The sequence below is a fragment of the Macaca mulatta genome, chromosome 2 (genome assembly GCF_049350105.2).
Source record: "Macaca mulatta isolate MMU2019108-1 chromosome 2, T2T-MMU8v2.0, whole genome shotgun sequence".
Taxonomy (NCBI): Eukaryota; Metazoa; Chordata; class Mammalia; order Primates; family Cercopithecidae; genus Macaca; species Macaca mulatta.
The window spans coordinates 152,766,392-152,891,519 of record NC_133407.1 but is presented as its reverse complement, the minus strand read 5'-3'; the positions used below and the strand labels follow the sequence as shown (position 1 = coordinate 152,891,519).

The window sequence follows — 125,128 nt, the reverse complement described above, 5'->3', positions numbered from 1 at the left end:
GATCCAAACTGGGTTTGGAGTTGCAACAGAAACTGAACTGGGTTCAGGAACAGATTTGACCCGGGAATTAACTGGTGTGGATCCAGTTACCTCTGACTGGGTCAAAAAGGAACTGGTAGTAACCAGATATATTGTAGGGGTTATAAAATTTGGCTTTTGAAAATTCACTGGGATTTTTGTGTTCTACCCCTTTGTTTCATTTTTCTGGTGTGTTTAGGTAGGAAAAAAAAAATCATTGGCTAAATTAATCAAGAGAACCTGAGAGTAAAGCCAATATTTTTGGTAAAAATGGCATCCTGAATTTCTGGAAAACTGTTCCTTCTGGCTTATACATTAGTCCTGGGAAGCAGTGAAGTTTTACAGAAGCGGCAAAATCTTACTAAAGATAACTTACAGTGGAACGTTCAGAATGAACAACAATACATTGAAGTACATTTAAAAATGAGGGCTCTCGGTAAAGTCCGTTTTGGCTAAGAATGGATTTGGCACTACGGGATGCCAATTGCTCTTCTCTTTGGAATAACCTGCCTTGCACTCTTTGCTGATGACTATGGGTGACAAAATTAGGCACAGAGTGGTGGGACATGGGGAGCTTTTTCCTCCTTCAAAAGGGGAAACTTGAGAGCGGATGGGACTGCTGGAAAAGATCCCTTTGCTACCAAGCAGCAGCCGCCTGAACTTTTCAGTGTTGCTGCAATGGGTGGGTCTTTCTCTGGTCTCCCTGATCATTTTGTCTTCTCCACCCTGCCACAGGCAATGCTGTTCTCTCTCTCCTTTGCCTTTCTTATCTTTTCTATTATTCAGGGCGACCATCTTGCCCAGAGACCACATGTTGAAACTTCTGGTCAGAGGTTGGATTAACCATGATGGGGCCCAACCAGGGGCAAGTTTGAGACTTGCCAATTTGATATTGGGCGCTAAGCAGAGTGGCTAATGTCTATGTTTTGTCACACATATTTTGCTCTGGCCAGATGAAAAAAGGTAATTTTCCTTTATGATGCTGCTTGGCCTCCAGCACGATGGTGCAAGCTGGGTCACTGGGGCTGCTCAGGGACAGGGAATCCAGAAGCCTGGCATGCTGGCAAAAGGGTAAGAATTTATTACCAGCCAGATTTCTGGCTTCTCTCTCTCTCTCTGGCAAACGGTTGTGAAGTCTTACAGAAATGGCAAAATCTTACAGAAACAGTAAAAATCGCTGTATTTCTCTTCTGTATAGTTTTGATTAATGCGAAAAATAATTCTGAGGCTAGTCTTAAACGGATGCATTTGTGCTATGAATTTGTTTTTCTGTGTCAAAGGGTACCTTAGGATAAACTATGGGCTTAGGACTCCATCAGCTCGCTGCTCAAGACAGCCCTGCAAGCCGGTCAATAAAAAACTTTCCTACAGGTCCCTGAAACAAACAGAAAAACTGGATGGGGTCTCCATCTTGCTTTCTGTCAGTGGGAGCTTGACCTTATAACCAGGTTGAGGCACTTTCTCTTGGTCTCCGCTTTCCAAGGAATGGGAATTTTTGGGTTTATGTCATAGTTATCTCTAAAAACTATCTTGAGTAGTTAAAAGCCTTTGCAAGCTCAAAATTAACTACTCTAGACTCCTTCTAAAAAGTACAGTGAAGCCGCCCTGTGCTGTAGCTCAGTAACTTAGGCTTTGCCCTTTCATGCTGGCAGTCCAGGTGCAATTTCCTACTTAGAAGCAAGTCCTTTCTGGTTTAATATCCGCATGACCTTGTCTAGCCTCTTCTCCATGGACTATCTTACATTTTTCTTTCTCTGAGTACCACCTGGTAGGTTACCTTTGGTAAAGTTCAAAAGCCAGAAATATCAGACATTTGGCCTGGCTGAATTGGATAATAAGAAATTTTAAAAGGACTTTATTAAAGAGTGCTATGGTTAAAAGTCAGCTTAATTAAAAGTAGATATTCAAGCTCTAACAGCCTGGACTCCTTGGGAAAAACAGGAGGCACCAGAGACCCATTTCCTGGCCCTGTTCTTCCAAGGACTCCACCACAAAGCCAATAACCAATTAAGAAACTTAAAAACTGGCAAATGAAAAACCTTACAACTTCTGTAGTACTCTTCTTCTGTCTGTGTAATTAAATATGTGTTGTGTGTAATGTTTATCTAAAAGAGCTCTAATTAATTGGCTTAAAACAAAAATAAGTCCTTAAATCAAATATTTTGAAAGCAAAATAAAAACTATAATGCCTTTTAGTTCATGTAACTTTAGTAGTCTTTGGGAAATAAAAACAGTTTTAAAGATCATTGATAAAATAAAGACATTTTATCTAAATGATGCAGGGCAGATATTAGGTTTACTAAATGCTTTAAGGTCAATAAACTGCTTTGACTCTTAAAAATTGTTCAATTTATTTTTGAGACATTAAATTTTAAATAAGGCCTGGGGATATATGGAATTAGCCATGCCCCCTAGCTCTGCAAAGAAGGTTATAAAGAAAAGAGATTTTATATAAGAAAGGATGCTGTATGGTAAATTCTTTTCCTAAAGTAAAATGACTGGTTATTTAAAAAGAGGGATGTTTAGGGCAAGTCAGAAAATCAAAACATGACATACATGATCTGTGTAAGTCGTGAAAGAATTTATGCAAAGGAATTTATGCCAGAAATGTTACACAATTTAAAGGTGATTAAGCCTCCTAAATGATTCATAAAACGCCACTATGACTCAAATGTACAGCCTGCCTGCTTTATAGCTAGGCAAGGCCTGGGGCAAGAAGGCTGAGGCAGGAGAATGGTGTGAACCCGGGAGGCGGAGCTTGCAGTGAGCTGAGATCTGGAAAGGGTCAGACCTTATCTGCATTTCTGTCTGGGTCCTAGGCTCCACACCTAGTACATAATTAAAATCCCTTACTTACCAAGGTTTTCACCAAAAGTAAAAGTCATAAGAGTTAACATTGTAATATGTAATTGAGACTACTGAAAAAATAGGTTTACGTGCAAGACGTGTAAGGAGAATGAAATGTTTTTTTGTAAGAGATTATAAGAAAGTATGGTAATGTAAATTTTTGCCTAAGTTAGAGGGTTAAAGGAGTGTTTTTTTTTTTTTTTTTTTTTTGAGACGGAGTCTCTCTCTTTTGCCCAGGCTGGAGTGCAGTGGCCAGATCTCAGCTCACTGCAAGCTCCGCCTCCCGGGTTCACACCATTCTCCTGCCTCAGCCTTCCGAGTAGCTGGGACTACAGGCGCCCACCACCTCTCCCGGCTAATTTTTTTTTTGTCTTTTTTTAGTAGAGATGGGGTTTCACTGTGTTAGCCAGGATGGTCTCGATCTCCTGATCTCGTGATCCGCCCGCCTCGGCCTCCCAAAGTGCTGGGATTTCAGGCGTGAGCCACCGCGCCCGGCCTAAAGGAGTATTTTAAATTAAATAAGTTTCAATAAGTTGTGGAAGGTTTATAAAATTGTAAGATACAATTATATTAATTGTAAGAGGCTGAGCACGGTGGCTCACACCTGTAATCCCAGCACTTTGGGAGGCCAAGGCAGGAGGATCAGGAGGTCAGGAGATTGAGACCATCCTGGCCAACATGGTAAAATCCCGTCTCTACTAAAAATACAAAAAACATTAGCTGGATGTGGTGGCGTGTACCTGTCGTCCCAGCTACTTGGGAGGGTGAGGCAGGAGAATTGCTTGAACCCGGGAGGTGGAGGTTGCAGTGAGCCGAGATCATGCCACTGCACTCCAGCCTGGCGACAGAGCGAGACTCCATCTCAAAAAAGAAAAAGAAAAAATTAATTGTAAGAGATTCTATGTGTAAACATATTGGCTAAAGGTAAAATGGCATTGCTCAGTTTTTTCCATAAATTGGACATTGGAATAAAATCACAACAGAGTTTTCTTAGAACATTGTTCTGCTCTGAGAAAAAATTTGTAAAGGGTTACAAAATGTTTATAAAAATCTTACCTTATGGTCAAACTAATTAAAACAATAGATTTATAAAATATTATTAAAAGCTAGCTTTAACATTAAAAATACACAAATGGAAACATAAAATTTGGTTTTCTCTTTTAAAAAGGATTTTTATGTAATATTAAAAGATAAAGGTTTTTGTTTACCTTTTAAATAAAGTGCAAAAGAAATAGCGGAGGGAAGGAAAGAAAGGAGACAGAGTCAGTTGGCCTCATGCTATCTTCACTGGGTCTTGTTTGAAAAGCTGAGTCTCCTATCAGACTAACATTTTTTCCTTTAAAAAATTTTTGAGTTATTTTGGCTAAATGAATGACTTATGATAACTTAAGATTCTATTTTGTAATATCTAATGTTTTAAACCTTTGGTATTTAACAAGCCTTTCAAAATCAAGTTCTAGATTATCATGCTAAATCAGCCAATTCTAAGGTTGTTTAAATATAAAATTTGAATGAACTCCATGGTCTAAGTCAAATTACCTATGATAATCCGTTATCAATGCTATGCACCTAAATTGGAGAAACATAAGTCCAATATTAAGCATGGATTCATAAAGAAGCAGGACTTAAGAACCTTAAGATTTTGTTGTTGGGGGTTCTTCATTCCATAACTCGTCATGGAAAAGATAAAATGGTCCAAGTTGAATATATTGATGTGGTGACTTATAAATGGTGGAAACAGTTTAAAACCAATGTTTGGTTCCATTTTCCTGGAAAGACAATCAAAGCTTCGGTTACATTTGGTTACCTGATGAGCCATTTAAACATTTATAAAGGTATTTCATTCAATTGTCATTTTTCAATGCTTGTTATCTGGTGGTGTAGGGGCTTTCCCATGCAAGAGGGCATGTGTAACAGTGAATTGTTATGCTACAGTGTGTTTTCACCTGGTGGAGAAAGCTTCTTATGGTTCACTGAGGACAATCCCTTCACAATCTAGAACCCAAGGGTTGGATCTTCTGGCAACCTCAGAGAGGGACTGTCCTTGCCATCCACCACAGCGAAACTTTGGAGCCTTGAATCTTGGGTTTATAATCTCACAACTGAGAAGGGTCCCTCCACACTCCTGGAACTCTACAGCCATTGGAACCCTTAGGGTAGAGCTAACCAGGAAAGTTTCTCCCCAGAAGAAGATGGCATCCTTGATGTGAACAGCTTTTCCCAAGATTGCAGATCAAAATTTCTTCTATCATGAGACTCTTTATCTTTGAATATTTTTTCCTTGTTTATGCCTCTATTAACAACAGGAATGAAAATGGGGTCTATTTTGTGCGCTTCTAGGGTATACTTTTATTTGTGAAGGATTTTGCAGCCAGCCTTATACATGAATAAACTTATACTTCAATAGATAAAAGATGAAGGCCCAGTGTAGGTGAGAAACTTCAGTGGTATATCTGTTGCCTCATAATCAGTTTTCCCCTTAACCCACATCATGGATTAAAGAGAACATTGCCAGGAGGCCTTCACTCTGTAAGAAGGACATCATTTGTTAGGTCCTTTTTCCAGGGTTTAGAATAAAAGAGGCAATAATTAGAAATGTCGCCCTCACAATAGGCTCTACAGCAAATTCTACTTTAAAGGCTGTCGTTACACAACAGACTTTAAATTCTCTTGTGAAAGTTATGCTAAGTAATAGAATTAGCTAAACAGAAAAGTACCTGTGCAGCTGCTGACACTTGTGGCCTACAGAGAAATACATCAAATGTAAATTATAAAAATTCAGTTGTAGGGGATTAGTGAAGAGACCCTCTAGTCAAGCAAGTAGACTATCTAGCACATTCTTTAATCTATTTAATTTTAGGTATTTTGGTTTATGGGGACCCTGGGTAAGGAGCATACTCCAAACTCTTGGTATTATCATCCTAATAGTCATAATAGTCTCCCCGGTGTGCTGTATTCTCTCAGAGGTTGTAAATGCTTGCCAGACATCTCTAGGACATCAAATGGTCTCTCTTCAACTGGAATGACAAAAGCTGAGAGAAATGGGTGACTATGGGGACACTGCAACTTATGAATGACGTGCTGAGACCCAAAACCCAAAATGATGGCAACTGAGTGACCCTAAGTTTTGTTCACACTCTCACCTAAGTGAGAACCTGGCCAAAAAGGGGGAATTTTTGAAAACAAAATTATGGGAAGCCATTATTTTGGACTGAGCTCATGTGCTAGGCCCCAACAAACCAAACCAAACTAAAATGGAGTGACTCATGCTAAATATGACATAATCAAGCCAAGGCTTTAAGAAAACACTGATCCTAGAACAGACCAGGTTTTGTTTTTCTCTTGTAAACAGGATGTTCCAGCATAAGGTACTCTCTACTCAGTCCTTATTCTCTCCTTGCAAAACACACGATTCTGTTTCCAGTAGGTTTCAAAATCATATAAGTACATTTACAACAGTAATAGTAACATCAATGACTGAGGTTTTGGTCAACCTGTCAAAATTGAGAAAATGACCAAAAGGGGGGAATTGTTAAAGCAAATTAAATATGGCCCGAGAAGGACTCTGTACTTCTATATTTGAGTCCTTGTGGATGAACTGTAGCCTAGCTTAATAGACAAAATTGAAAATCTAACTTAATAGTATGCACCCATAACAATAGCAGAGTGTTGGCCAATCCCAGGGGCATACTTTAACCACTCAGACTACTTAATGTTCAGATTGTGTTCAAATAAGGCAAATGCTGAGCTGTAACCAAATCCCGCCGTTTCTGACTTCCAATTCCTATCGTTTTTTGTCCATAAATTTGTTCTGACCACGAGGCATCCCTGGAATCTCTCTGAATCTGCTGATTCTGGGGGCTGCTCAATTGGTGAATTGTTCATTGCTCAATTAAACCCCTTTAAATTTAATTCGGCTGAAGATTTTCTTCAAGAAACAAAGGAACTGAGACACCAACAGTTTCTGGAACTTAACCAAGGTCATGCAGCCAGAAGTGGAGCAGCTGGAATTTGAACTTGAGCAGGCTAGTTCCAGGGTCCATGCTCTTATCACTATGCTGCCTCTGAAATCAGACTAGCAGTAAGAGACTGGAATATGTAAGTAAGGTCTCATTTCTGCTAGATTTGAATTCTGCTTTGGCTCATCAAAAGGCTTAGTGGGCCGGGCTCGATGGCTCACGCCTGTAAACCCAGCACTTTGGGAGGCTGAGGTGAGCGGATCACGAAGTCAGGATATCGAGACCATCCTGGCTAACACGGTGAAACCCCGTCTCTACTAAAAATGCAAAAAGTTAGCCGGGCGTGGCAGCGGGCGCCTGTAGTCCCAGCTACTTGGGAGGCTGAGGCAGGAGAATGGCATGAACCCGGGAGGCAGAGCTTGCAGTGAGTCGAGATGGCGCCACTGCACTCCAGCCTGCGCGGCTGAGCGAGACTCCGTCTCAAAAAAAAAGAAAAAAAAAAAGGCTTAGTGATCCCACTTAACACGCATGTACAATGTGCTGTGCAAGGTTGCAAAGGAGGAACTATAAAGGTTTTTCAGGTGTTCCTGGCCAAAGTAAAGTTGTGGACAGAGAAGCAGATCAAGGAGCCAGGTGACTGGGGAAACATGAGCATTTATTAATAGTAATTACTATGCATTTAATGTTGAGACTACGTACACCATTGCATTTAACCTACAGGGAACACATTTATTGAATACAGAAATTGCTGAAACTAGTTCAGCTTTGTCTTAAGAAATGACTAACATTACTATTACTATAGACCATCATCCTTTCTCCCATTTTTTTTTCCACACCCAGCCACTCCACCTCAGAAGACCAAGCCTCCATGGAGGCTGTCAGTGGTGTCTTCTGTTGCTAGGATTCATTATCTTCAATCTTTCCTCTCACTGGTTCTATGGCCACTGAACTGCGAGCTCTTTGAGAACAGTGACATTGCCTATCCCGCTCGTATGTCCCTCCACTACTGCATGTATCCCCCTGAGCTGTGATTTATCCCCTTGGTCATTCTTGAAGTCAGGTACCAGTATGCCCACCAGTGGCAGGGTGAGCAAATGGTGGTGCATTCACCAGTGGTGTTCTTATCTGTCTGTGTAATCTAGGCATTTATGACAGTGTCTGGCACGATGTGTAGTTGGTCAAAATATTTATTGAATAATCAAATACTTAATCATGTTTGTTCACATTTTAGGGAAGCAAACTAAAAGATATCCAAATGTTTCTAAGTTTTCTAGGCTCATCAATGAAAGAAAATAGACAGGAATTTGAAGTTGAAAATACTAAATTGCTCTTAGATTATGTTTCTGGACATTTCCTGTCATGTATTTATTCAGAACACTGAAAGAAGATTGTTGATTATGCCAGATGAAAAGCAAATAGTCCATTTGGGGTGGTGAGGCTGCTGGAGAGCTGGTGATGTTCTGTTTGTTGATGTGGATGCTGTTTACAGAGATGTGCGCTGTGTTTCCAGAGACTGTAAAAACAGTGAGTTATACATGAACGAGGTAGACTTTCCTGCATATATATCTCAATAAATGTTCTTAAAGCAAATATTACAAATCCAAAAAATATTTTTCCTATGAAATTTAATATTACTTTAAACTAATTATCTTTCTCTTCAATCAGAATCAAGTTAGTAAGGATCTCAGAGGTCATAAAGTCTACCTCGGCCCTGACATGCTTACATACATGCACAGAGTAGGCTGAATAGGAGTACCCTTGAAATGCAAGAGAGAAGCTGGAAGGCATAGTTCATTAGTGATAGAAAATCATTACTTTGCAATCAACATAGTAATAAATGATTAGGGCAAGTATTTTTGGAGGGTGTTTGTAGCACTTTAATTATCAAGAGAATATAAAAATGCATTCAAATAAATGAAGAAAAATGGGTAAACAAATGGACACATTATGAAGATTTCTAAGGTTCAATTAACATCTGAGAACTTATCAACCTCTCAGTTATCAGGGAAGCCATAAGCCATTGGATCCACAAACATTAAAAAGTCTCACAATCCTGTGTCAGGAAGAATGCTGACTATCAGAAGTGCTGGGAGAAGCTCTGGAAAGAGCTTTGTAAAAAGCTCTTAAGCAGCATCCACTAATGCCAAACACCTCCATGAGCAGCAACTCCAATCCCAGCTGCGAAATGCTCAGGCTGAACTCAAACGAGAGGCAGGTGCATTCATAGCAGAGCCAGTCGTGATGGTCATACAGTGAAGACAGCAAATGCCCACCAGTGGCAGGGTGAGTAAATGGTGGTGCATTCACCAGTGGTGTAGACCAACCAGCCACTCCAGATCCACTGGGATCCACAGGACTTTGCAGACACAGGCCGCCTATAAATTCATTAATCACCTGGGGCCCGAGTCTTTTTGTCCGTAGAGCCATTCCCATCTTGGTACTGAGATGTGGTGGTGGAGACCAAGGATCCCTCGAACTGGTCCAGGGGTGGGAGGAGCTCTGCGAAGTCAGGGAATGACTGTGTCTGGCAAGAAATTGGAGCCATAAGGGCTCTGAGGTAACAAGGAGACTAGGGCTGAGTCTGGGAGTGATCGTAAGTTTGGGATTGGGCCAGGACTTGGGATTGGGCTAGGACTAAGCCTGGGCCTGGGCCTGGGCCTGGGCCTAAAATTGGAGTTGGAGCTGGAGCTGGGGCTGGGCCTGGGAGTAAGCCTGACTTGGAATCGGGCCAGGGGCTAGGATGGAGCCTGGACCTGGGATTGGGCCTTGGCTTTTGAGTGGGCCTGGAATGGGGCTGGGATTGGGCCAGGGGCTAGACCCAGGGCAGCCAAACGCCCTCCTGGGCTCTGCACCCAAAGATACTTCAGGCCTGGTGGAGGCTGAAGATCATGAGTTCCACCACTGGGAGAATTCCCAAGGGGCCAGGCTGACTGGGGGCAGAGGCCGCGACTTCAGGGAAAGGGGGCACAGTGCGAGCTCTGTGGGCTGTGGCCTGCCTGGGGCTGCCCCTGCTGCCCGGGCCGCTGCTGCTGGGGCTGCTGCTGCTGGAGCTGCTGGGGTTGCTGGGGCTGGACCTGCTGCCGGGGCCGCTGCTGCTGGGGCTGCTGGAGCTGGAGCTGGAGCTCCTGGGGCTGCTGCTCCTGTTGGGGCTGCTGCTGCTGGCGCTGCTGGGGTTGCTGGGGCTGGGCCTGCTGCTGGGGTTGGGCCTGCTGCTGCGGCTGCTGGGGCTGCTGGGGTTGGACCTGCTGCTGGGGCTGCTGGGGCTGCTGGGGCTGCTGGGGCTGCTGGGGCTGCTGGGGCTGCTGGGGCTGCTGGGGCTGGACCTGCTGCTCAGGCTGCTGCTGCTGAGGACGCTGCTGGAACTGCTGGAGCTGCTGCTGGAACAACCGCTCCCGAGAGCGTTTGGCCCGGCGATTCTTGAACCACACCTGCACTTGGTACTCCCCGAGGTTGAGCATCTCCGCCAACTTTTGTCGTGTGTCATAGCCTGGGTACGGCTCCTTCTTAAAGTGATTTTCTAGCACTTCCTGCTGTTTCCAGTTGTAGACTGTGCGGTCTTGCCGCTGTCTCTTTGGAAGGCCTGGGGATGGTGGAAGGCCTCGGGGATGCCTAGGGTCTTGCATCCTGGGTCCTGCTCTGTTCCTGAACATAATTAGAACAAATATTATCAATGAATGCTGAAACTACTGACTAGAAGTTTATTGGTAAACAGGATATTGACATTATCTCAACTTTTCTTCCCACACATTTATTCATTACAAAGGGAAAAGATGCCTTACAGTACACCACAAAGTGATCAGAGCTCACATCACCAATAAAACAGACATTACGTGCTCCCTAATGTGTTACACTAGTATGGGATACGACTTCACCTACATAATATTCCTGCCAGACATACATATCCTGAACCTAATCATATGAAGAGAGAAAAAACAAAATCAAGGGACATTCTACAAACAATTCCACAATTGCTTTCCTCTTAAAAAATGTCAGTATTGTCTGGGTGTGGTGGTTCATGCCGGTAATCTCAACACTTTGGGAGGCCAAGGTGTGCGAATCACTTGAGGCCAGGAGTTCAAGACTAGTCTGGGGAACATAGTGAAACTCTGTCTCATAAAATAAAATAAATAAATAAAATAACATAAAATAACATGACATAAAACAACCTAACATAACATAACATAAAATAAAATAAGCGAGGTGTGGTGCCACATATTTGTAGTCCCAGCTACTTGGGAGGCAGAGGCAGAAGGACTGCTTGAGCCCAGGTGGTCGAAGCTACAGTGAGCTATGATCACACCACTGCACCACTGTACTCCAGCCTGGGCAACAGGGCAAGACTCTGTCTCTAAAATAAATAAATTAATTAAAATTAAAATTAAAATAAATGGCAGTATCAAGAAAAACAAAAACAAAGGCTGAAGAATTGTTTCAGATAAAAAGAGACTAAAGAGATGATTAAATACAATGTGGATTCTGAATTAGATCCTAGATGGAAGGAAAAATTTACAAGGAACATTATTTGGACAACTGCCTAAATTTGTATATAAAATGTATATTATATAATATTAATGTTAATTTCCTGAAATTGATTATTGTGATTATGTAAGAAAATAATCCTTGTTTTGTTCTTAAAAGATCTAAAACTTTTCTTTTTTTCTTTTTCTTGAGTCAGTTTCACTCTATTACCCAGGCTGGAGTGCAGTGGTGTGATCTCAGCTCACTGCACCTCCAACTCCTGGGTTCAAGCTATTCTCATGCCTTAGCCTCCCGAGTAGTTGGGACTACAGGCACATGCCACCATGCCTGGCCTGGCTAATTTTTGTATTTTTAGCAGAGATGAGGTTTTGCCATGTTGGCCAGGCTGGTCTCGAACTCCTGACCTCAAGTGATCCACCTGCTTCGGCCTCCCAAAGTGCTGAGATTACAGGCGTGAGTCACCACACCCAGCTAGATCTGAAGTATTTAGGGGTAAAACATCACTATATCTGCAAATTATTCTCAAATAGCTCAACAAAAAATTAAAAGTAAATAAATAACATCAAATAATATGTAAAAGTCTAAACTAGATGTGGCAAAACGTCAATATTTGACAAATGTAAGTGAAGGACATACAAGTGTGTATTATTCTTGAAACTTTCCCATAGGTTAGAAATTTTTCAAAATAAAAAGACAAATGAGATATAGAAGAAGAAAATATCTTACAAGTAACAGTCTATACTTTCCCCAAATACCTCCAATCTTAAGAAACTTACTGCATCTTTCAAGGCAACCCAAGCCATTATTACAATACACTGGACCCAAAGACAAACGCCCTGCTACTCCATCACCTGGGCCATCAAGTGGCCTGGTTCTGCCGCAAATAAAATCATCCCTCTTCCCAAATAACAGCTCCTTAGGTACTTGAGTATGATTTCATTGTGCCTAGCTATTTCTTTGTTTTTGGGGTCAAACATTTCCTGTCTCTTTGTACATTATCCTGTGACATGGTTTCTGGTATACCTATGGTCTTGGTGAGTTCAATGCACTTCCTGTAGTCTGCCAATAACAGATTTAACACTATCCAGAAATGATATTATATGTGGATAAGGTGATCTCATTAGAGCAGAATCACTCAATTAAGTCTCTATTTCTATTTCCCAGGCTAGGACCACATCAACTGACAAATCATATTACTTCTAAAGTCAACTAGATCTTCATCCTTGTACAGTTTGGATTTTGAAAGTGCCTTAGAGCATGTCTTGATGATTGCCCTTATTAAATGTCAACTTGTCAGGTTAACCTTACATTCCAGTCTGTCAAGAAAACCTCAGTTCTGAGTTCTCATCGTGTTGCAATTAAAATGATGGGACATGATCAAAGACAGTACCTCATCCTCTCTCACAAATCATTAAAAGGCAGGAACCACAGCTAATATGTTCTACATGTCCCCACATTCCATAAAACAGTGTCTAATAGAAGACATTATATGTTGATTTGCTTGTTTACTGATAAGGAGGGTTCATTTTAAATGTAGAAGCAAGTTGAGACACTGATCTAAAGATGCCTGACAAGTAGACGTTGTTTTTGTAACTACAGAATAAGTGAGAATATTTTAGTTCTCAAGGGAATTGGAAAGTAATAAAGAGCAGGATCTTGGTTTTTCTTTAGATAAAAATACTAAAAATTAAAATTAAGAAATCAAAATCCTTTAAATACAAAATTATATTGCCTTTCTCTGAATTTCAAAGGAAAGAAACAAAGGATATGTATGAAATTGCAACTTTAATTCAATATCTTTACTCACAGTATAGAAATAAAAAACCTTTTCTTTTCAACATTAGGAATACTACTGAAAAATAATTATAGCAAAGCCCTGGTCATTCAAAGAAAGATTCTATTGCATGAGAGTTTCTAAATGTAAGCATCCAAACATTTTTCTTTTAAACAACATTAGAGAAATTTGAGTTATTGCAGACTCATGTCTTCCTAAATCCAATTTAGTCTTTCACATCCATAACAATGAAGCTGATCCATCAAGAAATTACTGCTTCCTGCTATACTACAGTGAAGTCCTCAAGAAAACGGAGCCAGCCAGGGCTGTCCTACCCAACACCAAATAACTCCCATAGCTGCCCCTCTTATAGTTTCTCTGTCCTGCCCTTCCATATTCCTTATCATGCTTCATCAGCCTATCAGCCATTTTCCTTCATGTCTCTAATTTTCTACTTTTAATTTTGTTGAGTATTTGGAAAACCTTTTTTTTCTTTTTTTTCTTTTTTTTTTTTTTTTTTTGAGACAGGGTCTTGCTCTGTTGCCTGGGCTGGAGTACAGTAGCGCGATTATGGCTCACTGCAGTCTCAAACTTCTAGGCTCAAATGATCCTCCTGCCTCAGTCTCCTGAGTAGCTGGGACTACAGACACATCACCACACCCAGCTAATTTAAAAAAATTAAAAAAATTTTTTTTGTAGAGATGAGTGTTTTGCCATGTTGTCCAGGCTAGTCTCAAACACCTGGCCTCAAACAATCCTCCCTTCTTGGCCTCCTAAAGTACTGGGGTTACAGATGGGAGCCACCATGCCCAGCCTGAAAAATAATTTTTTATTTTTTTGAGACAGTCTCACTCTATTGCACAGGCTGGAGTGCAGTGGCATGAGCTCAGCTTACTGCAACCTCCACCTCCCAGGTTTAAGCAATTCTCCTGCCTCAGCCTCCTGAGTGACTGGAATTACAGACAGCTGCCACCATGCCCGGCTAATTTTTGTATTTTTGTTAGAGACAGGGTTTCACCATGTTGACCAGGTTGGTCTTGAACTCCTGACCTCAAGTGATCTCCCACCTCAGCCTCCCAAACTGCTGTGATCACAGGCATGAGCCACTGTGCCCAGCCTGAAAAATAGATTTTTAAAACTTGCCATAATCTTGTATAAATTAAGAGCTCAAAAGTTTTAAGTAAAAAAACCGTCATACAGATAGCTATATCACTAATCAGTGACTTCCAAATGACATTATCATTAGTGCATTCGCTGGCTGTCCTCTATTTTGGTATCTCAGATGCCATTTTTAGTCATATTCTGAATGTTGGTTATAGTGAAAGTAAATGCTATTTATGTTAAGATCCATATTTATCTTAAAGCATGATTTCTTCATTGTGAGCAATTTCTTTTGCTGTCTACTCCCATTAACAACAGTAGTATGAGCATTATATTCTAAGAGAAGTATTCCCAACTTCTAAAACACAGATAAATTAATTTTAGCTATTATTAAGACTTAATTGCATTTAAGCCTTTTTGCAAATTATTAATTACTACCATCTCCACAACAGGAAAAAATACCATGTAAGAATCTTTATATCACATCTCTTGACTTGTACCCAGAATATATAAAGCACTTTTACAACTCAACAATAAAAAGACAACCCAATCAGAAACGTGCAAAGATGGCTGGGCACGATGGCTCATGCCTGTAATCCTGGCACTTTGGGAGGCCGAGGAGAGTGGATCACTTGAGGTCGGAGTTCAAGATCAGACTGACCAACATGGTGAAACCCTGTCTCTACTAAGAGTACAAAATTAGCTGGGAATAGTGTTATATGCCTGTAATCCCAGCTACTTGGGAGGCTGAGGCATGAGAATCATTTGAACTCAGGAGGCAGAGGTTGCAGTGAGCTGAGATAGTGCCATTGCACTGCTGCCTGGGTGACAGAGTGAGACTCTGTCTCAAAAAATTAAATTAAATTAAAAAAGTAAAAAACGGGCAAAGACAACAATGAACAATCCCAAAAGGAAACAAAAACAATTATCTTTACAATTGCATCAAAAAGAATGAAATGTTTAGGAATAAACTTAACCACAAAGGCAAAAGACTTGTGCACAAAAGACTTTCTACACAAAACACTGCTGAAAGTAAAGACATAAATAAACGAGAAAACATCCCATGATCGTAAATGGAAAGACTTAATATTGTTAGGAGCAGAACACTACTTAAAGTGATTTACAGATTTGATACAATCCCTATCAAATCCCAATGACCTTTTTAATATATTTTTATTTTTTTCTTTTTTAAAAAAAATAGGTGGATGGATTCATTCATTCATTCATTCATTCATTCATTCATTTATTTTTTGAGATGGTGTCTCACTCTGTTGCCCAGGCTGGAGTACAGTGGCACGATCTCGGCTCACTGCAACCTCCGGCTCCTGGGTTCAAGCGATTCTCCTGCCCCAGCCTCCCAAGTAGCTGGGATTACAGGTGTGCACCACCACGCCCAGCTAATTTTTTGCATCTTTAGTAGAGAGGGGGTTTCACCATGTTGGCCGGGCTGGTCTCAAACTCCTGACCTCGTGATCCAACCACCTCAGCCTCCCAAAGTGCTGGGATGACAGGTGTGAGTCACTGAGCCTGGCCCCAATGACCTTTTTTTTAAAACAGAAACAGAAAATCTGAGCGGATCTTCATGGTAGATGTCAGGCAGGACTAGATTGCAGCTCTGACTTGGACAGAGCAGCGTGCAGAGGCTCACATTGTGAATTTTAGCTCCAGAACAACTGCAAAAACAAACCAGGAATCCCGAGAGGACCCACAGACCCTCTGGAGAAGGTGGATTGCTCCTGCAGGACCCAGGAGACACCCCAAACATTATGAGTGCCTAAACTGAAGAAGTGGGAAAGGGAGATCCTCCGCTCCCGAACACACACCCCCACTGAGGAAACTGAAGGTCTAGTTTGTGGGAGAAGCTTCCCACCTTACCTGGAGCTGAGTCAATTTAGAGAACTGAGTGAAATACAGGGGTAGAGGAAGCAGCAAGAAAGGCTCTGGGAGCTTGCTGGGTCCCCAAGCAGGGCATTCCTGCCTGGCACCACAGAGATCCTTCAGCAGGGCGGCCAGAGGTGTGTGGAAAATGCCACAGGGAGAAGAAAATCTCCAACTGAACTTTGTAACAAGTTGAACTGGGCAAGAAGCCTCCTGGCCAGAACTCAGGGGACAGTGTGAACCCAGCAGGCAGACTCTAAAGGTGGGGAGAAAAACCAAAGCCCTTTTCTTTCCCAGCTGGGAGGTGGGTAGCCTGAGGCAAGTGCTCAAGTCCTGCTCAGCCACTGCCTGGAAACAGACTCGTTGCTGTTAGGAGGGGGCACAGTGGGAGTGAGACTGGCCCTTCAAGATTGTGTGGGAGTTGTGTGAGGCCTGTGACTGCTGGTTTTCCCCCCACTTCCCTGACAACCTGTATGACTCAGCAGAGGCTGCCATAATTCTCCTAGGTACACAACTCCAGTGACCTGAGAACCTCACTCCCATCCCCCACAGCAGCCACAGCAAGATCCACCCAAGGAGAGTCTGAGCTCAGACACGCCTAGCCCTGCCCCCACCTGATGGGCCTTCCCTAACCACCCTGGTAGCTGAAGACAAAGGGTATATTCTCATGAGAGGTCTAGAGCCCCACCCACTGACGGTTTTCTCCATACTACCATAGCTGATGCTCTCTGGAAAGCACTACCTCCTGGCAGGAGGCCAACCGGCACAAAAATAGAACATTAAACCACCAAAGTGAAGAACTCTCACAGAGTCCATTTCACCCCCTGCCACCTCCACCAGAACAGGTGCTGGTATCCATGGCTGAGAGACCCATAGACGGTTCACATCACAGGACTCTGTGCGGACAACCCCCAGTACCAGACTGGAGCCTGGTAGACTTGCTGGATGGCTAGACCCAGAAGAGCTTGGCTCTCAGGAAGCCACATCCCTAGGAAAAGGGGGAAGAGTACTACATCAAGAGAACACCCCATGGGACAGAAGAATCTGAAAAACAGCCTTCAGCCCTAGACCTTCCCTCTGACAGAGCCTACCCAGATGAGAAGGAACAAGAAAATGAACTCTGGCAATATGACAAAACAAAGCTCTTTAACACCCCCCCAAAAAAAATCACACCTGCTCACCAGCAATGGATCCAAACCAAGAAGAAATCCCTGATTTACCTGAAAAAGAATCAGGAGGTTAGTTATTAAGCTAATCAGGGAGGCACCAGAGAAAAGTGAAGCCCAATGCAAGGAAATAAAAAAAAAATATGATACAAGAAGTAGAGGAGGGGGGTACAAATATTCAAGGAAATAGATAGCATAAAGAAAAAGTAATCAAAAGTTCAGGAAACATTGGACCAGGAAACATTGAAACAATTATAGAAATGCAAAATGCTCTGGAAAGTCTCAGCAATAGAATTGAACAAGTAGAAGAAAGAAATTCAGAGCTCAAAGACAAGGTCTTCGAATTAACCCAATCCAACAAAGACAAATAAAAAAGAATAAGAAAATATGAACATAGTCTCCAAGAAGTTTGGGATTATGTTAAATGACCAAACCTAAGAATAATCAGTGTTCCTGAGGAAGAAGAGAAATTTAAAAGTTGGGAAAAATATTTGGGGGAATAACGGAGGAAAACTTCCCCAGCCTTGCTAGAGACCTAGACATCCAAATACAAGAAGCACAAAGAACACCTGGGAAATTCACTGCAAAAAGATCATTGCCTGGGCACACTGTCATCAGGTTATCTAAAGTTAAGATGAAGGAAAGAATCTTAAGAACTGTGAGACAAAAGCACCAGGTAACCTACAAAGGAAAACTTATCATATTAACAACAGATTTATCAGCAGAAACCCTTCTACAAGCTAGAAGGGACTGGGGCCCTATCTTCAGCTTCCTCAAACAAAACAATTATCAGCCAAGAATTTTATATCCTGCAAAACTAAGCATCATATATGAAGGAAAGATACAGTCTTTTTCAGACAAACAAATGCTGAGAGAATTTGCCACTACCAAACCACTACTATAAGAGCTACTAAAAGGAGCTCTAAATCTTGAAACAAATCCTGGAAACATATCAAAACAGAACCTCTTTAAACAATAAATAACATAGCACCTATAAAAGGAAAATACAATTTAAAAAGCAAAAACATCAAACAAAAAAAATTAAGGTACACAGGCAACAAATAGCACAATGAATGAAATGGCACCTCACATCTCAATACTAATATTGAATGTAAATGGGCTAAATGCTCCACTTAAAAGATACAGAACTGCAGAATGGATAAGAACTCACCAATCAATTATCTGCTGCCTTCAGGAGAATCACCTAACACATAAGGATTCACATAAAGTAAAGGGATGGAAAAAGGCATTTCATGCAAACTGACACCAAAAGTGAGCCAGAATAGCTATTCTTATATCAGACAAAACAAACTTTAAAACAACAGCAGTTAAAAGATACAAAGAGGAACATTATATAATAAGAGGCCTTGTCCAACAGGAAAATATCGCAATCCTAAACATATATGCACCTAACACTAGAGCTCCCAAATTCATAAAATAATTACTAATAGACCTAAGAAATGAGATAGACAGCAACACAATAATAGTGAGGACTTCAGTACTCCACTGATAGCACTAGACAGGTCATCAACACGGAAAGTCAACAAAGAAACAATGGATTTAAACCATATCTTAGAACACGTGAACTTAACAGATATATACAGAATATTTTATTGAACCACCGAATATACATTCTATGCATCAGCACATGGAATTTTCTCCAACATGGAAATTTTTCTGACACATAATGATCTTAATAGAAATGCTAGCTATTCTTTTTATTATGTGGTTCCTCATATACCCGGCTTGGGAAGCTAACGCAAGTCTCTGAAAGATTTCTTCAAGGATCCCTGTCTAAATGAGAGAGGAAAAGTTACCATTGAAATAGCAGACTCGCCGGGCGTGGTGGCTCACACCTGTAATCCCAGCACTTTGGGAGGCCGAGACGGGCAGATCACGAGGTCAGGAGATCGAGACCATCGTGGCTAACACGGTGAAACCCCATCTCTAATAAAAATACAAAAAACTAGCCGGGCGTAGTGGCGGGCACCTGTACTCCCAGCTACTTGGGAGGCTAAGGCAGGAGAATGGCAAGAACCCGGGAGGTGGAGCTTGCAGTGAGCCGAGATCGCGCCACCACACTCCAGCCTGGGTGACTGAGCAAGACTCCATCTCAAAAAAAAAAAAAAAAAAGAAATAGCAGACTCTATTTAACAACACTGGTTGTAGGTCTCTGATGAAATTTTAGTTCTCTGAATCCTCTAAAATTCATTTTACATATGTTTTATTATCATGCCACAAAACCCTAGCCTAAGTGAGTAATCAATTATTAGCTGGACCACATTCCAAAATGTTTCTTTCCAATGTTAGGCGTGTAAAATCAAGGTGGAAAATATAAGCACAATTCAAATAGATTTGGGGTCACTCTTTTTTAGTATTTTAATGGGAAAACAGGTATCCGCCCTCACCCTGAGAGATGATTCCCCATAGAAATCCAGGCTTTCATGTCTTCCTTGAGTAAGCAATGATATTTTTCCAAAGTAGGGGTCCTAGTTGTAACAATTACACTAGAGAATTTAGTAGAGACCTATTCATGGAGTATTTCCCTATGGTATGCAGGTATTTACTTTCAATCAGTTTTAATCCAAGGTGTATAGATATGGGGTACATAACACGCAAAATGGGACCAGTAACATATTCCTACAATTTTATCATCCGAAAATCAAGTGTGTAAGGCTAAATTATTTTCACAACTATTTAGAGCAGTGTGGCTTTATAGCTAACTAAGGAAGGGAAGAAATGCTAAGAAGCCATGAAAATTTATGTATTCTGAGCCTAGTTAGGTAATTGGTCTGAAACCTATGAAAAAGTTTCATTATCTAAAATATAAATTCCATAGAGTAGCATTAGCAAAGGTTAATCTTTTCTGAATTATTAATCAATTTAGTAAAAAAGTTCTCTCCATTCACACATTAAGAAAATTTGGATTTGCTCCCTTGATGTGCCCAGGAGAAAAACCAGAAAATATTAATCTAACGTCCCAGTAGTCCCCAAGCTTCATAGGTCCAACCAATTATTAAGCACACAGCACTAAATGGTTTCTTGTCTTCTGTGTGCTTATAAATGGAGTATACCTATTTCTGTAGTTCTATTTCATGTAAGTAATAAGATATATACAGATATCTTGATACTGGAAATGCTTTAAAAAGAAAAATATTAAATATATAACATTTAAAAGATGTTGCAAAAATATAAAACAAAATAATTATGAAATTCCCTTCTATCATATAATTTCTGGGAAACACAAGCTTTACTTCAATCCAGTTTATTTCAGTTTTAAAAATAAAATACATACCATCGTAAAACCAGCTAAGTATTAGTTTTAATCATTTGTAAACTGAGGACACAGAACTCAGTGTGTGTCCTGCCAATATAAATGTGTACAGTCCTGCCAATATAAATGTGTACAGAAAAGGCAGAATTCTTCAGGTGCCTTGAATTGCAGTAACATTTAAGAAATCATGTTTTATGTGGATCATTCCTTTAAAACTGATGGGAAATTATATTTCTATATAAGAGAATTTCCCCAGGTAGAGTTGGAAAACTTTTTCTAGAGTATTGGAAAGTGACACATGGGATACATTCATGATCATCCACTTATGGAGTGGTGCCCATGGAATACCAGGACAACAGAAAACTAAGCTCTAATCATCCAGCTGTCTCCACGTCGTGTGAATCATACACAACTGAATCTGTGAAGTGCACATCCCATCTCTATATGCTTTCTACTTGCATGTATTATAAGAAAAGGTACATAGCTACTTCTGTGCTAACAGATCATTTTTATTAGAAAACATCCTGAAGCAGACCCATCTCACATGCAGAGACATACATAGGCTCAAAATAAAGGGATGGAGGAAGATCTACCAAGCAAATGGAGAACAAAAAAAAAGCAGGGGTTGCAATCTTAGTCTCTGATAAAACAGACTTTAAACCATCAAAGATCAAAAGAGACAAAGAAGGCCATTACATAATGGTAAAGGGATCAATTCAACAGGAAGAGCTAACTATCCTAAATATATATGCACCCAATACAGGAGCACCCAGATTCATAAAGCAAGTCCTTAGAGACTTACAAAGAGACTTAGACTCCCATACAATAATAATGGGAGACTTTAACACCCCACTGTCAACATTAGACAGATCAACGAGACAGAAAGTTAACAAGGATATCCAGGAATTGATTTCAACTCTGCACCAAGCGGACCTCATAGACATCTATAGAACTCTCCACCCCAAATCAACAGAATATACATTCTTCTAAGCACCACATCGCACTTATTCCAAAATTGACCACATAGTTGGAAGTAAAGCACTCCTCAGCAAATGTAAAAGAACAGAAATTATAACAAACTGTCTCTCAGACCACAGTGCAATCAAACTAGAACTCAGGACTAAGAAACTCAATCAAAACCGCTCAACTACATGGAAACTGAACAACCTGCTCCTGAAGGACTACTGGGTACATAATGAAATGAAGGCAGAAATAAAGATGTTCTTTGAAACCAATGAGAATAAAGATACAACATACTAGAATCTCTGGGACACATTTAAAGCAGTGTGTAGAGGGAAATTTATAGCACTAAATGCCCACAAGAGAAAGCAGGAAAGATCTAAAATTGACACCCTAACATCACAATTAAAAGAACTAGAGAAGCAAGAGCAAACGCATTCAAAAGCTAGCAGAAGGCAAGAAATAACTAAGATCAGAGCGGAACTGAAGGAGATAGAGACACAAAAAACCCTCCAAAAAATCAATGAATCCAGGAGCTGGTTTTTTGAAAGAATCAACAAAATTGATAGACCGCTAGCAAGACTAAAAGAAGAAAAGAGAGAAGAATCAAATAGATGCAATAAAAAATGATAAAGGGGATATCACCACCGACCCCACAGAAATACAAACTACCATCAGAGAATACTATAAACACCTCCATGCAAATAAACTAGAAAACCTAGAAGAAATGGATAATTTCCTGGACACTTACACTCTCCCAAGACTAAACCAGGAAGAAGTTGAATCCCTGAATAAACCAATAACAGGCTCTGAAATTGAGGCAATAATTAATAGCCTAACAACCAAAAAAAGTCCAGGACCAGACGGATTCACAGCCGAATTCTACCAGCAGTACAAGGAGGAGCTGGTACCATTCCTTCTGAAACTATTCCAATCAATAGAAAAAGAGGGAATCCTCCCTAACTCATTTCACGAGGCCAACATCATCCTGATACCAAAGCCTGGCAGAGACACAACAAAAAAAGAGAATTTTAGACCAATATCCCTGATGAACATTGATGCAAAAATCCTCAATAAAATACTGGCAAACCGAATCCAGCAGCACATCAAAAAGCTTATCCACCATGATCAAGTGGGCTTCATCCCTGGATGCAAGGCTGCTTCAACATATGCAAATCAATAAATGTAATCCAGCATATAAACAGAACCAAAGAAAAAAACCACATGATTATCTCAATAGATGCAGAAAAGGCCTTTGACAAAATTCAACAGCCCTTCATGCTAAAAACTCTCAATAAATTCGGTATTGATGGAATGTATCTCAAAATAATAAGAGCTATTTATGACAAATCCACAGGCAATATCATACTGAATGGGCAAAAACTGGAAGCATTCCCTTTGAAAACTTGCACAAGACAGGGATGCCCTCTCTCACCACTCCTATTCAACATAGTGTTGGAAGTTCTGGCTAGGTCAATCAGGCAAGAGAAAGAAATAAAGTGTATTCAGTTAGGAAAAGAAGAAGTCAAATTGTCCCTGTTTGCAGATGACACGATTGTATATTTAGAAAACCCCATCATCTCAGCCCAAAATCTCCTTAAGCTAGTAAGCAACTTCAGCAAAGTCTCAGGATACAAAATTAATGTGCAAAAATCACAAGCATTCTTATATACCAGTACAGACAAACAGAGAGCCAAATCATGAATGAACTCCCATTCACAATAGCTTCAAAGAGAATAAAATACCTAGGAATCCAACTTACAAGGGATGTAAAGGACCTCTTCAAGGAGAACTACAAACCAATGCTCAGTGAAATAAAAGAGGACACAAACAAATGGAAGAACATACCATGCTCATGGATAGGAAGAATCAATATTGTGAAAATGGCCATACTGCCCAAGGTAATTTATAGATTCAATGCCATCCCTATCAAGCTACCAATGACTTTCTTCACAGAATTGGAAAAAACTGCTTTAAAGTTCATATGGAACCAAAAAAGACCCCACATTGCCAAGACAATCCTAAGTCAAAAGAACAAAGCTGGAGGCATCACGCTACCTGACTTCAAACTATACTACAAGGCTACAGTAACCAAAACAGCATGGTACTGGTACCAAAACACAGATCTAGACCAATGGAACAGAACAGAGCTCTCAGAAATAATACCACCCATCTACAGCCATCTGATCTTTGACAAACCTGACAAAAACAAGAAATGGGGAAAGGATTCCCTAGTTAATAAATGGTGCTGGGAAAATTGGCTAGCCATAAGTAGAAAGCTGAAACTGGATCCTTTCCTTACTCTTTATATGAAAATTAATTCAAGAGGGATTAGAGACTTAAATGTTAGACCTAAAACCATAAAAACTCTAGAAGAAAACCTAGGTAATACCATTCAGGACATAGCCATAGGCAAGGACTTCATGTCTAAAACACCAAAAGCAATGGCAACAAAAGTCAAAATTGACAAATGGGATCTAATTAAACTAAAGAGCTTTTGCACAGCAAAAGAAACTACCATCAGAGTGAACAGGCAACCTACAGAATGGGAGAAAATTTTTGCAATCTACTCATCTGACAAAGGGCTAATACCCAGAATCTGCAAAGAACTCAAACAAATTCACAAGAAAAATCAAACAACCCCATCAAAAAGTGGGCAAAGTATATGAACAGACATTTCTCAAAAGAAGACATTCATAGAGCCAACAGACACATGAAAAAATGCTCGTCATCACTGGCCACCAGAGAAATGCAAATCAAAATCACAATGAGATACCATCTCACACCAGTTCGAATGGCAATCATTAAAAAGTCAGGAAACAACAGGTGCTGGAGAGGATGTGGAGAAATAGGAACACTATTACACTGTTGGTGGGATTGTAAACTAGTTCAACCATTGTGGAAGACAGTGTGGTGATTCCTCAAGGATCTAGAACTAGAAATACCATGTGACCCAGCCATCCCATTACTGGGGATATACCCAAAGGATTATAAGTCATGCTGCTATAAAGACACATGCACACGTATGTTTATTGCAGCACCATTCACAATAGCAAAGACTTGGAATCAACCCAAATGTCCATCAGTGACAGGCTGGATTAAGAAAATGTGGCACATATACACCATGGAATACTATGCAGCCATAAAAAAGGATGAGTTCGTGTCCTTTGTAGGGACATGGATGCAGCTGGAAACCATCATTCTCAGCAAACTATCGCAAGAACAGAAAACCAAACACTGCATGTTCTCACTCATAGGTGGGAACTGAACAATGAGATCACTTGGACATGGGAAGGGGAACATCACACACCGGAGCCTATTGTGGGGAGCGGGGAGCGGGGGGATGGCACTGGGAGTTATACCTGATGTAAATGATGAGTTGATGGGTGCTGACGAGTTGATGGGTGCAGCACACCAACATGGCACATGTATACATATGTAACAAACCTGCATGTTGTGCACATGTACCCTAGAACTTAAAGTATATTAAAAAAAAAATCCTGAAGCATGTGAATATTGCATAAAAACGAGCTAAAAGAAATCCTCCCAGTATGAATCCTCCCACTGTGCCACACCATGCTCACCACCTGACTTGCACAGCATGGTTTAGGAGATAAGGGGACAGAAAAGAAACCCTTTCCATCAGCAGGATGAGCTAGGAGACTTTCTTCAAATATGGTTCTTAGGAGTGTCAGATGCTGAGACCTGGCTTGCCCAATGAGCCAAGCCCCGAAAATTGCATTTTACACATGGGAAAAGGCAAGCTATTCTCAGAGAGACTTGAGATTTAGAAGATAATGACATAAATCACAGGAAAAATAACATGGAAGAAAATTCTGAGATAGGTCACATTTGGAAAGGCCACATTGCAGAAGACAAGAGAAAAGCTAAGTGCGTAGATTAAGAAAACACAGAGCAAGAAATGTCAAAGAACAATCTGAACATATCTTTGAAAAGTCACCATAAAAATCTCTCAAAGCAGACAGTGAAGCCTGAATTTCCTTCTGGAGAAAGGTAACATAGGTAAGATTCCCTTTACTACCTTGATTAAGGAAGCAATCACTTTAAACATTTTGCAACCTGTAGTTACCAAATCATGGACAGTCTGTGATACATGGAATAATCAAATGGGCCACAAACTAGTGAAGAATGCTAAGGTCGATGCACCTGAGCCAGTGGTCAGGAGAGCAGTGGAAAAGGAAGCAACCTCACAAGTTTGGCACTTATGCCCTTGGGGGTGGGCAGGTTACAGGGCGAAGGAAGGGAGTGAGGGCATGTCTATCGTCACATCTGCAGCACCAGTGTAATCGTGCATATCTCTCAGAGTAGAGATGATGTGCAAATACTGTGATTTACATCCAGCACCTAGTGAGGTACCTGAGCTATGTGAAAGAGCATACTTTGGCTTTGCATTATCATAATTGTCAACTTCATCATCATTGTCATGACTATCATCAATTTTCTCCTCAATAAATTTGAGAGATTACACCTTTGGGAGCCACAAAAGGGGTTATCACTACCATAATCATTTTGTTTTCTTTATTTTTTAAAGCAACTGCAACCTCATAGTCACTGTCTCTAATTTGAAATATTCTAGCCACTAGGGTACATGCTTATGTGCTGACACCATTAATTTAAATTTGAGAAGTCAGGCCCAGCACGGTGGCTCATGCCTGTAATGCCAGCTCTCTGGGATTGCTTGAGCCCAGAAGTTCCAGATCAGCCCAAACAACATGGCAAAACCCCATGTCTACTAACAAAACAAAAAACTAGCCAGGTGTGGTGGAGCATGACTGTGGTACCAGCTACTCAGGAGGCTGAGGTGGGAGGATCGCTTGAGCCCAGGAGGTTGAGGCTGCAGTAAACTGTGATGGTACCACTGCACTCCAGCCTGGGCAACAAATGAGACCCTGTCTGAAATCAATTAATTAATTAATTTGTGAAATTAAAACTGGGGTAAGATGTATCTTCATGAGAAATTATTGTTAGATATTTTGTGAGAATGTAAGGTTATACTCTCTTGATAAGCCAGTGTTTTGAATAAAGAATCTAATTTCCTTCTAAATGATTTAAAATTATTTTATTTCTATGTATATAATTTTTAAAAATTACTCAAACTATAGAAGACTTCTTAGATAATACTTTGAATTGATTGATAAAGATGAGAGAAGTAAAAGCAAGTATATCTAGTAAAATTCTGCAGTTAAAACCTATCCCTTCCTTGACCAATAGGAATATGAAATTAGTAATGTCTGGATCTAAAATAACTAGATAACATAACAATATGGACCTTGAGAACTAATAAAGCAAGTAAATAAAAGTCATTTAGTCTGAGAAGTGAATGCAAACCAAAAAATGAGTATCTCTCAAGGAAAGCATCCACTAATTTTATGAGTCACTAAAGGATTAAACATATCAAACAGAAAAAGATCCCCTTGCACTGCCAAGAAAACAATCCTCTGAGCCGTGGGTGATGGTTAGAGCCGGTTAGCTAATCTGAGGTCACCAAAGCCTTACTATTAGAACTGACAGGTCTCAATCCACAGCCTGCCTAGGGCCCAGCTCACCCACTAATTCTACACCTGCAGAATAAAGAGGCATTTATGCAGAGGGATGAGTAGGGGATTCAGTTCACCTGTGAAGAACCTGCACGGTTTTACGGAAAGATATCCTTTGCTCATTGCTCTGTAGGCCTGCAATTGTAGTGTCTATAGAAAGGTGGCAAAATTCAACTGGGGAGCATGGAATCATAGAGTCACCAGTGGAACATTTTACCTGCCTCTTAATTTTACTCTATTCTCTCCTGGATAATAGTAATCTGGGGAGAGCTGTGCTCAAAATTTTCTCCAACTTCCCTTGTCACATCTGTGTGAAGAATCAGAAGGGTCACAATCATGTAGACAAGACCAAGTTCTTTCCTTCTGATACCAAGATCAAATTAGTCCAAGCCCACTGCATACTTTGTAATGTCTCTACTCTGGGGCGAGAAGTTTCCTAGTGCCTCCCCTGAGCTCACAGTGGCTCTGCGTAGCCTCTCCCTGCAATGTGCGACAGGCACCTGCAACCTTAGGTCTGTTCTCCACTTGGAGCATGTGCTTTCCAGGTAGTATTGGTCATGCATGTTGTGATTTCCATTCTCCCATTTTCACGTTTCCAGCTCTCTCTCAGTTTAAACAAGATATTAAAATATTTCTTATGGCCATGAGTGAAGAGAGCAAATCCAGTTGGAAATGATTTCTTTCCGTTTTCTAAGAATTCCTACAGTGTCCCTAAATGTGATATAAATGTGCAGACCTGCAGGTCAATGGCCTAGACCCTGCAGAAGATGGAGCACACATCTCAAGGAGCTGAAAACCTTTTGGATTCTATGACTGAAGCACTGAGAAATCTAATCCTTGAGCCCTCCAGGGCAACAAAAGAGAAATACACCACCATGGATCACTGCAGTGTAACCAAAGGGTTCCCTGGTAGTACAGGGACACCCAGGCTTCAAATGTGATCATTCCATGAAAGCAAAAATGTTAGACAATTTGATCTTGAACAACTCTCAACCTTCTATATTTTACTAAATTCATTTTTTTTTCTTTTTGAGACAGAGTCCACTCTGTTGCGCAGGCTGGAGTGCAGTGGCATGATCTTGGCTTACTCCAAACTCTGCCTTCCCAGGCTCAAGTGATCCTCTTGCCTCAGCCTCCTGAGTAGCTGAGATCACAGGAACACAACACTATGCCAACCTAATTTTTTGAGTTTCTGTAGAGATGGAGTCTCACTATATTACCCAGACTGGTCTCAAACTCCTGAGCTCAAGCCATCCTCCTGGCTCAGCCTCCCAAAGTGCTGAGATTACAGCATGAGCCACTGCACACAGCCCAATTTTACCAAATTCATTAGGAAGGGAATGAGAAAAGAGATGAAAATTTCTGTCTATTCAAACAAGTTTAAATAGAAGTGAAATGCCCAGAAAAATACATTATTAAGGAGTTAGCTAGGCTAAATACAGACCATGGAGACTCTTGGCTCAATAAAAAGTGCCATCTGCCATCACTTGTCTATTAGTGTGAGCTGACCCAGGCCCAGGCCAAGGCATGTGGGATCCACTGCCCAGGTCTGCTCTCACTGCCCCTGATCAGGAATAAAAGGCACTTGATCTGTGGCTGCCAATCAGACAGGCTGAGCAGCAGGTGGAAGGACTTGTGGGGTCATAACCACACATGCCCAGCAGCAAAGTTTTGTCTTCCCACAGGGGTAGAGAGGCCCCATCTAGCAGACACAGCAGCCAGCGAAGTTCAGCTTTTCATCAACCGGTGATTTGGTACCACGTAATTAAATGCCATCAAAATGGATGTCAGAAAAATGTAGGATTAGGAATTTCCAAGCTATTATTCCCCAGGGAAGCAATGAAAAAATTAAGCAGAAACTATCTGAAACAACTCTGTCTGAGCTCTAGAAAACAGTCTACACCCGATTACAGCAATGAGGTGAATACCCAATAAAAAACAAAACCATTTTGAAAATCGTAAGAAAGTTTTGTGGCATTTTTTCTCACCTTACCCCATCCATTTTCTAGCATGGCAACAGTCTTGGTCTTGAAGTGGCAACAATCCAGATAATTATTCTCCTTGAACCAGAAGAAGCAGAGTAGATCTTATTTGCAAACCACTGTGTATATCTACTGTAAGCTGTCTGTTAGATACTTGAAGCATTTATGCAAGGTGTTCCTATCTGGTTTGCCCAACTTGGAACTTAGGCAGGAAATACAGTGAATGCTCATTAAAAGTGGCTAGTTAACTACAGACTTATAGAAGCCTGAGGCAAAAGGTTACAAATGGAGACACAAAATATACCACACAAAAGCATGGAGCAGCTGTTATGTGATTCACTGGGAAATTAGAATGTTCAAAAGCAGTCAAGTATATAAGGGAATTTAGAAAGCCATAGGCATGCCCAGGCAAGATGCATGCTCAAAAAAGACTTGTGAAGACCGTAAGCTTTCACCCCAGGCTCAGGGCAAGGCTAGCTAAATGCTGAAGGATTGTCCCAGCACAGAGACAATCTGCAAAGACTGGGAGAGTTCCTAGCATTCAATAAAATCTCTGTCAAACCACTAGATGCATATCAACTATAGGAACAGACATTACAGATAATATGTGACAAGGAATCATCTTTGTAAACGTAGTCAGGAAAAGTCTCAAAAGTAAAGGACTACTACAGCATTCAACAATTGTAAAGGGAGGAAAAAAACCCTGGGGAAGTAGAAGAATTAGACTTCACATAGATACCACATCATAATAATCAAAAGCTTAATTTTTAATTTAAAAAGCCACACAAAAAATACAGCATAACACAGCCCCTTCAAAGAAGAAACAAAAAAGCTAAAGAACTCATCCTTGAGAAAGTCCAGAATCAGGCTTACTAGATAAGGACTTTAAAACACCTGTCTTAAAGGTGTACTAATAGCTAAGGGAGAAGATAAACAAAACTAAGAGAAATCAGAAGAAGGATATATGAACAAAATGATGCCAGAAATAAGTTTCTTATCAAACTTCCTTGTTCTTTCTGGTTTTGTAAACAACCCTTCCCACCTAATTGGTAACAGGAACAGCCTCTCCCTTCCCACTTAATTGTCTGTATTCAATTTCAAACAATAGCCAGTCGGCTTAGTTTAGATTGTGCAGTGCGACTCCAGTTACTGGGGAAAGGACACAGAAACAGGAGCTGCATTAGGGATAAAAACCCCTGCCCCACCCTACTCGGTGTGCTCTTGCAATTGCATCAGATGCAAGCAGCACCCTTCTGCAGAAGTAAAATTGCCTTGCTGAAGAATTTTTGGTCTAAGTGCTGGCTCTTATTTGTGGCACCAAATACCTGTTTCCAACAATTTGGGGGCTTGTCCGGGATCCCATTCTCCTCCAGGGAAGGGTCTCCTCCGATCATCTCTCATGAGGAGACACATCCTGCTGCCTTGTTGCAGTTGCCTCAGGAGTAAGGGATTGAAACCCACCTGGCATGATGAATAAACCTGGACTCTCAGCAACATGGGAAAAAAAGAAGTCTACAAATAAATACCGTGGCAACCAGGTAACAGTACACAGACCAAGGTAAGAAAATCTGTGGGGGCAGTGAAGTATTTCCTTGGTGGTCGGGACATCCTGGAGGTGAAAGTGTGTAAATGAGATGCACAATTAAGTGTGAAGTGAGTGTGGAGTCTGGATCCATGGTTCCATGGTCACCTCATACAGCTTAAGACAGCCTTCCTGTCATGGGATTTATACTGACCTGGCATTGCTAAGAGGGACCTAAATTCCATGAGGGAAGTGGCCAGAGAAGGATGAAGTGAAAGCAAAGGAGTGCAATAAACCTCCAGTATGGGGGCTTGAGCCTCTAGAGAAAGGGTGCAAGAAATCTGTATTAGGAGAGGCTGAGCTCTGCTGACTCAGGGAAACTCAGGAAACACCTAAAACTTCCAGGATAGGAAATACCACCAGAAAGATAGAAAATAAAAAGGACAAGACAGACAATAAAGTTTCCTCTAATGCCCCTGAGGTCTCATGTTAAACTACTGGAGGGATAATGAAATGACCAAGCACAAGAAAAAGCGACAAATAATAAAATATTGTTTTATTTGGACCCAAGAACCTATCCTCAAACCCTCAGTTTTTTGGCCAAAGTTGGGTCCAATGAAGATTGGGTTTGTCAACTTTTAATAGAATATGTCAATAACAAAAGTCCTGTCTCCCAGGAGGAAAAAGACTATGCCCTGTGTTGGTGGCAAGGGCTTGTCCTCCCCTATCCCCTAAAAGCTACAGGAGACAAGCCAGAAACTACTTCCCCTCAGGAAATTGAGATCCCTAACCCCAAAAAAGTCCACCAACACATGGACACTTTAGACCACCTTGCCTGCCAAAAACATCTAACTTCCCTCCCCGTCAAGCAAATGCAACTGCCCCAAGCCCTTCTCCTTCTCATGTTGTTTCCTCCCCCACCTTATAATCCTGACTTTTGGGGCAGTCCCCAGCCTGAATGCCCTCCCCCAGGAAGACTTCAACGTGAGATAGAGCAATGTAAAAAAGATATCCAAAACTTCCCCTTCCTCACTACCTCCAGAGAATCTCCTCCAACCCTCTTTTCCTTAAGGGAAGTGTCTCTAGGAGGAGGGGGTATTGACTTTGTAAACACCCCCTTAACCAGAAGTCCAAAACCTAAAAAGAGAGCTCAACCCACTCTTAGATGATCCCTATGGAGTGGCAGATCAAATTGATCAATTCCTAGGACCCCAGTTGTATACTTGGGTTAAGTTAATGTCCATCCTAAGCACCTTTTTTTGGTGGGGAGGAAAGAAGCATGATCTGCAGGGCCAGTATGATGGTTTGGGAACATGAGCACCCCGCCCCTTCCCTGGTCAAAGCATCCCAGCAGCTGAACAAAAGTTCCCTGCCGAAGATCCTCAGTGGGATAGTAACAATATAGCCCATCAAGGAAATATCAGAGATCTCAGAGATATGGTAATTAGAGGGATTTGGGAATCAGTTCCTCAAACTCAAAATATTACCAAAGCCTTTAATATACAACAAGGAAAAGATGAAGGACCTATGGAATTCTTAGAGAGGCTTAAGGAGCAAATGAGGAAATATGCTGGCCTAGAATTAGAAGACTCCTGTGGATAAGGGATGTTAAAGCTCCATTTGGTCACCAATAGTTGGCTGGACATTACAAAAATACTACAAAAATTAGAGAACTGGAAAGATCGACTTATAGAGGAGTTTTTAAGGGAGGCTCAAAAAGCATATGTACAAAGGGATAAAAAAAAAAAAAAAAAAAAGCAGAAACAAAAGGCAAAATTTCTGCTGTCCACCCTACAACAAAGCACCCAAGGGGCCAAAACCTGTAAAGAACTTAAGCCTCCACTCGCCAGGTCATATAAAGGGTACAAAAGAGCAAAGCTAGGGAACTCAAAATTACTGAGAGAAAAGAGGGCAAAATAAATGTTCCAAATGTGGAGGAACAGGACACTTCAAAAGAGAATGCCCTGAATGGGAAAAGGAAAATAAAATCACCCCACTTATGGCTTTCAAGGAAGACTAGAGAGTCAGCGGCTCTGTCGCTTATTTCAAGTCCTACCCAGAGCCCTTGACAAATATAGAGGTGGGACCCAAACCCAAGCTTATTACTTTTTAAATCGACTAACAGGCAGTTGATTCCTCTGTTCCTCTGTTTGTTATCCTCCATCTGGTGTAATTTGTTCACAAGAACTTCTTATCTCAGGAGTAAAAGGAGAAAAATTTAAAGCAAAAATCTTAAAGGAAACAGAGGTCAAATATAAGAACCACTCAGCTAGTATTAAATTTCTGTTCATTCCAGAGGCAGGAACAAATTTATTAGGGAGAGATTTAATGCTAAAATTAGGCTTAGGCCTCTATATTAATCAAGGAAAATTTCTCACATCTGTAAACTTACCACCACAGATGAAGAACATATTCATCCTGACATATGGTCAAAAGAAGGAAATTAAGAAAAGCTACGGGTTCCTCCAGTGCATGTCAAATTAAAAACTCCCAGAGAAGTAGTACAAAGAAAACAATACTTTATTCCTTTAAAAGCCAGGATAGGTTTAAAACCCGTAATTGAAAGCCTTTTCCATGACAAACTCCTTGAACCCTGTATGTCCCCTTATAACACTCCAATACTGCCTGTATAGAAGCCAGATGGGTCATACTGGTTAGTGCAAGACCTCCAGGCTATTAATCAAATAGTTTGAAACACCCACCCTGTTGTTCTTAATTCTTACACTATTATTGGTAGAAGTCCACATAACCACCAATGATTCACAGTAATAGATTTAAAAGATGCCTTTTGGGCTCGTCTGTTAGCAGAGGACAGCTGGGACACGTTTGCCTTTGAATGGGAAGACCCCTACTCCAGTCAAAAACAGCAATACCGATGGACAGTTTTGCCCCCAAGGATTTACAGAATCACCAAACTTATTTGGTCAACTCCTAGAGCAAGTGATAAAAAACTTTTCCCTGCCCTCATCCATTTGCCTACTCCAAAACATGGATGACTCGTTTATTTCAGGAGAGAACAAAGATTAAGTACAACATTTTCAATCAGCTTCCTAAATCATCTAAGAGAACAAGGGTTACAAGTCTTGAAGAGTAAACTCCAGTTTGTAGAACCTGAAGTAAAGTACCTAGGGCACTTAATTAGCAAAGGGAAATGGAAAATAGGGTTTGAACAGTTTGAGGGTATCATATCCCTACCTCTACCAGAAATGAAACAAGAACTTAGAAAATTTGAGGGAGTGGTTGGATACTGTTGCCTATGGATTGAGTCATATGCTTTAGAAACAAAACCTTTATAACACCAAAAACTCACCCAAGAAGAGCCAGACTTCCTTCTATGGACCCTATCAGAAATACAAGAAGTAGAAAAATTAAAACATTTATTAGTAACTGCCCTGGTTCTAGCTTTACCCTCCCTAGAACAGCCATTTCATTTTTTTGTCAATGTAAACAAAGGAGTAGCCTTAGGGGTACTCACTCAAAAACACGAGGGCCACCGGCAGCCCATAGCTTTTCTGTCAAAAATTATTGACCCAGTAATGAATGGCCCAAATGTGTCCAATCCATAGCACCAACTGCCTTGCTAACAGAGGAAAGCAGAAAAAAGTAACCTTTGGGGGAAACCTCATCGTGACTACTCCTCACCAAGTCGGAACTATTCTTAACCAAAAGGCAGAAAGATGGCTTACTGACTCAAGAATTTTACAGTATGAGGCTATCTTATCAGGGAAGGATTATTTAACTTTACTGACAATTCACTTAACCCCACCGCCTTCCTAACAGAGAATCGAAACCCAGAGAACCTGGAACACAAATGTTTAGATCCAATCAGTTACCAAACAAAAATTAGGTTAGACCTAAGTGAAACCCCTTTCCAAACAAGGAGGCATCTTTTCATAGATGGTACTTCTTGAGTAGTTGAAGGAAAGAGGCATAATGGATACTCAGTAGCTGATGGGGAAACTCTCGCAGAAATAGCATCAGGAAGATTGCCAAATGACTGGTCTGCTCAAACATGCGAGCTATTTGTACTAAATCAGGCTTTAAAATGTCTACAAAACCAAGAAGGATCTACGCTGACTCCAAATATACCTTTGGAGTAGTCCATACCTTTGGAAAAATCTGAACTGAACGGGGTGTCATTAACGGTAAGGGCCAAAACCTGGTCCACAAAGAGTTAATAATACAAGTATTAGATAATCTACAGCTGCCAGAAGAAATAGCTGTTGTTCATGTCCCAGGAAGCCGGGGGAATAACCTTGCAGATCAAATAGCTAAGCAAGCTGCTTCTTCCCAGAAGGCACCCATTTTCTATCTAACCCCCTGTCTTCCCCCTCCAGCTGCAATCCCCACCTTTTCCCCTGCAGACCAAGAAAAACTAAAAAAAATTAGGAGCTGAGGAAAGCCCAGAGGGAAAGTGGGTATTACCAGATGGAAGGGAAATGTTGTCTAAACCTCTCATGAGGGAAATGTTGTCACAACTTCATCAAGGAACCCACTGGGGTCCCCATGCTATGTGTGACACAGTCCTTAGGGTTTATGGGTGTATGGGGATCCAGACCCTTGCTAAGCAAATTACAGATAGTTGCATAGTGTGCAGAGAAACTAATAAGCAAACCTTAAAGAAGCAACCTTTTGGAGGAAGAAATCCAGGGCTAAGGCCACTCCAAAGTATCCAAGTGGACTACACTGAAATGTTCCCAATAGGTCACCCCAAATATTCATTAGTAATAGTAGACTCTCTTACCCACTGGGTAGAAGCCATCCCCTTCCCAAGCGCAACAGCCAGTAATGTAGTTAAAGCTCTGTTGAAACATATCATACCCAGGTTTGGAATAATAGAGAATACTGATTCAGACAACGGGACCACTTTACTACACTCATAATTAAAAGGCTAACCCAAGCACTAGAAATAAAGTGGGAATACAATACTCTCTGGCATCCACCTTCATCAGGAAGGGTAGAAATAATGAACCAGAGTCTAAAAAGGAAAAAAAAAAAAAAGGCCGGGCGCGGTGGCTCACGCCTGTAATCCCAGCACTTTGGGAGGCCGAGGCGGGCGGATCACGAGGTCAGGAGATCGAGACCATCCTGGCAAACACGGTGAAACCCCATCTCTACTAAAAATATTAAAAAAAAATTAGCCGGGCGTGGTGGCGGGCGCCTGTAGTCCCAGCTTCTCGAGAGGCTGAGGCAGGAGAATGACGTGAACCTGGGAGGCAGCGGTGCTTGCAGTGAGCGAAGATCGTGCCACTGCACTCCAGCCTGGGAGACAGAGTGAGACTCTGTCTTAAAAAAAAAAAAAAAGAAAAAGAAAAAGAAAAAAAAAAAACGCTTCACCAAATTAATCTTGGAAACCTGGTTACCATGGACAAAATGCCTTCCCATTGCCTTACTAAGAATCTGAACTGCCCCTCGAAAAGACCTTGGCCTGTCCCCTTATGAAATGCTCTATGGGCTGCCTTCCCTAAATTCCACAACTGACCTTCCCACATTTGAAACAAAAGATCAGTTTCTTAAAAGCTATATATTTTGTCTGTCTTCCACCCTACCCTCCCTCAGGACTGAAGGCCTCCTAGCACAAACTCCACCCCTCAAATTCTCAGTTCACCAACACCAACCCAGAGATCACATATTTATCAAAAGCTGGAAAGAGGGAAAGCTCGAACCCACCTGGGAAGGACCTTATTTGGTACTCCTAATGACTGAGACGGCAGTCCAGACCACTGAAAAGTGGTGGACCTATTATACCAGAGTCAAAAAAGTGTCGCTATCTCCAGAATCATTGACTGTCACTCCAGGAACAACAGCTTCAAAATTAACATTCAAGCGGGTTTAATCTATCTTTTTCTTCTCTCCTTAGCTACTCAAGGATATCTTATTATCAATGTAACTCAATCACCCTTTCCCCAGATAGTTACATTTGATGCTTGTCTAGTCTTACCTTGTGGACATCTCCAAAGTCAAAGACAGCTAGCCTCTGCAGAAAAATACTTCTGTCCCTCCAAGGAAGACATTAATACTAATTCTGTCTTGTGTGTGGTGGGAATCTTCAGAGGAAGAGTCGGGTAATTGGGAGTTATGTTCTCAGTGGTCAGATGTTCTATGGACTACTAAAAATCAGGGTTGAACCTCCTGACAGGGTTGCACTGCCCTAAAACCATACCTACACTTCACCAAAGGGACTACCCCCTATAATTGCCAATCTAACCACTGCAACCCAGTACTTATCTCTATTAATACCCTTACCTTCGCCATTCCCATACCTGCTTTAGAGTGATTTTACGGCTTAGGAGCAGATGTCGCTGGAGGGGATCCTATAGGCTTCTTTAAATTACGCTTTATTCCTTCTCCTTCGTCTCCCACCCCCTTCTCAATCCCACAGATTCAAACCATTTCCCACCTCATACCCAACAACAAAACCAAAGTAACCGTAATATAAATCAAAAATTTAAAGCAAACTTTAGCCATTGAAACAGGGTACCAAGATGCAAATACCTCGCTGGAATGGCTTAAATATTCTGTCCGCACACAAAACAAAAGCAATTGTTACACTTGTGCAACAGGCAGACCAGAAACCCAAATTGTCTCCTTTCCTCTGACCAACAGGGCATGGACTATACGGTAGCCCTCTTCCAAAACCCCACAGATTGGGGGCAATAAGGCACGTCTAACCCTCTCGCTGCTATTCCCAGAAGTTAAAAGCCCTGCAGGTCAACCCCTGAGGGCCATTCGGCCTCCAACTACAAATGTCAATTTCACCTCCTGTCTCTCATGGCAGGGGGAAAACTTGGCATTCCTTGGAAGCTTAACAGGGTGCAGCACACCTAAGCCTTTTCAAGAGCTAACCAATCAGTCTGCCCTTGTTCATCCCTGAGCAGACGTATGGTGGTATTGCGGTGGACCACTATTGGGTACTCTGCCAAGTAACTGGAGCAGCACTTGTGCTGTAATCAAATTGGCCATCCCTTTCACCCTGGCATTTCATCAACCAAACAAAAAGGACAATTGCAGAAAAAGAAGTGTTCCTCATGGGTCTTTTGACCCTCATGTTTTTATAGATGCTATCAGAGTTCCCTGACGGGTGCCCAATGAATTTAAAGCCCGAAATCAAATGACCACAGGATTTGAATCTGTATTATTCTGGTGGTCAACTACAAACAAAAATGTAGACTGGATAAATTACATTTACTATAATTAACAGTGGTTTGTCAGTTACACAAGAGATGCCATTAAAGGAATAGCTGAGAAATTAGACCCTACCAGCCAAATGGCTTAGGGAAACAGGGTAGCCCTTGACATGATATTGGTTGAAAAAGGTGGAGTCTGTGTCATGATTGGAGTCCAATGTTGCACTTTTATCCCTATTAACACAGCCTCTAATGGAACAATTACAAAAGCATTACAGGGCCTTATAAATGAATTAGCTGCAAATTCCAGAATAAATGGTCCCTTTTCAAGTCTCATGGAAAAATGCTTTGGAAAATGGAATTGACTCATGACCTCAACATTTACTTCTCTAACAGTTATTACAGGTGTACTCATTCTTGTAGGTTGCTGTATTATACCTTCTATTCGTGGGTTGGTGCAACGGCTTATTATAGAAACAGCTCTTAACTAAAACCTCCCTCAATTCTCCTCCACCCTATTCAGATAAACTCCTGCCTCTAGATCACCAAGAGGAACAACAAAGTCAAATTATGTTAGAAAAATTTGAAGCGGAAAAACTATAAAGACAAGAGGGGGAAAACTGTCAGAAACAATAAGTTCCTCTTCAAACTTCCTTGTTCTTTCTGGTTTGGTAAACAACCCTTCCCACCTAATTGGTAATAGGAACAGTGTCTCCCTTCCTGCCTAATTGGCTCTATTCGATTTCAAACAATAGCCAACTGGGTTACTTTAGATTGTGTGGTATAACTGTAGTTACTGGGGAAAGGACACAGCAACATGAGCTGTGTTAGGGATAAAAACCCCTGACCTACCCACCTTGGTGTGCTCTTGCAATTGCTTCAGATGCAAGTAGCACCCTTCTGCAGAAGTAAAGTTGCCTTGCTGAGGAATTTTTGGTCTAAGTGCTGGTTCTTCTTTGTGGCACCCAACACCTCTTTCCAACAATAAGAATATCAACAAATAGAAAATATAACAAAGAACCAAACAGAAATGAAGATAAAGATACAATAATGAAAATAATAAAGCCATTGGAAGTGTTTGACATATTATTTGATTCCATTCTTCCTAAATATGATTTCAATCTTCTTAAATGTATTAAGTCCTGTTTTGTGGCCTATCCTGGAGATGTGTGATGTGATCTATCCTGGAGAATGTTCTGTGTGCACTTGAGAAGATTACATATTTTTCTTCTGTTAATTGAAAAATTCTGTATATACCTATTAGATCAATTTAGTTCAAGTCCACTATTTTGTTATTGATTTTTTACCTGGATTTTCTGTTTTTTATTGAAAGTAGGGTACTGAATTATTCTACCGTTACACTATTGCTGTCCATTTCTCCTTTCAGATATTTTGATATTTGTTCTATATACTTAGGTAGTCTAATATTAGGTGCATATATATTTACAATTGCTGTATCTTCCTGTTGAATTCACCTTTTTAACATTATGTAATGACTTTGTCTCCAGGGACAGTTTTTTTAAATTCTAATTTGTGCTATATAAGAATAGCCACTACTGCTTTCTTTTGAGTGCTATTTACATGGGATATCTGTTTTCAACCCTTCACTGCCAGCCTATGTGTGTCCTTGAATCTAGTATTTACTATTGCCATTTTGTTAACTGTTTTCTATTTGTCTTGTAGTTCTTTTGACCCTCTTTTTCTCTCTTGCTCTCTTCCCTAGTGTTTTTTCTCCTTTTTATATTTGAGACAGGAAATTAAAGAAAGGAAAATCAAATTAAACTTAAAGAGAAAAACAAGTTTTCCTGTATTGGGCTGTCTCATCCCAAAAAGCAGTAACAGACACAGCCCAGGCCCAGGAAAGGTCCTGATAACACTATCTAAGAAGCCAAGACCCAAAAGTAATGTGCTCTGGAGACTCTCCCAGCATTCCCCAACATAAGGATAAGAAAAACAAAATTCCTCTTTTAGCCTTTTACCCCTTCCCCATAAATATTTTGCAGGTTCTGTAAGTTCCTGTTTCTCCTTTGATGCAGCTGCAATGTCACAAGCTATGCTAGAGATTACGAGACCTGTCACTGTTTAATTAACTCTCTTTGTTCTGCTTCTGTAAGCTTGCTTATAAAAATCAAGCCCCATCTTTGTTCTAGGCTCAGGTTTTCGGATGCGAAAAAACTTGGATCCACTGAGCCAGTGAACACCTTAATAAAAACCCTCCTATAACACCCATTTGGTCTCTCAGGTCCTTTCATTCCTGCAACATATCAATACATTTTTATTCCTTCTCTTTTCTTCCTGTGTAACTTTTGTAAGTATTTTCTTTGTGGTTACCAAAGGTAACAGTAAATCATTCTTCACCAGTAATTACATTAAATGTTAATGGACTAAGCTCCCCAATAAAAAGATACAGAGTGGCTTAATAGATTTTTTAAAAAGCATGATCCAACTATACATTGTCTACAAGAGACTTTATTTATTTATTTATTTATTTATTTATTTATTTACAGATGGTCTCACTTTGTTGCCCAGGCTAAAGTGCAGTTACATGATCATGGCTCACTATAGCCTTGAATTCCTGGGCTCAAGTGATCCTCCTGCCTTGGCCTCCCAAAATTCTGGGATTACAGGTATGAGCCACCATGCCCAGTCAAGAAACTCACTTTAGATTAAAAAACACATAGGCTGACAGTGATGCAAATGGTAACAAAAAGAAAGGAGTGGCTAGTCGTATGTCAGACAAAATAGACTGTACACCAAATTGCCTCTAGAGACGAAATCATTATATTATGACAAAAGGATCAATTCAACAATTTACAGCTGTAAAAGCTGGCATTACGAGGTAATGGTCCAGAGTTTCCCTGGGAAATGTTCCCACAGGCATCCATCAGCCTCTCTGCCACTGCCACTTGGTATGGGGAAGAAACAAAGAGCCTCAGGGCTACACCTGAGCTTACAGCACACCATAGTCACCATAGAGAGAAGAGACCAGTCTCTCCTCCTAGTGAGCCTTTGACCCCATGCTCTCCAACAAGCAGCATCCTAAGCACATGCCAGCAGTGCAGCTGCACCATCCCACTGGCTGAATACTCTCAGTAACAGTGACTCCACATTTCTTGGAGGTGGAGCCACCAGGGACAACCAAAAGCCTTTCTGCCACTACTTCTGCAGTATTACCCCACTACCCTTGGACCAAAGAAGGAACAAAGACCCAAAGTGCCTTATCCACACCTCCAACAAGCTGCAGTTGACCCAAGGAGAGGAGACTGGTCCATTTCCCACAGGTCTCCCCCTACAGCTCATTATCAGACAGGGAAAACCCCCAGCTTAGGCCCACAACATAGACCCCTGATCCTGGGCTGATTTCTAACCTGCATCTCTCTGGGGTGGGGATCCAGGAGTCAAGCAAAAGACCCTTGGCCACAACTACTACTAAGGTCCCTTGCTCTGCTGCCTCAAAGTTGGGGAAGAAACATAAACCCTGAGATCACCCCAGAGCTGTAGGGGGCAGCCTGGGAGTGCAAAGCCACAATCTATAGCCAGCACTCAAGTGGGAGAGGAGCTCACACTTTCAGAGCATTGAGATACAAGAGCATGGCTGTAACTGTGAGGAAATATAGGGGAGGCATATGATTGAGCAGAAGCCTAAACCTACTGGATCACACCCCAAAGCTTCGACACCAAAATACCTCACTGACGTACCACACTATGAAACAAAAGACAAAAAGTCACATACAAATAAAGATCCTGTACAATACCTCAGCTCTGCAAAAACATCCAGAATAGAAGTTTCTTGAGTGTACTCAATCAACACTGCACTCAAAGGAACACCCACATGCAAGGATGGGAAAGAACCAATTCAAGAACCCCGGCAACTCCAACGGCCAGAGTGTATTTTGTTCTCCAAACAACTGCCCAAGTTCTTCAGCAAGAGTTCTTAATTAGGCTAAGCTGGCCGAAATGACAGAAATAGAATTCAGAATATGGATAGGAATGAAGATTGAGATGCGGGAGAATAGCAAACCAAATCCAAAGAAACTAAGAATCACAACAAAAGGATACAGGAGTTGACAGATAAAATAACCAGTAGAAAAAAGAACTTAACTGATCTGATAGAGCTGAAAAACACACTGCAAGAATTCCACAATGCAATCACAAGTGTTAACGGCAGAATAGACCAAGCTGAGGAAAGAATCCCAAAACTCAAAGACTGGCTGTCTGAAATAAGATAGACAAAATTTTTTTAAAAAGGGAATGAACAAAATCTCTGAGAAATATGGAATTATTTAAAGAGACCAGATCTGTAAAAAAGAAAACAAACCTTAGAAAACATATTTCAGAATATTGTCCATGAAAGCTTCCTAACCTTGCTAGAGAGGCCAACAGTCAAATTCAGGAAACACAGAGAACCCCTGTAAGACTTTTACACAAGATGATCACCCCCAAGACACATAATCATCATATTTTCCAAGGTAAAAAAGAAAGAATGTTAAAGGCAGCTAGAGAGACAGGGTAGGTCATCTGGAAAGGGAACTCCATTAGGCTAACAGTGGACCTCTCAGCTGAAACCCTAAAAACCAGAAGAGATTGGGGGCCTATATTCAACATTCTTAAATAAAAAAAACATCTTCAACCAAGAATTTCATATCCAGCCAAACTGAGCTTCCTCAGCAAAGAAGAAATAAGATCCTTTTCAGATAAGCAAATGCTGAGGGAGTTCATTACTACCCAGCCTGCCTTACAAGAGATCTTGAAAGGAGCACTAAATATATAAAGGAAGGACTGTTACCAGCTAATACAAAAACACACTTAAATACACAGACCCATGACACAATAAAGCAACCACACAAACAAGCCAGCATAATAACCAGCTAGCAACACAATGACAGGGTCAAGTCCACACATATCAATAATAACCTTAAATGTAAATGAGCTAAATGCCCCATGTAACAGGCACAGACTGACAAACTGGATAAAGAAGCAAGACCCAATGGTATGCTGTCTTTAAGAGACCCATCTCACACACAATGATGCCCATAGGCTCAAAATAAAAAATTAGGGGAAAGTCTACCAAGCAAATAGAAATAGAAAAGAAAGCAGGGTTTGCAACCCTAATTTCAGACAAAACAGACTTTAAACCAACAAAGATTTAAAAAAAAAAAAAAAAAAAAAGACAAGGTCATTACATAATAATTCAGCAAGACCTAACTGTCCTAAATATATATGTACCTTGGAAAGGAAAATAAATCTTGGGACCCCAAAATCACTAAGCTAAAGGGAAATGTCAAACTGGGAACTGCTTAGGGCAAAACTGCCTCCCATTCAATTCAAAGTCACCCCTCTGTTCACTGAGATAAATGCATCTCTGATTGTTGCATTTGGGGAGCCTATTCAGAAACTTGAAGAATGCAACAATTTGTCTCTTATCTACCTATGACCAGGAAGGCCCCTTCCTGCCTCAGGTTGTCCTGCCTTTGCCTCAAGTTGTCCCACCTTTCAGGACTAAATCAATGTACATCTTACACATCTTGATTGATGTCTCATGTCTAACCAAAATGTATAAAACCAAGCTGTGCCCCTACCACCATGGGCACATGTCATCAGAACCTCCTGAGGCTGTGCCATGGGCATGCACCCCAACCTTGGCAAAATAAACTGTCTAAATTAACTGAGACATGTCTCAGATTTTTGAGGTTCACATTTTGGCAATCACAAAGAAATTCTCAGTGGAGGTACCTCTGCCTTTGACAAATCTCCTATTGGTGCTTGGTACCAGCATGAGCCAACTTTATGGCTCAAACCGATAGGACAATTTGCTTAGGACTGGGAGCACCCCCTCCACAGAATCCCTGATCTCCCAAAATTTGGTCAAGACCTAAAGTTTATTTTGCTGTAAGACTCCCCCCGCCCTTTTTTTTCTTTATTGGAGTTCTACTTGCTTCCAACAGGGAAAGCAAGATTTTCTGTTTTCATGATGAGGGAAGGTAGGTAACTCCTTTATGGAGTTTGAGCTCACTCCAAGCAGGGAAAATGTGTTCTAGGTTTTTATTTTCCTGCTTCTAGGATGGTAGAAAGCCATCTTCAGCCTGAGACCCACCCTTAGGTCAGTAGCTGAATTAGGGTTTTTGTCTTGGCTAAAGTAACAACCAACTGGTCTTAATTTCTCGTTACCATTAGAGCACTCAGGAATCATTGTTGGTGTTTTTTTTGTTGTTGTTGTTTTTGTTTGTTCCAATCTTTCTCCCATCAGATTTGAGCAACTATATATCTATAATTCCAAATTATGGATAACAAAGCCTCTCTAATTTGGTTAAAATTCTTCAAAGCAGCAAAAGAGGGGGAAAAAAGAACAAAAAAATATGCTTTGTTTCTGTGTTTGTTTTCTGTCTTTAAAAAATGTTTGTTTACTTTTCTTCCATCCTATACCTCCTTCCACCTTTACCATCTGCAGTACCCAAAAGTCTAGAGAAGGCTTCTAATGACTTGAATGCCTTTAAATAATCCAGAACAAAGGCACCATTCATCCCTTTTGGGGTGTTCTTTTTTCTTTTTTCTTCATAGAGTTTCAAGAGTCATGGGCAGATTCTTCTTAGGTCTAAAGCTCTGTTTTTCTGTATTGCATAACCTGGCCTCTTTGGCTTTGTCAGTAGCAGAGATTACCTTGTACTGTGAGAGGATTTGACCATGGTGTGTGTAATGGCAGATGAGAGCTACAAAGTAGGGGTGGCTGAACACAGTTTACAGCAAGTGGTCTTGGCTGTTGTTCTTTTTTTCTCTCCTACAAAGTTGTTTAAGGATCCAAATTGTAGTTCAGAGATGCATTCTAAGGGGTCTATTCTCTATTGCTTTTTCTCCCAAAATTAATCTCGATTTGGCTTGTCTGTGCAGATTTGTTTGAGCAACTGAACTGTTATTTTCATAGGTAAATGAGAGACTGAGTTTTCTCAGCTCTGAAGAGAAAGGGCATTTTGCTCCTTCCAGCCAAAAAGCACCCCTAGGTGACTGGGGTCTCATGAGAGTGTCTGAGGGGGTGCTGACCCGCCACAATGTGCAGTGGCCCCACAGGGAAATTCCCAACAAAAATTGATTTTTTAAAAAGGTCTCATCCAAGAAATGCATATAAGGGCTGATCACCCAGTGTTTTGAGCCCTCTCAGAGGTCACAGACCTCTGAAGAGAGAAAGTGAGACACATGAGATGGTGGAAATGACTCATTGGCAACACACTGTGGCGTCCTGCCCACAAGCAGAACACACTGACCCACCACACAAAAACACTAGGCCAAAGCTCAGTACCTCCTTTTAAGAAAAAAAAAATGTGGAAAACAAAGAATCTAAGAATAAGAAGAATGACACCCTTTCAAGGACTCTGTAGGCTTTATGGCACATTCTACTTGCTAGAGTTTACGTAAAATGGAAGTAATATGGTCTTTGCACACATTTATATTAAGGAAAAAGAGCCCTAAGGTCAAACCACAAACTATAAAGTTCTTAAGTTCTCTTTTTCTCTTTCTTTTCTGCCTGCTTTAAATCTGCTGTTATTTTTCTATTAAGATAAAAACCACTGTTTGAATCCAACAGGTTCTTTTTGCAAGCTGGTGAATTTGTATTTATCTCATGGCTAAGGTTCTGAAATAAAAGCTATAGGACCTTGGGGGTGTGTGTGTGTGTGTGTGTGTGTGTGTGTGTGTGTATTTAAAAGGCCTTTATAATTTCTATAATTTTATGTTTAATTGGCAATTAAATACATTTTAATTTCCCTCTAGCATACCAGACTTTTTCTCTCCTACCTTATAATGTAAATTTTGCTATTTGATTTTCACCTGAGTTGTTTCCTTTAATATGCAAATTTAAGGCCATTTAGCTGACAACTGCCTAGGATTGTGAAACAAGTCATCAAAAATTTGAAAGTCTAGGATGGGAAAAAAAAGGGTCTTTATAAGATGTAGTTCTATTGGCATGCCTAATATGTCTATGTACTTATGGGTTGTGTATACCATGTTTCACTATTGAAAATATATAAAAGAGCTCTAATTAGTTGGCTTAAGAAAATAAAAATGCTTGAATCAAATATTTTATCAGGAAAAGAGAAGACTAGTCAAATGCTTTTTCCAGTTTGTGTAACTTAAGTAAAATCTGTAATAAATAAGCCAGATTTAAAGTTATTAGTAAAGTAAAATTAGAAATGTCAAGAATTGCCAGCATACATTTTTGTTTGCATTTATTTATCAAGCAATTTCATACTTATCCCTGTCAAATACTGTAAGGTGCCAATATTTGGCATAGGTGTTATAAAACCATAAACCCAGCCCAAGGCAGAATAATCTTGGCTTACGTAATTTTTAATACATAAGACATTGATATTGGTTTAATAAAAATAGCTACATCTTGAATTTAGTAAGATTATCATAACTTCTAATCTTGTGGCTGTAGGTGTTCTAGTCTACAGGGTGTAAGGTTTGTTTTGGGAAAGGACTATTACCATCTTTGTTTCAAAGCTGAACTATAAACCGAGTTCCTCCCAAAGCTAGTCTGGCCTACACCCTGGAATGAATAAAGACAGACTGCAGGTTAGAAGATGGAGTCAGTTAGGTCAGATTTTCACTGCCTCAGTTATAATTTTACAACAGTAGTTCCATAATTTTAAATGATGACTATTGGAGTTTTCATAAATAATCTAGCTAAACAATTAAAATAATTAGGTAAATGTAATGGGATAAATACATGTAGTCAAACTCATCATAATTTAGAATCTAAATTTATATTAAATTAAATAGATATTTCATTATTTGGGTATTTTTCAATAAAAATATATTTGTAGGAACACATTCTTCCTTAAAAAAAGTGTGTCATTTTTAAAAAGGTGAACAATTTTTATCCAATTCAAGACCTTTTTAAAGATTTTGTATAAAACAAGGTAGAAGGAACCAGAAAATAAGAGATGTAAAGAAAGTTATAAAAATAGAAGTTTTTTTTTTGTAAGAAAGCTTAAAGAGAAGTAATTTTATATGAGAAAGAATCTTGTATGGTAGATTTAGTCCTAGAATAAAATAACTGGTTGTTTAAGAAAGACTGATGTTCAGGACAAACCAGAAAGCCCAAACATGTCATGAACGGTCCATGTAAGTTAAATAAGAGGATTTACACTCCAGCCTGGGAGATGCAGATAGGGCTTTTGATATAGTTCAACATAGCTTCATGTTAAAAACTCTCAATAAACGAGGTATTTAAAGAACATACCTCAAAATAATAAGAGCTATCTATGACAAACCCACAGCCAATATCATACTGAATGGGGAAAAACTGGATTTCCTTCGAAAACTGTCACAAGACAAAGGTTCCCTCTCTCACCACTCCTATTCAACATAGTATTGTTAGTCCTGGCCAGAGCAATTAGGCAAGATAAAAAAATTAAAGGCACACAAATAGGAAGACAGAAAGTCAAATTATCCCTGTTTGCAGACAACATGATTCTGTATCTGTAAAATCCCATAGTCTCAGCCCATAAGCTCCTTCAGCTGATAAACAACTTCAGCAAAGTTTCAGGATACAAAAATCAATGTACAAAAATCATCAGCATTCTTACATACCAACAAGAGCCAAGCCAAGAGTCAAATCAGGAATGCAAGCCCATTCACAACTGCCACACACACACACACACACAAAATATATATATATATATGTAGGAATACAGCTAACCAGGAAGGTGAAAGATCTCTGCAAGGATAATTATAAAACAGTGCTCAAAGAAATCAAAGATGACACATACAAATGGATAGAAAGAAACAATATTGTTAAAATAGCCATACTGCCCAAAGCAATTTACAGATTCAATGCTATTCCTATCCAACTACCACTGACATTCTTCACAGCACCAGAAAAAAACTATTTTAAAATTCATATGAAACCACAAAAGAGCCCAAATAGCCAAGGCAATTCTAAGCAAAAAGAACAGTGCTGGAGGTATCACATTACCTGACTTCAAACTATACTACATGGCTACAGTAACCAAAACAGCATGGTACTGGTACAAAAACAGACACATAGACCAATGGAAGAGAATGGAGAGGCCAGATATAAGGCCACACACCTATAACCATCTGATCTTTAACAAAGCTGACAAAAACAAGCAATGAGGGAAAGAACCCCCAATTCAACAAATAGTGATAAGATAACTGGTTAGCAATATGCAGAAGATTGAAACTGGACCCCCTTTTTACACCATATAGAAAAAACAACTCAAGATGGATTAAAGACTTTAATGTAAAACCCAAAACTATAAAAACTCTGGAAGACAAGCTATGCAATACCATTCTAAACATAGGATGAGCAAAGATTTCATAACAAAGATGCCAAAAACAATTGCAACAAAAGCAAAAATTGACAAATGGAATCTAATTAAACTCAAGAACTTCTGGCACAACAAAAGAAACAATCAAAAGTGTAAATAGATAACCACAGAATGGGAGAAAATATCTGCAGACTGTGCATCTGACAAAGGTCTAATACCGGCATATATAAAGAACTGAAATTTATAAGGAAAAAGCAACCCCATAAAGAAGTTGGCAAAGGACATAAACAGACACTTTTCAAAAGAAGGCATACATGTGGCCAACAAGCATAAAGCTTGTCAGTGATACCGAAAAGCTCAATACCACTGATCAGAGAAATGCAAATTAAAACCACAATCTCATAACAGTCAGAATAGCTATTAATAAAAGTTCAAAAATAGCAGATGCTGGCAAGGTTGCAGAGAAAAGGGTACACTTATACACTGTTAGTGGGAGTGTAAATTAGTCCAACCATTGCTTAAAGCAGTGTGGCAATTCCTCAAAGAGCTAAAAGCAGCACTATCATTTGACCCAGTAATCTCATTACCATGTACACATCCAAAGGAATATAAATCATTCTACCATAAAGACACATGCACATGGATGTTCATTGCAGCACTATGCACAATAGCAAATACATGGAATCAACCTAAATGCTCATCAATGACAGACAAAGAAAATGTGGTACATATACACCATGGAATATTATGCAGTGATAAAAAAGAATGAGATCATATCTTTTGTGGGAGCATGGATGGAGCTGGAGGTCATTATCCTGAGCAAACTCAGAATCAGAAAACCAAACACTGCATGTTCTCACTTGTAAGTGGGAACTAAACAAGGAGAATTCATATACACAAAGAAAGGAACAACAGACATTTGGGCCTATTTGTGGGTAGAGGGTGGCAGGAGGGAGAAAAGCAGAAAAAAAATAACTGTCGGCTACTAGGCTTAGTACCTGGGTGACAAAATAATATGTATAACAAACCCCTGTGATACAAGTTTACTATATAACAGACCTGCACATGTACCATTGAACCTGAAGAAATCTAAATAAAAGATGTTATCAAAGAATTAAAAATAATAGCAAAAAGGATAATGCAAGAATTAACCCAGAAAACCAAAGATTATAGATGTACAGAATACACTAGCCTGCAAACACAGCCACACAACCCAAAAGACAGCAATTCACGACAAACAGATAAACCTAGAAAGTCTGATAGAGAAGTTCTAATACGGACAGAGACTGGTATGAAACAAACACACAGAGGCCAAAATCAGCAAAGTGACCTTGAAAGTTTCCTAGAATTGAATGACACACTCTGTAAAGGATGTTAAACAGTCAAGGTGCTATACAGTTTTTTGTTTGTTTGTTTTTAATGAGGAATTGAAGACCACATTGTAAAAAGCAGAAATAATCCCAGGTAGTTTTGAAGATTAAAGAATCATTACAGATTATTATAATGAGATTTAACAAGATATAATTCACAAAGCAGAAAATTCATTCTTTTAAAGTACAATGTGAAGTGATTTTTAGTATATTCACAGAACCGTACGCTTGAAAGTTGGAAGAAACCTTAAAAATTAGCTGTTTCCCAAAGTATGCTCTATGGAACCCTTCCAGCCCCACAGGCTACTGTATAAACAGAAATTTTCCTGTGGTTAAACACAGCACAACTGTATACTCTATATTCCCCTTGAAGAACCATAGGGAAAAACTAAAGTCTCTAAAAAGTTACAGGATATCCCAATTAACCTGACATAGAACCTCTTTTCATGGAACATGTACTAAAAGCCCATGAAATCAGGGCTCCAGAGAAGGTGCTTCAGAAAACCCTGGTGAATTTCAATCCCCTGGCATTCCAGGTTAATAAAAACAGCACCAGAGAAGTCCCACTGGCTTGATTGATATCTCACAGCTCTTTCAAACTGTCTGATATGAAAGCAACCGTTGGGAAGTATATTTTTACTGTTTATGGCAGGGCCAAAACCAGAAAACCGATTTCCAGATGTTTTTAGTCCAATGTTCTAAAACATGACACAGCAAAAACTGAAGCTCTGACACACGATGTCAACAAATTCCCATGGCTACGTCCTCTACAAGAAACCACAGAGAAATGAGGACTAAAGAAAGATATGCACAGATTTAAGGAGCCAGTGTGCCTGAACATTGTAAAGAAAATCTAATAGGAATCCTATATGATAAAATAACAAAATTTCATAGAAAAGTTTTTGACAAGGAGTAAGTAAAAAGTTAGAAATGCTATTTTCTGAAATTAGCCTTTATATCATCCCTCAAAGGGAGTTCACCATATACCTGTTAGCACTAGAAAAGTGAGAAAGAAAAAATACTTGGAACATGCACTGCATAGATATGTGAAACTAATATTTACCAGACAAACAGGCAAAACAAGTAAAACTAAGATATTTTAACCTGATATTAAGAAAAAGCCTTCGCCAAAATATGTAAGCAGAGACAGATACAAACAAGAATAAACACAATCTTGAAAGGCAATGGAAAAAAATACACATGCATCATGCACTCAATTATGGATGAGTGAAGAAGCTAAACTCCTCTATGAGAAAGAAATTCACTGGTTGGATTGAGAAACAAAATAGAACAACCTTCTTCCCAGGTCACCCTATTCCACCTGTAAGCCCTACGGAGATCAGATCTTTTCAGTATATGTGGCTTTTCTCCGTTCTGAGTTTGTATGCAGCTCATCCCTCATGCCCTGAACATTTAAGAGCTGAATACTGTAAGAAAATTACATCTAACTGAAAACTCCTACTGACTCTTCAAGAAGCAGCCCAAACAGCTCCACTTCTGGGTCATCTTTCCCAGCTGTAGGGGGTCGCACCATGGTTAAGTTTCGTGATTCTCTGTATTCTGGGAGCCCTCTTTTTATGATTCTCAAGGGGCAGTGACCTCTGCATCTGCTACGTGTCTGCTGCCCATGCATCTGGACTGTCCCCAATGCAGAGTGAGCTCTGTTGCTTCACTTTTAGATCCACAGCCCTAAGAGCAGTCACAACAGTGCCATTGCCATTACAGCCAACAACTGGGCACTCACTCTGAGCTTTGCACTGTATGTACCTCCTGGATTACCTCCCTGAATCCTAACAGCCAAACTCTACCAGGGTACCACTGGGGTCCCCATCTCACTGAGGATGGAAGCAAGGTTTAAAGAAGTGCAGAGTCTTGTCCAAGGTCACTCGACCAGAGTGGAGGGGCTGGGACTCATGCCAGCAGTGGCCTCCAGAGGTGAGCCTTGACCCACGGGCTTCTGTCAGGCAGAGGACAAGGCCTCAGACAGAGTAGGCCTCACACACAGTTTATTAAATGACATAAGATTAATCATAATCAGATCATCAAGACACATCATAATGAACGTTAATAAAACCTTTAGGCTCCCAAACTCTCAAATGAAACAAATAAATCCAAGCCAAATTTCAAGGAATACAATCAAACCCCTAATTCTAGAACACTAATATCAAACTATTCGATATCATAACAAAAGTGTTATGACAAAGCATTAAGACAAACTATAAGGAAAACTAAAAATACAATGGAAATTAAAAAACAAGTTGATTTTTAAAAATCAAATCTCTCTTACAAAATAGATAATGCAAAAGTTTAATCATAAAATTAAGAAAACACAATATAATAATACACTTTTACATATCTGAAACTAGTATTCAGCTATATGTTTAGAAAGTACTAAGTAGAAGTAAAAATGGCAGATAGGAGGCAGGACTGAATTGCAGCTTCCACTCGGACAGAGCAGCATGTGGAAACTCGCATCATGACCTTTGCTCCAGCGCTTCTGCAGGAACGTACCAGGAAAGCCGAGATAATCCACAGACCCGCTGAAGGAAGCAGATTGCTTCTGCAGGGCCCAGGAGACAGCCAAATACTGTGAGTGCCCAAATTGTGAAAGTAGGAAAGGGGCATCATCCACCCCAAACACACACCTTAACTGGGGAACCCAAAGATACAGATCACAGGAGAAGGATTTGACCTTACCTGCAACTGATTCAATTTAGAGAGCCAAGCAAAATACAGGAAGCAGTGGGGAAAGCCCTGTGGGTTCTCTGGGTCCCTAGGAAAGCCACTTCTGACTTATCTCATTGGGGTCCTTGAGGAGGGCTGCCAGAGGAACTGGGAAAAGGCCACAGGGAGAAGGAAACCTCCAGCTGAACTCTGTAACAATTCCAACTGAACGCAAAGTCTCCTGGCCAGAACACAGGGGAGGGTGTGAAACCCGTGTGCAGACTAGACAGGCAGGGCGGCATGAAAGCCCTGCTTGCTTTCTCAGCTGGGAGGCTGGTAGCCTGGGGCAAGATCTCAGTCCTGTTCACACATAGCATGGAAACAAACTCATTGCTATTGGAGAGGGCACAGTGGGACTGAGACTAGCCTTTTGGGTTGTGCAGGAACTGGGTGAGGCCTTAACTGCTGGCTTTCCCCAACTTCCCTGACAACCTGCATGACACAGTAGAGGCAACCATATTCCTCCTGGGAACATAACTCCATTGATCTGAGAACCTCCATCCCCTACAGCAACCACAGCAAGCCACACCCAAGGAGAGTTTGAGCTCAGACATGCCTAACTCTGCCACCACCTCATGGTCCTTCCCTACCCAGCCTGGTAGCTGAAGACAAAGGGCATATTATCTTGGGAACTCTAGGGCCCCACCCATCACCTAACCTTCCAGGTACCACTACAGCTGATGCTCTCCTGAAAGTGCCACCTCCTGGCAGGCAGCCAATCAGCACAAAATAGTGCATTAAACAACCAAAACCAAGGACCCTCACAGAGTCCGTTCCACTTCCCTGCCACCTCCACCACAGCAGGTGCTGTATCCACGACTGAGAGACCTGAAGATGGTTCACATCACAGGACACTGTAGACAACCCCCAGTACCAGCCCGGAGCCTGGAAGCCCTGCTGGGTAGCTAAGTCCAGAAAAGAAATAGCAATCACTACAGTTAGGCTCTCAGAAAGCCACACCCCTAGGAAAAGGGGGACAGTGCTACATCAAGGAACTCCCTGTGGGACAAAAGAATCTGAATAGCAGCCTTGAGCCCCAGATCTTCCCTCTGACATAGCCTACCCAAACGAGAAGGAATGAGAAAAAAAATTCTGGTAATATGACAAAACAAGGTTCTTTAACATCCACCCAAAATCACACTAGCTCACCAGGAATGGATCCAAACCAAGAAGAAATCCCTGATTTACCTGAAAAAGAATTCAGAAGATGGATTATTAAGGTAATCAAGGAGGCACCAGAGAAAGGTGGAGTCCAATTTAAGGAAGTAAAAAAAGTGATACAAGATATGAGGGAAGAAATCTTCAGTGAAATGGATAGCATAAATAAAAAACAATCACAACTTCAGGAAATACAGGATGCACGTAGAGAAATGCAAAATGTTCTCGAAAGTGTCAGCAATAGAATCAAGCAAGCAGAAGAAAGAACTTCAGAGCTCAAAGACAAGGTTTTCAAATTAACCCAATCCAACAAAGACAAAGGAAAAAATAATACAAAAAAATGAACAAAGCCTCCAAGAAGTTTGGAATTATGTTAAATGACCAAACCTAAGAAATTTAATTGGCATTCCTAGGAAAAGAAATCTAAATTTTTGGAAAACATACTTGGGGGAATAATCAAGGAAAACTTCCCTGGCCTTGCTAGAGACCTAGACATCCAAATACAAGAAACTCAAAGAACACCTGGGCAATTCATCACAAAAAGATCATCGCCTAAGCATGTTGTCATCAGGTTATCTAAAGTCAAGATGAAGAAAATAATCTTAAGAGCTGTGAGGCAAAAACACCAGGTAATCTATAAAGGAAAACCTATCAGGTTAACAGCAGATTTCTCAGCAGAAACCCTAGAATCCATAGATGGAATTCAGGCTCTATCTTCGGCCTCCTCAAACAAAACAATTCACAGCCAGGACTTTTGTATCCAGTGAAACTAAACTTTATGAGTGAAAGAAAGATACAGGCTTCTTCAGACAAACGAATGCTGAGAGAATTCACCAGTACAAAGCCAGCGCTACAAGAACTGCTAAAAAAAAAAAAAGAAAGAAAAAAAGAAAAAAAAACAAAAACAAAAACCTCTCAATCTTGAAACAAGTCCTGGAAACAAATCAAAACAGAATCTCTTTAAAGCTTAAATCTCACAGGATCTATAAAACAAAAATACAATTTAAAAAACCAAGTTATACAGGCAATGAATAGCATGATGAATGGAACAGTAGCTCACATCTCAATACTAACATTGAATGTAAATGGCCTAAATGCTCCACTTATAAGATACAGAATTGCAGAATGGATAAAAATTCACCAACTATCTGTTGCCTTCAAGAGACTCACCGAACACATAAGGACTCACATAAACTTAAGGTAAAGGGGTAGGAAAAGACATTCCATGCAAATGAACAGCGAGCAGGAGTAGCTATCAGAAAACAAGCTTAAAACAAAAGCAATTAAAGACAAAGAGGGACATTATATAATAAGAGGCCTTGTCCAACAGGAAAATATCACAATTCTAAATATATATGCACCTAACACTGAGCTCCCAAATTTATAAAGCAATTACTAACAGACTTAAGAAATGAGATAGAAAGTAACACAATAATACTAGGGACTTCAATACTCCACTGACAGCACTAGACAGGTCATCAAGACAGAAAGTCAACAAAGAAACAATGGATTTAAACTATACTTTAGAACAAATGGACTTAACAGATATTTACAGAACACTCTACCCCAAAACTGCAGAATATACACTGTATTCATCCGTGCATGGAACTTTCTCCGAGATAGGCCATATGATAGACCACAAAACAAAACAAATCTTAATAGATTTAAGAAAATTGAAATTATATCAAGTACTCTCTCAGACCACAGAATATAATTGGAAATCAATTCCAAAAGGAACCTTCAAAACCATACAAATACATGGAAATTCAATAACCTGCTCTTGAATGATCATTGGGTCAACAATGAAATCAAGATGGAAATTTAAAAATTCTTTGAACTGAATAATAGTGAGCAGCGAGATTTCTTTTTGGGATGATGAAATGTTCTAGAAACACATGGTGAGTGATGGTAGCCTGTGAATATACTAAATACCACTGAAATGTATACTTTAAGAGGTGAATCTTATGGAATGTGAATTATATCTCAAATTTTAAAAAGTTGCTAGGGAGACATGACTGTTATCCTTAGTAAGTCAAATAAAGGAGTCTCGCTACTAAAGGTAGCACAGGAAACAGAGACAATGACTCATGAAATACAATACAACACAGGAGCTGCACTAGGAATTGAGATTTGTCCTAGGGGTATTTTTTGAATATATATGAGGCAGTTGGGGACCCCTTATGCCAAGAGAAGAGGTATTAGGAAGTTTGATATGAAATGTATTTGTTAATTTGATTGCAGTATCAATATGACATGTGAGAAAATAGGTGCAGTAAGCTGAGATCATGTCAATGCACTCCAGCTTGGGTAACAGAGTGAGAATGTGTCTCTCTCTCTATATATATAGTTTCTATGAATGAAATGATTTATGTTCTTGCTATATTTATTCATAAGGTATAAAGCTGATATTTTATTTAAAGTATGTTTTTTTCTTAGTATACTTTGAGATATTTAAATTTAAGACTTCTGACTTCTGGCATGTAAAGAACTTAGAAGTTGTCACTCTGTTCTCACAAGTAAAAAGGTAAATGAACTGAAAATAAACAACTCTTCTTAGACCCATCAGGGAACTGTGGTCAAAGGGCAAACCACTACCTCAAAAACTGAAAAGACAGAAAGGAGAATATAGAGAATCACAACTGAGGGGTGCAAAAACCCATGAGAAGAAACACATGTGAGAACCAGTACTGGAGTAGGAATACCTAAGTGATAATTGATAAATTGCTGGCAGCTCAGTGTAAATAAGTCCAAGAGCTAAAAATTCCAACAGGGCTCAATCTCAGGGGGACCCCTACAATTCTGAGACTTTTACCTCCAGGAGCTCCACCAGGTCTCAGGGTGAATATATAGAAAAATCCCCTTGTGGTTCTGGCAGGGGAGGGAAAAAGCAGCCATTGTAAAACATGACTAGCACATTTTATTATCTTAACAAAGGCTGCCCTCAAGAGAAACTATTTTATCAGAGAAACTATTTTAACATGCCAGAGTTGTGAGAGCATAACCAACCTTGGGAAGGGAAATACTCAACTCCAGTCACCCGCAGCCTTTCTGTCCCACCTAAAGGGGGGACTGAGAAGCACATGTGAAGGTCACAGCCCATGGGCTCAGGCTTACCACCATGTTATCAAAGGCCTATTTACTGAAGCTTGTTATATGCATCATGCCTTGCTTTCAAAAACAAAACAATGCAACAACACAAGGCATAAAACACAGTTTGAAGGGACAGAGCAAGCAAGAATCAGTCTCAGATACAGTAGGAATATTGGAATTATCAGACAGTGAATTTAAAATAATTATAATATTCTAAGGGTTCTAATAGAAAAAGCAAGAATATATGGGCAATATAAGAAGATAAATGGAAATTCTAAGAAGGAAATGCTAGAGATAAGAAACATTGTATCAGAAATTGGAGAATACCATGGAGAACACAGATATAAAAGCAAATATTATCACAGCTAAAGAGAAAGACAGACCCCAACACAAAATAATAGCAGTTGAAGACTTCACCACCCCACTTTCAGCACTGGACAGATCATCCAGACAATAAAGAAACACTGGACTTAATCTACATATAGAACAAATGGACTTAATAGATATTTACAGAACATTTCATCTAATGGCTACAGAATACTGCTTCTTTTCCTCAGTACATGGCTCATTCTGAGAGACAATATGTTAGCTCACAAACAACTCTTAAAACATTGCAAAAAACTGAAATCATATCAAGCGTCTTCTGTGGCCACAATAGAATAAAACTAGAAATCATTAACAAGAGGAATTTTGGAAACTATACAAATACATGGAAATTAAGCAATATCCTTCTGAATGACCAGTGGGTCAATGAAGAAGTTAAGAAGGAAATTGCGAAATTTATTAAAACAAATGATAATGGAAACAAAGCATACCAAAACCGATTGGAAACAGCAAAAGCAGTACTAAGAGAGAAGTTTATAGCTATAAGTGCCTATACCAAAAAACAAGAAAAAGTTCAAATGAAACACCTGATGATGCATCTTAAAGAATTAGAAAGGTGGCTGGGTGTGGTGGTTCATGCCCGTAATCTCAGCTCTTTGGGAGGCTGAGGTGGGCGGATCACCTGAGGTCGAGAGTTCAAGAGCAGCCTGACCAACATGGAGAAAGCACATCTCTACTAGAAATACAAAATTAGCTGAGCATGGTGGTGCATGCCTGTAATCTCAGCTACTTGGGAGGCTGAGGCAGAAGACTCTCCTGAATCCGGGAGGTGGAGGTTGCAGTGAGTCAAGATCACACCATTGCACTCCAACCTGGGCAACAAGGGTGAAACTCTGAAACGCTGTCTCAAGAAAAAAAAAAAAAAAAAAGATAGCTGGCAAGATGACCGAATAGGAACAACTTGAGTCTGCAGCTCCCAGGGAGATCAATGCAGAAGGAGGGTGATTTCTGCATTTCCAGCTGAGGTACCTGGTTCATCCAATTAGGACTGGTTAGACAGTGGGTGCAGGCCATGAAGGACAAGCTAAAGCAGGGTGGTGCGTGGTCCCACCCAGGAAGCACAAGGGGTTGGGGAACTCCCTCCCCTACCCAAGGGAAGCCGGAAGGGACTGTGCCATGAGGAACAGTGTACTTCAGGCCAGGTACTACACTTTTCTCATGGTCTTCGCAACCTGCACACAAGGAGATATCCTCCAGTGCCTACGCCACCAGGGCCCTGGGTTTCAAGCACAAAACTGGGTGGCACTTTGGGTAGACACTGAGCTATATGCAGGAGTTTTTTTGGTTTTTTGTTTTTTTCATACCCCAGTGGCACCTGGAATGCCAGCAAGACAGAACCGTTCACTCCCCTGGAAAGGGGGCTGAAGCCAGGGAGCCAAGTGGTCTAGCTCAGTGGATCCCACCCCCGGGAGCCCAGCAAGCTAAGATCCACTGACTTGAAAGTCTCACTGCCAGCACAGCAGTCTGAAGTCGACCTGGGATGTTTGAGCTTGGTGGAAGGAGGGATATCCACTATTACTGAGACTTGAGTAGGTGGTTTTCCCCTCACAGTGTAAACAAAGTCACCAGGAAGTTTGAACTGGGCAGAGCCCACTGCAGCTCAGCAAAGCCACTATAGCCACACTGCCTCTCTAGATTCCTCCTCTCTGGGCAGAGCATCACTGAAAGAAAGGCAGTAGCTCCAGTCAGGGGCTTATAGAAAAAACTCCCATCTCCCTGGGAGAGAGTACCTGGGGGAAGGGGTGGCTGTGGGCACAGCTTCAGCAGACTTAAACGTCCCTGCCTGATGGCTCTGAAGAGAATGGCAGCTCTCCCAGCACAGTGTTGGAGCTCTGCTAAGGGTCAGACTACCTCCTCAAGTGCCTCCCTGACCCCCGTGCCACCTGAATGGGAGCCACCTCCCAGTTGCAGCTGACAGACACCACATACAAGAGAGCTCCAGCTGGCATCTGGCGGGTGCCCCTCTGGGATGAAGCTTCCAGAGGAAGGAATAGGCAGCAATCTTTGCTGTTCTGCAGCCTCTGCTGATGATACCTAGGCAAACAGGATCTGGAGTGGACCTCCAGAAAACTCCACCAGACCTGGGGCAGAGGGGCCTGATTGTTAGAAGGAAAACTAACAAACAGAAAGAAATAGCATCAACATCAACAAAAAGGACATCCAGACACAGAAACCCCATCCAAAGGCCACCAACATCAAAAACCAAAGTTAGATAAATACACGAAAATGGGGAGAAACCAGCACAAAAAGGCTGAAAATTCCGAAAACCGGAACGCCTCTTTTCCTCCAAAGGATCACAACTCCTCACCATCAAGTGAACAAAACTAGGTGGAGAATGAGTTTGACTAATTGACAAAAGTAGGCTTCAAAAGGTGGGCAATAACAAACTCCTCCAAGCTAAAGGAACATGTTCTAACCCAATGCAAGGAAGCTAAGAACCTTGAAAAAAGATTAGTCAAATTGCTAACTAGAATAATCAGTTTAGAGAAGAACATAAATGACCTGATGGAGCTGAAAAACACAGCACGAGAACTTGGTGAAGCACACACAAGTATCAATAGCTGAATCGATCAAGCAGAAGAAAGGATATCAGAGACTGAAGATCAACTTAATGAAATAAAGTGAGAAGACAAGATTAGAGAACAAAGAATGAAAAGGAATGAACAAACCCTCCAAGAAATATGGGACTATGTGAAAAGATCAAATCTACATTTGATTGCCGTACCTGAAAGTGACGAGGAGAATGGAAGCAAGTTAGAAAACAATCTTCAGGATATTATCCAGGAGAACTTCCCCAACCTAGCAAGACAGGCCAACATTCAAGTTCAGGAAATACAGAGGCCACCACAAAGATACTCCTTGAGAAGAGCAACCCCAAGACACATAATAGTCAGATTCACCAAGATTGAAATGAAGGAAAAAATGTTAAGGGCAGCCAGAGAGAAAGGTTGGGTTACCCACAAAGGGAAACCCATCAGACTAACAGTGGATCTGTCTGCAGAAACCCTACAAGCCAGAAAGAGTGAGGGCCTATCTTCAACATTCTTAAAGAATTTTCAACCCAGAATTTCATATCCAGCCAAACTAAGCTACATAAGCAAAGGAGAAATAAACTCCATTACAGACAACCAAATGCTAGGAGATTTTGTTACAAGATCTGCCTTATAAGAGCTCTTAAAGGAAGCACTAAACATGGAAAGGAAAAACCGATAACAACCACTGCAAAAACATACCAAACTGTAAAGACCATCAACACTATGAAGAAACTGCATCAAGTAACAAGCAAAATAACCAGCAAGCATCATAAGGGCAGGATCAAATTAACACGTAACAATATTAACCTTAAATGTAAATGGGTTAAATGCTCCCAATTAAAAGACACAGACTGGCAAATTGGATAAAGAGTCAAGACCTATCGGTGTGCTGCATTCAGGAGACCCATCTCATGTGCAATGACACACATAGGCTCAAAATAAAGGGATGGAGGAATATTTACTAAGCAAATCGAAAGCAAAAAAAAAAAAAAAAAAAAAAAGCAGGGATTATAATCCTAGTCTCTGATAAAACAGACTTGAAACCAACAAAGGTCAAAAGAGACAAAGAAGGACATTACATAATGGTAAAGGGATCAATGCAACAAGAAGAGCTAACCATCCTAAACATATATGCACCCAATACAGGAACATCCAGATTTATAAAGCAAGTTCTTAGAGACCTACAAAGAGACTTAGATTCCCACACAATAATAGTGGGAGACTTTAACACCCCACTGTCAATATTAGATAGATCAATGAGACAGAAAATTAACAAGGATATTCAGGACTTGAACTCAGTTCTGGACCAAGCAGACCTAATAGACAGCTACAGAATTCTCCCCTACAAATCAACAGAATATACATTCTTCTCAGCACCACATTGCACCTATTTTAAAATTGACCACATAATTGGAAGTAAAACACTCCTCAGCAAATGCAAAAAATGGAAATCATAACGAACAGTCTCTCAGACCAAGTGCAATCAAATTAAAACTCAAGATTAAGAAACTTACTCAAAACTGCACAACTACATAGAAACTGAACAACCTGCTCCTGAATGACTACTGGGTAAATAATGAAACTTAAGGTAGAAATAAATAAGTCTTTTGAAGCCAATGAGAACAAAGATACAACATACCAGAATCTCTGGGACACAGCTAAAGCAGTGTGTAGAGGGAAATTCATAGCACTAAATGTAGAGAAAGCAGGAAAGATCTAAAATCAACACCCTAACATCACAATTAAGAGAACCAGAGAAGCAAGAGCAAACAAATCAAAAGCTAGCAGAAGACATGAAATAACTAAGATCAGAGCAGAACTGAAGGAGATAGAGACATAAAAAACCCTTTAAAAAAAATCAATGAATCCAGGAGCTGGTTTTTCTTAAAAGATCAACAAAATAAATAGACCGTTAGCCAGACTAATAAGAGAGAAGAATCAAATAGATGCAATAAAAAATGATAAAGGGGTATCACCACTGATCCCACAGAAATACAAACTACCATCAGAGAATACTATAAACACCTCTACACAAATAAACTAGAAAATCTAGAAGAAATGGATAAATTCCTGGACACATATACCCTACCAAGTCTAAACCAGGAAGAAGTCAAATCCCTGAATAGACCAATAACAAGTTCTGAAATTGAAGCAGTAATTAATAGCCTACCAACCAACCAAAAAAAGTCCAGGACTAGATGGATTCACAGCCGAATTCTACCAGAGGTACAAAGAGGAGCTGGTACCATTCCTTCTGAAACTATTCCAAGCAATAGAAAAAGAGGGAATCCTCCCTAAGTCATTTTGAGGCCAGCATCATCCTGATACCAAAACCTGGGAGAGACACCAGAAAAAAAGAAAATTTCAGGCCACTATCCCTGATGAACATCAATGCAAAAACCTCAATAAAATACTGGCAAACTGAATCCAGCAGCACATCAAAAAGCTTATCCACCACAATCAAATTGGCTTCATCCCTGGGATGCAAGACTGGTTCAACATACACAAATCAATAAACATAAACCATAAACAGAACCACATAAACAGAACCAACAACAAAAACCACATGATTATCTCAATAGATGCAGAAAAGGCCTTCAACAAAATTAAACACCCCTTCATGTTTAAAACTCTCAGTAAACTAGGTATTGATAGAATGTATCTCAAAATAATAAGAGCTATTTATGACAAACCCACAGCCAATATCATAATGGGCAAAAACTGAAACCATTCCCTTTGAAAATCAGCACATGGCAAGGATGCCCTCTGTCACCACTCCTATTCAACATAGTATTGGAAGCTCTGGCCAGGGCAGTCAGGCAAGAGAAAGCAATAAACCATATTCAAATAGGAAGAGAGGAAGTCAAATTGTCTCTGTTTGCAGATGACATGATTGTATATTTAGAAAACCCCATCGTCTCAGCCCAAAATCTCCTTAAGCTGATAAGCAACTTCAACAAAGTCTCAGGATACAAAATCAATGTGCAAAAATCACAAGCATTCCTATACATGAATAATAGCCAAATCATGAGTGAACTCCCATTCACAACTGCTAAAAAGAGAATCAAATACCTAGGAATACAACTTACAAGGGATGTGAAGGACCTCTTCAAGGAGAACTACAAACCACTGCTCAAGGAAATCAGAGACAACACAAACAAATGGAAAAACATTCCATGCACACAGAAAGAATCAATATTGTTAAAATGGCCATACCGCCCAAAGTAATTTATAGATACATTGCTATCCCCACCAAGCTACCATTGATTTTCTTCACAGAATTAGAAAAAGTCACTTTAAATTTCATATGGAACCAAAAAAAGAGCCCTCATAGCAAAGACAATCCTAAGCAAAAAGAACAAAGCTGGAGGCACCACACTACCTGACTTCAAAGTATACTACAAGGCTACAGTAACCAAAACAGCAATGGTACTGGTACCAAAACAGATATATAGATAGACCAATGGAACAAAACAGAGGCCTCAGAAATAATACCACACATCTACAACCATCTGATCTTTGACAAACCTGACAAAAACAAGCAACCGGTGAAGGATTCCCTATTTAATGAATGGTGTTGGGAAAACTGGCTAGGCATAAGCAGAAAACTGAAACTGGACCCCTTCCTTAACACCTTATACAAAAATTAACTCAAGATGGATTAAAGACTTAAATATAAGACCTAAAACCATAACAATTCTAGAAGAAACCCTAAGCAGTACCATTCACGACATAGGCATGGGCAAAGACTTCATGACTAAAACATCAAAGGCAAGGGCAACAAAAGCCAAAATTGACAAATAGGATCTAATTAAACTAAAGAGCTTCTGCACAGCAAAACAAACTATCATCAGAGTGAATGGGCAACCTACAGAATGGCAGAAAATTTTTGCAGTCTATCTGACAAAGGGCTAATATCCAGAATCTAAAAAAAAACTTAAACAAATTTACAAGGAAAAAAAACAAGCAACCCCATCAAAAAATGGGTGAAGGATATGAACAGACACTTCTCAAAAGATGACTTTATACAGCCAGTAAATATATTTTAAAAAGCCCATCTTCACTGGTCATTAGAGAAATTCAAATCAAAGCCACAATGAGAGACCATCTCACACCAGTTAGAATGGTGATCACTAAAAAATCAGGAAACAACAGATGCTGGAGAGGATGTGGAGAAATAGGAACAGTTTTTACACTGTTGGTGGAAGTGTAAATTAGTTCAACCATTGTGGAAGACAGTGTGGCGATTCCTCAAGGATCTAGAACCAGAAATACCATTTGACCCAGCAATCCCATTACTGAATATATACCCAAAGGATTATAAATCATGCTACCATAAAGACACATGCACACATAGGTTTATTGCAGCACTGTTCACAATAGCAAAGACTTGTAACCAATCCAAATGCCCATCAAAGATAGACTGGATAAAGAAAATGTGGCACATATATACCATGGAATACTATGCAGCATAAAAAAGGGTGAGTTCATGTCCTTTGCAGGCACATTGATGAAGCCGGAAACCGTCATTCTCAGCAAACTAACAGAAGAAGAGAAAACCAAACACTGCATGTTTTCACTCATAAGTGGGAGTTGAACAATAAGAACACATGGACACAGGAAGGGGAATATCACACACCAGGGCCCGTCGGGGGATGGGGGGCGGGGGAAGGGATAACATTAGGAGTAACGCCTAATGTAGATGACGGGTTTAGGGGTGCAGCAAACCACCATGGCACATGTATACCTATGTAATAAACCTGCATGTTCTGCACATGTGCCCAAGAATGTAAAGTATATAAATAAAGAAAAGAACTAGAAAGGCAAGAGCAAAATAAACCCAAAATTAGTAGAATAAAACAAATAAAGATCAGAGCAGAAATAAATGATTTTGAAATGAAGAATATACAAAAGATCAATGAAACAAAAAGCTGTTTTTTTAAAAAAGTTAAACAAAATTGAAAAACCTTTAGTTAAACTAAGAAAAAAAAAAAAAGAGATGGCCCAGATAAATAAAATCAGAGATGAAAAATGAGATATGAGAACCAATATTGCAGAAAGTCCAAGAATCATTAGTGGCCACCACAAGCAACTATATGCCAATAAACTGGAAAATTTAGAAGAAGTGGACAAATTCCTAAACACACATAACCTACCAAGATTCAACTATAAGGAAATCCAAAACCTGAACATATCAATAACAAGTAAAAAGACCAAAGCTGTAATAAAATGTCTCCCAGCAATGAGAAGCTCAGGACCTGATGGCTTCACTGATGAATTCTACCAAACATTTAAAGAACAACACCAATCCTACTCAAACTATTCAGAAAAAACAGAGAAGAAGGAATACTTCCAAACTCATTCTATGAGGCCAGTATTATTCTGAAACCAAAACCAGATAAAGACACATCAAAAAAGAAAACTACAGGCCAATATTTCTGATGAATATCGATGCAAAAATTCTCAACAAAATACTTGTAAACCAAATTCAACAACACATTTAAAATATTCTTCATAGGCTGGGCGTGGTGGCTCATGCCTGTAATCCCAGCACTTTGGGAGGCTAAGGCAGGCAGACTACTTGAGGCCCGGAGTTTGAGACCAGTCTGGCCAACATGTCAAAACCCCGTCTCTCCTAAAAATACAAAAATTAACCGGGCATGGTGGCATGCACCTGTAACCCCAGCTACTTGGGAGACTGAGGCATGAGAATCACTCAAATTCAGGAGGCAGAGGTTGCAGTGAACCAAGATCATACCACTGCATTCCAGCCTGGGCGACAGAGTGACACTCTGCCTCAAAAAAAAAAATAAAATAAAATAAAATAAAAAATAGAATAAAATATTATTCATCATAACCAAGTGGGATTTATCCCTGGGAACAAAGGATGGTTCAAGATATGCAAATCAATCAGTGTGATCTATTATATCAACAGAATGAAGGACAAAAACCATATGATCATTTCAATTGATGTTGAAAAAGCACTTGATAAAATTAAACATCCCTTCCTGATAAAAACCCTAAAAAAACTAGATATAGAGGGAACATACCTCAACATAATAAAAGTCATATATGACAGACTGATGTATCATAGTGAATGGGGAAAAACCAAAAGCCTTTCCTCTAAGGTCTGGAACACAACAAAGATGCCCACTGTCACCACTGTTATTCAACATATAGTACTGGAAATCCTAGCTAGAACAATCAGACAAGAGAAAGAATTAAAAGGCATACAAAAAGGAAGAAGTCAAATTATCTATGTTTGCAGATGATATAATCTTATATTTGGAAAAACCTAAACAACTCCATAAAAAAATCTATTAGAACTCAAATTCAATAAACTTGCAGGATATAAAATCAACATACAGAAGTCAGTAGCGTTTTTATATGCCAACAGTAAACAATCTGAAAAAGAAATTAAAAAGTAACTCCACTTACAATGGCCACAAATACAATTAAATACCTAGGAATTAAACTTAAAGAAAGTAAAAGTTCTCTATAATGAAAACTATAAAATGCTAATGATAGAAATTGAAGAGGACCCACAAAAATATGGAATGATATTCCATATTCACAGATGGAAGAATTAACATGGTTAAAATGTCCATACTACCCAAAGCAATCCACAGGTTCAATGCAATTCCCATTGCAATGTCAATTGTATTATTCACAGTAATAGAATAAACAATCCTAAAATTTATTTGGAACCACAAAAGACCCAGAATAGCCAAAGCTATCCTGAGCAAAAAGAACAAAACTGCAGGAATCACATCATCTGACTTCAAGTTATACTACAGAGCTATGGTAAATAAAACAGCAAGGTACTGACCTAGAAACAGACACATAGACCATTAGAACAGATTAGAGAACTGTTAAACAAATTCATATGCCTACAGTAAATTCATTTTTGATAAAGGTGCCAAGAACAAACATTGGAGAAAAGAGTCCCTTCTATAAATGGTGCTGGAAAAACTGGATATCCATATGCAGATGAATGAAACTACACCACTATCTCTCACAAAAATCTAATCAAAATGGATTAAAGACTTAAATCTAAGACCTCAAACTAGAAAACTACTGCAAAAAAAGAATTGCAGAGACTCTCCAGGACATTGGTCTGGGCAAAAATTTCTTGAGTAGTACCCCACAAGCACAGGCAACCAAAGTAAAAATGGACAAATGAGATCACATCAGGTAAAAAAAGGCTTCAGCACAGCAAAGGAAACAATCAACAAAGAGACAACTCATGGAATGGGATAAAATACTTGTAAACTATCCATTTGACAAGGAATTAATAACCAGAATATGTAAGAAGCTCAAACAACTCTATATAGAAAAAAATCAAATAATCTGATTTAAAAACAGAGAAGAGATTTGAATAGGCATTTCTCAAAAGAAGAAATACAGATGGCAAACTTGCATACAAAAAAATGCTTGACATCAGTGATCAGCAAAGAAATGCAAATCAAAACTACACTGGTATATCATCTTATATGGCTTATATGCAAAAGACCGGCAATAACAAATGCTGGCAAGGATGTGAAGTAAAGGGAACCCTTGTACACTGTTGATGAGAATGTAAATTATTGGAACCACTATGGAGAACAGTTTGGAAGTTCCTCAAAAAACTAAAAATAGAGCTACCAAATGATCCAGCAATCCCACTGCTGAGTATACACTCAAAAGAAAGGAAACCAGTATACTGAAGGGATATCTGCACTTCCATGTTTGTTGCAGCACTGTTTACAGTAGACAAAATTTGGAAGCAACCTAAATGTCCATCAACAGATCAATGGATAAAGTAAACTGTAGTACTTATACACAATTGAGTACTATTCAGCCATAAACAAGGATGATATCCTGTCAGGTCACTATGTTAAGTGAAATAAGCTAGTCACAGAAAGATGAACATCACATGTTCTCACCTATTTATGGGATCTAAAAATCAAAACAATTGAACTCATGGAGACAGAGAGTTCTTAGAAGGATAGTTACCAGAGGCTGAGAAGGATAATGGGTGCATGAGAAGATGTGGATGGTTAATTGGTACAAATAAGTTATTAACAGAAAGAGTGAATAAGGCTCAATATTTGATCGCATAACAGGGTGACTACTGTTAGTAATAATTTAATTGTACATTTAAAAATAAATAAAAGAGGCCAGGCAGGGAGGCTCACACTTGTAATCTCAGCACTTTGGGAGGCCGAGGCAGACAGATCACTTGAGGTCAGGAGTTCAAGATCAGCCTGGCCAACATGGTGAAACCCTGTCTCTACAAAAATACAAAAATTAGCCAGGTGAGGTGGCAGGCACTTGTAATCCCAACTACTCAGGAGGCTGAAGCAGGAGAATTGCTTGAAGCTGGGAGGCGGAGGCTGCAGTAAGCCAAGACCGCACCACTGCACTCTAGCCTGAGCAACAAAGTGAGACTCTATCTCAAAAATAAAGCCAGGCGCAGTGGCTCATGTTGTAATTCCAACACTTTGGGAGGCAGAGGTAGGCGGATCACCTGAGGTTGGGAGTTCAAGACCAGCCTGACCAACATGGAGTAACCCCGTTTCCACTAAAAATACAAAATTAGCCGGTGCGGTGGGCACATGCCTGTAACCCCAGCTATTCAAGAGGCTGAGGCAGGAGAATCATTTGAATTTAAGTGGTGGAGGTTGTAGTGAGCCAAGATAGTGCCACTACACTCCAGCCTGGGCAACAAGAGCAAAACTCCATCTCAATCAATGTAAAACAAAATAAAAATAACTAAAAGAGTATGATTGGATTGCTTATAACACAAAGGATAAATGCTTGAGGGGACAGGTACCCCATTTTCCATGATGTGATTATTATGCATGTGTATCTGCATAAAAACATCTCATGTACCTATAAATATATACTATGTACCCACAATATTTAAAAATACAAAATTTTTAAAAGAGATGAAGAATATCTTTGATACTTAGTAGAATGGACACGACAAAGGAAAGAATTAGTGAGTCTCAGTTTATGTCAGTAGATACTTCTAAAGTAAAAACCAATGATGGGCCAGGAATGGTGGCTCACACTTGTAATTCCTGCACTTTGGGAGGCCAAAGTGGGAGGATCACTTGAGACCAAGAGTTCAATACCAGCCTGGGCAATAGAGTGAGACCCTCATCTCTACCAAAAAAGAATTTGGCTGGGCGTGGTGGCTCATGCCTGTAATCCCAGCACTTTGGGAAGCCAAGGTGGGCGGGTTACTTGAGGTCAGGAGTTTGAGTCCAGCCTGGGCAACATGGCAAAATCTCATCTCTACTAAAAATGCAAAAAATTAGGCAGGCATGGTGGCGCATGCCTGTAATCCCAGCTACTTTGGAGGCTGAGGCAGGAGAATTGCTTGAACCTGGGACAGGGAGGTTGTAGTGAGCCAAGATTACGCCACCGCACTCCAGCCTGGGTGACAGAACATAACTCTATCTCAAAACAAACAAACAAAAAACAATAACAACAACTAAAAAGATTAAAAACCCCCAGAATATCCAAGAATGGTGAGACAACTATAAAAGGTGTAACATACACTTAATGAGAAAACCAGATAGAGAAGAATAACAGAAAGGATCAAAGAAACATTTGAAGCAATAATGACTGAGAATTTCCCAAAATTGATGTCTGAAACCAAACCACAGACCCAAGAATTTTAAAAAACAACATGCAGGGTAAATACCAAAAAATCTATACATAGGCATATATAGATTATAATAAAATATATGTCTTCCCAGGTAAATAAATTTGATTTGGCGAATCATACTGTAAATTACACTATAAACAGAAAGATGTAGTATAAACAAAATCAAAAGACCAATGCTAGAGTTGCAAAAAGTTATCTGTAATGTAGGTAGTGAATAAAATATCTAAAATATACAAAGAGCTCCTACAAAGTGAGATGATAATTTAGTGGGCAGATGATATCACCACTGACAATAAATGTTTTTATCTTAGTGTGTTTGTACTTTATAAAAATAACAACGGGCCGGGCATGGTGGCTCACACTTGTAATCCCAGCACTTTGGGAAGCCAAGTCAGGTGGATCAACTGAGGTCAGGAGTTCAAGACCAGCCTGACCAATATGGTGAAACCCCGTCTCTACTAAAAATACAAAAAAATTAGCTGGGTGTGGTGGCAGGTGGCTGTAATCCCAGCTACTTGGGAGGCTGAGGCAGGAGAATCACTTGAACCAGGGAGGCGGAGGTTGCAGTGAGCTGAGATCGCACCACTTCACTCCAGCCTGGGCCAAAGAGCAAAACTCTGTCCTTCACACACACACACACACACACACACACACACACACACACACACACACCCAAAAAAAAAGGAAAACAATTTTTAAAAATTCTTTAAAACTGACATATAGGTAAGAAACTGAAGCTTCATTTCCAAGCGGCTTTAATTGTCCTGGGCATTATTTTTCTTACTGAGAAGCTAGCTGCCAAAATCAGGTGAACTGTGTAGCTGTGTAGATTCGACTTGGAAGATTTGCCCCAGGTTATGCAGCTGGGCAGTAGCAAGAGTGTGTGCTGTACTTCTGGTTCCCATCCCATGGTTCTTTTATATCTTCCATGAAAAAAATGGCTCCCCCCAACCTCCTACAAAGTATAAGGATATTTTAGTAAAAATATACATGCCCATACACGAGACCCAGAAGAGCTCATGTGTGTCTCATGAAAACTGAAGCAAACCTGGAAAGCATGAAACAACTGGCAGCCAGTTCCAGGGGAAGCTTAATTTTGCCTACCTTTGTTTTATCATCTTTTTCTTTTTTACAGAGGGTCTCTAGAGCAAACAGTGTTGTGAGTTTAACCTAGCAATCCATGGAGCAGAAGCAGGAAGCAGGCTCAGCGTCCAGCCGGTGGATAAGGGGGACCTGTATAATTGTGCAGTTATGAGAATTTGGAAGGCTCAGCTCCCATATAGCATATCATTTCTTCCATCCAAATAACATTTAATGATTTGGCGGATAGTGATCTCCTGACCTTGCTCCACTTCTCAGAATGAGGGGGATTCAAGCACAGCATCTGTTAGTCACACTTCATAAATTAATTTGGTTCTTTGGTGTCTGTCTACAATGCTGTGTAGCAGGGAAAAATAATGGCGAGATGATAAGCAGAGCCACTGCATCCCACAGACAAAACAACTGTGAAGAGACTTTCCATTTTTAAAAAAACAGTTATTGTGGTGTTGTCTAGATAGTCATAATGTCATCTGTATGGTTGAAAATGTAACCAGGCTGGGCGCGGTGGCTTATGCCTGTAATCCCAGCACTTTGGGAGGCTGAGGTGGGCGGATCACCTGAGGTCGGGAGTTTGAGACCAGCCTGACCAACATGGAGAAACCCCATCTCTACTAAAAATACAAAATTAGCCGGGCGTGGTGGCACACGCCTGTAATTCCAGTTACTCGGAAAGGCTGAGGCAGGAGAATTGCTTGAACCTGGGAGGCGGAGGTTGCGGTGAGCCGAGGTCACGCCACTGCACTCTGGCCTGGGCAACAAGAGTGAAACTCCGTCTCAAAAAAAAAAAAAAAAAAAAAAAAAAAGGAAAAAAAGAAAATGTAACCAGGACATAAGGACATATCACTGCCAGTCCCTAGAATAAGAAAAAGTTTTCTCTCAGTATGAAAGGAAAAAAGAAGCATAGAGTTCAGTCTAATAACCCTCAGAAAAACTCCACTGAAAAAGAATCACTGATCTGTGCTTTCAGCCTGAAAATTCTGATTGTTGCTCTCATCTGTTCTTATTTTTGGCTGTAGTAATGCCACCAAATGATTACTTTCTAACAAAACCACAAAAAGTTTTGTACCTAAAAATTAGTGGGACTTTTAGCTGGCAGTCATCTGACAATGTCTAAGCTGAGAACAATTACAAAGCTCTGGTGTCTCTCATCTTCTGCCTCCAATAAATACCTTCAAGATATTTGTTACTTTTGCCTTTAATTGGAATGGTAGTGTACACACACACACACACACACACACACACACACACACACATTTAATGTAAGCATTTGTTGGGGGAATGGCAGCCCTCATTCAATCTTCACAAAGTTGCTTTCAGGCTTACATCTCTCTAGATACGCTACATTTCTGATAGATGTTTCCAAGATAGTAGATGGCAAATTTAGTTCATATACATCTCAAAAACTATATTATAAAGTAAATGGTAGGTAATGGCAGGGATTCTTATCCCTGGTATCCATCGTTTGGTATCTAAGACTATCCAAGATTGATAGTCTTAGACAGTGGGGAATCTGATTAATCTGTAGCTGCTTATCCAACAGATTGGCTGGATGGCAGATCTGCCAAATGGGCAGTGTGAGTTCCTACAAAAGAAAAAGAAAACGTAACCAGAAGAATTCTACCATGGAGGATTTAAAAAATGATATTATTGATTTTAAAATGTAAAATGTTGTTAACTTCTACAGTTCAAATTAATTTAATTAATTAATTAAATTTAGAGGTTCTTTAGAAGACAATTTTTAAAAATATTTTCTTTAATATTTTAGCTACACAGATATATTTCAGAATACAGATACATTTCAGAAGGCCACTGGAAAACTTTAACAACTTTTCTAGAAGGTTGGTCTGGGCACCTCTTACATAACCCCATGCCCAGTGATGCTGCCATTCTGATCTGTAGATATGGCGCCAGCTCCCTGCCTACCAGACCTGGCTTTGATGTGCTGCTTATCCAAGCCACAGACCTTCCACCCCCAGCGGACACTATTCCTCTGGCTATATCCAAACACCTGCAGAGGCCTCGATGTTTTTTCTGTCTAGGCTAATTTGTAAAGGGTTTTCCAGTGTACCCAGAGTTACCAAATTTTGTTCAATTCAGTGCCCTTGAGGAAGTACTAGTGTACCATGCAGGGCCTGGGTTTTACTTTGGCTTTTACAGTTTGTTTCCATTTTCCCATTTCATTTCTTAAAAATCTGTAGCTAGGCTCTGTGATGGCATTTAGTTTACATTACTTAGTAGCTATACAACAATTTAAGTATTAGAACATGGTAGGTGTGCCTTGAATCTAACGACAGGGTCAGAGGTGCCAGGACATGAAAGGAGAGTAGGCCTGTGAGGTGGTCCGACAGCTGGACCCAAAGGACTGAGAGAACTGACTTCAGATCAGAACAGTGCTGAAAAGACAGGGCCAGATGATTTGCTACAAAACTTTTCAGGGGCCAAAGTAGCTGTGAACAGGTGCAATCCCAGACTGGCTCTGTCTAAAGCCCTGTCCATGACGAGGAACATTTTAAAAGTGTCTCAATACCTGTGTGCCTGCAGCTCTCATGTTAATAGACAAACGATAGTTTGTCCTTCCCAATGTCAATGGCATTAAAATGAACTTTTTTTCTTTCAGAACAAGTTTGCCCTCTCCCTTGTTTTCCAGATACTCCGGTATCTGGAGCATCCTCAGAAAATATACTGGAATGGTAAATGAGCAGTTTTATCACATAGCATTAAGCAGATATGTTTAATTCCATATTATTTAGAAAGGAATCTAGGAGTTGCATAAAAGTGATGCACAACATAATCCAGAATGCGGAATAATGCCCAACAACGTTGATGGAAACCTATGAGAATTGTTAACTCGTGAAAAGTCTTTAATTAGGTTTTTTCTGGTAGAATCTGAGCCACTCTTTCTGCCATTTATTATGGTTTTAATGTGTCATTTCAGTGTAAGAAAACAGGAACAGAAAATGTTCTTTTTCTGTTATCACAGCACATTTGTATTGCTCCATATACTTACCCAGAAACTCCCTCAGAAAGAACAGACCCCCACAGTGGATAATATAATTTTACTTACACTTCTATGCATAGAGCAAGTTTCTGTACTTCTAATTTGTAAGTGTGGCATATTAAATATTTGGAATATGTCTCTGCTTAAGTTATCTGTGCAAGTGGATCTGATCTGGGGGAGGTAAGGAAGATGGCAACATTTCCTATTATATAAATCCTTGAATGTCCTTTAAGGTAGCAGTCAACACTACCACCCTGATTCAGTGAGGCTAGGATTCTGAGTAAAGTTATCTGAACTCTTCCTGGTATGACCTTTGACCACCAAGAATGACGAACATTTTAAAACATGTGAGTCCTGTGGTACAAAAGAATCTGCCTGGACACTACCTCTTAACATTTTGTATTTGAGTGTGCAACCTGGGAGCACTCCCAGAACCTGCCCTGTGCTGGGAAGCATAATCACCTTCTACACATTTTATTCTGAGGTTTGAAATCCTGTTAACTGTGGATGTGCCCACTTTGGCATTTTTCTAATGTCTCCTCTGAGTGAGTAATGTAATCTGAAACTTCCTAAGTGTAATTTCCAAGGAACTAATCCAAAAACATTAATTTTAAACAAATATTTTTTGAATCCTGCGTAGAGTAGTTTAGCTAAACTCTGTAGCCTGATCATGTGGAGCACTGGGACAGGAGTGTGTGTGAAAGGTGGATCATTTGCCTGCTGACCTGGCAGGATAACTGAGGTGGCTCCAACCCTTCCCCCGATAAGACCTCAGTGCAACTCACTGACAGCTCCTCCAGCCACCTCTGTCAAGGCTGGGACTTCTGCCCATCATTGGGTATTGCACTTACCCACCTGCTTTAGCCACAGTGGGTTCTTACCCAGGGATACTTCCCCTACTGGCCTGAAGCCTGACCATCAAACCAGTAAATACAATAATGGAGGAAAATAAATGAAAAAGTACATGCCAGAGGGGAATGAGATAAACGTCAAGAGACCTCTACCATTCCAACTCCATAGAAGACAATGAACTTGCTCACACATGGAGCACACTGCTACTACAACTAGCATATGAGAAAGTCATCATGCAAAGAATCTCTATAACCAAGGCACTCTTACAGAGTCTTCACCCCTGAAAGCACCAATAACCAAATTAGGCTATAATTAACTATAGGCATTAAAGTCACATCCTTAAGGGGAAAAATTTAAAAAACAGTCAAATCAAACATAAATTCAAGAATAATTGGAAGAAATAGGCTACCCCAATGAAAAGGAACTAGAAAAGTAACTCTGGTAATATGACAAAACAGGGTTCTATAACACCCCCAAAAGATCACACTAGCTTTCCAGCAATGGATCCAAACCAAGATGAAATCTTTGAAATACCAGATAAAGAATTCCAAGGTTGATTTTTTTTTCTTTTTCTTTTTCTTTCTTTCTTTCTTTTTTGTTTTTTTTTTGAGACAGAGTCTCACTCTGTTGCCCAGGCTGGAGTGCAGTGGTGCAATCTCGGCTCACTGCAAGCTCTGCCTCCTAGGTTCACGCCATTCTCCTGCCTCAGCCTCCTGAGTAGCTGTGACTACAGGCGCCCGCCACCACGCCCAACTAATTTTTTGTATTTTTAGTAGAGACAGGGTTTCACCGTGTTAGCCAGGATGGTCTTGATCTCCTGACCTCGTGATCTGCCTGCCTCGGCCTCCCAAAGTGCTGGGATTACAGGTGTGAACCACCACGCCAGGCCAGAAAGTTGATTATTAAGCTATTCAAGGAGGTACCAGAGAAAAGTGGAAACTGTCAAAGAAATTCTAAAAGCAGTTCAAGATACGAATGAAAAATTTTCTAGAGAAATAGATATTATAAAGGAAAAGCAATCACAACTTCTGGAAATGAAAGACACATTCAGGGAATTACAAAATGTCATGGGAAGTTTTAACAATAGACTGTAAAAAGTGGACGAAAGAATTTCAGTGTGTGAAGATATACTTTTGAATTAACCCAATCAGATAAAAATAAAGAAAAAAGAATCAAACGAAATAAACAAAGTCTTCAAGAAATATGGGATCATGTAAAAAAAAAAAAAAAAAAAAAAAAAAAAAGCCAAACCTAAGAATAATTAGTGTTACTGAGGGAGAGGAGAAAACAAAAAGTCTGGAAAACTTACTTGAGGGAATAATTAAGGAAAACTTCCCTGGCCTGGCTAGAGATTTAGATTTAGATAAAGAACTCCTCAGAAATTCTCTGCAAAAAGATCTTCACCAAGGAATATAGTAATCAAGCTATTTAAAGCTAAAATGAAGGAAAGAATTATAAGAGCAGTAAGATAAAAGCATCAGGTAACCTATAAAGGAAAATCCGTCAGACTAAGAACAGACTTGACAGCAGAAACCTTACAAGCCAGAAGGGATTAGGGTCTGATCTTCAACCTCCTTAAACAGGATAACTGTCAGCTAAGAATTTTGAATCCAGCAAAACTAAGTTTTATAAATGAAAGAGAAAACAAGTCATTTTCAGACAAATGCTGAGGGAATTTGTCACTACCAAACTAGCACTATAAAAAACTCTAAAAAGAGTTCTAAACCTTGAAACAAAAGCTCAAAATGCACCAGAATAGAACTTTCTGAAAGCATAAAACTCACAGGGCCTAAAAACAATAACACAATGAAAAAAAATCTAGATAACAATTAACATAATGAACAGTATCTCACATCTCAATATTAATGTTGAATGTAAATGGCCTAAATGCTCCACTTAAAAGATACAGAATGGATTTTTTAAAATTACAAACCAAATATCTACTGTCTTCCAGAGACTAACCTCACACAGAAGGATTCATGTAAACTCAAGGTAAAGGGAGCAAAAAGATACTCCACACAAATAAAAACCAAAAGCAAGCAGGCATAGCTATTCTTATATCAGACAACAGACTTCAAAGCAACAACAGTAAAAAAAAAAAAAAAAAAAAAAAAAAGACAAAGAAAGTCATTATATGATAAAAAGATCACTCCAAGAAGAAGATATTACAGTCCTAAATTTATATGCACCTAACACTGGAACTCCCAGATTCGTAAGACAATTACTACTAGACCTAAAAAATGAGATAGACAGCAACACAATAATAGTGGAAGACTTCAATGCACCATTGATAGCACTAGACAAATCAGAGACAGAAAGTCAACAAAGAAACAATGGACTTAAATGATGCACTAGAATAAATGGACTTAGATATTTATAGAACATTCTACCAAAGAACTGTAGAATATACATTCTTCTCATCAGCAGGTGGAACATTCTCCAAGATAGTGTTAAATACAGTGAGTTCTGTATGTTCAGTTCTTTGTTCTCCATTTTAAAGTTGAACTTCCTCATTCTCGTCTCCTTGACCCTAGTTTCAGTAAACAACATTTTTCACCAGTTCTAATCAGTAGTTCACATCTGTTCCCCTGGTCACCTGCTCCATGCTGAGTCACTCCTGGTCACCTGCTCTGAGTCACCTTTAGTCACCTGTTCCATAACTGTCCTTCCCACTGAAACTGCTCACCCCACCATTCTGGTTCATACCCCTGCTCTCTTTAAAATAGCCAGTCAGAATTAGCTTAGTCTGTGTGGTCCAACCCTGGCCAATAGGGGAATGACAGACACAGCAGTAGGGGTTACCTGTATCAGACATAAGAACCCTTCCCCCTCCCTTGTTCAGGTGTGCTCTCGCAATTGCTCCATCTAAGAGATGCACCCTTCTATAGAAGTAAAATTGCCTTGCTGAGAAAATTCGTGTTTGAGTGCTATTTCTTTTGCGGCACCAAAAATTTATTTCTAGCAAATTTGGGGGCCCATCTGGGATTCCCATTCTCCTCTGGGGAGGGTCTAGACCTCTCCCATGAGGAGACATGGCCCGCTGCCTCATTGCAGCGGCCTCGGGGGTAAGGAATTGAGACCCACCTGGTGTGATGAATAAACCCGGACTCAGCAATGCAGAAAGAAACCGGCTGGCAACCTGGGGGAAAGGATCCTCACATACCATGGCGACCAGGTAATTCTGTGCACAGACCAAGGTAAGAAACATCACAGGGGCAGCAAAGTATTTCCTTGGTGGTCAGGATATTCTGGGGGATGAAAGTGTGTGTGAATGCAAGGAGCCTCCAGCAGGTGGGGCTAAAGGATAGGCGAGACAGCTCTAATATGAGCGATTGAGTCTAATAGCCATAGCAAGCCCCCAGAGAAGGATAGGTAAGACATCTGTAACACGAGAGATTGAGCCTAACCAGGACCTAATATGGGAAATAGCCCGAGTAAAGTAAGAGATAAAAAGGATAAAGTTAACAACAATAATATTCCCCCTAATAGTCCCCTAGGCCTAATGTTAAAATATTAGAAGAAGAAAAAAACCTTAGAGAAATGATAATTGAAAGAATTCGACAGTCTGTAGCCCACATCCAAAGCATTACAAAAGCTTTCAATATACAACAAGGAAAAGATGAAAGACCTATAAAATTCCTAGGAAGACTCAAGAGCAAATGAGGAAATATGTAGGTCTAGAATTAGAAGACTCCCCTCAAATAAGGGATGTTAAAGCTTTGTTTTGTAACTAATAGTTGGCCAGATATTAACAAGAAATTACAAGAGATAGAGAACTGGAAAGATAGACCTATAGAAGAGCTTCTAAGAGAAGCCCAAAAAGTATATGTAAAAAGAGATGAAGGAAAAACAAAAGCAGAAAGCAAAAATTGTGCTCTCCACCATATAATAAAGTACCCGGGGGCCAGAACCTATAAAGAACCTAAACCCCCACTCTCCAGGCAATATAAAGGGTATGAAATAGTAAAGCCAGAAGACTCAAAGGTAGAAAAAAAAAGGGACAGAACGAATGTTTCAGATGCAGAAAATTAGGTCACTTTAAAAGACAATGTCCTGAAAGAAAAAAAAGAAAAAGTCATCCCACTTAAAGCTTTTGAAGAAGACTATGGAAGTCAGGGGCTCTATCTTTTTTTATCTTAAGTCCCATCAAAAGCCCTTAATAAATTTAGAAGTGGGATCTAAACTTAAGCTTATTACCTTTTTAATCAACTCAGAAGCAGCTCACTCCTCGGTTTGTTATCTTCCATCCAGTGTAACTTGTTCACAATAATTTTTTATCTCAGGAGTAAAAGGAGAAGCAAAAAGGTAGCTTACTGACTCAAGAATCTTAAGGTATGAGGCTATTCTGGTAGAAAAAGATGATTTAACATTAACCACTGATAATTCGTTTAACCCAGCAGGTTTCCTAACAGGGGATCCAAATCTAGAGAAAGATCACACATGTTTAGATTTAATTGATTACCATACAGCAGTCTGACCAGACCTAGGAGAAACTCCCTTCAGGACAGGACGACACTTATTTATAGATGGCTCTTCCTGGGTGATTTAGGGAAAATGACACCATGGGTATTCAGTAATTAATAGAGAAACTCTTGTAGAAATAGAGTCAGGAAAATTGCCTAATAATTGGTCTGCTCAAACGTGTGAGCTGTTTGCACTCAGCCAAGCCTTAAAGTACTTACAGAACCAGGAAGGAACCATCTATACTGATTCTAAGTACACCTGTGGAGTGGCTCATACATTTGGAAAAATTTGGACTGAACAAGGTCTTATTAATAGCAAAGGCCAAGACGTAGTCCACAAGGAATTAGTCACCCAAATATTAAATAACCTTCAGTCGCCAAAAGAAATAGTTATTGTCCATGTCCCTGGACACCAGAAAAGCCTTTTGAAAGTTGAGGAAATAACCTAGCAGACCAGATAGCCAAACAGGTGACCATCTCTTAGCTGTACCACTGGCCTGCTTTGCAGGTAGGTAAAACCTAGGACACACGGAGTTAAATGCAGAATAAACCCGACTTATCTGCACTTCTGTCTAGGTCCTAGGCTCTACACCTAGCACATAATTAAAATCCCAAACTTACAAAGTTTTCAACAAAAGTAAAAGTTAACAGTATAACATGTATTATCCCCACTTCTAATCTTGTGGCCTTAGGCAGTTTAGTCCACAGACATGAAGGAAGTTTGCTTTGGGAAAGAACGATTATCATCTTTGACATTAAAAAAAGGAGAATTGATGTAAAAAGAGTCTTATACGGTAAATTCTTGTCCTAAAGTAAATTAATGGGTTGTTTAAAGAAAGGGATGTTTACAAAAAGTCAGAAAGTTGAGGCATGTCAAAGATTGTCTGTGAAAGTCATGAAAAATGTATTAAAAGGGAATCTATGCAAGAAATGTCGTATAATTTAAAATTAGGCCTCCTGAATGTAAAACTATTGAAGAAACAGTTTACATGCAAGGTGTGTAAGGAAAGTAAAATATACTTTAAATTATTAGGAGGCATAAGAATGTGGATTTTTACCTACATTAAAAGGTTAAAAAAATGTTTTGAAGGTTTATGTAAGTTTTGAAACGTTAATTGTAAAGGAAATTCTTTGTGTGAACATACTGCCTAAAGTGAAAGGGGTATCATCCAGTTTTTCTGTAAATTGAACATTAAAATAAAAGCACAATGTTTTTTTCTTAAAGCACTAACCTGTTCTTTAACAAATTATAAAGGGTTAAAAAGAGTGTATAAAAATCTTACCTTATGGTTAGACATTAAAATTGGATAAATATGTCTACAGGTTTTATTAAAATTGAGTTTAACATTAATAGCACACTGATATAAAGGTGAAATTTAGCTTATTTGGTATAAAAATCATATAGGAAGCATTGTCAAATATAAAATGGTGTTTGGCTTTCTTTGGTCTAAAAACTAATAAAAATAGGTGCTAAAGAGAATTCAGAAGGAAAATAGATATTGCCAGACCAGAGAGAAATGTTATCCAAACCCCTTATGAGGAAAATCTTGTCCCAACCACATCAAGGGACCCATTGGGGGCCCCAGGGCATGTGTGATGCAGTTCTCAGAGTTTATGGGTTTATGGGTGCATAGGAATTTATATCCTGGCCAAACATGTACAGACAGTTGTTTAGTATGACAGAAAAAAAAAAAACCCCACAAAACCTAATAAACTATAAAAGATTACCCCTTGGGGGAAGGAGTCCAGGCTTAAGGCCATTCCAAAGTATCCAAGTTGATTACACAGAAATGCCTCCAATAGGTCGTCTAAAATACTTACTAGTGATAGTAGATCACCTCACTCACTGGGTCAAAGCTATTCCCTTTTCAAATGCAACAGCCAATAATGTAGTCAAAGCCCTAATTGAAAATATAGTGCCCAGGTTTGAACTGATAGAAAATATTGACTCAGGCAATGGAACTCATTTCACCGCACACATAATTAAAAAGCTATCCCAAACATTAGACATTAGGTGGGAATACCATACTCCCTGGCATCTACCTTCATCAGGGAGAGTAGAAATAATAAATCAGACTTTAAAGAACCACTTAACAAAATTGGTTCTGGAGACTCAGTTACCATGGGCCAAGAGCCTTCCTATTGCCCTGCTAAGAATCTGAACTGCCCTGTGGAAAGATATTGGTCTTTCTCCTGATGAGATGCTCTACGGATTGCCTTATTTACACTCCACTGCTGACAATCCTACCTTTGAAACAAAAGATCAATTTCTTAAAAATTATATACTTGGCCTGTCTTCTACTTTCTCTTCTCTTAAAACTAAAGTTCTCTTAGCATAGGCACCACCCCCGGAGCTCCCAGTGCATCAACATCAACCTGAGGATCACGTCCGCATCAAAAGCTGGAAAGAGGAGAAGCTGGAGCTGGCCTGGGAAGGATCTGGCCTAGTGCTCCTAAGTACTGAAACCGTAGACCGGACAGCAGAGAGAGGATGGACCCATCACACCTGAGTCAAGAAAATGCTGCTGCTTCTGGGCCATAGTCCCAGGGGAAAACCCTACCAAACTAAAGCTAAGAAAAATTTAACTCTCTTTCATCTATCCCATTAGTCCTTATTTCCTCGCTCTATTACTGACCACCTAGCTATTAATGTAACCAAGTAAATTTTGCCTCAAACTATTACATTTGATGCTTGCCTTGTTATACCGTGTGGAGACTGGCCAAGTCAAAGATAGCTCTCCACTTCAGAAAAGTACGTCTGTCCTTCCAGGCTCTCCTCAGACTGGACACTAGTGAATTGGGATCATTTAGTCTGGGAAGATTTCGATGAAGACCCCAGTGTCAACTGGGAGTCTTGTCCCCCACCCCCAATCCAGAGCTTTTATGCCATAGTTGGTCCAACGTTCTGTAGACCACTAAAGAGCAAGGATGGGCTGCCCCAACCAGTAGTTGTAATTTCCTAAAACCATACATTCATTTTACTAAAGCAACAGCTTCCCCTAACTGTCAGTTAAACCCCTAACTGTAGTGCAATCCAATACAGGTTATTATCCCAAACCCTAAAAATTCTTCCCCTTCTCCAAGCTGGTTCCCTTCTTTAAGTCAGTTTTATGGGGGCTGAGGTTTCAGGAAGAGACTCTATCGGATCCTTTGAAACATGTTTCATTGATCCCCCACCACCTACACCTTCCCCTAAGTCTTCTTCCAAAATCTTTCACAACGAAATGGTTGTTCCACCTCCATCTAATGACAAGACCAAGGTAGCTATTGTAGAAATTAAAGATCTAAAACAAACTTTGGCAATTGAGACAGGATATCAAGATACGAATGCCTGGTTGGAATGGATCAAATATTCCATCCACACTTTAAACAAAAGCAATTGTTATGCTTGTGCGCATAGCAGGCCAGAGGACCAGGTTGTCCCATTTCCACTAGGATGGTCCTCCAGTCGACCAGGCATGGGCTGTATGGTAGCTCTTTTCCAGGATTCCACAGCCTGGGGTAACAAGTCATGCCAAGCTCTCTCTCTGCTATATCCTGAGGTTCGACACCCTGCGGGTCAGCCCCCGAGGGCCATCCAACCTCCGTCTCCCGACATTAAGTTCACTTCATGTCTCTCATGACAAGGGGGAAACTTAGGGTTCCTTGGAGACCTGAAGGGATGAGGTGAGCTTAAGAATTTTCAAGAGCTTACCGATCAATCGGCCCTTTTTCATCCCCGAGCATATGTAAGGTGGTATTGTGGTGAACCTTTACTGGACACTCTGCCAAGTAACTGGAGTGGCACTTGTGCTGTAGTCCAATTGGCTATTCCTTTCACCTTGGCATTTCATCAACCAGAGAGAAGAAAAATGCAACACTGTAAAACAAGAGAAGCTCCTTATGGGTCTTTCGACTCTCATGTTTACTTAGATGCAATTGGAGTCCCACAAGGAGTACCAGATAAAGTTAAATCTCGAGATCAAATAGGATTTGAGTCAATATTTTGGTAGGTGACAATAAAAACATAGATTGGATAAATTACATTTATTATAACCAACAGTGGTTTATTAACTACACTAGAGGTGCTGTTAAAGGAATAGCTGAGCAATTAGTGGCTACTAGCCAGACAGCTTGGGAAAATAGAACAGCCTTAGACATGATATTAGCAGAAAGAGAAGGAGTTTGTGTCATGATTAAAACTCAGTGTTGCACCTTCGTCCCAAACAATACTGCCCCTGATGGAAGTATAACAAAGGCATTGCAAGGTCTAACTGCTCTGTCCAATGAGTTAGCCAAAAACTCAGGAGTAAATGACCCCTTCACATGGTGGCTAGGAAAATGGTTTGGTAAATGGAAAGGAATCATAGCCTCAACTCTTACTTCTCTCACAGCCATAGTAGGTGTACTCATTCTTGTCAGGTATTGTGTCATACCATGCATCCATGGGCTGGTGCAAAGACTCAGAGAGACAGCACTTACTAAAACCTCCCTTGGCCGGGCATGGTGGCTCACACCTGTAATCCCAGCACTTTGGGAGGCTGAGGCAGGTGGATCACCAGGTCAGGAGATTGAGACCATCCTGGCTAACATGGTGAAACCCTGTCTCTACTAAAAATACAAAAAATTAGCTGGATGTGGTGGCGGCTGCCTGTAGTTCCAGCTACTTGGGAGGCTGAGGCAGGAGTATGGTGTGAACCCAGGAGGCGGAGCTTTCAGTGAGTAGAGATCACGCCACTGCACTCCAGCCTGGGTGACAGAGCAAGACTCTGTCTAAGAAAAAAACAAAACACCCTCCCTTAACTCTCCTCCACCTTATTCCGAGAAGCTTCTTCATTTAGAGAATCAAGCAGAACTAAGCCAACACATGTTAAGGAAGTTTGAAGAGAAAGAACTGTAAAATTCAAGAGGGGGAAAATTGTTAAATACAGTGAGTTCTAACTTTCTCTTCAAATAATAAGTATGTCAGTATGTTCAGTTCTTTGTTCTCCATTTTAAAGTTGAACTTCCTTGTTCTCCTCATCTCCTTGCCCCTAGTTTCAGTAAACAACCTTTTCCACCAGTTCTAATCAGTAGTTCACATCTGTTCCCCTGGTCATCTACTCCATCCTGAGTCACCCCTGGTCACCTGCTCTGACCTGAGTCACTTTTAGTCACCTGTTCCATAACTATCTTTCCCGCTGAAACTGCTCACCCTGCCACTCTGGTTTATACCCCTGCTCTCTTTAAAATAGCTAATTGGAATTAGCTTAGACTATGCGGGAGACGGAGGCTGGATGGCCCTCGGGGGCTGACCCGCAGGGTGTCAAACTTCAGGATATAGCAGAGAGAGAGCTTGGCATGACTTGTTACCCCGGGCTGTGGAATCCTGGAAAAGAGCTACCATACAGCCCATGCCTGGTCGACTGGAGGACCATCCTAGTGGAAATGGGACAACCTGGTCCTCTGGCCTGCTGTGTGCACAAGCATAACAATTGCTTTTGTTTAAAGTGTGGATGGAATATTTGATCCATTCCAACCAGGCATTCGTATCTTGATATCCTGTCTCAATTGCCAAAGTTTGTTTTAGGTCTTTAACTTCTACAATAGCTACCTTGGTCTTGTCATTAGATGGAGGTGGAACAACTGTTTTGTTGTGAAAGATTTTGGAAGAAGACTTAGGGGAAGGTGTAGGTGGTGGGGGATCAATGAAATGTGTTTCAAAGGATCCGATAGAGTCTCTTCCTGACACCTCAGCCCCCGTAAAACTAATAAGCTCAATTAGAAATGAAACTTGAGATACTCAACTGATATACCACAGAAATACGAAAGATCATCTGAGACTGCTATGAACACATTTATGCACACAAACTAGAAAACCTAGAGGAAATTCCTGGAAACATAAGACCCTCCTAGATTAAATCAGGAAGAAACAGAAACTCTGAACAGACCAATAACAAAAAGTGAGACTGAATTAGTAATTTAAAAATTGCCAACAACTAAAGCCCAGGACATGATGGATTCAAAGCTGAATTCTACCAGATACTCAAAGGATTGGTACCAATCCTACTGAAACTATTCTAAAAAAATGAGAAAGAAGGGAAAGAAGGAATCTGCCCTAAACCATTCTAAGAAGCCAGTATCACCCTGACAGCAAAACCAGGAAAGAACATGACAAAAAAAGAAAACTACAGACCAATGTCTCTGATGAACATAGATGCAATAATCCTCAACAAAATACTAGCTAACTGAATCAAACAGCACATTAAAAAGATAATACATCATAATCAAGTGATTTTCATCCCAGGGATGCAGGGATGGTTCAACATATACATGTCAATAAATGTGATATCACATAAACAGAATTAAAAACAAAAACCATATGATCATCTCAAGAGATTCAGAAAAAGCATTCAACAAAATCCAGCATCCCTTTATGATAAAAACCCTCAACAAACTAAGCATAGAAGAGACTTACCTCAAAATAATAAATGCCATCTATGACAGACCCATAGCCAACATCATACTGAATGGGGAAAAGTTGAAAGCATCCCTGAGAACAGGAACAAGACAAGAACTCCCACTTTCACCACTCCTATCCAACATAGTTCTGGAAGTCCTGGCCAGAACAATCAGACAAGAGAAAGAAATAAAGGGCATCCAAATTGGAAAACAGAAAGTCAAAATATCTGTGTTTGCAGATGATATAACTGTATACCTAGAAAATCCTAAAGACTCCTCCAAAAGACTCTTAGATTTGATGAAGGAATTCAGTGAAGTCTCAGGTTACAAAATCAATGTACACAAATTAGTAACACTGCTATACACCAACAACCACCAAACTGAGAATCAAATCAAGAACTCAATTCCTTTTACAACAGCTGCAAAAAAATTATAATATTTAGGAATACACTTAACCAAGGAAGTGAAAGATCTCTACAGATTACAAAACACTGCTGAAAGACATCATAGATGACACAAACAAATGGAAACATATCCCATGTTCATGGATTGGAAGAATCAATATTGTGAAAATGATACCTCCCCAAAGCAATCTACAGATTCAATACAATTCTCATCAAAACATCAACATCATTTTTCACAGAATTAAAAAAAAAATCCTAAAATTTAAGGAACCAAAAAAAAAATCCCAAATACCCAAAGCAATCCTAAGCAAAAAGAACAAATCTGGAGGCATCACATTACTGAACTTCAAATTATACTACAAGACTGTAGTTACCCAAACAGCATGGTACTCATATTAAAGTACGCACATAGGCTGGGTGTGGTGGCGCATGCTTGTAATTCCAGCACTTTGGGAGGCTGAGGTGGGTGGATCACCTGAGGTCAGGTGTTCGAGACCAGCCTGATCAACATGGAGAAACCCCGTCTGTACTAAAAATACAAAATTAGCCAGGTACAGTGGCACATGCCTGTAATCCCAGCTACTCTGGAGGCTGAGGCAGGAAAATCACTTGAACCTGGGAGGCAGAGGTTGTGGTGAGCCGAGATCATGCCATTGCACTCCAGCCTGGACAACAAGAGCGAAATTCCACCTCAAAAAACAAAACAAAACAAAACAAACAAAAAAAGAAAGTAGGCACATAGACCAATGGAACAGAATAGAGAACCCAAAAATAAACCCAAACATGTACAGCCAACTGATCTTTGACAAAGCATATAAAAACATTTTAAATTGGGAAATGACACCCTGTTTAATAAATGGGGGTGGGAAAACTGGATAGTCACATATAGAAGAATGAAAATGGATCCCTATCTCTTACCTTATACAAAAATGAACTCCAGATGGATGAAAGATGTAAATATAAGATCTGAAATCATAAAAATTCTAGAAGACAGCATTGCCAAACTCTTCTAGACATCAACCTAGGCAAAGAAAGAATTCATGACTAAGACCCCAAAAGCAAATGCAACAAAAACAAAAAAGGGACCTAATTAAACTAAAAATCTTCTGCTCAACAAAAGAAATAGAGTAAAAAGACAACCCACAGAATGTGTAAAAATATTTGCAAACTACGCATCTGACAAAGAACTAGTATCCAGAATCTACAAGGAACTCAAATAAGAAAAAAATCTCATCGAAAAGTGGGCAAAGGACATGAATACACATTTCTAAAAAGAAGATATACAATGGCCAACACACATATGAAAAAAATGCTCAACATTACTAATCATCAGGGAAATGCAAATTAAAACCACAATGAGATACCACCTTACTCCTGTTAGAATGGCCATTATTAAAAAGTTTCAAAACAATAGATGTTGGCATGGGTATGGTGAAAAGAGAATGCTTATACGCTGCTGATGGGAATGTAAATTAGTACAACCTCTATGGAAAATAGTATGAATATTCCTTAAAGAAATAAAAGTAAGTCTACCATTCAATCCTGCAATCCCACTACTGGGTATCTAACCTAAAGGAAAAAAAGATCATTATATGAAAAAGACACTTGCCACACATATATGTTTACAGCAGCACAATTCACAATTGCAAAGATGTGAAACCAACCTAAGTGCCCATCAACTAATGAGTGAATAATGAAAATGTGATAAATATACACCATGGGGTACTACTCAGCCATAAAAAGGAATAAAATAATGTCTTTTGCAGCAACCTGGATGGAGGTGGAGGCAATTATTCTAAGTGATGTAACTCAGGAATGGAAAACCAAAAACCATGTGTTCTCACTTATAAGCTATGAGTTCATAAAGGCACACAGAATGATATAATGGACTTCAGAGACTCAGAAGGCAGGGAAGAAGGGAGGGAGGAAGGGTGGGGAGAGAGGCTAGGAATAAAAAATTACACATTAGATACAATGTACACTAGCCGAGTATCCGGTACACTGAAATCTCAGAATTCACCACTATATAATTCACCAATGTAACAACAACAACAAAAAAAACCACTTGTACCTCAAAAGCTATTGATATAAAAATTTTTTTTAAAAGTACAGACCAAGGCAACACGTCCTTCACATATAGCCAAGCAGCCTGTGCACTGCACACCCCAGGTGGCACCATACATAGACCAAAAGGTGAAGGAGTTGCTCTTGTGATTGTACAATGCACAGCCTGCACATCCAGACCTGGTATCCCCTCACATAATTCACTACAAATTCCTGATCCAGAAGTCAAGAAGTCTGGGTTTGGACACTGATTTCTCCAGTAACTTACCAAGAGATCTTATGCAAGCGCCATTTCCTCTCTGTGCCAGTTTCCTCTTCTGTAACAGGACTTGTGTCTGAAGTTTCCTCCAGCTATAAAATTCTGTGATTCTACAGAGGCAGATTTCAATTTTTGAAGGGCTGTCATACAAAAGATGAAATCAGCTCCCTCACCTGGCTTGAGAGAGAAGAACCATGAGTTGGGGAGGGATTTAGAGAGGAACAGTATATGCCTCAGTCAGAAAGAAACTCTTCTTCATGATCAGAGTACCCAGCACCCAATGAGGCAGCACTGGGAGTGATGGGTTCCCTGTGGCTGGAGGATTTCAAGTACACTGGGTAAGCACCTGTTAGAGGTGGGCAGTCTCTTCGAGCACGGAGAGTTTATTGTTGCAAAGCTTGGTTCTGCTTTCCTCAGTGCTAGGAGGCACTCAGCTGGGGCCAGGTCTGGTCCACCCCTGCGGATAGTTATTAATGCAATAACCTTGTCGGCTCTGCCTCTCTACCCTTCTTGCAGCTCACACAAGTCCACATTCTCCAAATTAAACTCGGTCCCTCGGGCCGTGCGGGTGTTTACCTTTGCTCTGACAAACAAATCTTTTCATCCTAGAAAGAACTAATAAATTAATAGCCTTACCCAGACCCGGGGTAGGGAGAAGATGGAGCTAGGATGGGAAACCATGCAAAATACTCAAGAGAATTATCCATACAAACACTTCTAGCAGCTCTACTCCAACAACAGCTAATGCTAATTGCAAATCATCCTTATCTAGGCCAGACTGCGGGTCCCCTAGGAATTCCTAGCAACAACAGCTGTGTAGGACTGGTTTAAGTTTCTGCACATGAGGGAAAAGAATCACAGGGTTTCTTTTAAAATCACAACCATTTGTTTTTTCGTTAATTCAGATCAGGTGACCCCAAACAGTGTAGATGGTTGAGGGTGAATTGCATTGCCTTTAAGTTGCGACCACAATTCCATGAGGAATGGCAAGATTTGGCAATTATCCACTAGGGATGATCAATGAGGTGCATTCAGTCAGTCTTGGGAAGGTGGGGTCAGAACACCCCCACTGTTGTTCAAAACACTTCAGTGTTTTGCTCTCACTTCCAACATGAATCAATTTTTAAAAAACCAGCTTGGATGTAGCTCTTAAAGACTTCCAATCAGAAATTTAGCTCAGGGCACTGTCAGAGGCACTCAAATCAGAGCGATTCCATCTCGAGTGAGGGCTAGGAAAATGAGGCTGATAACTTGCTGTGCTGCATTCCCAAAAAGTTAGACATTCCTAGCCTCTAGATGTTTATAGTTAAGGGAACAAATTAATAATGTTTACTAAACAGACCCAGACTTGGGAGTTTCCAGATATTCTGATGTCTGGAGAACAAAGGCATTCCTAATTTTGCTTTAAAAATTATTTTGCTTTAAAAATAGTATTAATTCTTCACACCTGTAATCCCAGCACTTTGGGAGGCTGAGGCAGGGGGATCACAAGGTCAGGACATCAAGACCATCCTGGCTAACACGGTGGAACCCCATCTCTATTAAAAATACAAAAAATTAGCTGGGCATGGTGGCGGGAGCTTGTAGTCCCAGCTACTTGGGGGGGCTGAGGCAGGAGAATGGCGTGAACCCAGGAGGCGGAGCTTGCAGTGAGCCAAGTTGGCACAACTGCACTCCAGCCTGGGTGACAGTGCAAGACTGTCTCAAAAAAGAAATAATAATATTAATTCTTGCAAAATATAGTAATTAAGAAAATTAATGCTTTATGGCAAACCCTTGCAGCAGAGCACATCTCCTGAAAATCTTTTTTTAATCATATATATATATATATATATATATATATGCATTGTACCTAGGGTGGTCGCGTTTCTCCTCTTATGTTCAGGAACGCCCTTCTCTATCCATGAAGTAGCTGTACTTTCATTACTTTCTTAATAAACTTACTTTTACTTTAAACTGCAGACTTGCCTTGGATTCTTTCTTGCATGAGATCCAAGAACCCTCTCTTGGGATCTGGATCGAGACCCCTTTCCTATAACATATTTCTCGTGACCACAGAAGGGCACAAAAATTGCTGATTGAGATTTGGTATTTAATAGCTATGAGCAATAAGATTAGATAGATGTTTTTTGTTTTGTTTTGTTTTTTTGAGATGAAGTCTTGCTTTGTTGCCCAGGCTGGAGTGCAGTGGCATGGCTCACTGCAACCTCCAACTCCCGGGTTCAAGCAATTCTCCGACCTCAGCCTCCCAAGTAGCTGGGATTACAGGTACCCACTACCACACCTAGCTAAGTTTTGTATTTTAGTAGAGATAGGGTTTTGCCATGTTGGCCAGGCTGGTCTCAAATACCTGGCCTCGAGTGATCCACCCAACTTGGCCTCCCAAAGTGCTGGGATTACACATGTGAGCAACCATGCCTGGCAAATGTGTTTATGTTTTGTTGCTGCTATGCCAACTAAATGTGATTGAGAAGCACTAGGATGGAAATCAGGGGACTTTTCTCCTTGCTGTTTTGTTTCATTTTGCACACTAAAAAAAACAAAACAAAACACTTATTTCCTTTCTTGGATTTGTGCAAACTGGCTTTGCTCATCTGCTATTGCCCAGAATCTGCTTGCTCTGCTTATTTCCATCTAAATCCTCTTCATTTCCTTGCCTTATTCAATATTTTTTTGTGTTGGAGTCCATGTTGTGGTTTATCTAAGAGTCACAGCTCGGTTATACATTTATTTGTTATTTGGATAATGTGCATCATGTTTGATGAGAGGAAAGGAAGAAAAAGAATTAGACATACTAGATGATCCTTTGATGCAAGCCCCCCTGATTCAGTGGGCATTTTTGGGTGGAGCAGAACCTCCTTCTGTCAGCTCTGAAGGTTCAGATGCGTTGGTCATTTCTCCTTCTAGTCCACCTGAAAGCTGTATTGAGAACCCTTCATCCCATCCTTCTTACCCGTCTAGTCCCACTCTGTACCCACCACTCCCTGAGGAACTTAGCCCAGCAAGTACCACTCATAGTGGAGCCTCCTATCAACCTCCAACAGGAAACCTTTGTCCACTTAACGAGGTGGCGAATGGGGAAGAAGGCACTGTGAGAGTACATATCCCCTTTTCTGCCTGATGTGGCTCTATATAAAGAGAAGTTTGGTCTTTTCTCTGAAGATCCAGGAAAATTCATAGATGAGTTTGAGAAATTAACTCCAACCTATAGTTTAACTTGGCAGGATTTTCATGTTTTGTTGTTTCTGTGTTGTACAGTGGAAGAGAAACAACGTGTTTTGGGGACAGCTAGGGTCCAGGCAGATAAGGAATTGGCTCACAACCTGAACCATAATATATATGGCAGGAGGTATAGCAGTTCCAGATCAAGATCCAGAGTGGAAGTATCAAAGGGCCAGTGAGGACTTGGGGAAGAGAGCTCATATGGTCACTTGTTTATTGGAAGGGATGAAGAAATATATGAAAAAGCCTGTTAACTATGCAAAGGTTAAGGAAGTTTCTCAGGGTAAAGATGAGAATCCAGCTTTGTTTCAAAAGCATTTAGTTGAGGCAATCAGGAAATATACTAACACTGATTCTGCTCCAAAGGAAGGACAAACCCTTTTGGGAGAACATTTTATAACCCAGTCTGCCCCTGATATCTGTAGGAAACTACAAAAAGCAGCTATGGGTCCCCAAACTCCTATGGAACAGCTTTTGGATTTGGCATTTTTAGTTTTTAATAACAGGGACAAACCAGAGGAAGCAGAAAGAATAAAATGGACCTCCCCCAAGGTGCAGCTCTTGGCTGCAGCCTTAAGCTGCAGATTAGGGATTCCTGGGCTGGAGCTGATGGGGCTGCCCTCCTGACTCTTGGCCTGAACAAGGGAAGCTGAAAGGTGGGAAGCCCAAAGCTGGACGTCTGAGTCACCGTGCCTTGTGCATAAATCAGTGTGCACCCTGTAAGAAAAGCGGTCATTGGAAGAGGGATTGCCCAGCACTCCAGAGGGAGCCATTGGCACCTGAATCAATAATGGCCAAAATAGCCAGACAAACCCAAGAGTGACAGGGGTCCAAGGCCTTCTGCCACAGTTCCTGTCAGACAACTAGCCAAATCTCTGGAGAAGCCTCGGTAACCTTTGATGTGGCAGGTAAGAATATTAACTTCCTTCTGGACTGCTTACTCTGTTTTGGCCCATTATAATGGGCCTCTGTCACCCAAAAACTGTATGGTCACAGGGTAGATGGACAAGCCCATAGACACCATTTGACCTATCCTTTAAGCTGTTCTTCAGAGACTTTGGTTTTCTCACATGCCTTTCTTATCATGCCTGAGTGCCCCACCCCTTCGTTGGGAGGGGATTTGATGACTCAGCTGCAGACAGTGGTATCTTTCGGAAATCACAAGGCAGACACAAGGAACTACTCCTCCTCCTTTCCTGTGATAAGGGAGGAAAGTCAATAGGGGACGTATCTACTTTACCTATTGGAGTAATCTCCCAAATAGATCCTACAGTATGGGACGCTATTATATGTTTCCCCAGTTTACATCCAACTTAAGCCTAGTGTCCCATACCCCTGGAAGAGACAATACCCCTTAAAGCCAGAGGCACAAAGAGAGGTCCAACCATTAATAGCTAAGTTTTTGCAGTTTGGGTTGCTAAGGCCCTGTAAGTCTCCTTGTAATACGCCAGTCTTACCAGTTAAAAAGTCAAAGCCAAATAGAGACTATAAATTTGTTCAAGATCTTCAAATTGTCAATGAGGCTGTCATTCCCATACATCCTATAGTGCCCAGTCCCTACCTGCCATTAGCCAAGGTCCTTGGGAATGCCAAGATCTTAAGGATGCCTTTTTTCCCCCATTCCAGTACACCTGATTCACAATTCATTAAGTGGACTGATCCTGATAGTCATTTAGTTTTTCAATTAATTTGAACAGTTCTTCCTTAGGGTTTTAGGGACAACCCTCATCCATTTGGAAATGCACTGGCTAGAGAATTAAAGATGTTACAATTAAATAAGGGCAGTATTATTCAATATGTAGATAATCTGCTGATTGTTAGCCCAACCAAAAGAAACTCAAATGAAAATACCACCATGTTGCTAAATTTTCTGGGAGCTAATGGGTATAAGGTTTAGACACATAAAGCCCAGATTTCAACTCAAGAGGTTAAACACTTACGATATGTCCTAACCCCTGGCACCTGGGCAATAGCGTCAGAATGAAGGGAAGCTACCTTGGACATTCCAGAACCCCAAACTAAAAAGCAGCTGTGGGCTTTCCTAGGGATGGCAGAATTCTGCCATTTATGGGTGGCTGGATGTGGGCATATAGCCAAGCCTTTATATGAGGCTCTAAAAGGAGCAGATGTAAATCCTTTTGAACAGGATAATAACTGTAAACAGGCTTTTAATGCTCTCAAGGAGAAACTGGGATCAGCTCCAGCCCAGGAATCCCTAATCTTGTTAAGCCATTTTTCCTTTGTGTGCGTAAAAAACAAGGAAACACCCTAGGTGTCCTTGTACAGAAGTTAGGAGATATTCCCTGACCAGTGGCATATTTTTCTAAGCAATTAAACCATGTCCCTTTGGGATGGCCTGGATGCCTCAGGGAAGTGGTAGCAACTGCTCTTTTAGCAGATGAAGCCAATAAACTGGTTTTAGGACAACATCTGGATGTTTTAACCCCACACTAAGTACAAGGAGTCCTAGAAGCTAAAGGACACCAGAAGATGACGGGGGACGTTTATTAAAATATCAGGCTTCGTTGCTAGGCACTCCTAATATAATACTTAAAGTATGCCAAACTTTGAATCCACCTACCTATTTGAATCCACCTACCTATTTGAATCCACCTACCTATTTGAATCCACCTACCCTAGATCATTCTTGTATACAAGTTATGGAGAGAGTTTACTTTACCATCTGGATTTAAAGGATGAGCCTCTAGATAATCCTGAGGTAGAATGGTTTACAGATACAAGTAGCTTTGTGCACTAGGGAAACAGGAAAGCTGGGTATGCTGTTGTCAGTCAACATGAGGTAATTGAATCCCGGGCCTTACCAGCTTCTACCTCAGCTCAAAATGCAGAATTAATAGCTATTACTAGAGCCCTGCAATCGGGAAAGGACTTAAGAATTAACACACTGATTCTAAGTATACCTTTCTGGTACTTCATGTTCATGCTGCTACCTGGAAGGAACGGGGACTCCTAACTGCTAAGGGTTCCCCTATAAAACATCATTTAAAAATTCTGAATCTGTTGAATGCTATTTTGCTGCCCAAGAAAGTAGCTGTAATCCATTGCAGAGGACATCAAAAAGGAGACTCTAGTGTGGCTAAGGGAAACTCCTTTGCAGATGCAGCTGCTAAGGCAGTAGTGTTAAAGGAGCCAGTTGAACTTGTCGGCATGTTAGTGCCCTCAGCCATGGTAATGACAGAACTCATACACTAAAGAGGAATGACAACGGGCTAAAGGTCAGGGTTTAATTTTCAAGATCCTTTTGTCTGGCTTATCAATAACAACAAACTGTTAATATCAGGTGCTAATCAGTGGAAAACAGTTAAGCATTTGCATGACTTTACTCATTTGGGAAGAGATTCCCTGTGTCAATTCATGTCTCAGCTTTTTATAACAAAAGGCTTACTTAAAATAGTAAAGCAGGTAACTCAGGCCTGTGAATTCTGTGCCCAGAATAACCCAAATAACCAATCTTTATCTCCTCCTCTAGTAAGGCCTGTTCAGCGTAGGGCAACATACCCTGGTAAAGACTGGCAAATAAATTATACTCAAATGCCCCCATGTAAAGGGTTTAAATATTTATTAGTATTTGTTGACACTTTTACCGGTGGGATTGAGGCTTTTCCTACCCAGTCTGAAAGGTCAATTGAGGTTTCTAAACTCCTGCTAAAGGAAATAATTCCTAGACTTGGGCTGCCTAAGAGCTTACAGAGTGATAATGGTCCATCTTTCACAGCAACAATTACCCAAAACATATTTTCAGCCTTAGAAATTCAATACCACCTTCACTTGGAGTGGAGGCCACAGTCTTCAGGGAAAGTAGAAAGAGCTAATCAAACTCTAAAAAGAACTCTTGAGGACTAAATTGCAGCTCTGGACAGAGCAGCATACAGGCTTGCATTGTGAATTTTAGCTCCAGATCTACTGCAAGAACAAACCAGCAATCCTGAGAGCACCCACAGTCCCTCTGAAGGAAGCACTGCTCCTGCAGGACCTGGGAGACACCCCAAATCCTGTGAGTGCCCCAACTGCAGAAGTGGGAAAGGGAGACGCCCCTCTCCCGAACACACACCCCCACTGGAGAAGCTGAAGTTCTGTTTGTGGGAGAAGTTTCCGACTTTACCTGGAGCTGAGTCAAGTTAGAGAGCTGAGCAAAATACAGGGGTAGAGGAAGCAGCAGAAAGGTCCTAGGAGCTCACTGGTCCCCAAACAGCCCATTCCTGCCTGACACCACAGGGATCCATCAGAAGGGTGGCCAGAGGAGCAGGGGCTAAAACTCCGCAGGGAGAAGGAATTCTCTAGCTGAGCTTTGTAACCATTTGAACAGGGCAAGAAGCCTCCTGGCAAGAACTTGGGGGAGGGCGCGAACCTGGCAGACTTCACAGGCAGGGGGAAGAACTAAAGCCCTTTCTCTCTTGGCTGGGAGGCGGAAAGCTTCTGGCCAGTTTTCATGCCCGTTTTGCCCTCTGCCTGGAAACAGACTCGGGGCCGTTGGGGGACACACAGTGGGAGTGAGACTGGCCCTTCTGTTTGCTTGGGAGCTGTGCGAGTCTTGTCATTGCTGGCTTTCCCCCACTTCCCTGACAATCTGCATGACTAAGCAGAGGCAGCCATAATCCTCCTAGGTACACAACTTCAGTGACCTGGGAATCTCACTTCCATCCCCCACAGCAGCCACAGCAAGACCTGCCCAAGGAGAATGTGACCTCAGACACCTCTAGCCCCACCCCCACCTGATGGTCCTTTCCTATCCACCCTGGTAGCAGAAGCCAAAGGCATTTAAGGAAAGCAGCACCTCCTGGCAGGAGGCCAACCAGCATAAAAATAGAGCATTAAAACACCAAAGCTGAGGACCCTCATGGAGTCCATTGTATCCTCTGCAACCTCCACCAGAACATGCACTGGTATCCATGGCTGAGAGCCCCATAGATGGTTCACATCACAGGACTCTTTGTAGACAACCCCCAATACCAGCCCAGAGCTAGGTAGACTTGCTGGGTGGCCAGACCCAGAAGAGAGAGAACAATCACTGCAGTTCAGCTCACAGGAAGCCACATCCACAGAAAAAGAGGGAGACTCCTACATCAAGGGAACACCCCATGGGACAAAAAAAGTCTGAACAACACTCTTCAGCCCTAGACCTTCCCTCTGACAGAGCCTACTCAAATAAGAAGGAACCAGAAAACCAACCCTGGTAATATGACAAAATAAGGCTCTTCAACACCACCCAAAAATCACACTAGTTCACCAGCAATGGACCCAAACCAAGAGGAAATCCCTGATTTACCTGAAAAAGAATTCAGGAGGTTAGTTAGTAATCTAATCAGGGAGACACCAGAGAAAGGTGAAGCCCAATGTGAGGAAATCCTAAAAATGATACAAGAAGTGAAGGGAAAAATATTCAAGGAAATAGATAGCTTGAAGAAAAAAAAATTAAAAAGTAAGGAAATTTTGGACACACTTTTACAAAAGTGAAATGCTCTGGAAAGTCTCAGCCATAGAATTGAACAAGTAGAAGAAATAAATTCAGAGCTTGAAGACAAGGTCTTCAAATTAACCCCATCTAACAAAGACAAAGAAAAAAGAATAAGAAAATATGAACAAAGCCTCCAAGAAGTCTGGGATTATGTTAAATGACCAAACCTAAGAATAATTGGTGTTCCAGAAGAAGAAGACCATTCTAAAAGCTTGGAAAACATATTTGGGGGAATAATCGAGGAAAACTTCCCCAGCCTTGCTAGAGACCTAGACTTGCAAATACCAGAAGCACAAAGAAAACCCAGGAAATTCATAGCAAAAAGATCTTCACCTAGGCACACTGTCATCAGGTTACCCAAAGTTAAGATGAAGGAGAGAACCTTAAGAGATGTGAGATAAAAGCACCCAGGTAGCCCATAAAGGAAAACCTATCAGGTTAACAGAAGATTTCTCATCAGAAAGCCTACAAGCTAGAAGGGATTGGGGCCCTATCTTCAGTCACCTCAAACAAAACAATTGCCAGCTAAGAATTTTGTGTCCAGCAAAACTAAGCATCATATATGAAGGAAAGATACAGTCACTTTCAGACAAACAAATGCTGAGAGAATTTGTCATTACCAAACCTCCACTACAAGAGCTGCTAAAAAGAACTCTAAAACTTGAAACAAATCCTGAAAACACATCAAAAGAGAACCTTTTAAAAGCATAAATCACACAGGACCTATAAAACAAAAATATAAGTTAAAAAAACAGAAACAAAACAACAAAAACAAATTACACAGGTAACAAAGAGCAAGATGAATGCAATGGTACATCACATTTCAATACTAACATTAAATGTAAATGGCCAAAATGCTCCACTCAAAAGATACAGAACCACAGAATGGATAAGAACTCACCAACCATCTACTGCCTTCAGGAGACTCACCTAACACACAAGGACTCACGTAAACTTAAAGTACAGGCGTGGAAAAAGGCATTTAATGCAAATGGATACCCAAAGCGAGCAGGATAGCTATTCTTATATCAAACAAAACAAACTTTAAAGCAACAGCAGTTAAAAGAGACAAAGACCTGGAAAATCGGGTAACTCCCACCCTAATACTGCGCTTTACCAAGGGTCTTAGCAAACGGCACACCAGGAGATTATATCCCACACCTGGCCCAGAGGGTCCCACGCCCAGGGAGCCTCCCTCATTGCTAGCACAGCAGTCTGAGATCTAATTGCAAGGGGTCAGTGAGGCTGGGGGAGGGGCGCCCGCCATTGCTGAGGCTTAAGGAGGTAAACAAAGCCGCCGGGAAGCTCAACCTTGGTGGAGCCCACCACAGCTCAAGGAGGCCAGCCTGCCTCTGTAGACTCCTCCTCTGGGGACAGGGCATAGCTAAACAAAAAGCAGCAGAAACCTCAGCAGAGGTAAATGTCCCTGTCTCACAGCTTTGAAGAGAGCAGTGGATCTCCGAGCACAGAGGCTGAGATCTGAGAATGGACAGACTGCCTGCTCAAGTGGGTCCCTGACCCCTGAGTAGCCTAACTGGGAGACATCCCCCACTAGGTGCAGACTGACACCTCACACCTCACACAGTGGGGTACACCCCTGAGACGAAGCTTCCAGAGCAAGGATCAGACAGCAATGCTCGCTGTTCAGCAATATTCTATCTTCTGCAGCCTCTGCTGCCGATACCCAGGCAAACATGGTCTGGAATGGACCTCAAGCAAACTCCAACAGACCTACAGCTGAGGGTCCTGACTGTTAGAAGGAAAACTAACAAACAGAAAGGACACCCACACCAAAACCCCATCAGTATGTCACCATCATCAAAGACCAAAGGCAGATAAAACCACAAAGATGGGGAAAAAGCAGTGCAGAAAAGCTGGAAATTCAAAAAATCAGAGTGCATCTCCCCCTCCAAAGGAACGCAGCTCATCGCCAGCAACGTAACAAAGCTGGATGGAGAATGACTTTGATGAATTGAGGGAAGAAGGCTTCAGTCGATCAAACCTCTCAGAGCTAAAGGAGGAACTATGTAACCAGCGCAAAGAAACTAAAAATCTTGAAAAAGGAATGGATGAATTGATAACTAGAATAATCAATGCAGAGAAGACCTTAAAAGAACTGATAGAGATGAAAACCATAAGACAAGAACTATGTGACAAATGCACAAGCTTCAATAACCAACTCAATCAACTGGTAGAAAGACTATCAGCGACTGAGGATCAAATGAATGAAATGAAGTGAGAAGAGAAGCATAGAGAAAAAAAGAGTAAAAAGAAATGAACAAAGCCTCCAAGAAATATGGGATTATGTGAAAAGACCAAATCTACCTCTGATTGGTGTGCCTGAAAGTGACGGGGAAAATGGAACCAAGCTAGAAAACACTCTGCGGGATATCATCCAGGAGAACTTCCCCAACCTAGTAAGGCAGGCCAACATTCAAATTCAGGAAATATAGAGAACGCCACAAAGATAATCCTCGAGAAGAGCAACTCCAAGACACATAATTGTCAGATTCACCAAAGTTGAAATGAAGGAAAAAATGTTAAGGGCAGCCAGAGAGAAAGGTCAGGTTACCCACAAAGGCAAGCCCATCAGACTAACAGCAGATCTCTCGGCAGAAACTCTCCAAGCCAGAAGAGAGTGGGGGCCAATATTCAACATTCTTAAAGAAAAGAATTTTCAACCCAGAATTTCATATCCAGCCAAACTAAGTTTCATAAGTGAAGGAGAAATAAAATCCTTTACAGACAAGCAAATCCTTAGAGATTTTGTCACCTCCAGGCCTGCCCTACAAGACATCCTGAAGGAAGCACTAAACATGGAAAGGAACAACTGGTACTAGCCATTGCAAAAACATGCCAAAATGTAAAGACCATCAATGCTAGGAAGAAACTGCATCAACTAACGAGCAAAATAACCAGCTAATATCATGACAGGATCAAGTTCACACATAACAATATTAACCTTAAATGTAAATGGACTAAATGCTCCAATTAAAAGACACAGACTGGCAAATTGGATAGAGTCAAGACCCATCCGTTTGCTGTATTCAGGAGACCCATCTCACTTGCAGAGACACACATAGGCTCAAAATAAAGGGATGAAGGAAGATCTACCAAGCAAATGGAAAACAAAACAAAACAAAAAAAAAGCAGGGGTTGCAATCCTAGTCTCTGATAAAACAGACTTTAAACCATCAAAGATCAAAAGAGACAAAGAAGGCCATTACATAATGGTAAAGGGATCAATTCATCAGGAAGAGCTAACTATCCTAAATATATATGCACCCAATACAGGAGCACCCAGATTCATAATGCAAGTCCTTAGAGACTTATAAAGAGACTTAGACTCCCATACAATAATAATGGGAGACTTTAACACCCACTGTCAACATTAGACAGATCAACGAGACAGAAAGTTAACAAGGATATCCAGGAATTGAACACAACTCTGCACCAAGCGGACCTAATAGACATCTACAGAACTCTCCACCCCAACTCAACAGAATATACATTCTTCTAAGCACCACATCGCACTTATTCCAAAATCGACCACATAATTGGAAGTAAAGCACTCCTCAGCAAATGTAAGAGAACAGAAATTGCAACAAACTGTCTCTCAGACCACAGTGCAATCAAACTAGAACTCAGGACTAAGAAACTCAATCAAAACCGCTCAACTACATGGAAACTGAACAACTTGCTCCTGTATGACTACTGGGTACATAACAAAATGAAGGCAGAAATAAAGATGTTCTTTGAAATCAATGAGAACAAAGATACAACATACCACAATCTCTGGGACACATTTAAAGCAGTGTGTAGAGGAAAATTTATAGCACTAAATGCCCACAAGAGAAAGCTGGAAAGATCTAAAATTGACACCCTAACATCACAATTAAAAGAACTAGAGAAGCAAGAGCAAACACATTCAAAAGCTAGCAGAAGGCAAGAAATAACTAAGATCAGAGCGGAACTGAAGGAGATAGAGACACAAAAAACCCTCCAAAAAATCAATGAATCCAGGAGCTGGTTTTTTGAAAGATCAACAAAATTGATAGACCACTAGCAAGACTAATAAAGCAGAAAAGAGAGAAGAATCAAATAGATGCAATAAAAACTGATAAAAGGGATATCACCACCGACCCCACAGAAATACAAACTACCATCAGAGAATACTACAAACACCTCTATGCAAATAAACTAGAAAACCTAGAAGAAATGGGTAATTTCCTGGACACTTACACTCTCCCAAGACTAAACCAGGAAGAAGTTGAATCCCTGAATAGACCAACAGAAGGCTGTGAAATTGAGGCAATAATTAATAGTCTACCAACCAAAAAAAAGTCCAGGACCAGACAGATTCACAGCCGAATTCTACCAGAGGTACAAGGAGGAGTTGGTACCATTCCTTCTGAAACTATTCCAATCAATAGAAAAAGAGGGAATCCTCCCTAACTCACCCTTTTATGAGGCCAACATCATCTTGATACCAAGGCCTGACAGAGATACAACAAAAAAAGAGAATTTTAGACCAATATCCCTGATTAACATCGATGCAAAAATCCTCAATAAAATACTGGCACACTGAATCCAGCAGCACATCAAAAAGCTTATCCATCATGATCAAGTGAGCTTAATCCCTGGGATGCAAGGCTGGTTCAACATTACAAATCAATAAACGTAATCCAGCATATAAACAGAACCAAAGAAAAAAACCACGATTATCTCAATAGATGCAGAAAAGGCCTTTGACAAAATTCAACAGCCCTTCATGCTAAAAACTCTCAATAAATTCGGTATTGATGGAATGTATCTCAAAATAATAAGAGCTATTTGTGACAAACCCACAGCCAATATCATACTGAATGGGCAAAAACTGGAAGCATTCCCTTTGAAAACTTGCACAAGACAGGGATGCCCTCTCTCACCACTCCTATTCAACATAGTGTTGGAAGTTCTGGCTAGGGCAATCAGGCAAGAGAAAGAAATCAAGGGTATTCAGTTAGGAAAAGAAGAAGTCAAATTGTCCCTGTTTGCAGATGACATGATTGTATATTTAGAAAACCCCATCATCTTAGCCCAAAATCTCCTTAAGCTGATAAGCAACTTCTGTGAAGTCTCAGGATACAAAATTAATGTGCAAAAATCACAAGCATTCTTATACACCAGTAACAGACAGAGAGCCAAATCATGAATGAACTCCCATTCACAATAGCTTCAAAGAGAATAAAATACCTAGGAATCCAACTTACAAGGGATGTAAAGGACCTCTTCAAGGAGAACTACAAACCAATGCTCAGTGAAATAAAAGAGGACACAAACAAATGGAAGAACATACCATGCTCATGGATAGGAAGAATCAATACTGTGAAAATGGCCATACTGTCCAAGGTAATTTATAGATTCAATGCCATCCCCATTAAGCTACCAATGACTTTCTTCACAGAATTGGAAAAAACTGCTTTAAAGTTCATATGGAACCAAAAAAGACCCCACATTGCCAAGACAATCCTAAGCCAAAAGAACAAAGCTGGAGGCATCATGCTACCTGACTTCAAACTATACTACAAGGCTACAGTAACCAAAACAGCATGGTACTGGTACCAAAACAGAGATCTAGACCAACGGAACAGAACAGAGCCCTCAGAAGTAGTACCACACATCTACAGCCATCTGATCTTTGACAAACCTGACAAAAACAAGAAATGGGGAAAGGATTCCCTAGTTAATAAATGGTGCTGGGAAAATTGGCTAGCCATAAGTAGAACGCTGAAACTGGATCCTTTCCTTACTCCTTATATGAAAATTAATTCAAGATGGATTAGAGACTTAAATGTTAGACCTAAAACCATAAAAACTCTAGAAGAAAACCTAGGTAATACCATTCAGGACATAGGCATGGGCAAGGACTTCATGTCTAAAACACCAAAATCAATGGCAACAAAAGCCAGAATTGACAAATGGGATCTAATTAAACTAAAGAGCTTCTGCACAGCAAAAGAAACTACCATCAGAGTGAACAGGCAACCTACAGAATGGGAGAAAATTTTTGCAATCTACTCATCTGATGAATGGCTAATATCCAGAACCTATAAAGAACTCAATCAAATTCGCAAGAAAAAAACAAACAACCCCATCAAAAAGTGGGCAAAGGATATGAACAGACACTTCTCAAATGAAGACATTCATACAGCCAACAGACACATGAAAAAATGCTCATCATCACTCGCCATCAGAGAAATGCAAATCAAAACCACAATGAGATACCATCTCATACCAGTTACTATGGCAATCATTAAAAAATCAGGAAACAACAGGTGCTGGAGAGGATGTGGAGAAATAGGAACACTTTTACCTTGTTGGTGGGACTGTAGACTAGTTCAACCATTGTGAAAAACAGTGTGGCGATCCTCAAGGATCTAGAACTAGAAATACCATTTGACCCAGCCATCCCATTGCTGGGGATATACCCAAAGGATTATAAGTCATGCTGCTATAAAGACACATGCACACGTATGTTTATTGCAGCACCATTCACAACAGCAAAGACTTGGAATCAACCCGAATGTCCATCAGTGACAGACTGGATTAAGAAAATGTGGCACATATACACTATGGAATACTATGCAGCCATAAAAAAGGATGAGTTCGTGTCCTTTGTAGGGACATGGATGCAGCTGGAAACCATCATTCTCAGCAAACTATCGCAAGAACAGAAAACCAAATACTGCCTATTCTCACTCATAGGTGGGAACTGAACAATGACATCACTTGGACACAGTAAGGGGAACATCACACACCAGGTCCTATTGTTGGGGGGGAGGGAGGAATAGCATTAGGAGATATACCTAATGTAAATGACGAGTTAATGGGTGCAGCACACCAACATGGCACATGTATACATATGTAACAAACCTGCACATTGTGCACATGTACCCTAGAACTTAAAGTATAATAAAAAAAAAAGAGAGACAAAGAGGGACATTATATAATGGTAAAAAGCCTTGTCCAACAGGAAAATATCACAATCATAACCATATATGCACCTAACACTGGAGCTCCCAAATTTATAAAACAATTACTAATAGACCTAAGAAATGAGATAGACAGCAACACAATAATAGTGGGGGACTTTAATACTCCACTGACAGCACTAGACAGGTCATCTAACAAAGAAACAATGGATTTAAACTATACCTTAGAACAAATGGACTTAACAAACATACAGAACATTTCATCCAACAACAGCATAATACACATTCTATTCAACAGCACATGAAACTTTCTCCAAGATAGACCACGTTATAGGCCATAAAATGAGCCTAAATAAATTTAAGAAATTTGAAATTATATCAAGCACTCTCTCAGACTACAGTGGAATAAACCTGGAAATCAACTCCAAAAGGAACCTTCAAAACCATGCAAATATATGGATATTAAATAACCTGCTCCTGAATGAGCACTGGGCCAAAAATGAAATCAAGATGGAAATTAAAAAATTCTTCGAACTGAATGACAATAATGACACAACCTATCAAAACCTCTGGGATACAGCTAAGGTGGTACTAAGAGGAGAGTTCATAGCCCTAAATGCCTACATGAAAAAGTCTAAAAGAGCACTGACAATCTAAAGTCACACCTCAAGTAAATAGAGAAACTAGAACAAACCAAACCCAAACCCAACAAAAGAAAGGAAATAACCAAGATCAGAGCAGAACTAAATGAAATTGGAACAAAAAAGTACAAAAAAAAAGCACAAAAGATAAATGAAACAGAAAGCTGGTTCTTTGAAAAGATAAATAAAATTGATAGACCATTAGTAAGATTAAGGAAAGAAGAGAGAAAATCCAAATAACCTCACTAAGAAATGAAACAGGAGATATTAGAGCTGACACCACTGAAATACAACAGATCATTCAAGGCTACTATGAACACCTTAATACACATAAACTAGAAAACCTAGAAGAGATGGATGACTTTCTGGAAAAATACAACACTCCTAGCTTAAATCAGGAAGAATTAGATACCCTGAACAGACCAATAACAAGCAGCGAGATTGAAATGGTAATTTTAAAATTACCAACAAAAAAAAGGTCCAGGACCAGAAGGATTCACAGCAGAATTCTACCAGACATTCAAAGAATTGGTACCAATCTTTTTGACAGTATTCCACAAGATAGAGAAAGAAGGAACCCTCCCTAATTCATTCTATGAAGCCAGCATCACCCTAATACCAAAACCAGGAAAGGACACAACCAAGAAAGGAAACTACAGACCAATATCCTTGATGAACATCGATGCTAAAATCCTTAACAAAATACCAGCTAACTGAATCCAACAACATATCAAAAAAATAATTTACCATGATCAAGTGGGTTTCATATCAGGGATGCAAGGATGGTTTAACATATGCAAGTCAATAAATGTAATACACCACATGAACAGAAGTAAAAACAAAAATCACATGATCATCTCAATCGATGCAGAAAAACCATTCAACAAAATCCAGCATCCCTTTATGATTAAAACTCTCAGCAAAATCAGCATACAAGGGACATACCTTAATGTAATAAAAGCCATCTATGACAAACCCACAGCCAACATAATACTGAAAACAGAAAAGTTGAAAGCATTCCCCCTGAGAATGGGAAAAGAGAAGGATGCCCACTCTCACCACTCTTCTTTACAGTACTGGAAGTCCTAGCCAGACCAATCAGACAAGAGAAAGAAATAAAGGGCATTCAAATAGGCAAAAAGGAAGTCAAACTGTCACTGTTTGTGGATCATATGATTTTTTACCTTAAAAACCCTAAGGATTCCTCCAGAAAGCTCCTAGAGCTGATAAAAGAATCCTGCAAAGTTTCCAGATACAAGATTAATGTACACAAATCAGTAGCTCTTCTATACACCAACAGCGACCAAGTGGAGAATCAAATCAAGAACTCAACCCCTTTTACAGTAGCTGCAAAAATGATAAATAAATAAAATACTTTGGAATATACCTAACAAAGGAGTCGAAAGACCTCTATAAGGAAAACTACAAAACACTGCTGAAAGAAATCATAGACGACACAAACAAATGGAAACATATCCCATGCTCATGGATGGGTAGAATCAATATTGTGAAAATGACCATACTGCCAAAAGCAATCTACAGATTCAACACCATCCCCATCAAAATACCACCATCATTCTTCACAGGGTTACAAAAAAAAATTCTGAAGTTCATATGGAACCAAAAAAGAGCCTGCATAGCCAAAGCAAGACTAAGTAAAAAGAAAAAATCTGGGGGCATCACATTACCTGATTTCAAGCTATATTACAAAGTCATAGTCACCAAAACGGCATGGTACTGGTACAAAAACAGGCACATAGATCAATGGAACAGAATAGAGAACCCAGAAATAAACCCAAAACTTACAGCCAACTGATCTTCAACAAAGCAAACAAAATCATAAAGTGGGGAGAGCACACCCTTTTCCACAAATGGTGCTGGGATAATTGGCTAGCCACATGTAGGAGACCAAAACCGGATCCTCATCTCTCACCTTATACAAAAAATTAACTCAAGATAAATTAAGGACTTAAACCTAAGACTTGAAACTGTAAAAATTCTAGAAGATAACATTGGAAAAACCTTTCTAGACATTGGCTTAGGTAAGGATTTCATGACCAAGAACCCAAAAGCAAATGCAATAAAAACAAAGACAAATAGCTGGGACCTAATTAAACGAAAGAGCTTTTGCATGGCAAAAGGAACAGTCAGCAGAGTAAACAGACAACCCACAGTGTGGGAGAAAATCTTCACAATCTATACATCCAACAAAGAACTAATATCCAGAATCTACAAGGAACTCCAACAAATCAGTAAGAAAAAACACAATCCCATCAAAAAGTGGGCTAAGGATATGAATAGACAGTTCTCAAAAGAAGATATACAAGTGGCCAACAAACATATGAAGAAATGTTCAACATCACTAATGATCAGGGAAATGCAAATCAAAACCACAATGTGATACCACCTTACTCCTGCAAGAATGGCCATAACACCCCCCCCGCAAAAAAAAAATAGATGTTGGTGTGGACGCAGTGAAAAGGGAGCGCTTCTACATTGCTGGTGGGAATGTAAACTAGTACAGTAATTATGGAAAACAGTGTGGAGATTCCTTAAGTAGAACTACCATTTGATCCAACAATCCCACTACTAGGTATCTACCCAGAGGAAAAGAAGTCATTATTAAAAAAAGATACTTGCACACGCATGTTTATAGCAGCACAATTTACCATTGCAAAATTGTGGAACCAACCCAAATGCCCATCAATCAATGAGTGGATAAAGAAACTGTGAGAGAGAGATATATATATATTTGGTGTGTATATGTATGTGTGTGTATATATACACATATATACACCAAATATATACCAAATAATACCATAATACCAAACTGTGATATATATATCACAGTTTATTATATATAATATAAATACCAAATAACACCATATTACCAAACTGTGATATATACATATGACAGTTTATTATACATATCACAGTTTATATATTATATATATACCAAATAATACCATATTACCAAACTGTGATATATATATATCACTGTTTATTTTTTATATACATATGATGGAATACTATGCAGCCATAAAAAGAAATGAATTGACAGCATTTGCAATGACCTGGATGAGGCTGGAGACTATTATTCTAAGTGAAGTAACTCAGGAATGGAAAACCAAACATCATACATTCTCACTGATATGTGAGAGCTAAGCTATGAGGATGCAAAGGCATAAGAATGATATGATGGACTTTGGAGACTTGGGGGGAAGAGTGGGAGGGGGCGGGGGATAAAAGACTACAAATATGGTGCAGTGTATACTGCTCGGGTGATGGGTGCACCAAAATATCACAAATCATCACCGAAGAACTTAGGTAATCAAATACCACCTGTGCCCCAATAACTTATGGAAAGATAAATATATAAAGAACTCTTGCTAAACTATGACAAGAAACATCAGAAACCTGACTGTATTTATTACCCGTAGCCTTATTAAGAGTTCAAGTGACCCCAAAGGGAAATCTGCAGCTCAGCCCTTTTAAAATAATGTAGGAAAGGCCTTTCTTAACTATAGACCTCCTAATAAACATAAATACTTTCAGGCTACAAAATTATGTAATCAAGTTAGGATAAGTGCAAAAAGCACTCCTTAAATATGGAAATCAAAGACTCCCTTCCCCTACTAAGGAAGAGAATTTTGTTACAACCAGCTGGGAGATTAGGTCCTATTCAAAACATGAAAGAAAGGATCCCCAGCAGATCAACTTTCCCCAAAATGTAAGGGACCTTATCAAGTTCTCCTAAGTACCCCAACTGCAGTTAAACTTCTGAAAATAAACAGCTGGGGCCACCTACCTCAAATTAAACCTGTCTCTCGTAAAAAGTCCCACAGGCCGACGGAACACGGAAGACTAATCACGTTTATTCCTGTAAGCCAATCAGTGACCTCCAACTCCTGTTCAAAAAAAATACAAGAGATGGGTAACATAAAGATATGGATTGGCATTCTACTTCTGGGTGTAAGTTGGAATCACGCAGAGAGTATTTTATTTACAGAGTATTTTATTTACTGAGTGGGCACAGACTTCAGCCTCTCTACAAAATCAAACTGTTGGGTATGTGGGAAATTGCTCCTTTCCTCCATTTCCAGGTGGCCCTGGCATATTCAACTGGCCAACTTAAGTTTATGGGGATTTTATTATGATTGGACATTATAAACATAGCCCCTCTTTTCCCATGTATCATAGCCACACAGGCCTTAGCCCCTTCCCCTCCTATGAAGAAACAAAACAGCATCCTTCTAATCTAATTAAAAAACAGCTAAATTCCACCCCAACTTTAGGTTATGCTCTACATAATGAACTTGGGCAAATGACAGCTATTCAAGTACAGGCATCAGGCAAAGCACCTCTATGTTTTAAAAGGCACAGCAGTCACCACCTAACTGGAACCCATAATATGGGATGGCTGTCACCTGTAATCAGATCCTTCTTTTAACAGATCAAACGTGGATGGGATGGCAAGACAATTTCCCAAAAATAAGTGCCTACCCTTCTCCTTGGGATGGTTATGGGCTTGCAGAACTCATGGCTGGCCATACTTACCTTATAACTGGACTAAAAGGTATACATGGGATCATCCTTATCTCCAGAGATCTATCCTCACCAAATTGGACTCTATCCTATCTAACTGGGAAATTGTGAAAGCTCACCATAGGCAACAAAACGGTTCTATTTGAAGGCTGTATTTTCCCCACAGGTAGCTACAATCAGTATCGAGTTACAAGGTGAAGCCTTAGTGAAGCACACGGCTGCAGTTTTCAATAATACACCCTAGGCCCTTACCCTCCTGAGGAAACTTCTCCGATTAGGCAGGTAGTCTTACAAAACCATATGGCTTTGGACGTTTTAACAGCAGCCCAAGGGGCGAACTGTGCTTTAATTAAAACCGAATGTTGTGTGTATGTTCCAGACTATTCACATAATATTACCCAGATTATAGAAGCTTTAGACACTCATATCTGTGCCATTAATGTGCTATCAGTCAACCCTTTATCAGCTTGGTTCCAACAACTGCCCAGTTCTTGGGGCAGGACCCAGGCTGAATAGGGGCGATGATATTCCTGACCCTGTTTAGTTTACTTGAAATAATTTTACTTATTCTGCTTTGCTGTTGTGGTTGCACTCTTTGTGTAGAAAAGCAAGACAAGCTCACTCAATGCTTTCTTAAATTAAACACTTACTAATCTGCCAGACATCACCTTTTGTGAGAACTCGGGAGTTATAAACAACCTTAACCATACCAACGCTGTCTAACTGAGCTTCTCTCTACCCTGAATGCAAGAGACCCTAATTTAGGCAGGAATATCATCGCCCCTATTCAGCCTGAAAAAGTTACAGAAGACAGATCTTCGTCCCTCTGCAAACCCCAGGATTAAGGGTCCTTTTGTAAAGGGAAGGGGGAGATATGTCAGAGGCATTCAAACCACAGCAACTCCATTTTGAGTGAGGGCTAGGAAAATGAGGCTTAGACTTGCTGGACTGCGTTCCCAAAAGGTTAGACATTCCTAGCCTCTAGATGTTTACAGTTAAGGGAACAAATTAATAATGTTTACTAAACAGACCCAGACTTGGGAGTGTCCAGATATTCTGATATCTGGAGAACAAAGGCATTCCTAATTTTGCTTTAAAAATAATAATATTAATTATTGCAAAATATACTAATTAAGAAAATTAATCCTTTATCACAAACCATTGTAGCAGAGCACATCTCCCGAGAATCTTTTTTATCATATATATACACACACGTATATACACACATATATATACATATATACATATATACAGATATATATGTATATATACACATATATATACATGGTACAAGCATTGTACCTATGGTGGATGCATTCCTCCTCTTTTAGTAATGCCCTACTCTTTCTGTGGAGTAGCTGTGCTTTCACTACTTTACTTTCTTAATAAAATTGCTTTTACTTGGCACTGTAGACTCACCCTAAATTCTTTCTTGCACAAGATCGAAGAACTGTCTCGGGGTCTGGATTGGGACCCCTTTCCTGTAACAGCACCATTAGCTCTTTTTTTTTCTTTGTTTTTTTTTGAAACTGCATCTCGCTCTGTCACCCAGGCTGGAGTGCAGTGGTGCCATGTTGGCTCACTGCAACCTCCGCCTCCCCGGTTCAAGCGATTCTCGTGCCTCAGCCTCCTGAGTAGCTGGGATTACAGGTGCCTGCCACCATGCCTGGCTAATTTTTGTATTTTTAGTAGAGACAGGGTTTCACCATGTTGGCCAGGCTAGTCTCGAACTCCTGAACTCAAATGATCCACCTGCCTCGGCCTCCCAAAGTGATGGGATTTCAGGGGTGAGCCACACCATTAGCTCCTTAAGCAATTCAAATAAAATTTCTTTTCTAGTTCCGTAATGAGTACAGCATATATTTACTCAATAAAAAGTATCAATATCAATTTAGGCTATTTTCCTGATGGCGAAAGATATTTAGTTTGGCAAGTTTCTAAAACTTTCTCTCTTGGTGACACTCTCAGAGCAGTCACAAAGCCATCTACCTAGGAGATATGAGAACTGTTCCCCAAATAATGTAAATAAAAATGCTCTCTTTGGGAGTCGGGTGGATCACCTGAGGTCAGGAGTTCGAGACCAGCCTGGCCAACATGGTGAAACCCCTTCTCTACTAAAAATATAAAAATTAGTTGGGCATAGTGATGAGTACCTGTAATCCAAGCTACTCAGGAGGCTGAGGCAGGAGAATTGCTTGAACCCAGGAGACGGAGTTTGCAGTGAGCCGACACGGTGTCACTGCACTCCAGCCTGGGTGACAAGAATGAGGCTCTGTTTCAAAAAAAAAAAAAAATGCTCTTACGTGTACCATATTTGGCATTTTATACACTGCTTTCATATAGAATATCTACTCTGATATTCTTAAATAGCTGCTGTGAGGTAGCATGAATCCTATTTCATGGATGAAGTAACTAGGGCTCAGAGACGTAAAGCCACTCACTCACCCCAGGTCAAAGCAGCTAGTGGGGAACAGAGCCTGAGGCTGGAAAGCAAGTCCATCTGTCCCCCACACCCATGCTGCCTTTTGAATAGTTACAGCTACCAAACAAGAAAGGAAATAGAATGTCAGGTACCTTTCTGCGTGCTGGCCCATGCTCTGCTGTTTGCTCTCGAAGGCACTGAAGCTGCTCATGTCCATGTAGCCATCGTTTTCATATGCTGTGGACAGGGATCTGCTCTGATCTTCAAACAGCTTCCTGAGCATGCCAGCCCTGCAGGCCTCCGGGGCAGAATCTGGATATTCTTGTAGTCCAAGTTCATGGCTGGAATGTTCTCATAGTCTGAAGTGTCAGTGCCGGGGAAGGAGACAGATGGTGGCTTGGCCAGTGGCAAGGGCAGGAAGGGCGGCCGGGAGCGGTCTTTGAAGGGCTTCACTCTGGACACCGTCCTGCTGAAGGGGACCCTTTCCTCTTGCCATCTCTATAAAAGATGAGGGAGGAGGGGGATTCAGAAGCCCGGAGCTTCCCAGTCCGAGACTTAAGCTGAGGGGAGTTACTGGGGTTTCTCTGGTCAACTTCCAGAATCCTGGAAGGCCCATGGCAGCTGGATTCTGAAGAGGACCTGGAGGAAGACACCTTCACGTGCAATTTACTCTCTGTCTTTTGTTTTTCTTTTTTCTTTTTTTTTTTTTTTTTTTTGAGACGGAGTCTCACTCTTGTTGCCCAGGCTAGAGTGCAATGGCACAATCTCGGCTCACCGCAACCTCTGCCTCCCAGGTTCAAGTGATTCTCCTGCTTCAGCCTCCCGAGTAGCTGGAATTACAGGTGCGTGCCACCATGCCTGGCTAATTTTTGTATTTTTAGTAGAGATGGGGTTTCACTATGTTGGCCAGACTGCTCTTGAACTCCTGACATTAGGTGATCTTCTCGCCTCAGCTTCCGAAAGTGCTGGGATGACAGGCGTGAGCCACCACGCCTGGCCTCTCCATCTTCTTCTTAAACATCAGTGCCAGGAACCGCTTAAAGGATGACTTCTTCTTGCACTTGTCTGGGAAGTCGCTCTTGATCAGGAGCAAGGGAGAACTCTTTGTGATGGGCTTAATGGTGATGCAGGCCAGGTCAAAAGGAGGTGGGATGTCGACCATGGAAGAAGGCGTGGAGGTGCCACTGGACAGAAGGTGGTTTCTCTGGGAGAAACTCCCAGACAGGACAGAGTTCCTCTTTCCTCTTTATCCTGTGGTCATCTAACCCTGATCCTCCTGGCTCCCAGTTCACAGAGACGGGAACAGGAATCTCTTGGCCTTCCATGGAGAACAACCGAGGGTATAAAGTGAAGGCCCTGGGCTTCAATGGCAAGGCCCTGCTGGCTTCCAGGGGCTTCCCTTCCAGTGACAAAAGCTATTTCCTGCCTCCTCTGCAGCACCTCTGATGCCAGGGGCTGAGGAACCTACCTCAGATCTGGTTTCTTTGGGGGCAGTTTCTGGGATGGTTTCTGGCCCCCTTCCCAAAGTGGGGCCAGGCCCTTGTGCCAATGTTCTTCCTGTCCACGGAGACCAGGCTACCTTCTGCTTCACAGTTCATTTCTTCTTTTGAGCCATAACCACCCAGGGTGTCCAATGCAGCCTGCCCTCCTCCAGGGGCTGCCAGACTGGCAGGCCCCCTCCCATCACATAGGGGTTGGCCAGTGTGTCATCAATGACCTCCTCCTCCTCTTCCCCCTCCTCCTCCTGGGAGGCTTACTCCCATCACATAGAGGCTGGCCAGCATGTCATCCATGGCCTCCTCCTACTCCTCCTCCTCCCCTCCTCCTCCTGGCAGGCCCACTCCCATCACATACAGGCTGGCCAGCGTGTCATCCATGGCCTCCTCCTCCTCCTCCCCTCCTCCTCCTGGCAGGCCCACTCCCATCACATAGGGGTTGGCCAGCATGTCATCCACGAAGACCTCCTCCTTCTCCTCCTCCCCCTCCCCCTACTCCTCCCCCACCTTCTCCTTCAGCAGGACCACCACATCAGGGGCTGTAGGATCCTCTGCCGCTCCATCTTGCAGGGAGCCATGCTGGCCACACAAAGCCCCGACCACAGGGTCCTCCTCCACACACAGCCCCAACTTTGGTGCCTGCTCTGATTCTAAGCCTTTCATTGACTCAGAAAGAGGAGAACAGCTCTCACTACAAAAAGAGGTGCTCTCCGTTGGGAAGAACTCGTAGGGGCTTCCTGTGAGGGAAAAAAGTTGTCCATGCAGTTGTTCTGGAAAAGGATGATCTGGCAGCTCTCCTCGGCAGGCTCATCCTGTGCACGGTCCTCCAGGGTGGCAGCTGCCACTTTTTGGTTGGTTTCCTCCTCGTGGTCAGGTGGTTCACTGAAGTAAACCTGCTCCCCAGCTGTGACACCTGTGGCTTCTTCCCATCCCTCCTCAAGAACCTCAGGGCAGTCTGTGGCCATCTCTGCCTCCTGGACCCCCATGGCCAGCTCCTTCTCAGGAGGCTCCTTGCTGGCTTCCTCAGCATCCTGTCCCATGTCCTCCGTGGGCCTGTCAGGACCCAAACCCTCATCTGCCCCTGCTGGGTCTGTGCTGGCATAGCCTTCCTCATCATCCTCCTCTGCCTCCTGGGGGGTCTCAGGGGGCTCGTGCTCCTCTCCATGGATGTGAGGCAGGAGGTCACTCTGGAAGACTGCCTCTCCAGCCCAAGAATCACCGTCCTCCAGGCTGCACTCCCTGTGTGGCTGCACCAGCTTCTCTTCCTCCTCACTTCCGGACACCTGCTCCTGTGTCCCTAGCTTATGGCCACAGCCCTCTCCTTGGTCCTCAGGAGCGAAGTCTGTGCCTTCCTCACCCTCCCTGCTCAGTGATACTGCAGCTAGGGCAGCAGTCACTGCTGAGTCCTCACCAGCTCCCGTCCCCTCCAGGCCACATGCCTCACCTCCCTCCTCACACTCCTCTTCCTCTTCCCCAGAGGCCTCAGGAGACACCAGGGCGGCATTCCCTGCACTGCCCCCATCCTTGGGTTCATCCTCCCTCAGCGGAGCCCTGGGGACTACGATGTAATCCTCGTCAGTCTCTGACTCAGAGCACTTCGGGATGGACCGGGGCCCTTCATCAAGCCCCCTGTCTACACAGAGCAGCTGCCCGTTGCTGCATTTGTTCAAGCTGTCATTCAGGTACACACTGGCTCTCCACTCGTTTGGGGCAGTCAGCCTGGGCTTGGGGGCAATGGGGGGCTTCGGACCCCTGAACATGGAGTTTGGACTGTGAAGACTATCGGGCCTGGGTGAGGAAGGGAATTTGGGCACAGTCACTGGCGTCAGTGGACTGGTAGTCTTTGGCTTGGGAGCAACAGGTGGTTTTGGCGAATCTAGAGGACAAAAATAGAGAAAAGGAGAAAAAGTACGATTAACTTTATTTCCATTCAGAGTCTCCTACACACCACTTGCTGGGGACATTGCAGATGGTTCCATCCGCCCATGTGAAGCCCACCTCCCGTGCTTCGTGTTAGGCTTATGCCCTCCACCAGAATCTTTAAAACCCCTTGATTTTCCACTAAAGATTCATTCTGCAAACAAGGTGAACAGACCTTTGTTCTACACACAGCCAACTAATGAAAATCAACCAAATGAAATCCTGCGCTCCTCAAATGAAGTGTCCGGGTCAGTGCATTCATTCATCCAGCAGCTACTGATAAACACTTTCTATGAGCCAGCGACCACAAGAAAAGGCTGAACTTGCCATCACCCTCCCTGCTGCCCTCATGGAGCTTACATTGCCCCCTTCTACAGCTACTCCATTGGGTACCCACTAGCTACACACATAGCACTGCAGAAGGCAAAGTCTCCTAAGGTCAAGAGAAGACAGACTCTGCTGAGAACTCACTGTTAAGTTAGAATAACTGGAGGGTAGATCCGGGGACCCTTGGAATATTATGACTGAATAGCCACCATCTCATCCCTTCACGAATGACACACCAAAGGTTTGAAACAGTGATGTGTATTTCTGCTGGGGGTCATGTCTGGAATCTGCATGCTTCAGGACTGTGTCCAGCCAAGCCTCAGTCAGGTGGGGCCCCTGAGAAGGGAGTAAGGCCTGTCTGTGACGTCTGGGAGTGGAGGCCAAGGGTTTGCGGACCTGACCAAGTCGCTTTTGAGAAAGGGATGTCTTTCTCCCTTGTCGGGGGACCCTCACTCTGCGGACAGCCGTGAGAGTGGGATACGAGCTCACACGGCCGGGGCACGGCCTCGCCAAGGTTGAGGGGGTCCCTGAGGCGGGGCGATTTGGCAGGGGTGGACCCCGATTCTCGGCGAGGGGGCCCCGGAGCCATGTATGCTTCGGCCGAGGCCGAGCAGCACCGGAAGGTCGGGGAATCCTAGGAAGCTCGTCCGGGGCGCTCCGGGAGCTCCAACTTCGAGCGCCTGGCCCGGGCCCCTGGCGCGCGTGCCTCGGCGCCGCGGGAGGTCGCGGGGGCGGCGGCCGGGGCAGCGCGTGGCTTTGCGTCCCCTCCGGGTTCAGGGCTCCTCAGCAGCACCCTGCACTCTGGCCGTCGCGCCTTCGCCTGCGCCTCTGCCTGCGCCGCAGCCGCACCTCCGTTCCCTCCTAGACGTTTCCTCCGTCCCCAAAAGGAAGGATTTTGTTTTTGTTTTTGTTTTCCTGCTGAGTCAGGGATCCAAAGAACCGAGGGTCGGGGCGTCCCTGAGCACATTTAAAGGGGCGGTGGCTGTGGGCACCGCTGGAGGCTCGTGAGATTCGAGGGACCAGAACTCACCGAGTTGGACTTCTGGGATGTTCCTGGCTCCTTCGCCCAGCGGACCATCTATCCCTTTATTTTTAAGTCTGGACATTCGTTCAGTGCCGCGCCAGCCTCTGCGCTGAGCACGGAACAAGACAGCCCCAAATTCTTGCCCTCATGGAGCTTAGACGGGAGGAAGTCGCTGGAGACACCATTTCAAAGCGAGGGAGGGAAACTGGGGCAATGGAGCTCAGCGATGGCTCTCAGGGCGCCACGCATTCTTGGGGCCCTCCCCAGCCTCACTTAATCAGAAACCCCGTGTTTCATCAAACCCTCCAGGTTTGAGAACCACTGAAGTAGAGAATGGGTGGTCAAGGAAAGCCTCCCTGAGGAGGTGACATTGGTAAGGGAGACCATTTTAATGAGGAGCCTTTCCTTATTCACTCAGCACACACCGCGCAGCCCCTCACAGGTACCTGCCTGGTGCTCGGCGACATAGATGACTCAGACTAAGCCTCCACCTCCCAGGAGTTCCCAGTCTGCTTGTCCACACAGACACAGGCAGATAGTTCTGCTACCCGAGGCTCGTGCTGGGATGGGAACGCACAGGTGCCTGTGGGAGCTCAGAGGAGGACCCCAGTGCGGAGGGTTCCACCAGAAGAGAGGCCTTCCCAGTAGGAGGAATTGCTGGGGCAAAGACTTCACCGAGGTGGGACAAGGCCTGGCCTGCTGGAGGAGTGTCCAGAGGTGGTGCTGGAGGCAGATCTGATTTCTCCAGCTGTAAAATTAGGAACTGAATTTGATCCTTTTAAAGCCCTTTCCATTTCTAAGCCACCACAGATTTCTTAATTCTCCAGCCTTTTGTGGAGAAATACTTGTGACTCGAATAGAAAATCTGGTGTTACTTAGACAGGCTCTTGATACACATTTTATGGGTCCATGCATGGAGGTGTGGCAGGGATGGAGATGGAGGTGATGGTGGAGGTGGCAGAGGTGGTGAAGGTGGTAGTAGCAGAAACAGAGATGGTGGAGGTGATGTTGGAAGTGAAGGAGGCAGAGGTGGTAGTAGATACTAGTGGTGGTGGAGAGGAGGTCGAGGTGGTGGTGGTGGTGATGGTCGAAAGGATAATTGATGTAGTTGTGGAAATTGTGGTGCAGCTGGAGGGCATAATATATTTGGTGGAAGAATTGGAAGTGGTGGAATTGACAGATGACGTGGACATGGTGGAACTGGAAGAGGTGAAGGAGATGGTGAACATGGAACAGATGATGGAGTGGATTGAGTTGATGGAGGTGGTATAGATGACGGAGCCAAGGGAAGTGATGGAGGTGGTGGAGATGGTGGAGTTGAGGGAGGTAATGGAGTTGAGGGAGGTGGTGCAGGTGACAGAGGCAGTCGAGTGGAGGTGGGACAAGTGATGGAGTGGATTAAGTTGATGGAGGTAGTATAGGTGATGGAGTCAAGGGAGGTGGTGGAAAGGATTGAGTTGATGGAGGTAGTGTAGGTAATGGAGTCAAGGGAGGGGACGGAGGTCGTGGAGCAGGTATATCTGTGTTTAAATGTGGGTACAAACGAATGAATGGATAAATTGCTTCAATGTTTGATGGAAAAAGAAAGTATGTTTTTAAAACTTGAGCTTGTTTCTGAGATTAGCAATAAAAGCAAAATACCCTAGAATCCCCAGGGTGGGAGCCTCAGATAATTCAATTCACCACCAGTGTTACTCTTCACTATCAGCCTGTGCAAAGGAGAAGGGAGGACAAGAGGGACAAGGCTTTGCTAAGTCCTTTCCACTACTGTTGAATTTGGGCTTCAGGCTAAGCAAAGTCTACTTAAAAAGATCATAGCACCAAGGCCAGTTGGGAAAATCACAGGTCTGAGCTTGTGTAGCTGAAGCCATACAATAGTGTGGAGTGATGGGCTGTGAAGTTGAAATGCTTATTCCTTTGTTTGCTGTTCCTAATAAGAGAAAATGGATGGGAGACACTGTTGGCTTTACAAACACCCACTGCCAATACTGGTGGCTTTATTTATGGGACTTAGCCACAGCCACTCACTGAATTCAGGAGGAGTAACTGTAAATACCCACAAAAGACATGATGTGTGGGGGTGATGACCACCACTGCTACTTTCTTGAGCCTTTAACATATGTATTCATCCCAAGAATTCTATAAAGGAGTTATTATATCCCCATTTCACAGATGGAAAAATAACTGAGGCCCAGAGAGGGGAAGTGACTTGCCCTTACAGCCCAGTCAGGACTCGCATCCCATTCACCCATTTACTACTCTGTGAATGCTTGCAGTCTGCGGCTTTGCCTTTTGGCGGCAAGAGCCTCTCTGCCCTTTTCTGGAGGAGCCTGGAAGGTGAAGGACAGGAACCTCTAAGGCAGATGCCAGCAGTGTTGACATCTGAGCAGGCTTTCCCTCTCTTCCCCTTTCTTTGTGCTGTTTCCATCCTGCCCTCTATCTACTTTGGATGATCAGAAGGCCAGCAGCTGCCAACAACTTTGCAATGAAAACCCAGCAGGAGTGTTGGAAGTGGGGGTCAAGGGGACCATCACCATCCAAGGATCAGTCAGGTGTCCACCTCAGAGCCTGCTGGGTGACAGAGCTGTGCCCATGCCCAGCTTTGGTCCCAGAAGTTGGGATCAAAGGAACCTGGACATCCAGTGCATCAGCCAGGTGAGGAGGCAGGTAGTGGTGCTAATAACAGGCAGTCATAGCAATGACAGTAATAAATGCTGACACCGGATGCCTGCGGAGCACCTGCTCTGTTCTCCACCCTTTCCATACATCTCATGACATATGGAGGCTGGGCAGGGCCAGCTCAGAGTTTTTATCACTGGGTGGGATTCCAAGGTCTGTGGAGGAAGTGGACATCCTCTTCTTTCAGGCAGCCAGTTTTTTCCTTGCCTTGGCCTGTTTGGCTTTTTCCCAAAGCTGCATTTCAAAACAGCCCCTCCTGGCTGGCGGAATGTGGGCACAGCTCTGTCACACACCCAGCAGCAGGGGCAGCTGGCCCTAGGCTTCCTGCCCCTCTCTGGGCATGTGGATTGGAGGAAAGCAGCCCTCAAGCTTTCTTCAAAATAGGGAACTGCTCTCCCTGTTTCCTGAAGAGCAAGAACTGTCCCCATGGCAACCATGGGATGAAGAGGCCACATTAACCCTTCTGAGGGCAGGCCTGGCTGAGAGCCTCTTAACTAACCGCTCCTGGGCGTGGCACTGTACAGGCGACAAGGAGAGTCACATCTCCCAAAGGACATCCCCTAGTCTCACCACCATTCCAAGGGAAAGTCAAGGTTGAGATGTTATACGCATTGGACGAAGGGCAACTTTGAGGTGAACTCAGAGGGGTGGACAGCACAAGGATTTTGGATTTTATTCTCATAACAACGTGGAGCTGTAGAGGAGGTAAAGCAGATGAGGGACAGATTCTTTTTTAAAAAAATTTATTTATTTATTTTTAAATTATACTTTAAGTTCTGGGGTACATGTGCAGAACATGCAGGTTTGTTACACAGGTGCACATGTGCCATGGTGGTTTGCTGCACCCATCAACCCGTCACCTACATTAGGTATTTCTCCTACTGCTATCCCTCCCCTAGCCCCCCACCCCCCAACAGGCCCTGGTGTGTGATGTTCCTCTCCCTGTGTCCATGTGTTCTCATTGTTCAACTCCCACTTCAGTGAGAACATGCAGTGTTTGGTTTTCTGTTCTTGTGTTAGTTTGCTGAGAATGATGGTTTCCAGTTTTATCCATGTCCCTGCAAAGGACACGAACTCATCCTTTTTAATGGCTGCATAGTATTCCATGGTGTATATGTGCCACATTTTCTTTATCCATTCTATCATTGATGAGCATTTGGGTTGGTTCCCAGTCTGTGCTATTGTGAATAGTGCCGCAATAAACATACGTGTGTGTTGTCTTTATAGTAGAAGGATTTATAATCCTTTGGGTATATACCCAGTAATGGGACTGCTGGGTCAAATGGTATTTCTGGTTCTAGATCCTTGAGGAATCATCACACTGTCTTCCACAATGGTTAAACTGCCATTAACAGTGTAAAAGCATTCCTATTTCTCCACATCCTCCCCAGCATCTGTTGTTTTCTGACGTTTTATTGATATTCTAACTCACATTTTGAAAGTTTTCCGTCTGGCCGTGGGCGCTGGTGGGATTTAGTGCAGAGTGACAGGGACTTGGTACTCTGAAAGGTGTTTTTTTCTGGGGGACTTTGCCCTGCAAACCCTGGAGAGATCTGAGTCATGGGGAGAGGTAGTCATTTGTTGTTGCGGAGGGCAGAGGAGGGTAGAGACTCTGTGAAGCATTGGTGTTAATTCTTCATTAAACATTTGGTACAATTTATCAGTGATGAATCCTTCTGGTTTGGGGTTTCCTTGTGGGAATTTTTTTGATTACCAAATGCATCTCTTTATTTGTTGTATTTCTGTTCCGACTTTCTATCTTATTAACAGCTTTGTTGGTTTATATGTGACAAAATAAAGTATACATACTTAAAGCACACACATTGATAAATATCAGCATGTGGACCACATGTGAGGCAGAAACCACAGCCACCCCACAGCTCCCCTGTGCCCTTTCATTATCCCAGCTTCCTGCATCTTCATGGCTCCAAGGTGCACCTTCAGACACTCGCTCATCTCTGTTTTGTCGTTTGAAGTTTGCAATTCAAAGCTCCAGTTTTATGTGTCTGATTTGAATTAGATCCTTGTGTTATCTCAGTAGTTATAGGGTTAAACTGTCTATTGTATACTTCTTAGTAACATGTTTCAAAGTAAATAGGCTTAACAGAAAAAGCATAACCCCATATGATTAAATGAACCTAGAAAGCATATCCCCTATGATGGGATTAATCATTTTAAAAATAATATGCTCATTATGAGACATTATGCATTACTGAATAATTAGGGATTTATTGTCCTTCTCCCACATGGATGTTCAGACTTTGATCATTCATTTTTCAGGACTGACTAGCAGCACTGAGGGACTGATGGTGGCATAGCCATTGTTCACCAGCATCTGCACTCAATGACGGACTGGATCACTGTTCCACACCAGTCCTGAGGAGGAGGTGACAACGCAGTCCAAAATGTACACTTTTATGCTCTGCTTCCCTTTTAAATATAAGTTCCAATTCCAAACCATATATTTGTGAATACATAAAAGTGAATGCTTTTAACAGCACCAAGTCACCTCTTGAACGCTTTACTGCTTTGAAAATTCTTCCACCAGATGTCCTAAATCATCTCTCTCACATTCAAACTTCCACAGATCTCCAGGACAGGGGCAAAATGCTGCCAGTCTCTTTGCTAAAATGTAGCAAGAGTCACCTTTTCTCCAGTTCCCAACAAGTTCCTCATCTCCATCTGAGACCACTTCAGCCTGGACTTCATTGTCTATGTCACTATCAACATTTTGATCAAAGCCATTCAGTAAGTCTCTAGGAAGTTCCAAACTTTCCCACATCTTCCTGTCTTCTTCTGAGCCCTCCAAACTGTTCCAGCCTCTTCCTGTTATCCATTTCCAAAGTTGCTCCCACATTTTTGTGTATCTTTACAGCAGCACCCCACTACCTGGTACCAATTTACTGTGTTAGTCCATTCTCACACTGCTATAAAGAACTGCCCAAGACTGGGTAATTTAAAAGGAAAGAGGTTTAATTGACTCATAGTTCCACAGGGCTGGGGAAGCCTCAGGAAACTTACAATCATGGTAGAAGAGGAAGTAAACACGTCCTTCACATAGTGGCAGCAAAGTGCTGAGCAAAAGGGCTAAAAGCCCCTTATAAAACCATCAGATCTCATGACGACTCGCTCACTATCTTGAGAACAGCATTAGGTAACTGCCCCCATGATTAAATTATCTCCCACCAGGTCACTCCCATGACACATGGGGATTATGGCAACTAAAATTCAAGGTGAGATTTGGGTGGGGACACAGAGCTAAACCATATCATGGTATGCACGCAAAAAAATTAAGTAAACGTATCAAATATAGATAGTTCCTGACAAATAATAATCTCCACTGAAATTGCAACTACTATTTTTATTATACAATTCCTCATACATGTGATTGAGATAATGCAGTTACTTAAAAAATTTTTCAGATTTGTTCATGCCTAAAAGACCAAAGAGCAATGAATGCTAAAATAGTAGACTTTCAACAATCTCTGTTCTTAGCACATTGATGGAATTTAAAGCTTTTTCTCTGAATCCCTAAAGATATGTATATAGTTGAAACTCATGCCAGAAAAACCTAGTGTAAGTGAGTAGAGTCATCAATTATTAGCAGGACCACATTCCAAAATTTCTTCTCTCTTCATTCTTAGGCACATGAAAATAGTGGTAAATATATTCATTATTTATAAAGATTAGAGTAATTTTTCTACAGATATAATTAGAAGATATCTCTCCACTTCTACCATAAAAGGTGGTTCTCCATAGGAGTTCAATCTTTCATGTCTTCTTTAAGTCAGCAAGGATATTTCCCAGTCACGGGGTCCCAGTGTTAAAATTCTACTAAGAAATTTGTTAAGAGCTAGTTGTGGAATATTTCACATGATTAATACAGCTATCTACTTATTTATAAATGTGAGGTACATAACATTGCATAATTGGTTCATTCACATATTTTCACAGATTTGTCATCAGAAAATCAATAGCATCAGTCTAAATTTAGGGCACGTGGTTCTTTTTTTTTTTCTTTTTTTTAACGTGAGACAGAGTCTTGCTCTGTCACCCAGGCTGGAGTGCAGTGGTGCGATCTCTGCTCACTGCAACCTCTGCCTCCCAGGTTCAGGCAATTCCCCTGCCTCGGCCTCCCAAGTAGCCGGGATTACAAGTGGGTGCCACCATGCCCAGCTAATTTTTGTATTTTTAGTACAGACAGGGTTTCGCCACGTTGGCCAGGCTGGTCTCTAACTCCTGACCTTAAATGATCCACCTGCTTCAGCCCCCCAAAGTGCTGGGATTACAGGTGTGAGCCACCATGCCTGGGTATATCTTTTTATAGTTGAGTTTAAGAGGTTCTTTTTACAATGTAGATACAAGTCTAAAGCAGGTAAATCCTCTCTGAATATTTTCTCTCAGCATATGCCTCTTATTAATACTTTTGTGACTTTTGATGAATGAATGTGGTTTTTATGAAACCTAATTTATCTTTTTTTTTTTTTTTTTTCTGTTATGGCTATTGCTTTTATGTCTTAAGACAGGGGTTCTCAATCCCCGGGACATGGTTTGTGGCCTGTTAGGAACCAGGCCACACAGCCAGAGGTGAGTGGCAGGCAAGTCAGTAAAGCTGAGCTCTGCCTCCTGTCAGATCAAGCGGTGGCATTAGATTCTCATAGGGACACGAACCCTACTGTGAATTGCACATGAAAGGAATGTAGCTTGTGTGCTTCTATGAGAATCTAATGCCTGATGATCTGTCATTGTCTCCCATCACCCCTAGATGGGACCACTGCAGGAAAACAAGCTCAGGGTTCCCAATGATTCTACATTATGGTGAGCATGTGTATCAGTCAGAGTTCTCTAAAAGGACAGAACTAATAGGATAGAGGAATATATGAAGGGCAGTTTATTAGGAGAATTGAGTGACATGATCACAAGGTGAAGTCCCACAATAGGCTATCTGCAAGCTGAGGAGCCAGGAAGCCAGTCCAAGTCCCAAAACCTCAAAAGTAGGGAAGCCGATAATGCAGCCTTCAGTCTGTGGCTAAAGGCCTGAGAGCCTGTGGCAAACCACTGGTGTAAGCCCACGAGTCCAAAAGCTGAAGAACTTAGAGTCTGATGTTTGAGGGCAGAAATCATCCAGTACAGGAGAAAGATGAAGGCCAGAAGACTTAACCAGTCTAGCCCCTCCACGATCCTCTGCCTGCTTTTATCCTAGCCACATTGGCAGCTGATTAATGGTACTCACACAGATTGAGGGTGGGTCTGCATCTCCCAGTCTGCTGACTTAAATGTTAATCTCCTTTGGCAACACCCTCACAGACACACCCAGAAACAATAGTTTGCATCCTTCAATCCAATCAAGTTGACACTCAATATTAACCATCATAGTAAGTAACAGTAATGGAAATAAAGTGCACAATAAATGTAATGTGCTTGAATTATCCCAAAACCATCCCTGCATCCCCCATACCACTGTCCTTGGAAAAACTGTTCCACACAACTGGCCCCTGGTACCAAAAATGTTGGGACCACTGTCTTAAGAAATCTCTGCCTATGCAAATTGTAAAGATATCCTCCTATATTGTGTGCTAAAATCTTTATATTCTTAGCTTCTGCCATTAAATTTATTAACTGTCTTGAGTTAAACTTTGTGTATACTGTGAGGTGCTAGTCAAGGTTCATTTTTCTCATATGGATCCTGTTATTTCAACAGCATTTGTTGAAAAACTTTCCTTTTCATGGGATTGGTTTGTACCTTTGTCAGAAGTCAACTGACTGTACACACAGGGGTATATTTCTTTGGTATCTATTTGATTCCATTAATATATGTGTTTGTCCTGACAATACCACACTGTTGCAATTACAGCCACTGTGTAACAAGACTGGAAGTAAGGTGGTTTAAGTCCTCCAGCTTGATTCTTCTTCAAGATTGTTTGTATAATGAAATCCTTTGCATTTCCAATACATGTTATATTAAGCTTATCAAATTCTGTAGAAAATGCTGCTGAGATTATGATTGGGTTTGCAATGAATGTTTAAACTGATATGGGAGAAATGAAATTCCAGAAATGTGATGCCTTTCTATATATGAACATGGGATACTTCACTATTTATTTAGGTCTTTAAAAAGATCACTCAGAAGAACTGGAACCAATTTTACTAAAACTATTCCAAAAAATCACAGAGAAGGGACCTGTCAACTCATTCTACAAAGCCAGCATCATCCTGACACCAAAATCTAGCAGAGACAGAAAGAAAAAAGAAAACTTCAGGCCAATATCCCTGATGAACACAGATGCAAAAATCTTCAACAAAATATTAGCAAACTGAATCCAAGAGCACATCACAAAGTTGATTCACCATGATGAAATAGGCTTTTATTCGTGGGATGCAAGGTCAGTTCAACATAAGCAAATCAATAAATGTGATTCACCACATATACAAAATTATAAACAAAAATCATATGATCATCTCAATAGACAGAGAAAACGCTTTTGGTAAAATCCAACATCCCTTCATGAAAAAAACCATCAACAAACTAAGCATCAATGGAAAAACACCTCAAAATAATAAGAGCCATCTATGACAAACCCACAGCCAATATACAGAATGGGCAGAAGCTGGAAACTTTTTCCTTGAGACCTGGAATAAAACAAGGATACCCACTCTCTCCACTTCTATTTAACCATAGCTCTGGAAGTACTATGTCAGAGCAATCAGGCAAGAGAAATAAATAAAAGGCATCCAAGCAGGAACAGAAGTCATCAAACTATCTCTCTTTGCTGATGATATGATTGTATACCCAGAAAACCCCAAAGACCACCAAAAGGCCTCTAGAACCAATAAACTATTTCAGTAAAGTTTCAGGATATAAAATCAGTGTACAAAAATCAGTAGCATTTCCATATACCAGTAACATTCTAGCTGCGAGCCAAATCAAGAACACAATCCTATTTTCAATAGCCACAAAAAAATACCTAGGAGCACAGCTAACCAAGGAGGTG

General features: G+C 41.1%; 2 protein-coding genes across 12 annotated transcripts; both read right to left on the bottom strand.

Moving 5' to 3' along the window:
* Positions 1 to 8,677: 8,677 nt before the first annotated feature.
* LOC700897 (uncharacterized) lies at positions 8,678 to 94,962 on the bottom strand. 11 transcript variants are annotated; one of them, XM_077993534.1, is made up of 6 exons: positions 94,756 to 94,960; positions 87,420 to 87,583; positions 86,006 to 86,108; positions 81,958 to 82,122; positions 10,143 to 10,466; positions 8,678 to 10,105 (listed from the first exon to the last, which is right to left on the bottom strand). In XM_077993534.1, the coding sequence occupies exons 4-6, from the start codon at positions 81,987 to 81,989 to the stop codon at positions 9,688 to 9,690; spliced, it is 774 nt and encodes a 257-aa protein (XP_077849660.1). In that variant the 5' UTR covers positions 81,990 to 82,122; positions 86,006 to 86,108; positions 87,420 to 87,583; positions 94,756 to 94,960; the 3' UTR covers positions 8,678 to 9,687. The 11 variants fall into 11 exon arrangements, with proteins under 11 accessions (XP_077849660.1, XP_077849666.1, XP_077849661.1 ...); XM_077993540.1 differs by lacking the exon at positions 81,958 to 82,122 and adding exons at positions 29,003 to 29,074; positions 30,322 to 30,475 and having other exon boundaries at positions 8,678 to 10,466; XM_077993535.1 differs by having other exon boundaries at positions 8,678 to 10,466.
* A 15,747-nt stretch (positions 94,963 to 110,709) lies between these two features.
* LOC100429431 (FYVE, RhoGEF and PH domain-containing protein 5-like) lies at positions 110,710 to 114,058 on the bottom strand. Its single transcript, XM_077994119.1, is given in 11 exon segments — positions 110,710 to 110,728; positions 110,843 to 110,984; positions 110,987 to 111,169; positions 111,172 to 111,359; positions 111,689 to 111,916; positions 111,918 to 112,107; positions 112,110 to 112,200; positions 112,202 to 112,355; positions 112,497 to 112,570; positions 112,694 to 112,935; positions 112,938 to 114,058. Coding segments are annotated over 11 exon segments (2,520 nt in total). The 5' UTR covers positions 113,947 to 114,058.
* Positions 114,059 to 125,128: the final 11,070 nt, after the last annotated feature.

What these genes read in the sequence shown, in the direction of transcription:
- LOC700897 (XM_077993534.1), bottom strand. Translation starts at nt 81,989, where the DNA reads ATGCTCGGGGATGAAAAAGGGCCGATTGATCG. An exon ending in GAAAAAGGGCCGATTGATCG is followed by an intron (nt 10,467 to 81,957) that starts GTAAGCTCTTGA and finishes AATTATGTTCAG; the next exon opens with GAACAGAGCAGGACCCAGGA. An exon ending in CAGCCTGAGCAGCAGGTCCA is followed by an intron (nt 10,106 to 10,142) that starts GCCCCAGCAGCC and finishes CAGCCCCAGCAG; the next exon opens with CCCCAGCAGCCCCAGCAGCC.